The sequence below is a fragment of the Jaculus jaculus genome, chromosome 4 (assembly GCF_020740685.1).
Source record: "Jaculus jaculus isolate mJacJac1 chromosome 4, mJacJac1.mat.Y.cur, whole genome shotgun sequence".
Classification (NCBI taxonomy): domain Eukaryota; kingdom Metazoa; phylum Chordata; class Mammalia; order Rodentia; family Dipodidae; genus Jaculus; species Jaculus jaculus.
The window spans coordinates 113,462,539-113,586,219 of record NC_059105.1 but is presented as its reverse complement, the minus strand read 5'-3'; the positions used below and the strand labels follow the sequence as shown (position 1 = coordinate 113,586,219).

The 123,681-nt window shown below is 41.6% G+C and overlaps 1 protein-coding gene, 1 long non-coding RNA gene and 1 pseudogene across 2 annotated transcripts in view; all 3 read left to right on the top strand.

The window, feature by feature from the left end:
- Positions 1–5,588, top strand: part of LOC123460192 — a 13,515-nt gene extending 7,927 nt beyond the window's left edge. Inside the window, exon 4 of the long non-coding RNA XR_006636846.1 lies at positions 5,401–5,588. This is a non-coding gene — a long non-coding RNA (uncharacterized LOC123460192). The remainder of the gene's footprint in view (positions 1–5,400) is intronic.
- Positions 5,589–31,394: 25,806 nt separating this feature from the next.
- On the top strand, positions 31,395–89,552 carry LOC123460246. Its single transcript, XM_045148381.1, has 24 exons — positions 31,395–31,414; positions 33,852–33,917; positions 36,169–36,209; positions 36,858–36,882; positions 37,925–37,981; positions 39,546–39,589; positions 40,052–40,073; positions 40,295–40,357; positions 40,446–40,495; positions 41,178–41,202; positions 44,062–44,105; positions 44,541–44,562; positions 44,780–44,842; positions 46,832–46,875; positions 47,304–47,325; positions 47,546–47,608; positions 47,780–47,829; positions 48,090–48,114; positions 48,472–48,533; positions 48,703–48,727; positions 51,930–51,995; positions 59,854–59,915; positions 80,629–80,809; positions 89,401–89,552. Exons 3-24 carry the CDS (start codon positions 36,198–36,200, stop codon positions 89,550–89,552), a joined length of 1,179 nt encoding a protein of 392 aa, XP_045004316.1. The 5' UTR covers positions 31,395–31,414; positions 33,852–33,917; positions 36,169–36,197.
- A 22,321-nt stretch (positions 89,553–111,873) lies between these two features.
- LOC123460281 lies at positions 111,874–112,582 on the top strand (annotated as a pseudogene).
- The last annotated feature ends 11,099 nt before the right edge of the window (positions 112,583–123,681 follow it).

Sequence of the window (123,681 nt, the reverse complement as noted above, 5' to 3'; positions counted from 1 at the left end):
GTACCTTAACCACTAAGCCATTTCTCCAGCCCACACCCAACTTTTCACGTGGGTCCTTGAGAACTTGAACTAGGTGGTCTCAGGCCCTCATGCTTAAATAACAGATATTCTTACCTGCTGATTCACCCCCACAAATCCCTATTTTTCATTTTTGAAAAATGTTATTTCTATATGGACATTAGCTTAGCGGTGCAGCAATTACCTAAAATATGTGATGCCCTGTGTTTAATCCCCAGTACCATAAAAATTTTTACTTGTATAAATACATGGGGATATGTATATGTATATACATAGTGCAATGTGATATGTATATACACAGTACAATAAGTAAGTCACAGTAAGAGCTGGACATGGTGTCACACACCTTTAATCCAAGAACTGGGGAAGCAGAAGTAGGAGAATTACTGTGAGTTCAAGGCCAGAGACTACTGAGTGAAAGTCATGAAAAGTAATATTTCTTTACATATTTTAACAACTTTTTTTCTGGCACTGGGCTTTAAGCAGAAGGCCTTCCACATGTTATGTAAACACCCTGCTGTTGAGCTATATCCCCAGCCCTTCATTATTTTTGTTTTTCAGACAAAGTCTGCCTAAATTGTCCAGTCTGGAATTGACTAGCTGGGATCGCAGGTGTGAGTCACTACCTTTCTAACAATTTTAGATTTGAGACAGGATCTTCTTTTGTAGCCCATAATTATGTAGGGCATGTTGGCCTTGAACTCATGATCCTTCTGCCTCTACCTCCTGAGTGCTGTGATTTCCCATGTGTGCCACCAGGTGTGGTGACACTTTTTGATTAACATGTGATCACTGTATATTTATGGCACACAGTATGATAATTCAATATAATAGGTTCTGGTCAGAGCAAAGTAATGTTTTCATCTCCTTATCATTACCCTGAGAGCATGAAGCTCCTGTGAGAGGAGAGTCCGGCAGTCTCCTGTCAGCTCTGTTCATGTTACCACAAGCCAGCGTTTGTCCCGCTGCCTTGAACCCAAGGTGTGCTTTCATCCTGAATCTCTTTGTCACTGTCACACATGCTCAGTGCCTTGTTCCTATGATCTTTCTCAGACTGCCAGTCACTGCTGAGGTTGTGGCCACAGGGAAGAGATGTCCCTTGCTTGGGTGTTCTCAGCAGGCAGATGTGTCCTAGACTGGGCTAGCTTCTCCTTGTGTGACTGGCCAAGAGCGTCAGGCCAAGGGACTAGCATCTTCTCTTGGGGTTGGAATATGTTTAGGGAGGAAATGAGAAGTATCTATGAAGAAGGTCCTTTCATTTCTCCTTCTTCCATAGTTCAACTATCACAAATTAGTTACAGCAATTTCCCAGTCACATGCCCTTTCTTTCTTTCTTCCTTTTTTTTGATTTTCAAGGTAATGTCTCACTCTAGCCCAGGCTGACCTGGAATTCACTATATAGTTTCAGAGTGGCCTTGAACTCACAGCGATCCTCCTACCTCTGCCTCCGGAGTACTGGAATTAAAGGCATGTGCCACCATGCCCAGCTCTCACATGCCCCTTCTTATTACTGAAGTTTAATTTTCAAGATGTTAAAAGCATGGTTTTACTGAAACACAAAGTGCACATGCATCAAAGATTTTTATTTATTTATTTATTTGAGAGAGAGAGAGAGAGAGAGAGAGAGAAAATGAGCATGCCAGGGCATCCAGCTGCTGCAAATGAACTCCAGATGCATGTGCCACCTTGCACATCTGGCTTATGTGGGTCCTGGGGAATCAAACCTGGGTCCTCTGGCTTTGCAGGCAAGCACCTTAACCCCTAAGCTATCTCTCCAGCCCGCATCAATGATTTTATTCAATTGCATCATGGATGAAGGAAACAGAAAGATGTTAAGACTAGTTCAAAGGAGGATTTGAAGAGCAGATGTATAGGCATATAATTTAATGTGTTATATGCGATAAATATAAATATAGTAAAGATATGATAAACAAAAACATTGTCATGTAACACATAAGTTACATATAAATTACAATCATTGAAAAATATTCATATTCTAATCATATCAGGGTTATCCATATGGGCCAAATTTACTTACATCCACTTGAGCAAGAATAATTTGCATTATTGTTTTCTACAAGCTATTTAAAATTTTTTAAATTTTTATTTATTTATTTGAGAGAGGGAGAAAGAGACAGAGAGAGAGAATGGGCATGTCAGGGCCCCCAGCTGCTGCAAACAAACTCCAGATAAATGTACTACCTAGTACATCTTGCTTATGTGGGTTCTGGGGACTTTAATATGGGTCCTTTAGCTTTGAAGTCAAGACTGCTAACTGCTAAGCCATCCTCCAGCCTCTGCGAACTATTTTTAAAAGTAGCTTTCACGGAAAAAGTAGGGGAAACCCTTCAACATATAGGTCTTGGCAAAGACTTTCTGAATACAACCCCAATTGCTCAGGCAATAAAACCACAGACTAATCACTGGGACCTCATGAAATTACAAAGATTTTACACTGCAAAGGACACAGTGAAAAAAGCAAAGAGGCAACCTACAGAATGGGAAAAAATCTTCGCCAGCTATATATCTGATAGAGGATTAATATCTAGGATATACAAAGAACTCAAAAAGTTAAATAACAAGGAATCAAACAAGCCAATCAAAAAATGGGCTATGGAGCAAAATAGAGCATTCTCAAAGGAAGAAATACGAATGGCATATAAGCATCTAAAAAAAAATGTTCTACATCAATAGTCATCAGGGAAATGCAGATTAAAACTACATTGAGGGCTGGAGAGACGGCTTAGCAGTTAAGCGCTTGCCTGTGAAGCCTAAGGACTCCAGTTCGAGGCTCGACTCCCCAGGACCCACGTTAGTCAGATGCACAAGGGGGCGCACGCGTCTGGAATTCGTCTGCAGTGGCTGGAAGCCCTGGTGCGCCCATTCTCTCTCTCTCTCTGCCTTTCTCTGTCTGTTGCTTTCAAATAAATAAATAAAAATAAACCAAAAAAAAAATTTAAAAAAAAAAACTACATTGAGATTCCATCTCACTTCTGTCAGATTGGCTGCCATCATGAAAACAAATGATCATAAATGTTGGCGGGGATGTGGAAAAAGAGGAACCCTTCTACACTGCTGGTGGGAATGCAATCTGGTCCAGCCATTGTGGAAAACAGTGTGGAGGTTCCTAAAACAGCTAAAAATTGATCTACTATATGACCCAGCTATAGCACTCCTAGGCATATATCCAAAGGACTCATCTCATTTCCTTAGAAGTACGTGCTCCACCATGTTTACTGCTGCTCAATTTATAATAGCTGGGAAATGGAACCAGCCTAGATGTCCCTCAACTGATGAGTGGATAATGAAGATGTGGCACATTTATACAATGGAGTTCTACTCAGCGGTAAAGAAAAATGAAGTTATGAAATTTGCAGAAAAATGGATGGACCTGGAAAGGATTATACTAAGTGAGGTAACTCAGGCCCAGAAAGCCAAGCGCCACATGTTCTCTTTCATATGTGGATCCTAGATACAGATGATTGGGCTTCTGTGTGAGAATGAAAATACTTGGTAGCAGAGGCCAGTAAGTTAAAAGGAGACATAAAGGGAAGAGAAAGGAAGGGAGGAGGATACTTAATAGGTTGATATTGTAGATATGTAATTACAATGATTGTAATAGGGAGGTAATATGATGGAGAATGGAATTTCAAATGGGAAAGTGTGGGGGTGGGGAGGGAGGGGATTACCATTGGATATATTTTATAATCATGGAAAATGTTAATAAAAATTGTTTTAAAAAGTAGGTTTCAGTGTATTCACATAAACACCATGATAGTTTCCAAAATAATTTCATTATCCCAATATATAATACATCAAGTAATGATCACAAGTGAATGTTTTGAGTACTTAATCCAGTTTCATATGCTATTCTTCTTGGAACAAAAGTCAAGGAGACTGTCCCATACCTGATCCTTTGCGTCTTCCCAATGCATTTGGGCAAAATTTCCTAACTCCCTGGTGTACGCTGTTTTTCTGCTCTCCTTCCCTTGCTGGTCTTGGATTCTCCTGTCCTCTGCTGGGAGTTTGCTCTTATGGTGCTGGAGGCAATGACAAACATAGGGGTAGGCTTCAGCAATCCACATCTAGGGGCTAGAGAGGTGGGCTAGCCAGTCAAGTGCTTGCTCTGCAGGCACGAGGACCAGTTCAGATCCTCACTACTTATCAAAAGCCAGTGGCTAAAGTACTTCCTGAAATCCCAGCCCTGGGGAAGTGGAGACAGGAGGGCCCCTGGGGCCAGCTGGCCAGCAGGTCTAGCTGTACCAGTGATCTCAAGGTTTAATGAGGAGCCTGGGCTAAAAAAAAAAAAAAGAAAGAAAGAAACCCAGCATGGTGTCGTAGGCCTTTATTCCCAGCACTTGGGAGGCAGAGGTAGGAGGATCACTATGAGTTCGAGGCCACCCTGAGACTATATAGTGAGTTCCAGGTCAACTCTACCTCAAAAAAAAAAAAAAAAAAAAAAAGAAAAAATAAGGTGGAGGGTGACTAAGGAAGATACCTAATACTAAATTTTTGCCTCCTATGAGTACATATATGGATGTACACACACACACACACACACACACACACGTACACTCACAAACACATAAACAGAAGCACAGAAATCCATACACAAAAGAAGAAATAAAAGCCCAAATGAACAACAACAAAAAACTATATATGCACTAGGGAGGCCAGAAGACAAGCACAAGGACCCCTTTCAACAGGATGCTTTTCCTCAAACATCTGAAAATGTTTCCAATTAAAGTTCAAGGTTGAAAAAAAGAAAAAAGAAACCAGTCCCACAAACCTCCTAGCCATAACAACCTTCCTTAATTGATCATAGGAGCTTGTGTAATAAAGATTAATAATAAAAATATTGCGAATTATTTTCCCACCTTCTATTTGCAAAGAAAATAGAATTATCTATTCACTAAGTTTCTTAGAAAACATACCAATTTCCTGACCTGCATTCTTGCATAGTCCTTCCTAGGTAAATGTTTTGTGCTGGGCATCTAGCAGCTTAAATAACAAGATGATTTCCTTAGGTCTCTCCTCCACCTCCCAGTGTGAAGGGAGCAGAGACAACTCTATCCCAGGCTCCCTCAAAGGAGACATAGAAAAGCAGCTGGGTACTCTGTTGCCCCACGGCCTAAGCCTATAGGGCGTGGTCTTCCTGCGGGCGTGGGGGCTGGCTGGGCTTACGCATGGCCTTCCAGGCGGGGCCGCGGCTGGGCTGGAGCTTCTTCTTCTTGGGGCGGGGACACGGCTGGTGGCTGATCTTCCTAAGGACGGGGCCGCGGCTGGGGCGTGGTCTTCCTGGGGCGGGGCCGCGGCTGGGGCGTGGTCTTCCCGCAGCCACGTGCACTCCCCGAGCTCAGTCGGTTGCTGGTGTGTCTCCAGACTCTGCAGCTGCAGTCCCCAACAGTCTCCTCCTCCTCCTGAGCGATGCTGCGGGCGACCAGATGGTTGAAGTCCAGTCGCCGCGATGTGGCTCAAGCCCGGGGAGGTGCTGGGGAAGGATGGCCTGAAGCTCTGGGGGACCCAGAAGAGCAGCGGCTGCTTTCTCCTGCAGCGACGCCGCGGCACGGCGAAGGGGTGAGTCTCCCCAAACCTACCTCGTAGCTGGCAGTCCTAAAGGAGAGATGCTACTTTAGGAGGATTCTCCCAGCGTCAAGCAGTGAATGACTATTTATCGGATGCCACCTAAACCCCTGCTTTACAACTTCCAGGCCACAGTTGATGGGGAGCGGTGACAGTTAAGATTGGGTGCAGCTTGACTGAATTTTAAGATTTACCTGTAGAACTGGAAAAAGCATTATTTCTCAGTGTGTCAGCAACATGTTTCTGAAGGGAACTGGTGTGTGGGTCTCCATACTGTGAATAGTCTACATGCTGTTGTAAATTTTAAAAATATTTTATTATATTTACTTATTAGTGAGAAAGAGAAAGGCAGATAGAATGGGCACGTCAGGGCCTATAGCCATTGCAAAGGAACTCCAGACGCGTGCACCTCCTTGTGCATCTGGCTTATGTGGGTACTGGGGTATCGAACCTGGGTCCTTAGGCTTCGCAGGCAAACTTGCTTCACTTTTCCCAGGTACCTTCTCCACAAAATAAAATCGTGTTGCACTTCATGACCTGTTTCCCTGGATATTTCATTTTTCCAGAACTAGCACCAGGTGTGAGACAGAAAAGTTTGCAAACCTGGGGGAGTGTGTATGCGGGGGCGGGGAGGGGGAGGAGACAAACAGTGACCTCAGAGAGCAGCATGCTCCTTCACCGGGTCTTCCTTCAAGTCACCTCTTTTCAGTTGCTCACTCTCAGGGCATGATTTCCTTTTCTTCAATGCAAAAAAAAAAAAAAAAAAAATGTTGGCCCACTTTTAAAGATGGTAATCTGCTCAACTACTGTAGCCTCAGTAACTTAAAACCAGTCTCTATGGCTGCTAACTTCAAACTTGCCTTATTTTTGCATGTGATAAACTGTTTATTTTTCATAACTTTCTGTTCTATACCTTCTGTCAAACACAGCAGCCCATTTACTTTTAATTTCAAGCTTAATCAAATTCTCAGGGCATGGGCAGAAATAGGCAGCCAGTTCCCACCCCCCCAGTTCCAACAAAGTTTTTTCTTTCCCCTTTAAAAGTTCATAAACTAAGCCTTCTCAGTCCATAACTGTCTGAAATTAGCATTTTCAAAGTCTCACCAGAATAGCCCATAAAGCTCTGTTTTATAGCACTTCAAGGTTTCTTCATCCAAGGCACCAAATCCTTCCACATTCCTTCTGCAAACACATTACAAAAGACCAAAGTCCACATAGTCAGATTGATCACAGCAGTGACCGCATTCTCAGTACCCACTGTCTGTTGCAGTTACCTGTCTTTGCTAGAACAAACATCAGACCAGAAGCAGCATATGGGGGGAAAGGGGTTATTTCAGGTTTACAGAATCCAGGGGAAAATCATCAATGGCATAAGAGAGACATAACCAATAGGCAGCAAGAATGAACAACCAGAGCTTAAAGTGGCTCTCTTAACATAACTTAGGGCTGGAATAAAAGATCTACCCCCAGCAACACTTCCTCCACCAGGTTTCTGAGGACTTAAGTAGGAAGCTTAACCTTAATAAAAAGTGCTTGAGGGCTGGAGAGATGGCTTAGCGGCTAAGCGCTTGCCTGTGAAGCCTAAGGACCCCGGTTCGAGGCTCGGTTCCCCAGGTCCCACGTTAGCCAGATGCACAAGGGGGCGCACGCGTCTGGAGTTCGTTTGCAGAGGCTGGAAGCCCTGGCGCGCCCATTCTCTCTCTCTCCCTCTATCTGTCTTTCTCTCTGTGTCTGCCGCTCTCAAATAAATAAATTTAAAAAAAAAGTGCTTGAGGCTAGGGCACATACATTCATATTGAAACCGTAGGTGCCAATTGGCAGGAAAATCTTGGAAAAATCTCTGCAGGGAAGTCTTAGGATGGGCTTTACAAACACCAGAGATCAAGGCAAGCTGAATGCATGACTGTAACCCCAGAGGACTGAAAAAAAAAAAAAAAAATCACTTAACATAGGTCACTTCATCACATTTCTAATCAGACAGTGCAGTAATATTTTCCAAACTACATGAAGTAGTCCATCTTACACTAGTAGAATACACAGCACCCAGAAAGGGTTGCCACTGAATAGTGATTTATTTGTGAATTACACATAAATGTACACACATTTCTTTCAATAGGTCTTGATCAGTTTAAAAGCCACTGGAAGCCAGGCATGATAGCCTATGTCATTAATCCTCAAGAAGAGTGCAAGGTAGGATTGCTGAGAAGAAATGACAGAGGAATGCTCAGCAATGAAACATCTCTATCACACCTTCCAAGGCTCAGGGTCCATTGCGGAAGAGGCGGCGGAAAGAATGTAAGAGCCAAAGGAGGGGTAGGATTCCTTAAAATGCACTCTACCAGACACATAATGGCCTGGATATCCATGACCTCTCAGTGCCTGACATTACTTATACAATACCATCATAATAGGAGGAAAAGATGATGACATTAGGAAAGAGAGAGACTGATGGAGAGAAGGAGAAGGTATGATAGAAAGTGGAGTTGTGAAGGGGATGGGGGAGGGAGGGAATTACTGTGGCTTATTGTCTAGAATTATGGAAGTTGCCAAAAGTAAAAATAATTAAAAAATTGCAAAATGAAGGCCAGGCATGGAAGTGCGCACCTTTAATCCCAGCATTTGGGAGCAGAGGGAGGAAGATTTCTGTGAGTTTGAGGCCAGCCTGAGAACTACATAGTGAATTTCAGGTCAGCCTGAGCTAGAGTGAGACCCTACCTTGAATACCAAGGAACAAACAAACAAACAAAAATTGCAAAATGTGTCATTTAGCACTAAGTATTCAACTTCCACTTACTCTCAGAACTTGATTAGTTTTGAGTTTTCCTAGCCCATTCAGCCCATCTGCAAAAAGAAACCTTTCCTACCAGTGGTGCGATCACTACTAATCTATGGGGATAAAACAACATAAATATTTCAGGAGTAAGTGGGAGGGTATTATATACCCACTTTGTCAACCAACAGTAGTGGCTTCCCCACTAAGGACTGTGACCTTTGGAAATAGGCTCATTTACCACATCCTCCAAGGCTCAGGGAATATAGTGGAAAGGGGGTGGAAGGAATGTAAGAACCAGGGGATGGGGAGGAGCACTTTGGGACGCTATCTTCTGGACACACACATGAAGTGACTGTTAGCTTATGACCTTAAAGGAGCTGTCACTTCCTCCACAAGATCTCCACAAAATTTAGCTCATCAACATTTCAACATGTATCATGGAGGGGGGAGAGGGAAAAGTCAAAAATAAGAGAGGGCATATGGAAAGAAGGAGGAGCTCAATGAAATTGGGGTGGGGAACAAAAGGACATATTTAAAGGCAATTCTTACCAAATTGCATTATGTTCATGTATAAAAATTGTCAATAAAAGTTTTATGTTTTATTTATTTATGAGAGAGAGAGAGAGAATGGGCATGATGCCAAGGCCTTTAGCCAATCCAAACAAATTCCAGATGCATATGCTACCATGTGCATCTGGCTTATGTGGGTCCTGCAAAATTGAACCAGAGTCCTTAGGCTTCACAGGCAAGCACCTTAACTGCTAAGCCATCTCTCCAACCCAATAAATCATTTATTAAATTGCAAAATAAGTATATCAAGGAATGTTCCTTCTCCCTGTTATACATATTGGTATGGAAGAAATTTATTAGAGTTGAAGATATTTACAATACTGTGTATTTTCCAAAATCAAAAAACATAGGAGGGCTGGAGAGATGGCTTAGCAGTTAAGGTGCTTACCTGCGGAAGCCTAAGAATGCACGTTTGAATCTGCAGGTCCCATGTAGCCAGAAACAGTGATGCAAGCGTGCAATGACGCACATGCACACAGGGGCCAGGCTTCTGCAGTTCTTTCACAGTGGCTGACAGGCCCTGGCGCACCCATTCTCTCTTTCTGCCTCTTTCTTTCTCTTTGTAAAAAAAAAAAAAGGAAATGTGGAATTAGAGAATATTCAGGTCATACTCATCATGGAGGAGCAGATGAAACGAGGCTCCCACCTTGTTGTCAGATTAGGAATGCAAATAGCATGTTCTAGAAGGTGTTCTGACTGTACTGTTAAGGACCTCTACAGCTGGTACTCACTTCTATTCAGGAAATTTCTAGTAAGATAATCCTGAAAACAGGAAAAGGTTTCACTCACAGTGGGGGGCTCAACACAGTATTACCATGAGAGTGGCATTGAAATGATTGAGAATTTAGAGAAACCAGTGAGCAAATATTGGCCTCTCACTGAGATGACTCTTGGGCGTGGGTGGAGCCGGCAGCAGTGGAGCCACATGCCCTCGACATCCGCACAGCCCAGCCGCAGCCTGGCAGCCTTGGTCGAAATCTTCCCTGAGAGCTGAAGTTGATGAGGACCTGCACCATCACCCACACCCATGGACAGGGTGGCAGGTGGCTCGTCCCTCTCACACTGGGAGAGGGGACGGCCTGTCTGGGGTGGCGGATGGACTCTGGGTCCCATCTCTGCCCCTGGGACGCTCCAAGCCTCCCTCCTGTCACTTGGGAACTTTGGCTCAGGGCTGCCCTGGAGATGGTGGCTGGGGACCCATGCAGGAGCGGGATGAGCTGTGGAAGGTGACCTGCAGGTCCCTGGTCATCCCTTGCCGGGGATGGGGCTGCAAAGAGGCGGAAGTTGGAGCAGGGCTTGATCATGAGCTTGCATGGGTGCAGGAACGGAGCATGCTGCTGGTCTGGTACCTGACAGCCACGTCCAAAGATGCCTGGGACCAAATGCCTGAGATACGGCAACCAGGGAGGGAGAAGGGATAGAAGAAGGCTGCTCGCTGGGCTCCAGTCAGGTCCCTCGCAAGCCTCCAGGATAGGGATCGTGCAGCCATGGCCTCTGGCACAGGAAAAAAATGTCTGTGGCTGCCGCCTTGAGGGACCTGTGGACTCCCAGGGAGCACATTGTGGAGCCAAGTAGGGCCTTTTGCTTCTCTGCTGCTGTTGGTAGAAATAGGCATTGAGTTCCTTTTGAAGTTAATCATGTCATTTTGGCCAACACTTACTACCTTTGGAATTAGCTTTCAATCTTGAAATTGACATAGCACATTGATTACAATTGTTGGTCTCTGAACTGTGCAGGCTACATGTTAACCCAGGGCTTTGTTGACATTCTCAACCTCTTGTGAACAGTTGATGGTTTTACAGCTCAGTTGACTTCGTGCTTCAGCTCAGTTGATCTCTCCAAGCTTTCTCTTTGTGTTTGCAAGCTAAGAGAAACAGTTTTTAAAGACATGGCCTGGACATCTTTACCCATTAACAACAGTGGTCCTTTTTGATGAGTTGTAACTTTCCTTTTGGAGACAGGACCTCACTTAGTAGCCCAGGCTAGTCTTGAACTCTGGCTCCTCCTGCCTCTGTTCACTAATGCTAGAATTTACAGGTATGTGCCAGGGTAGTTTAGTTTGTTGCATGTAACCTTTGACCTGGCATATACATGGAAAATTGCTTTTTTGCAAATAGATGCTAGGCTGACCCTGTCCATGATGGGAAACCTATTGTGGTGGTTTTGTTTTTTGAGGTAGGGTCTAGCTCAGGCTGACCTGGACTTCACTAGATTAAGAAAAAAAAAAAAAAAAACCAATATGACCCTTGTTTTTGTTTTTTTCCCCTAAGGTAGGATCTCCCTCTAGTCCAGGCTGACCTAGAATTCACTATGTAGTCTCAGGGTGGCCTCACATTCATGGGAATCCTCCTGAGTGCTGGGATTAAATGTTTGTGCCACCACACCCTAATGACCATTGTCTTTAAGTGACAAATTGTAACTAAATTTCAAAGGGGAAAAATATACCGAAAAGAAAAACAGGTTGTGATATAAAGTTACAGGTGTAGGTAGATTCCTGACAGGGTTGCCTGCAGACTGAGCAGGAAGCAGTGATAGGATAGGGTTTGCATTTTATCCAAGAATGATCTAAGACAGACATGCTTCTCATTACAGTGATGGAAAAGACCATTAGTAGCAACAGTGCCCCTGCCCTCTGGCCTAAGTCCTTCTGCACTGAGGTGAGGGACTCCTGGCCCAGGGACTCACACTTCTAAAACTGAAATCGGTTTTGCACCCTGTCTTCAGAGGCATTATGGCGAGGGCCCATACCGTCTAGGTGCTCTCCACTGGTTCCCCTGAACCCTGTCCTTCCTACATTGAGCTGAGCTCCTCCTGCTTCTCTGGGCTGGAGGTCTGCTCCTAGAGAGGCCCCTCCATGCTGCACTGGACAGTCATTCCTATGCTGGACAAAATCTTCCCTGCTTGTTTATAATTTAAAACAAGGTTATATTTTTATATCTCCATTCCACTGGGGAGCCATCATTAATGGGGTTATGGGTATCATGTGAAGTCATGAAGGCCTCACTCAGTCTCTGTGGGGAGGGGAGATGGTACCTTAGGTTAATCCCACCCACCCTGAGGTTCTTACAATCTTTCTGTCCCTTCTTCCTCCATGTTCCCTGAGCCTTGATGGACATGTTAGAAATCTGATTTAGTGTTTAATTCTCTGTAGCCTGTGGATCTCTGGTGCTTTTATACTTTTATTAATTTTATTTCAGAGAGACAGACTATATGTATGAGCATATGGGTGCACTGGAGCCTCTTGCCACTGAAAACGAACTCCAGATGCATGTGCCACTTTGTGCATCTGGCTTTATGTTGGTACTGGGGAATCAAACCCAGGCTACCAGGTTTTATAAGCAACCATCTTTAACCACTGAGTCATCTCCTCTGCAGTGACTCCTGGGCCCCAGCAGATGTGGTTGGTGGAGGGGACACATCTCATGATAGGTACTTGGTGATCTTCTCTTGTTGTATTGATCCACCCTGGATCTCCCATTTTCTCTGTCATGTGGAAGACAAAACATTCTCCAACCAAGAAGACTGGAGACAGGATGGGGTATAACCTGACTCTAGAGTCTTCTTTCACTTTCCTCTACTTTGTTTCAGATGGGATAGTCACCTTCCAAGATACCCCAAAAGTCTCTGCTAGCCTGTCTCCTTAAAAACTGGGCTCACTTAGACAATACTGGGAGAACAGGAATTGCTCATTACTTTTCTCCAGAGACCTAAGTGGACAATTAGAAAACATGCTAACATAAAGGCTGGGGAAATTGCTTAGCAGTTAAGGCATTTGCCTGCAAAGCCTAAGGACCCTGGTTTGATTCCCCAGAACCCATGTAAACCAGATGCACAAGGGGGCACGTGCATCTGGAGTTTGTTTGCAGTGGCTAGTGGCTCTGGCATGCCCATTATCTCTTTTTCTCTATCTGCTTCTTCCTTTCTGTTTCTCTCTCTCAAATAAATAAATAAATATGTTTTAAAAATTAAAAAAGAAAATATACTAATATTGGAAAAGGAAATTCTTCTTAAAGATAAAATTTTAACTCAGTCAAATATAAAATTGGTTTAGATTTGTATTGTTTTCAAGACTAGTAACAGGTTCTGCCTGCATTTATAACTCTTAGATATTTAAAGGATAAGATGTGCCTACTTTCTATGCTTCAGGTATGGCCTATGCTGCCACATGACAACTAAACTTAAAAAAGTTTGGACAAAATGACTTTAAGGTCTGTGCCATTCTTTTCTTTTTTTCTGTTTTTTTGGAGGTAGGGTCTCATGTTAGCTCAGGCTGACCTGGAATTCACTATGTAGTCTCAGCGTGGCCGCAAACTCAGTTGTGCCATTCTTTAATGAGATGGCTTAGTAATCAAATGTGCTATATATGTACACACATCCAGGTTGATGTACCTTCCATTCTAACTTTTAATGACCAGTGTAGAAGCCAAAGCCAATTAGATTCACTGGAGCTAAAAAGGCCAATATTTTGGTCACTGCTCCAAGGTCATGTGGCCTCTGGAGATGATGGGGCATTTCTACACTAGCTCCTGGTAAGTCACCTGTCTTCCTGATGAGGGAGGATACGGTGACCCAGAAATGAAAATATTTACATTCTAAACGAGAGAGTCACAATTTATGACAAATCAGTCCTTCTGGCTTCCCAAAGAAGGGAAAACTACTTGGCCAGCATGTCCCTGACTCATCCTAACAGACAACACCAGTATTGGAGAAGCTATAGAGCTAACCTCAGGTCCCTAAAGTCTCCTTTGGAGAGCCACTAGTGACCTCCAAAATTAATCCTTGATTAAGTTTTGGCTACCTGCTTCATTTTAAACAGTCAGAGAGAAATGTATAACCAAAGATAAAGGGATAGCTCAAATATATGAGTGGCATATTAAGTAAGAGCTAAGAAGGCCTTAAGACATGCTGTCCCCATCTCTAATAGTTCTAATTCCATAACAAGGAAAAACAACCATAGATGCCAAAATGGTTTTCAAATCTAAAATGTATATTGGATGACTCTGACCAAGTGTTGCTTAATGTAAAAGATTTCTTTTTGCTGAGAACAATGGTGTATCTCTTTTAACTTATGCCAGGACATCACTAAATAGACACAGAGTCCAAAAATACATATTTATTGCCCCCAATTCACCCAGTGGTTCTATGGTACCAACCTTTGGCTCTGGCTACCCCCAGGACAAATTAAAATAGCTACACTCTGGAAGGCCATTGTACAAAATATGGTAGATTTATCATTATCAAGGTTATATTCTTGATAACTCTGCTAATATCTCTTCTGTTTTACAAGCCATACAGAAAGAGAGTCAGACCATGTCAGACACTACATTGCCATTTGATGAATAGTTCTAGGAGAAAATCTCAGCCAACTGATGCTCAGATGGTCCTGAGACAATCCAACTCCTTCTACCTGCTTTCCCTTGAATGCTCCCCAAGGCCTAGAAGTCCACAAGCAGGAAAAACCTAAAGGTGACCAGTTTTATGTGTTCTCACTTCTCATTAATGTTTTACTTTTATTTTTTCTCTCTTAACATTTTCTTCCAAGACTATCATCCTGCACTCCATCAGTACACTTTTGGAGTCCTCTAGAATAGATACCCTCTCCAGTAGTTCAAGATCTTACATCATCACCCCCTATCCTCTAGCAGTTAAAGTGTCTTCTCTTGAGAGGGGAGTACAGTTAGGGTGACTGGACCCCTGAAGGTAAAAAAGGCAGGACTCTCCACTTGCTAGAAATCAAAGATTATCTGTTTATCTTCTTATCTCTTTTCTAGTTCCCTAGACCTGCTTCTTGACAAACAACCAGGACCCCTCCTTGGAGGGAGGTCTTTCATAGGAGTTAAAGATTTTTGTTGATCAAGTTCAGCCCCTAGAACTTGGTATCAGGGTTACCCTCTTCCTGAGATAGCCCCTAGGTCTAGCCAACTAACTGTTCCTCTGGTTTACCTGAGCCAGATGACAGCCCACCACTATATGGTTATAAATACCTTTACAAGGAGAGGGCAGGCAATCTGACCATTTGGAAACTTGCAGCTGTGGATGAGGTTTGCTCTCAGCTAGGCCTGAGAGGGCAGGCCCAGCCAGGTTGAGCCAAGGGCAGATCCCCCTAGGCTTTACTCTCCACATGGGTTCTTTATCCCCTCCAGCTCCCCACATGGTAGGAGCTCCTTGAACTCTCTTTTCTCTCTTCTTTCCATAGTTTCCCCAGGCCCTCCAAATGGAATCTCTAGCCACATGGGTGCCTTTCCCTCAATAAATATAATAATTTAATAATTATCCTTCTCAGCCTTTGAACTTCAACTCTTTGATTAAAATTAGAAATGAACATGGGATTTGGGGTTCAAGGACTTTCCTGGCCCCTAGCACCCCATTACAGTATCCCTTTTATTTCTTTCTCTTGTCTTGTTGCTTAAGCCAAGACTTCAGGTACTATGTTTAAAATCAGTGCTGAGAGTGGATACCCCTGTCTAGTTCCAGACACACACTGGAAACCTCAGGCAGAGCTCAAGCACTCCTCATACCTTTAGACTAGAAACAGATCTGCCCCCAGTAACACCTTATGACTGGATCCCAGGATCTGCTCACAGTGACACTTCCACTAGCCAGGTGGCTGGAAATCCAAGTTACAAGCTTGAATAAAACTACTAAATCTATTGGGGCATATCCATTCAAACTACCACATTCTGCACCTGGTACCCAATAGATTCATAACCATCTCACATTGTATATTGTTTTCAGTCTATTCAAAGATCCCATAGTCTTTACCAACTTAAGAGTCCCATGTGTCATCTGAGATTTAAGGAGATCTCTTCACTGTGAGTCCTGCAAAGTCAAAACATGTTATATACTTATATACTTTCAACATATAATGGCACAGGGTAAACATTTCAATTGCTATAAAGCATAACAAGGAGCTACTGGACCAATGCAAACTCAACAACCACTAGGCAACATCTGCAGTTGAAGTCTAATATCCATAACCAGTGACAAGTCTCTGGATTTTCCAATTCTGCCCCTCCAGCTGAGTAGCCAGGGAAAACTTCCATCTTGAGCCAACAGCACTGCATGGCAGCCCTTGCCCAGTTCTGGTGTATCAAAACATCTTAAGGTCTCCATGCAAACCATGCACCATCTTCCAATGGCTTTACCAGCCTCTTTTACACACACACACACACACACACACACACACACACACACCCAGGGGGGGGGGGGGAGACAGACAGACAATGAGCATGCTAGGGCTTCAGCCATTGCAAATGAACTCCAGATGCATGTGCCACCTTGTGCATCTGGCTTATATGAGGCCTGGTGGAATCGAACCTGAGTCTTTCAGCTTTGCAGACAAGTGCAGTAACTGCTAATCCATCCCTTCAGTCCTTCACTAGCCTCTTTTATAAGGGTCATCATGCCCTGCTTCATGCCAGGTCTCAGCAGCAGCTCCTGGGACCAAGTGCACTTTGTGACCCACTCCTTGCATTTTTCATGCTTCCGTAACCAATACCAGGTGAGCAGGACACAGCCATATTCTTTTTTATTTTTTATTTTATTTTGAGGTAAAGTTTCACTCTAGCCCAGGCTGACCTGGAATTCACTCTGTATTCTCAGGATGGCCTTGAACTCACAGCAATCCTCCTACCTCTGCCTCCCAAGTGCTGGGATTAAAGGCGTGTGCCCACATGCCCGGCCCATATTCTTTTTTTTAAAAAAAAATATTTTACTTACTTATTTGAGAGAGATAAGCGGGGGGAGGGGGGAAGAAGGAAAAATGGGCATGACAGGGCCTCCCACCACTACAAATGAACTTCAGATGCATGTGCCCCCTTGTGCATCTGGCTTCCATGGGTCCTGGAGAGTTAACTGGGATCCTTTGGCTTTGCAGGCAAACACCATAACTGCTAAGCCATCTCCCCAGCGCCCAACACACAGCCATATTCTTAATTCAGAGACAAAATAAATTGTGACCTTGAAGATTCCTTCCACTTTGCATTCCTACCATTCAGTCTTTGCTCAGGCATCCTTTCCATGGTTCCAGTGTAAAGTAGTTGGGTCATATTCCTTCCAAAAGCTAATGTATTTGACAAGAGCAGCTTCAGTAACTTAAAAACAGTCTCTGTGCTTGGAAATTTTAAACTTGTTTGAATTTCTCCAATTTTAAATCTTGTATCAGTTCTATAGTTTTAAATGCATCAGTTCTATATTTTTGGCCAAGCATATTAGTCCATTAAAAATTTAACCTTGATCAAACTCTGTGGACATGGGCAGCAGATCGCATCCAACTTTTATACCAGTAGCCCAGGTCCAACAAAGTTTTTTGAGGCCTTTTCTCCCCTTAGAAAGTTCATAAACAAAAGCCTCCAAATACTATTCTCTCTGCACTTAAGATTTCCAAACTTCTACCACAGCAGTCCATAAAACTTGGCTGACCATTTGGAAGGTGTTTTCAGTTGCAAGTACCAAGTCCATGTTCATTCCCCCAGAACAAAAGTTCCAAAGCACCAAAATCCACATGTTCAGATCCATCATAAAGCAACAACCCACTTTTTAGTACCAATTTCTGTCATAGTCATCTTCATATTGCTGGGATGAACCTTCAAACCAGACACAGTTTATAGGAAGAGTGGAATTTATTTCAGTCTTACAGATCCAGGGGAAGTTCCATAATGGCAAAAGAAAAATAAAACCACTAGCAAGCACACTCTGGGGACCCTAGGAATAGCTTAAGTAGTCTGCATACCTTAGGCTGGAATTCAGATCCACCCCCAGAAACCCTTCAGAGTGGGCCCCAGGTTCTGCCACAGTGACACTTCCTCCAGCCAGGTAGCTGGAACTCCAAATTACCAGCGTGAATAAATTCCTGAATCTGTTGGGGGACATCCATTGCAACTACCACAGGAATGTCTCAAGTTTCCCCATTTAATATGATATGAGCCTTAGCTCTATTATATATTGTCATTATTGTGTTGAGATGTGGCTTCTCCATGCCTAGGTTCTCCAGTGTTTTAAGCATGAAAGAATTTTTTTTACAAAGGCCTTTTCTGCGTGTATTACTATGATCATGTGATTTCTGTCTTTACGTGTATATATGTGATGTATTGGGTTTATTGATTTCCATATGTTGAACCGTCTCTGCATCCCTGGGATGAAACCTACTTGACTGAGGTGGGTGATGTTTTTGAAATGTTCTTGAATTCAGTTTGCAAGAATTTTATTGAGAAATTTTACATGTAAGTTCATCTGGGATATTGATCTACAATTTTCTTTTCTTGTTACATCTCTGTCTAGTTTTGGTATTACTGTAACTCTGACTCCATAGAAGTCAGGAATCATTCCCTCCATTTAAATCGTGTGAAATTACTTGAGAAATTCTGGCTTTAATTCTTCAATGAAGGTTCGGTAGAATCTGGTAATGAAACCAGGCATGGTGTTGTATGCTGCTGAACATGGCTTTGGGTTAAAGTAAACCTAAAGCTGTCTGACACAAAGGCCCAGGCTATGGAGGGGTAGCAGCAGCCTGATCCGCAGGTCATATCTTGGGACAGACTGCCAGGGTCGCTCCTCTCCCCATTCTCAGGGGTTGCAGTGAGCCAGGATCCTTCCCCATTCTTGGGGGGTCTCAGTGAGCCTGGACCCCCAGACAAAATCTTGGACCCCAAGATTGGCAGGAAATAAGGCCACTCCCTCTCCAAGCATGGGATACCTGGACTTTCAGATAAGACTTAGGCTTTGCCCACAACCCTGTGGCTTTTGGCCAGTTGCCTAGGAAACTTCTTATATTGTGTCAGCCAGCATGTTTAAGTTCCTTCCCTTGTCTACCTACATGCTGGAACGAATGTCCCCATACTAGGCATAGGATAGCAACCTTTAAACCCACCAATCCCCTTAGGATCCTCTTCCTGCCCAAAGATGCTTATAAATCCATTTCCCTGACAATAAACCAAGAGCTGTTCATTGAAACTGACTCCTGGGAGTGATTCTCTCTCTTGTCATGCGCACACAACCTTGGTCTCCACGGTTGCCTAGGACAACTTTGGGGAAACTCCAGCCAGGCCCCAGAAGACACAGGAACCCACAGCTAGCGCCTGAACAGGGACCCTCTGAGACACGCCAAGGTAAGTGTGCGCTCTCCCAGATGGATGATTGTTGTTTGGGGGACATCAGGCCTTTGCCTCCATGTTTTTGAGGGGTTGCAGGTTTTTCTTTTTTCCTCCTTTATTTTCTGTTTGCACCATTGCAAGGGACCAGACACCATGAAATGGCAAATGACATCACTGAAGTTCCTCCAGACTGGGAATTAATTCCAGGGCCCCAATTAATGGGGATAGGTGGTCCTTCACAAGCATATATTACCAAGGAAGCCTTTAAATGGAAGGGCCCAGATGAAACTACAGGTCTCATCTGAGCCCCTAGTGGCAGATGTAACAACTAACCTGCTGGGGAGAGACATCCATGAGGCCCTAGATGTACTAATCACCAGTAATGTAGAAAGAGAATGCATTGAGATAGAAGACTATGAGATACCTTCACTGGTGTCACCCCCAATCCTAAAGGCTACTGTTAAGTATGAAACTCCCTGCCTGGAATGGCTCTCTGATGAGCCAGCCTGGGTTTAACAGTGGCCTCTGCCAAGAGAGAAACTTGAAATCCTGTCAGTTTAGTGACAGAAGAACTCCAACTTCATCACATCCACCCCCTGCCCCCGCTCCATGGAGCCTGTGGAACACTGCTGTATTTGTAATCTGAAAGAGCTCAGGAGGATGGAGGTTACTACACGATCTTAGGGCCATTAATAAAGCCATGCTCATTTGGGGAGCCCCTCACAGGGGACTGCCCTGTGTGTTGGCCATTCCAGCCAACACCCCCTCCTTGTTATTGATATCAAGGATTGTTTCTTTTCCATCACCCTGCACCCCTGAGATCACCAGTGCTTTACATTCTCAGTCCCCTCTATCAATAGTGCAGAGCCTGCCAAACACTTTGAGTGGATGGTCCTGCCCCAAGATATGGCTAATAGTCCTACTATATGCCAAGAAGCAATTGCTATGGTATTAAGGCCACATTTAGATCAAGGCCTTATCTATCATTACATGGATGACATCCTAGTATGGAAAGACTTCCACCTCACCAGCTGAGCTAAGGGATCAATTAATAACCTTCCCTCACTGAGGCAAGCTTCAAGATTGCCCTTAATAAAGTCCAACTTATCCCACCCATTGCTTTCCTGGGGAGGGGACTCTCCCTCACCTCTGCCTGTCCTATTTAACCCACACTCTCCTTTCCCCAGAAGCTTACATTAGCCTTGATTCAGAGCTTTCCAGGGAACCTCAATTGACTCTGGCCATGTCTTCCTATCCCTACTAATGATTTACAACCCTTATTTGATATGTTAAAAGGCGACAAAGACCCATCTTCCCCTGCCTCCTAAGCCCAGAGGCAAAACAGGCACTAAATAAGGTTAATAACATATTTTCTGATATGGCCCTTGCCTGGTACTCACCAGACAAGCCTGTTCAGCTTATGATATTTAACTCCTCCCCAACTATCATGGGAGCACTATACCAACCCCAAGGAGTCCTGGAATGGCTCCATACCTCCATTGGTGGTGTGCCACGTATATTAACAGATTGACACCCTCATGGCCATGATCAAAACTGGGCGAGATCGGGCTCCCTAAACCTTGGACAAAGAACTAGATACTATCATATTAAGCCCCTTCTCCCTTGCTGACATACAATAGCTATTTAGGAACCACTCCCAATTTGCCATCAGCCTAATAGCCTTCCCCAGTCAAATTGACAACCACTACCCTAGTGAAAAATGGATTCCTGTGATACCCCTTCTAAAATGGCTCCCATCCCACCTCTTTTCAAAAAAAACAATCCCAGTAGTTCCCCCCCCCCCCATTGTTATAGGAAAGAGAGGAGCAGTGGTATTTGTTTACCACCCAGGGGATCAACCTCCCACCATCATTTTTAAAGAACTTCCTGACAAATCTCCACAACATAAGTAACTGTGTGCCATCTATCTTGCACTCTTTGAGGAAGAAGGCCCCTTTAATCTCTCTTCAGATAGCATTTATGCTGTTAACTTACTCCCCTGGCTTGCTAACTCACATTATCTGATTGGATGAAAACTCTCTTTTACCCTTGCTGATAAAAGTGTCTAACCTCATTTGCAAAAGAAGCCCCTCCCCCATTCGTGCAACACATAGGTCTCACAGGCTCTTACCAGGCCCCCTCACCCAGGAAAATGCATTAGCAGACCAGACCACCTCCTGTGGAAACCCAACAGACATCTTCCTGGCCAACCTTGAGGAAGCAGAAAACTTTCATGCTAAAACCCACGTAAACCTTAAGGGGTTACAGTCACTTCCCCTGACTCCCCCAAATCAACTCCAGTGGATACTAAAAACATGCCAGTCCTGTGTCTCACTAATAACAATACCTGCCCTTCAGATGATGGGCACTAATGCCTGAGGCCTCAAGGCCAATGCCCTTTGGCAGATTGAGGTCACTCGTATTCCCCAATTTGGTCATCAGAAATATGTCTGTGACAGTGGATAATTACTCCCATTATATACGGGCTATGGCACAAACAGGAGAGAACTCAAACACATACATCATATGCTCTCTACTTTTGCCATCATGGGTGTCCCCCATCAAATAAAAAGTGGTAATGGCCCAGCTTTCGTCATTTTCTCATTCAAAACTTTTTGCATGCAATGTAAGATTACCCATCATACAGGAATCCCACATAACCCACAAGGCCAAGGTAGAGTAGAAAGAACACACCAAACCTTAAAAGCCCACCTTAAAAAAAAAACAGCCCAATACCTACCTGCCCAACCTTCAGTTAGTCATGGCTCTTTAAACATTTTCAAAATATACAAAAACTCTCAATACCTGAGATCCCTTAGATGGAATATGGAAGGGACCAGACCCCTCCTCACCATGGGAAGGGGATTTGCTTTTGTGTTCCCACAGGACCAGCCCAGGCCCATTTGGGTACCGGTTTGAAATGTCCAGTTCCACCCCACCTACCAAAGAGGTGGCTCATCTGACATTGAGAAATCAGAGATGGAAGAAATGGAGAAAGCGCTGCCCCCACCCGTTGAAAAGGGAGCTCCCTGGGGGGGACATCCATGATGTTGTGGATGCAGCCAAAGCCATATGCCCACCACAGTGCCTCCTTCTCATCCATTTTGTGGGAGTCTTGAACAATCTTACATTCCAATACAAATGTCTTTCATGCCACCTCTCTCATCCTTCCCTGCTCCTGTGGAAGATGGTGCTTTGAAGCCCGAGAGACCTATCAAGGGGTCAATAAAATCTTTGGTACAGGATATTGTCCTACTAAAGGCTGCCAAGACACTGTCACTTTCTATATCTATCCTAAGTCTGTGGTTTGTACAAATAGCATGGCATGCTTTGCCTATCAACAAACCAACAAGGACTGCCTTAAAGACCAGGACTATTATGGAGGATGCTGATACAATTACTGTGTCATTGAAAGCTGTAGGCATCCAGACACTGTCTTCAAAGCCTCCTGGAAAACTAGAGAATGTACACTCTCCATACGAGACCCCTGGAATGAGCTGGAGGACAGGGGTGATGGGGAAACTCTGTGCTGGTATCTACTACTCATCATCTCCCTCTGGCACTCCTCATATTGCTAGACAGTAAATCTCTGCTTCTCGCCTGGTGCAAACTAACCATCATATTCTTTCACAGGAAAAACAAGTCACAGAAAAAATACAAGCCACTACAACATGGACACAATATATCCAATGTGTAGCCGACCTTCTCTCCTTTACTAACCATCCTAATGCTTCCACCTGCTTCTTTTTTTTTTAAATTTTTTTAAAAAATTTATTTATTTGAGAGCGACAGACACAGAGAGAAAGACAGAGGGAGAGAGAGAGAATGGGCGCGCCAGGGCTTCCAGCCTCTGCAAATGAACTCCTGATGCGTGCGCCCCCTTGTGCATCTGGCTAACGTGGGACCTGGGGAACTGAGCCTAGAACCAGGGTCCTTAGGCTTCACAGGCAAGCGCTTAACCGCTAAGCCATCTCTCCAGCCCCAACTGCTTCTTTTGTGCATCTCCTACCTGTCCCCTGCTAACTGCAGTTCCTATTAATGCCACCCTAGAATACCCTACATCTATAACAAGCTATTCCCAACCCCACCTTACTGATATTCCCCTCTTTGATTCCAGTCAAGGTATGTCTCTCTGCCTGTCCAGCTCTTAAGCTGACTAGAACTGAATGCCTCCTCAATATTTCCATAATCAGGACCACTTGTGTCAAGATTCCTGCTCTCCTATGGTGTGAAGGGCTAACCACCCCATGCATAAATATTTCCTCTCCCACTTATTCCCCAGTCTTGATTGTTCCACAGGTGTATCTCTATGAGGAAGAGAAAGCTGCCTATCAGCTTCACCTGCACCAACTGAAAGAGGTTTTCATCCCTCTGCTGGTGGGCCTCAGCCTGACGCTGTCCCTTGGTGCCTCTGGTGCTGCAGGAGCCACTCATGCCCAGACATACCACCTCATAGGAGACTTCTGAGACTAGCTTCACCAGGCCATAATATCCACTATTGACAGCCTCGAATCTCTTCAGAGACAGTTGGACACTCTCGCTGGTGTGGTACTTCAAAACCGTAGAGCCTTAGACCTCATTACTGCTGAATATGGGGGACATGTGTGGTCTTGGGAGAAGAATGTTGCTTTTTCATTAAAAAGTCAAGTGTTGAACAAGATGTTAAAACTCTCAAAAAACTCCACAAGGAGCTGCTTGACCACTACAAGCCTGAGGACCCCACCACCTGGTTTTCCTTTAGTCACTTGGCTTCTCCCCCTCTTTAGGCAACTCCTTGCTATAGGAACCCTATTACTTATAGTTCCCTGCCTCATCAAATTTCTCAGACAACAAATAACTAATATTGCTAAGGCTGCTACTAACCAGGTTCTAGTGCACCATCTAGCCCTATCTGACCCCTATGATAGAATATATATGATGAGACCTCCCATTATAAAAACAAAGGGGGAGCAGTCAGACATAGGCAGGGCCCTGTTAAAGCAAACCTAAGGTGTCTGACATGAAGGCCCCAGGCTATTGAGGGGTAGCAGCAGCCTGAACCACTGGTCATATCTTCATATCTTGGGGACTGGACTGGCAGGGGAACTCCTCCCCCTATTCTTGGGGGTTGCAGTGAGCCAGATCCTCCCCTCATTCTTGGGGGTTGCACTGAGCCTAGACCCTGGGACAAAATCTCGGACTTCAGATAAGACTTAGGCTTTGTTCATAACCCTGTGGCCTTTGGCCAGTTGCCTAGAAAACTCCTTATATGGTATCAGCCAGCACGTTTGCATACCTTCCCTTGCCTACATGCTGGAATGAATGTTCCTGTATTAGGCATAGACTAGCAACCTTTAAACCCACCAATCCCCTTAGGACCCTGTTCCTGCCCTCAGAAGCTTATAAATCCATTTCCCTGACAATAAACGAGAGCTGTTCACCGAAACTGACTCCTGGGAGTGATTCTTTCTGTTGTCATGCGTGCACAACCTTGGTCTCCAGGTAGCCTGGGACGCCTTTGGGAGAACAATGGCTGGCCAGGCCCTGGAGGACACAGGAACCCACAGTATGCCTTCAATCCCAGCACTTTGGAGGTAGAAGTAGAAGGATTGCTGTGAGTGGAAGGCCACTCTGAGACTACTGAGTGAATTCCAGGTCAGCCTGGGCTACAGTGAGACCCTACCTTGAAGAAATTTTTTTTTGTTTGCAATGAGTCCACCAGGGCCTGAACATTTCTTTTGTTGACCCCAAATCCTCCAAGTGTGGGTTTCAGGCAAAACCCCTTTTATGCACTTGCCCTGAAATCTACCCTTCTTTACCCACAAGTATCTTTGACCAAACTTCCCTGCTTAACCATCTCGTTTTTTTTTTTTTTAGGTAGGACTTTGCTGTAGCCCAGGCTGACCTGGAATTCACTATGTAGTTTCAGGGTGGCCTTGAAGTCACAGCAATTCTCCTACCTCTGCTCCCAAGTGCTGGGATTAAAGGCATGTGCCATGATGCCTGGCTACCATCTAGGTTTGTGTTGTAGGCACATACATGGTGCTGGGATAAACATTCAAACAAGACACAGTTTATGGGAGGAATGGGATTCATTTCCGGATAATGGGTCCAGGGAAAGTTCCACCAATGGTAGAAGAAGCTGGCTCCTATTCATAGATCAATGCAGAGAGAAAACACCAGCAGCCAGCAAATACCAAATAAGTAACAACCAGGGACCCTGCCAAAGCTCCAACCTCACTACATACTTTTGCGTTGGAATTAAGTTTTGTCCTGTAGCAGAGGTCTGCCTGGTATGGCTTGAAGATGCAAATTCAATTTGAATAAAACATCTGTGTCTATGGGGGACATAACATTCAAACTACCACAGTGTAGGTCTGTCACAGATCTTAGAGGACTGTCTTCACAATCTAGACAAGGAGATGCCTCTAGACACACTTTTGAAACAAAAAGAAGAGAGGTTAGTTGGTACCAAGGTGGCAGACCTCAGGAGGGACCCAGCTGGGCTCAAATGTGAATTGGTCTAAAGCAGGTGGAGCCAGTGGTGGAGGAGGTGAGGCCCATCACCATAATGGCTCTCAAGCTACTGGACGTCATCACCCTGGGTAGGTTCAGGCCTTCACCTGCAGACAGTTCCATGGATTTTAGAAGGGGAAGCATGTAAAGGAATTTAAGGAGTTGCAGATCCAACCCAGTCTGAGTGCCATTGGACCTGTGGACATGCACATCAATTGGCTGCCACAGCCTAATGGGTGATGATCCATTACTGTTGGAGAAGTGTCATTAGTTGGGCAAGATGCCATCACAAGTGCTGCTACCTTATTCTGGGAGGTCTCCTGGACAAGTTAAGCCAGTGGGGTTGAGGCACAATACAGCAGCTGGTGATGTGCAGTACTGACGGCAAATGCCATGGGAAGGTGGCATGTCATGTCCTTGGGTATCACTCATCTAAGGTGTAGATCCAGGGTGACTTGGAACCTGCCCACTACTGGGTCAGGACCAGATGGTGAGATGCATAGAGTCCTGGCCAGAAGGTGAGTGAGCAGGTCCACAGCAAGATTATGTTTTATGGCCCGGTTTCCACCATCCAACATCCAGGGGCCTAGGTGTTTGGATCCTCGGGGCATGGTTGCCAGTCCTCCTTCCCAAGTATGCTGCAAAAGGCTTTGGACAGATCTAGGAGAGGTACCATGGCATGGTCCAGACCTAGTGTATGATACTTGAACAGGCACATTGGTAGAGTAGGTGTAGGCATTATGGGCAGAGAGAAGAAAATGCACCAAGGTTTAGAGATGCTCAGGTAGCTGGGTGATGTGGGATTGCTTTAGTGGACACAGTAGGGGGGAAGATGGAGGAACAGCTCCACAAGGCTGGGACAGCTGGAGAATGGGAGACCCCATTGCTTGTAAGCTGTGTCTGTCTCAGTGGAACCACAGTCTCTTTTTGTGTAAAGGGAGCAGTTCTGTGACCCAAGGAGTGAAGAGATATTGAGGAAGATCTGTAAAATCCAGGGAGGGTGTCTGGCAGATTGGAAATGTCTCTTGCAGGCAACTTGCTCTTAAGTAAGGCTAGGGCCCTGAGTAACCAATCCCACATTCCCATCTTAGTCAGTATGGAGCTGCCTACTTTGGGGAAGTTCAGTAGGTGACTACGTGTCTTTGACATTTGAGAGTTGTGACCATAGGGGTTGCCCTCAAGGGACACATAGGAGATAACAAATGCTCGGTTGAAGCAAGGTCCCTTCTGTGTGCCTCCTTGTGTTCCTTTCATGCACTGTCTTTTCTAATGAAGCATGGTAATAAGACATAGTTGCAGGTTATCTGAAATTCTATATTGAACAGTGTAATGCTTATGCTCCAAACAGTTATATACTCAAAAGACTGTTAGAAGAAAACATATTTTATCTTATTTAATCTGTAATCAGTCTACATTTAAGTACACAGTGATAGGAACAATATTCACTGTACTTTAAAGGCTAGTAACTATAATCCTTCAAACATATGAGAAAAATATGTATGCTGGTATATTGGGGAAATCACACACACATACACACACACACACACACACACACACACACACACACACATCCTATTAAATGCAGTCTTGAAATGGTATAAGCACACTTGTCTAAAAGCAGTTCTTGAATGTTTCAGTGTGGATTCTGTGATGTCACTGCCAGTTCTATGACATACTTTGAGAATTGCTCTTGTCAGTTCTGAATGTGGCCAGTATGTGCCATGGTTCTTACTGAGCACACATACAGGGCAGAGCACAGTAAAGCTGTGATTGGTTCCAGTAGTATTTGACTATGGGCAACATTTTCAGAATTATGGGTATGTTGATACTGGCTATCAGATGATTTCCCTTCAAGTAGATTGAATAGTATTTTTCAGAATATTTTGTTTAACTATTTATTCTAGATCATATAATAATAATTATGTGTAATATTGTGATTTTGATCTGTAATTAACATAGTTTTATTCATGACATTATATTTAATTTCAATTTCTGTGAAAATTCATAAGGTTAAATAGAAAAAGATATTCACCTTATAAATTATGGGCTATCCAGAATGCTAGAGATTTCAATTATAAATACTTTTCCAATCCACTTTCCTTCCAGAGGTAATCATCATCAAACCAGTAATTGTTTTTTTATAGTTATCCACTGACAGATCATGATTTAATTGCACCAAAGTAGAAATAGGGTGAAATGTAAAGACTGATGATTAAGAATGTAGAGATTTGCTATTAATTTACACTGATGTGTATATAAGTACATAAGAATGATTCACATAGGTAATTGTGAATGTCTTCATAAATAAACTTGAAGTTTAAAAGGAAGTAGTAAGGGCTGGAGAGATGGTTTAGCAGTTAAGCGCTTGCCTGTGAAGCCTAAGGACCCTGGTTCGAGGCTCGATTCCTCAGGACCCACACTAGCTAGATGCACAAGGGGGCGCATGTGTCTGGGGTTCGTTTGCAGTGGCTGGAGGCCTTGGCATGCCCATTCTCTCTCCCTCTCCCCCCCTCCTCTCTCTCTCTATCTCTCTCTCTGCCTCTTTCTCTCTCTCTGCCTCTTTCTCTCTATCTGCCACTCTCAAATAAATAAATAAAAATAAAAATAATAAAGGAAGTAGTAAGTGCTAATCCTGTCACCACATATTATATGCCTTAGTTCTCCTGACAAGTCTGAGCTCTCTCAAAAATTGAGCTGTGGGCTCTCCAGTAGTTTGACACTAGGCCACATGTAGAGGCAGTCATATTTGTAAGGAATTAATAACATAAGATAGTGGGTTTTCATAGATCAAAAATTTTTAATATATAATGTTATTCTGCCCAATATTGTGTGTTTAACCTTGTTCAAATGGGTATCTGTTGACCATGCTCAGGCAAAGAATTATTAGCAACTATTCCAGCTGTCTTTTAGTAGTGTGAACTCATGCTAATAGTTCTATCATTTCTGAGTCTGAATACAATTTCAGTGGCTTCAGTGAGAACAAGGCATATATCATATAAGAACAATGGCTGGGAATTTGGTATTCATGGCTATAGTGCTTCTCCGAGTCATGCTAAGCTGTGAGGAACAGGTGAGAAGTTTAGACAATAACTAACTTCTCTGAAACTTTATGCTGCCTATTATACCATATTGTCATTCAAGAACACCAGAGACTGGTGTAATAAAGGAGACATGGAGCGTGATGTACTGAAGTTTATATGCTCCTAGGTGTAAGAGCAAAGATGATAACCCAGACATGTGACCCCCAATAATGAGTCTCTAAGCTGTTGACCTGTTTACATTATCTTGACCCAGATAATTAGAAGTTCCATCACCTGTGTCAATGTCTGGAAAGCTGCAGGATTACAGAAATCCTACACATTATATCCACTCTATAAGGTAGAGTCTACAGTCTCCTGCTAGGGCAGGTATTGCTGGATCCCATATAGTCATCATGTGGAAGCACATAGAAGGCCTCAAAGCTTTTAGTCAGGTAACATATAGTGAGGGTTGAAGCATACTGCTTAGTAAACTCCAACTCTGAGCACTGGGCCCTGCCTCACTAGCTCCATGGCATTCAATGGCAGTGTAAGTGTCATCCACAGAAGTGTGGACAGTTGGAGACAGTGACATACAAAAACTCAAAATGGTCATCCTACATTAGCATGTCTTGGTCTTGTGACCACTCTCACAAACAGGTTAAACCACTCAGGAGTCAACAGGCACCAGATTCCCATGGTGTCCAATGTCACTGTGAAAGCACTGGACTAAACTTAGATACCCATCTTCCACAATGAAGGCAACTACATCACATAATAAATGATGACCAGAAAATTAAACAGGTGGCATAAAAATAGCATTAGTATTAGTATTTTCACTCTAAAATCATTTATTCCTGTATAAAAGGGAAGATTATGTGAAAATTATTACATTTTATACATGGCATTATATCTGTCTCCCTAGTAAAATGTGTATGTTATCAAGGATTAAATTCTATATACTGAATTACAAATGCCAAGTTTACATGTGTGGAAGAGTGGAGCTTGAAATAGGGTGACAGATGTGAAGAAAGTAATGTCATTCTGCAGTGCTTCACAATGGTCTGAAGAAGTGATAGAACTCCCATTTAACCATAACAGTTTGAAAGGGTTTATCTGTTCCAAGAAGTGTTGTCTCACGTTGCATTAGGTTCTTATTAGAGTTGGAAGAAGTATTCTTCATTTCTCATCAGAGTTCTCTTGGCCTTTGCTTTGTCAGGAATCACAACCAAGGTTGCTAATCACCTACATTATTAAGTCTAGCCATATATACTAAGCCCCTGGACCTTTGCCCTTATCAAGCAAAGAACCCTGGGTACTAAATCCTTGCAGCAGGAGCTGACAGGTACTTTGTGTCCTTCCAGTTGCTCCTCTGCAAAGGGAAGGTGCGGAGGAAGACAATGAAGAAGTCGAGGAGGTAAGACAGACTTGCCTGTTCCTAAGATACAAAGTTTACATTCACAATTCCTTTATTCTTGGTGGCTATCACATATAAACAGTAAAATTTACTATGTGCTCTATAAGTATGAGAGTGTTTTAGTAGGATGAAGAAGAAACTTAAATTTTACCAACCCATCTCTGAATTCAACTGGTATACAAAATTTGAGTGCAGGTTGCAGACTATGTTTTCACAACTTTCTGGAGTACATGCTTCTGTTCAGAATACAGTTGTGTGGCTTTTCATTAATAAGTGAACAGCCATATCATGTAAGGAAAGCATGCATATTTTCAGTCAGTGAGCTCTACATTGAATCTGGGCAACATTATGGTTTGGAGGGAGTTTAAGTGTGTCAAAAGGTCTCTTCTGGTGGAAGACTCCAGTGTCCATCATTAAGTCACTGAGGTGATAAAGCTTTGAGTCATGAGGCATGGTGTATGTAATTGGGACATGGAGACCCCACCACTACTTTAGAATGGATTCACTAACTGTCACAGGAGTCGACTGTTGTGAAGCTTCTCTGCCATATTGCTATGTGTCTGAGGAACTCTAATTGCAGGCCAAGCAAACAGGAGAGCATGACTGGGCTCTGAAGCAGCAAAAGGGAAAAATATTTTCTTCATGTAGTACCCAGCCTCACATGTCTTTTGACAGCATCACATAACAGACTAATACAGGCTGTGACTTGACTACTCTTTCCCTTCCTTACTCTCATTCCCCCAAGTGATTGGGAATCAGACACCTGGGAAAAGAGAACTCAGCATGATCTGGGCCTCAAAATGTTTTCTCCTTTCTACAGGGAATAACAAAAACAGATGGAATTGGTATGTATTCTGGAGACATACTGTATTACTCTGCATTTTACCATTTCCTAATTGAAACCTTAGATTTTCTTAACATTTTAAAGAATTTCTTTCAGTTCTATACAGTTACATATAAGCGTTCCTTCTGTTACATTACACACAATAAAGTCTAACATGTAGTTTCTTCTCTTCATTATATTAACAAATGTCAATTGATTGTTCCACATCATAAATCAACCATGGTTTTTAAGCATCCACACCATTAAGTCTAGCCATATAGACTGAGCTGCTAGACCTCTGCCCTTATGAAACAAAGATCCCTGGATATTTAATCCTCACACCCAAGCTGAGAGTTACTTTGTGTCATTCTAGTTGTTCTTCCTCCAGAGGACTGTATACAGACAGAAGATATTGACTCCCGATACATTGTGGTAAGATGGGATTTTGTGAAAGGAACACATAAGAGACTAATACAGTCTTTGGCTTGAATACCCTTCCCTTCCTTGCTCTTATTGCCCCACATGACAGGAATGAAAGACCTGGGTAAAGAGAACTCAGCATGATCTGGGCCTCACAATGTTTTCTTCTCTCTAAATTACAGGTCGAATCCAGAAGAAGGAGAATTCGTATGTATTCTGGAATGTTGTTCTGATGGCACATTTAGATAAGAATTGTGGAAAAATGGGTTTCTTTTGTGTGTTACTGTGAGCTGATCAATCTGCTGGGAACTGGGCATATCATCCCTGCCCTCTGCTCTAGTCCTCTTTACTGGGATGGAGATTTGAGGCAGCAGTAACAATGTACATGTATGTTTGTTCCAGGAAGTTATTCCCAATTAACAACTCAATTTTCCAAATAGAAAAAAAGTGTGTTACACATTGTACCTGCAGTTCCTAGTTACAACCTCATCACAGACATGCATGGTAGATGTATTTCCCTGCATTCCCTCCTCCCACCACAGATGAATTAAACTATGACACATAGGTGTCTAAGCTCTCTAGCTTTGTGGTGCAAAAGCCATAATGTCTACCACACATGTGCACTAAAGTGAATACTCTTAAGTTATAATGTCTAGTCATCACTCCATCAGGTAATTATTAGTCAGTGTGTTAGAGTGCCAGCCACTCAGAGTTTGGATGTATTCTAGTGGGTAGAGTGCTATCTTTGTATGCAGGAGGCCCTTAGTTCAATTCCCAGGACAATAAAAGGTCTAGCTTTCCCCTGAATATCTATGGTACTCATGTTGACAAAGATCCTAAACACTATCATGATTGCCTCAGTGATCAAAAAGTGATAGCATCTGTGTATCTGCCTGTACACATTCACAAGTGTGAATGATATGAAAAGCTTACATGCTCTGGTCAGATCATAGCTTCTGAAAATAGAAAACTCCCTAGGCAAGTGTGATGGGTATGTGTCAAAATAAGGATTCCTAAGCATGTTTCTTTCCTGTAAGAACTTCTGAAATGCTTTAGCATATTGAACCACATTATTACGAATCCAAAGAGCAACACGTTTATATGTCCACCAAGAACTGCAATCACCACTTGGCTGGTAGTCTGGGCTCTATCATTCTTTTGGTTGTGCATTGTAAAGGCAGCTGGACTGCTCGGAAGATACTCGGACTTATAGATTGTCTCTGTTGATTGGGAAGAAGAAACATAGGGAGGCAGTCCATTCAATACATTTATATTGAACTCGGGTCCTTAGGCTTTGCAGGCAAGCACATTAACTGCTGAGTCATCTCTCTAGCCCTCAAATTGATATTTTATATCTTGACTCAGTAGTTTGCATCTTTTTACTCCTTGTGTTTATACATCTGTGTTTCAAGCTACCATATGATGACTATTTTTTTGTCATCACAGTATCAAACAAGTTTTTTTTTTCTTTTTAACCACAGACATCCTCTTTGCTTCAGTAACTTATTTTTTACCCTTTGCTTAGTAACCCTGGAAACTCTTTATATACCTTGTCTACATTTCTTTTTCCTGGTGTCATGCAGTGTAAATCAGAGAATGCAGCTTGTCCATGCAACCCTGTTTTGCTACTCAATACACATTTAATATCCTGTGTGTTCATATTATGGGCATCAAATTCTTTATGCCTTTATTATGCCTTCCCTATGCTATCCATGGGCCAGTAGTGATGGTGTGCCTGCATGCTCCCGGCCACCTTGTTTCCAGGATGGGCAGGTTCTACAGTGTGTGCCTTGTGATTCCCAGGGATAGCTGGGAAAACACATGTGTTCTTCATTGGCATTTGGAAGTGGGAGATGTGTGACCTGATTTCATTTCTAACACTAATGTTTATTTGGTAAATCCATAGAAGTCTGATATTTCTACCATTTCACATAGTTGCATTTCTAGATTGTGTAAATTCCTAATTAAAAACCTTAGTTTTTTTTAACATTAGATTTTTAGTATATCTTTTATTTGTTGATTGATTGGTTGGCTGGTTTTTCAAGATAGGGTCTTGTTCTAGGCCAGGATGACCTGGAATTGGCTATGTAGTCTCAGGTTAGCCTTGAACTCATGGCAGTTATACCTCTGCCTCCCAAATTAAAAACCTTAGATTTTGGCCAGGCATAGTGGAACATGCCTTTATTCTCCACACTTGGGAGGCAGAAGCAGGAGGATTGCTGTGATTTCAGATCATCCTGAAACTCCAGAGTGAATTTCTGGTCAACCTGGGCTACAGTGAGACCCTATGTTGAAACCACCTGTCCCCCAAAAACCTTAGTTTTTTTCATCTACTTTGTGGGGAAAAGAGAGAGAAAGAGAGAATCAATTGTTACACCAGGGCCTCCAGCTGCTACAAAGGAACTCCAGACACATGTGTCACCTTGTGCATGTGGCTTATGTGGGTTCTGGGGAGTTGAACCTTGATCCTTAGGTTTTGCAGATAAGCATCTTAACTGCTGAGCCATCTCTTCAGCAACAAACCTAAAGTTTTAAATTATAATATTTTTTAATACATTAAATTCATTTCTGTACATTTCTATGTAAGCATTACTTTTGTTGTATTCCACACATAATGGATTGTAATTCTTTTCTTCATTTTAAGGACCTAATGAATGGGGATTGCGTTATTATCTTAGACAATGTTTTCAAATATTTTCTTGCTTAAATAGTAAGTATTTTAAATATTTTTTCTCCTTCTATTGTCAGTTTCTAATTGAGTTGTGCATTGGTCTGATCTTACAAGTTAATCATGGAACAGCATGAGGTAGAATAGTTCTGGTTGACTTGTATGTGAATTTTTATTCTAGTGTTTCAAGGTAGGGTCTCCCTCTAGCCCAGGCTGACCTGGAATTCACTACGTAGTCTCAGAGTCACCTTGAACTCATGGTGATCCTCCTACTTCTGCCTCCTAACTGTTGGGATTACAATAATCCATCATAATTCCCTCATGCCTACTTTGCCTTCTGCAACTCCATCCTCCATGATATACACTCCCCTCTCAAGCACTCTCTTTCGATTCCATGTCATCACATTTTCCTCCTACTAGGATGATTTTGTGTAGGCAGGACTAGGTACTGCAAGATCATGGATATCCAGGCCATTTTGTGTCTGGAAGAGTGCATTGTAAGGAGTCCTACCTTTCTTTTGGCTCTTACACTCATTCTGACACCTCTTCCACAATGGACCCTGAGTTTTGGAAGGTGTGATAGAGATGTTCCAGTGCTGAGGAATCCTCTGCCACTTCTTCTCAGCACTGTGATGCCTTCTGAGTCAAGGTCACCACCATTGAAAAGAGAAGCTTCTCTAACCAAAAGTGAGAGTAGCGTTAACATATGGATATGAACACTAAAAAAAGTACTTATCTGGCAGTTTGCAGTATATACATTTAGCCAGACACCAGCAGATGTTACACCCATAGGGCTCATGTCAAACCCCTGTGTAGGTTTCCATTATCACACCTGAATTCCCTCCTGTGAAGTGAGCCTCAAGTTCAAATAGCAGTTGCTTTCCTTCTTAGCAGACATGCCACTATTTCACCCACTGGCTCATTTGGCCTGCCTGGCCCACCTTGAGGCTTGCAGTGTTTACTGTTGTTTTATCTCTTTTGGTGAATTCTCCCTCTCCCATGGAACTGCATGCAGCATAGCTTTTTCCAGCTATCTTTCAGCTGTTCTACATGGAGGAGGTTTTCAGTTCAGGCCCAGCTGGATTTCTCATTGACTTTAGGACCAAGTATGTGGAGTCTTCAGCAATAGGGTCTTACCATCTATTCCTGGTGAGGAACCAAGAACTGTGGTAATAGCCTTTAAGGCTTCAAAGTATTGTCACCATGAGAGATAGGATGCTATCTCATTCCCATTAGCTGTTATCTGCTGTCACCACCAACAGAATGACAGGGGCTTCTTGTCTCTGTTGCGGCTTTCTTATTCTCTACTTCCAGTGGGCAGACTGCATTAGCAGCCACTTACACTAGGCTTAGGAGCACAGCCATGCACAGTCACCTGTTGTGTATGCTTAGCAGAGGTCTCTCAGCAAAGCCTCAGCCACTACACCAATCATTAACACTTTCTTGGGTTCTGACATGTGTTCAATAATAATTTGATTGTGAAACTATTGGAAACAGAGAAATCAGTAGCCCATGAGAAGGTAAGATGACCTTTCTTTGCTTGAGATAGGAATGTTGGTTTTGTAGTTTATCTGGTTATAGTTGAGGTTGGCTGTTAGAACATGATAGTGAGTGTGAAAGATACTTTTCATTGCTTGGACAAACACCCAAGCAGAAACAGCATAAAGAAGGAAAGGGTTTATTTCAGTCTTACAGAATCCAGGGAAAACACTCTCAATGGTGAAAGAAACTGGCCTACTCTCATAGGAGAGCGTCTGGTTACACGCTATATGTTAAGCCTCTGCCTACTTGGAAGTGTTGTCCTCTCCTTAGATAAGTGATTTACAATTGGTTCCTAAAGATAGCACAGGGATCTGGAGAGACGGATTAGAAGTTAGGGCACTTATCTGTGAAGCCTAAGGACCAAGGTTCAGTTTCCCACTACCAATGTAAGCCAGATGCACAAGGTGGCACATGCATCTGCAGTTCACTTTAAGTGGCTAGAAACCCTGGCATGTCTGTTCTCTCTCAAATAAGTAAAATGTTTTAAAAAGTATTCTATGTACTTACTTATTTATTCATTAATTTATTAATGAGAGAGTCTGCAAAGCCTGAAAAGTGAAGAAAGTGCTAAGTAATCACGTTCCTGGTCAGACCCAATATATCTGCTTTCCATGAGTAGGTTGCTATGGCAGCCAGTCAGCTGGGCTTTGGAACACACCATGCACACTCACCTGTGGCGCTTGTTTAGCAGTGTGTTTGAAAAAATGTGAGCCATGACGCCAGTGATTAAGTTACTCTCTTGTCTTCCTAGTTTTCAATGAAACAAGTGACAGTGAGGAAATGGAAGATGAGGTAAAGTAACTGATCTTTGTCTGAATAGAAATGTTGCTTTCTTAATTACTGATTTTTCTTTAAGGCTGTACATGAAAATATGACAATAAATATTGTAGATACTTACAGATATTAGATTTTGCTTTCTAAAATTGTGAAAAAATAGAACTTTGCTAACTGTTATGCAAATAGACAGAAGGTCAGGTTATGTACTGTATGCTAGGCTTCCTCCTGCATGGAAGCAAGGTTTATACTGGACTAATGTCTTTTTATAATTTATTTATTTGAGAGAGGGAAGGAGACAGAGAGAATAGACATGTCTGATCCTCTAGCCACAACAACACACTCCAGATGCATGTGCCACATTGTGGATATGCCTTATTGGGTTCTGGGGAACTGAATCTAGATGCTTTGGCTCTCCAGGCAAAACCTTACCTACTAAGTCATCTCTACAGCCCTATTTCTTGGATTATTTTATAATTCATGACATTTAGAGAGACAAGAGAGATATCCTGTAAGAAAAAAAATAGGTTTTCCAATGGTGCAACTTATCCTTGCTTTGCAAACCTTTAATATTGCAATGCTGCTTATACTTCTTTCAACACTGAGGAAAATAAATAAAAAATCCCAAGACCTACTTCTTATAATGACTTCTCTTCTGTTCTGCAGGTGACCTCAGGACACACTAAAACTCGTAAGCATTCTATATTTTCTAAGTGAGAACACTCTGTTCGTGGTTAGTTATGTTTGGCATCCTTACTGGCTTCTCTTTGAACAGTGCCCATGCTCTAGGTTTTTAAAGGTGTAAAGGAGAAAACACATGTTGTATTAAATGACAAATATTCTATTAATAATTTATGCTCAAGCTTTCACTACTTCTTGGAATTAATTGCACTCACATTATTTTTATGTGGGGCTGTGTGTGTGAACAATGCAGGATCTTGTGTTTCTATGTCCTATGATTCTGAATGTATGTATCATTCTGTATGTGGTTACATTTTCTCAAGAGATATTTGAACCTTGCAACACTATTGCCATCATCCACTTCCTAAAAAACATCCATGGCAAACATATATGATACATGAACATGAATAAACTCATCCAGTCCTCAGTATAGTTATTCCCGAATTTTCTTTTTGCTATCAAACCTGCATTGTGACTAATATGAGTAAATTTAGCTCTCAATTCTGTATAAGGACAAGGAAAGCATGACTGAAGTGTGCATGATTGTGTTCTCTCAGCTTCTCAAAAGTATGCTTGGATATGGAGACTCTTGCACCGTGGCAGAGACTGCAATGCCTATGTAACCTTGAGATGCTCCACTCTCTAGTTCTCAGGTCCTACCCAACCATAGAGAGTTGCTTTGGCTGATATGACACCAGAAAAGTTTCTAAAAACTTTCATGTAGTCACTCACATAAACATTGTAAATATACCCTGATGGTTCCAGAGAAACAAATGTCCCTAATTTTGTCTATTAAAGGCAGTTGCTTGTCAGCCAGGGTGCCCTAATGGTATTGCATTCTCTTGTTCTTCTGGGTTAAGAGCTCAAGCTTTGAAACTATTGTGAACACAACCATTGGTGAAGAGCTAGCCTCCACAAAGGAAGACAGTCTATTCTAAGTAGAAAGAAAAGCCCATATTCCTGTGTCCAAAGTTCCAATGTCGTGTGTATTCAGGGGAAGTTCTGCTTGTCTAGTGTGAGGAGCAACACCGTCTGTATTAATTTTCTTCTAGGAATGGAAGATGAACACCTGGACAGGGAATATATCAAAAATACCAAGAATGTAACAGGTAATTCTATTTACCTGTCTGTTCATGTGCTTCTAATTTTTTTGTTTTGTTTTTCTAGCTTGGAGTAATCTGGAATTCACTATGTAGTCTCAGGGTGTACTACAACTCATGACAGTCCTCCTCCTTCTGCTTCCAGAGTGCTGGGATTTAAGGCATGACCACCACACCCAGCTATCAGCCTGCAATTTTTTTTTTCTAGGTAGGGTTCCACTCTAGGCCAGGCTGACCTGAAATTCACTGTGGAATCTCAAGGCCCGAATTCATGGCAATTCTCCTTCCTTTGCCTCCCAAGTGCTGGGATTAAAGGTGTGCTCCACACGTCTGGCTGCCTGCAATTTTATTAAAAAGTTATAGGCTCTGTGATACCTTTTTTGGGAGCCACATAAATAAACCTGAAATGCTCATGATAGCACATAAGGAAAAAAGAATGAATATATGCTGCAAGCAAAAAAAAAAAAAAGGTGAAGACTTACAATTTTTTTTTTGTGTCAGTACTAGGAAAGAAAAACCAATTCTACTATCAAATATTCTTTTAAAAATTTATTTATATTAGAGGAAGTGGGAGAGAAAGAAAGAGACAGATAAGACAATGGATGCAACAGGTCTCTAGGCACTGAAAATTAAATCCAGATCCATTTCCCACGTTGTGCATCTGCCTTTACATGGGTAAAGGGGAATCAAACTTGGGATCTTACACATTGTGGGCAAGTGTTTTAACCAGTGAGCCATCTCACCTTACCCTCACCCTTTTTTGAAGTAGGGTCTCATTCTAGCCAAGGCCAACCTGAAACTCACACTTAAGTTCCAAACTTACTGCAAACCTCCTACCTCTTCCTTTCAAGTGCTAGGATTAAAGGCACACAGGGCGATGTCACGATCTCTGTGAGTGATACGACACTGGTTCCATTTGAGCACTACTTCCTGTTGTCTTCCATTTCCATTTCCAGAATAAAAGTTTCATGTTTCTCATTTCTTTACTAGTTCTAGCATGCTGCTTCTTCTCTGAGTCTAGCACCACTCACAGCAAGTTGCATAACCAGCCATGAGCACTCACCTGCTGATGTAGTCTATTTTGCTGCTGGGTTAAGAGGTCCAAGGCTATTATCCCATGATGACTCTGTCAAAAGACTGTGAAACCTCAGTAATCATACAGTGACAGTGCTTAGTGGTTCTTATACTATGACTACCCTTCTTCAATGATGCTTCCCTTCTAACACAATCTGAATATGAAAAGCAATTTTATTTCCTTTGCTGACTGTTCTGATCAAGACTTTTACCTTCACACAGAGTGGGTACATCAGCTCTGTGATTCAGCTACCTCTCAAGGGTGTCACCTTCACTGAGAGTGACACAAAACCCAGACTTTCCTGACCACAAGAAATAAGCGTCTGCATACACAAAATTCTATAAGAAGACAAACTGAGAACACACTGTTTTAGATTAATTATGAGAAATTGATATTTGATTGTCCTCTAGAAAAAATTAGTGATGAGTGTAATGCAATACTTTTGGTGTCATTCCTTAGTGCTAGCTACCAACATACTGACATTCTGTCTTCCCCTAGATTCAATGGAGCTTGAAAGTGATGAAAAAGTATCCTATATTATTGTAAGTGAACATATTTGTGTTTTTTTTTTACTTTGCATTTTGTATTTACGAAAATATAGGTCTATGTTAAGTCTACACACAGACATAAATTCTTGGGTGGAGTAAGTTGAATGAATGATTCCTGGCACTCCAGGACAATTAATGTCACCAAATACTTTGTATCTGAATAGTAGAAAATGTTCCCTCTGAAATGATTTTCCATCACATAAGAAGGATTTTGTACTAAAAAGTGTAAATGGACTTGCAAACTACACTTTGCATGAAAAGCAAGCTCTTGCCTTTTCCACTGGTGTCCTTTCTAACAGGTTCATAGCTGTGTGGCTGAACCACTGTACCACCATGTGATTTATTCAGTTATCAATAAAAGGCTTGACCCCAAAAAGAAAAAGGAAAGTCAGACAGATTATGTAAAATGTGCAGTATGTTCAGATGCTCACAATGTTTTCTTCTCCATTACTGCAGGATTCAAGCATATCCGACAATGGTATGAATTCTGAAACTACTCATTTGTTGGAGAAATCTCTTACTAGTTTATTCCTTAGTTCCCTGAGTCTAATTTCCTGCTACAAAGGAGGGTGGGGGTGAGATAAAATTATTCTTCCATGAAGACTCCGTGGAAACTGAGATGGGTCTTGCATGAGCCCTTGAGTCTTCAGCTGGTACAAACAGGAATGTGTGACCCACTCCCCTTTGACTGTCTTTCAGCTTTAAGACCACCAGCCAAACAGGAATCTGTAAGTTTGGCAACCATCAGGAGTACAGAATGCAGTAAGTAATGGCATTGCTGCTCAGACTCCATGTATCTGCTTTCAGTGAAGCAGACCCTAGTATTTAAGTTGCTCTGTTTTTTTCCTAGTTTTCAATGAAACAAGCAACAATGAAGAAAAATATGAAATGGACAATGAGGTAAATTAACCTATCTTTGTCTGAATAGAAATGTTGATTTCTTAATTTCTGATTTTTATTTGAGGCTGTACATGAAAATAAGACACTAGGTGTTGTAGATATATAGAGATGTTAGATTTTGCTTTCTGAAATTGTGGAAACATAGAACCTTCCTAAGTAATATGCAAAAAGACACTTTCAAATAGCAAGGTCAGGTTATGTATTGTATGCTAGGTCTCCTCCTGCTTGGAAGCAATGTCTACTTCTCTAACTAATGTTTTTTATTATAATATATTTATTTGTTTGAGAGAGAGAAAGAGACAGAGAGACTGGGCATGCCAGAGCCTCCAGCCCCTGCATACGAACTCCAGATGCATATGCCATCTTGTCCATCTGTCTTACTTGGGTCCTGGTGTACCAATCCCATGTCCTTTGGCTTTTCAGACAAATCCTTAACTACTAAGCCACCTCTCCACACCTACTTCTTGGATTATTTTATAATTCATGACCTAGAGAGAGACATGAGAGATATCCTGTAAGAAAAGTGATACGTTTTCCAATGGCACATCTTATCCTGCTTTGCAGTCCTTTAATATTGCCAATGTTGCTTATACTTCTTTCAACACTGAGGAAAATAAATAGATCCATGTGACTGAAAATCCCAAACCTAGTTATTACAATGACTTTGCTTCTGTACTTGCAGGTGCCCTCAGGACACACTAAATCTCGTAAGTATTCTGTAGTTCCTTAGTGAGGACACTCTGTTAGTGGTAAGTTAGGTTTAACATCTTTACTGGCTTCTCTTTGAACAGTGCCCATGATTCTAGCTTTTTAAAGGTTAGAAGGAGAAAATACATGTTGTATTAAATGACAAATATTTTATTAATAACTTATATTCAAGCTTTCTCTACTTTTAATAAATTGCACTCACATTATTTTTATGTGGGCCTGTGTGAGTGAACAATGCAGGGCCTTGTGTTTCTATGTCCTTGATTCTCAATGTATGTATCATTCTGTATGTGGTTAATTTTCTCAGGAGATATTTGAACCTTGCAACTCTATAGCCATCATCCATTTCCTATAAAACATCCATGACAAACATATACTGTGCATGAACGTGAATAAACTCATCCGGTCTTCCCTACAGTTATTACTGAATTTCCTTTTTTGCTATCAAATCTGCATTAGGACAAAAATGAGTAAACTTAGCTCTGAACTGTGTGTAAGAAAAACAGAAGCATGACTCAAGAAGTGTGCATGATTGTGTTCTCTCAGATTCTCAAAAGTATGCTTTGATGTGGAGACACTCACCCTGAGGCACATAGTATTATGCCCATGTAATCCTGAGGTGCTCCAGTCTCTAGCTCATGGGTCGTACTCATCCGCAGAGAGTTACTTATGGTTGATATGACACCACTAATAAGGCATTTCCAAAGACTTCCATGTAGTCATTCACATAAACATTGTAAATATACCCTGATGGTTGCAGAGAAAAGAAATGTCCCAAATTTTATCTATTAAAGACTTTAATACAGTAACTCATGATAACTGGCAGTTGGTTGTCAGCCTGGTGGCCATAGTGGTATTGCATTCCCTTGTGTTCCTGGGTTAAGAGCTCTAACATTCAAAGTATGGTGAAGGCAGCCACTGGTGAAGAGCTAGCCTCCACAAAGCAAGACAGTCTATTCCATGTAGAAAAAAATGCCCATATTACTCTGTCCAAAGTTCCAATTTAGTGTGTATTCAGGGGAAGTTGTGCTGGTCTAGTGTGAGATGGCGTGGCTTCCTCTGGTATAGCAGGGAATGGGTGAGCACTCTCTGTATTTCTTCCAGGAATACAAGATAAACACATGGACAGGGAAAATATCAATATCACCAAACATGTATTAGGTAATTCTATATACCTGTTTCTTCATCTACTTGCATTTTTTTCTGTGTTTTTCTAACTTAGACTGACTCGGTATTCACTACGTAGTCTCAGGGTGTTCTGGAACTCATGGCAATCCTCCTCCCTCTGCCTTCTGAATGGTGGGATTAAAGGCATGCACCAGAACACCCTGCTATCTCCCTGCAATTTTATTAAAAAGTTATTGGCTCTGTGATACTTTTGGGGAACCATATACATAAACCTGAAAGGCTTATAACCGCAGCAATTTTGTATTTTTTTTTATTTTTATTTTGAGGCCAAGGGCATGGGATAAGGTACATATAAGGAAAAGGAAATGTGGGTGGCAGTGCCAGTTATTTTCCTTGGCACACCTAGTAATTCTGCCCATAAAGGCTCTGTACTAATTCAATGTGTGCCTGAGATTGATTTGATGCACAGGTATTTTGCTGTTGGTATGGATTTCTGAGCCATTCATTCCTTCTTTCTGCTGTCCCCCAGTCAATGGTAATGTTGACCAATGAGATCTTACAACTCTGAAGGCTCAAGATAGCGGTAATCACATAAGTTAGAAAGAATAATTTTTCATCATAACACTAATGTGAACACCTGCTAGGTACCCTGACATTTCAGTTGAGTTCACAGGCCTTTGCTTATTGCCTTTGCTATTGGTAGGATATTAAGCCACTCCTGGAAATTCTGAGTTCATTTCCAGAAACATTGTCCCCATGTTAACCCAGTAATATTTGATTAAATATTTCAGCAAATTTAGTCATTTTACATAATTAGAATTTATAATAACATTGAAATTTATGATACTTTTAAGGACTTCATTCATTTCTAAACATTTCTGTATAAGCATTCATTCTGTTACCCTGCTCACAATAATTTTAGTTTTTCTTTTTTTCTGCTCAGTATTAATGAAATAGAGAGTCCACTTCTTTGTTCCACGTATTGTGCCATTCTCTCTCTCTTTGTCCCTTGATGCAGGGTCTCACTCTAGCTCAGGCTGACCAGAAATTCACTTTGTAGTGTCAGGGTGGCTTTGAACTCATGGCCATCCTCCTACCTCTGCCTCATCTGCTGCCATCAATGTGTCTTGAACATTTTCATTTCTACTATGATGTGACTGGTACTTGTATTCCAACCACTGAACAGTAGAGCAAAGTTCTGTAAAATTTATGGACCTGGAAGGTGGTTTCCTGGCTTATAGGAGAGTTTTTGGCAGTCTTTGTTTTTATGTTCACTGATGTAACCCTTAAGATCTATTTGGAATACTCTAGGATCATTTTCTGTGAGGAAATATTAAAGGCCTATAATACACAACACATAACATGAAGTATAATTGTGATTGTTTCAAGCTTCTTGAATATCAACTGTTGAGGCTTTGGAAAGATCATGAATGACAGGACACAAGCACCATTGCAGACTTTGTCCGGTTGCCTTCCCCTGCAATTAACAGACACCTTTGGATGTTTATCACTTCATTGCTGCTGATTGTTGAATGTCTGAGTTCAAAGTGTCTTCGTGTCATGTCTTCCTTCTCTTCCTCATCCCACTTCTACTCAGGAGGATGGTTCAGCAGGTGCTCAGGCCCACTTTCTAACTATCTACCTTCATACATTTGTTTCCACATAAGGAAACCTCCAATGTGATTCCTCAGTGCTAGTTACCAACATACTGAAATTCTGTCTTCCCATAGAATCCAAAGAACTTGAAAGTGATGAAAAAGCATCATTTATTATGGTAAGAAAATATTTTTGGATTATATACAAAAATATACATCTATGTTAAGTCTACAGACAGACGTAAGTTCCTGGGTGGAGTAAGTTGAATGGAAATCTTCTGCTGATTCCTGGCACTCCAGGACAACCCCATGTCACCACATACTTTATAACTAAGTGGTAGAAAAAGTTCCCTCTGAAATGATTTTCCTTCCTATGATAAGGATTTTGTAGGTATAAATGGACTTCCAAACTACAGTGTGCATGAAGAGCAAGCTCGTGCCTTTTTTACTGGTGTCAATTCTGAGCTGTGTGGCTGAGCCACTGTTACCTCATATGATTTATTCAATTATCAAAAGAAAGCTAGACCCCAAAAAGAAAAAGGAAAGACAGCCAGACCATGTGAAACGTGCAGTATGTTCAGATGCTCACAATGTTTTCTTCTCTATAATTGCAGGATTCAAGCATATCCCACAATGGTATGAATTCTGAAACTATTCATTTGTTGAAGAAATCTCTTACTAGTTTATTCCTTAGATTCCTGAATCTAATTTTTGGCTACAAAGGAGGGTGGTGAGATAAATTATTCTGTCATGGAGGCTCTGTGATAATTGAGTTTGGTCTTTCATGAGCCCCTGAGTCTTCAGCTTGTGTAAACAGGAATGTGTGACCCACTCCCCTCTGACTGTCTTTCAGCCTTAAGACCTCCAGCCAAGCAGGAATCTGTAAGTGTGGCAACGATCAGGAGTAAAGAATGTGGTAAGTAGTGGCATTCCTTGTCAGACCCAATGTATCTGCTTTCACTGAGGAGACCATTCTTTCTGTCTTTTTGCTGTCCCCCAGTAATTGATAATGTAGATCAATGAGATCTTACAACTCTGAATGCTCAAGATAGAGGCAGTTACATAAGCTAAATAGAATAAGTTTTGGTCGCATTTTTCATCATAACACTAATGTGAACAGCTCCTATGTACCCTGATGATTCTGTTTAATTCACAGGTCTTTGCTTATAGAAGGAATTGGTAGGATATTGTAAGCCACTCCTGGATATTCTGAGTTCATTTCCAAGAACATTGTCCCCATGTAAACCCATTAATATTTTGTTAAATATTTTAGCAAATTTAGTCATTTTACCTAAGTAGAATTTATAATACATTTAAATTTATAGTACTTTTCAGGATTCCACTCACTTCTAAACATTCTGTTACACTGAACACAAGAAATTTCAGTTTTCATTTTTTTCTGTTCAGTGTATTAATGAATGTCCATAAAGAGTCCACTTCTTTGTTCCACATATTATGCTATTGTCTCTCTCTCTCCTTGTTCCTTGAGGTAGGGTCTCACTCTAGCTCAGTCTGACCTGGAATTCAGTATGTTGTGTCACGGTGGCCTCGAACTCATGGCCATCATCCTACCTCTGCCTCCCGAGTGCTGGTATTAAAGATGTGTGCCATGACCCCCAGCTTGCAATTGTCTGTTGATCATTTCCTAGTATCTTGGTAGTTTGCACTCTTTCTGGTCATGATTTTTAATTAGGTTGCACACTGATGAGATACTGTAAGTTGACCTTTGAACAGTATGTGGTAGAACCATGCTTATCCCCTTCTATATGAATATGTTTGATAAAGATCTGTTTTGAGATTTTGCCAGGCCTTCCAGATATAGACACTTATCACAGCCAGATCCCATGATAACTAACACTTCTTCTGGAAAGTGGCTATGAAGAGACTCCATCCCTCATTTGCTCCCATGAATGTCTCTTCAACATTTTTATTTCTTCCATGATGTGACTGGTACTTGTATTCCAATCGCTGAACAGGAAAGTGGAGTAAAGTTCCATAAAATTTATTGATCTGGAAGGTGTTTTCCTGGCTTATGCACTCTTTCTGGTCATGATTTTTAATTAGGTTGCACACTGATGAGATACTGTAAGTTGACCTTTGAACAGTATGTGGTAGAACCATGCTTCTCCCCTTCTATAAGAACATGTTTGATAAAGATCTGTTTTGAGATTTTGCCAGGCCTTCCAGATATAGACACTTATTAGGAGATATATCAGCCAGATCCCATGATAACTAACACTTCTTCTGGAAAGTGGCTATGAAGAGACTCCATCCCTCATTTGCTCCCATGAATGTCTCTTCAACATTTTTATTTCTTCCATGATGTAACTGGTACTTGTATTCCAACCGCTGAACAGGAAAGTGGAGCAAAGTTCCATAAAATTTATTGATCTGGAAGGTGGTTTCCTGGCTTATAGGAGAGTTTTTGGCAGTCTTTGTTTTTATGTTCACTGATGTAACCCTTAAGCTGTATTCTTTGGAATACTCTAGGATCATTTTCTGTGAGGAAATATTAAAGGCCTATAATACACAACACATAACATGAAGTATAATTGTGATTGTTTCAAGCTTCTTGAATATCAACTGTTGAGGCTTTGGAAAGATCATGAATGACAGGATACAAGTGCCATTGCAGACTTTGTCCGGTTGCCTTCCCCTGCAATTAACCGACACCAGTGTGTGTTTATCATTTCTTTGCTGGGTAGTGTTGAATCTCTGAGTTCAAAGTGTCTTCGTGTCATGTTTTCCTTCTCTTTCTCATCCCACTTCTACTCAGAAGGATGGTCCAACAAGTTCTCACACCCACTTTCTATCTACCTTCATACATTTGTGTTCACATAAAGAAATCTCCAATGTGATTCCTCAGTGCTAGTTACCAACATACTGACATTCCTTCTTCCCCTAGAATCTACGGAGCTTGAAAGTGATAAGAAAGCTTCATTTATTATGGTAAGAGGATATTTTTGTATATCGGTCCATGTTAAGTCTACAGACAGACGTAAGTTCCTGGGTGGAGTAAGTTGAATGGAAATCTGCTGATTCCTGGCACTCCAGGACAACTCATATCACCACCTACTTTGTAACTGAGTGGTAGAAAAAGATCCCTCTGAAATGATTTTCCTTCCCATGATAAGGATTTTGTACTGTATCAATGGACTTCCAAACTACAGTGTGCATGAAGAGCAAGCTCTTGCCTTTTCTAATGGTGTCCTTTCTGACAGCTTCCCAGCTGTGTGGCTGAGCCACTGTTCCCCATGTGATTTATTCAATTATCAAAAGAAAGCTTGACCCCAAAAAGAAAAAGGAAAGACAGCCAGACCATATGACATGTGCAGTATGTTCAGATGCTCACAATGTTTTCTTCTCTATAATTGCAGGATTCAAGCATGTCCGACAATGGTATGAATTCTGAAACTACTCATTTGTTGAAGAAATCTCTTACTAGTTTATTCCTTATATCCCTGATTCTAGTTTCCTGCTACAAAAGAGGGTGGGAGTGAGATAAATTATTCTGCCATGGAGGCTTCGTGGAAATTTTGATGGGTCTTGCATGAGCCAATGAGTCTTCAGCTAGTGTAAACAGGATTGTGTGACCCACTCCCCTTTGACTTTCTTTCAGCCTTACAGCTGCCAGCCAAACAGGAATCTGTAAGCCTGGCAACGATCAGGAGTAAAGAATGCAGTAAGTAATCACATTCCTGGTCGGACCCAATGTATCTGCTTTTACTGAGGAGGATGCTATAGCAGCCAGTCTATATAGCCTTTAGAGAACACCATGCACCTGCCATTAGCTTAGCCATATGTTCTGAATAAAACATGAGTCATGACCACAGTTTCCCTGTTGTCTTCCTAGATTTAAATGAAACAAGCAATAGTGAGGAAATATGTGAAATGAACAATGAGGTAATGTGATCTTTCTTTGCCTTATTTTCTCATTCTTATTTGAGGCTGTGCCTGGAAACATAAAATACATTTTCTTCATAAGGTGCCCAGCCTCACATGTCTTATGACAGTATCATGTAACAGATTAACACAGTCTTTGACTTGCCTACTCTTCCCCTGCCTTGCTTTCATTACTCCAAGTGACTAAGAATCAGAAACCTAGGAAAAGAGAATTCAGCACGATCTGGGCCTCAAGATATTTTCTCCTCTCTCTGTTACAGGCCATAAGAAAAATGGATGGAGATGGTGTGTATTCTGGAGTTGTTTTATATCTGCATTTCACCTTTTCCTAATTGAAACCTTAGATTTTAGTAATACTTTAAGAATTGCATTCAATTCTATACATTTCTGTGTAAGCATTCATTTTGTTACACTGCAAACAAGAATTTCTAGCCTTTCATTTCTTGTGTTCAGTATATGAACAAATGCCAATTAAGTCAACTTCTTTGTTCCACATCATAAATCAACCTTGGTTGTGAACCATCTACACCATTAAGTGTAGCCATGTAGACTGAGCTTCTAGACCTCTGTCCTTATGAACAGAAGAGCCCTGGGTACATAATCCTCATACCATGATCTAAGTGTTGCTTTGTGTCATTCTAGATGCTCTTCCTTTACATGACAACTTGATAGAGAAAGAAGATATTGAGTCCAGATATGTAGTGGTAAGTTGGGGTTTGGAGACAGGAACACATAAGAGACTGATACAGTCTTTTGCTTGAATACCCTTTCCTTCCTTGCTCTCATTACCCATGTGGAAGGAATGAAAGACCTGGGTAAAGAGAAACCAGCATGATCTGGGCCTCACAATATTTTCTTCTCTCCTAATTACAGGTCGAGCCCCAAAGAAGGAGAATTCGTATGTATTCTGGAATGTTGGTTTTTTTGGCACTTTTAGATAAGAATTGTGGAAAGATGGGTTTCTCTTGTGTGTCACTGTGATCCTGGCAATCTACTGGGAACTGGGCATAACATCCCTGCCTTCTGCTCTAGCCCTCCTGCTGGGATGGGGATTTGAGGAAGCAGTGATAATGTACATGTGTATTTGTTCCAGGAAGATAATCCCCATGAATGAGCTCCATTTCCTCAATATAAATATACATAATGTACCTCCTGTTCCTAGTTACAACCTCATCACAGACAGGCATGGTAGATGTATTTCCCTGCATCCCAACCCCCACACACAGATGAATTAAACTATTATACATAGGTTTCTAAGCTCTCTACCTGTGTGGTGCAAAAGCCGTAACATGTATGTGCACTAAAGTGAAGTTATAATGTCTAGTCATCACTCCATCAAGTGATTATTAGTCTGTGTAAGCGTTCCAGTGACTGAGATCTGGGGATATATTCCAGTGGGTAGAGTGCTATCTTTGTATGAAGGAGGCCCTTAATTCAATCTCCCAGACCAAAAAAGGTCTAGCTTTCCCCTGAATGTCTGTGGTACTCAAGTTTACAAAGATCCTAAACACTATCATAATTGCCTCAGTGACCAAAAAGTGATAGCATCTGTTTATCTGCCTGTACACATTCACAAGTGTGAATGATATGAAAAGCTTACATGCTCTGGTCAGATCATAGGTTATGAAGATAGAATAGATTCCCTTGGCCAGTGTGGTGGATATGTGTCAAAATTAAGATTCCTAAGTATATCTCTTTCCTGTAAGAACTGCTGAAATGCTTTAGCATATTGAACCATATTATTATGAATCCAAAGAGCAACACAGTTGATATATTCAGGAAGAACTGCAATCACCACTTGGTTGTTTGTCTGGTCTCAATCATGTTTTTGGTAGTGCATTGTAAAGGCAAGCTAGACTCTTCTCAGAAGATACTCTAAGTTGTAAATGGTCTCTGTTGACTGGGAAGAGCAAACATATGAAGGAAGACCACTGAATACATTTATATCATCAGTATTGATGAGTGTATATAATTGTTTCTAAAATGCCTTGAGTATCAGGATGTGTTTATATGTTCAGGCCTTGGCCATAGAAGTCCTTGTTTAAGAATAGCTGGGACAGGCTAAGGATGTTACTTGCCTAGCATGCATGAGTCACTGTTGTCAACCCTTGGTAACTTATGAAACCAGGCATGGTGGTGCACACCTGTAATCCTCCCCCTAGGGAGACAGCAGGGTTATTAGTTCAGGATCCTCTTTAGCTACATTGGCAAGTTCAAGGCTAGCTAGTGTCCATTTCAAAGCAACCAAAAGAAAAGAAGCTAAGGCTTTTTTATTGTTCACGTTTGGTGTGCAGGAGCTTGTAGACTGGAACGCAGACTTTGAGGAGGAGAGCATGAGCGCAGAGGGCGCACGTGAGCGCTAGACCGCCACAGCCCTTCTCAGGCAGCCTGCGTCCAGCCTGCAGACTGCAGAGAGCAGATGGCCCTAAGGAGGGGACATCAGGAAGCATACAGACACCATTCATTAAATCACCTCAGGCCAGGCCATCTTTCCCTTCAGTTCATGTTGGGGTGCTTTTCCAAGTGTGGGACATTGGAGAGCATGTAATGAGATCAAATGTTTGACCTCAGAATGCTTATTTCCCTCCATTTTTCTGCCATAAAACTGACATAATTCTTTTGTGAATGTATTCCTAGTAACAAGGATTAGGAAATCCCTGAGACCTTGCCACATTCATTCCAGCCATGGGCAAAGTACTATAGAAATTCAACAATTACACTGAATTGTAAACAGTAATCATAGCTTATAGTATACCATACCTTTTATGTAAAACTGTGAATAATTTTAGCAATAATGTTTAACAATATATTTTTTTTAATTTGAAAGGGAAGTACAAGCATGTTAGGGCCTCCTGACACATCAAATGAACTTCAGACCATTTGCCACTTACCTGGCTTCATGTGGGTACTAGGGAATTGGACCCTGGGATATCAGGCTTTACAAGCAAGCACCTTTAACCACTGATTCATCTCTCCATAACAACCACAGTATTGTTTTATACATGAAAAGCAGATTTTTTGTCTAGCTAATCAGTTCAGTGCCAATGAGTCAACTAAAAAAATATATTTAAAAGTTAACTTTTCTGGGGCTTGAAACATGGCTCAGCAGTTAAAATGCTTGCCTGTGAAGCCTAAGGACCCAGGTTGGATTCCCCATTACCCATGTAAGACAGATGCACAAGGTGGTGCATTTGTCTGGAGTTCATTTGCAGGGGCTAGAGTCACTGGCATGCCCATCCTGTCTCTTTCTTTCTCCCCCTCTCTCTGTGTGTGTCTCTGTCAAATAAATAAATACATAAAAGTTTTCAAACATAGTATTCTGTGTCTGGACAAATTGCTTAGTGCTTAAGGTGCTTGCCTGGAAAACCTAAAACTTCTGGTTCAATTTCCCACTACCCACATTGAAACCAAAGTGGCATACACACATGGAGTTCATTTTCAGTAGCTCTAGGCCTTGGTACACCCATTTTTCTCTTTCTCTCATTCCCTCTTTCTCTCTGTTTGCAAACAATATATATATACACATACATACACACACATACATATATTTAAGTATAATGTATGTATATGTCATACACACACACACATACATACACACACACACACAACACACACACACACACATATATGTTAATATTTATTTAACCCCAGCACTTGGTAAGCTGGTGTGGGAGTATCACTGTGAATTCAAGGCCAACTTGAGCTATAGAGTGACCCTAACTCAACTCCCCCAAAACAAAAACTTGATTTTTTTTTTTGATGTATTTATTTTTTGAAAGTGACTAAGAGAGTTGGCACACCCTGGCCTCCTGCCACTGAAATAAAACATCAGACACATATGCCATCTTGTGTGCATGAGCGACCTTGTGCATTTGTGTCACCTTGTGCATCTGGAATATGTGGTTCTGGAAACTTCATCCTGGGTCCTTAGACTTAGCAGACAGGCATCTTAACTATTGGGCCATCTCTCTAGCCCAAAACCTAAAATGTTAAATTATACTTTTTAGTAAATTCCATTCATTTATCTACACTTCTATGTGAGTATTACTTTTGTTATATTTGCCACTTAATGAATTTTAAATTTTTATCTTCATTTCAAGGTCCTAGTGAACAGGGACTATGCAATTATTTCAGACAATGTTTTCAAAGACTTTGTTGTTCAAAGGGTAAGTATTCTGGAAGATTTTTTGCTTCTTCTATTGTTAATTTCTAGTTAAGATGCACATTGCTCTAATGCTACAAGTTGACCGTGGAACAGCATGAGGTGCAGGAGTGCTAGTTGACTTGTATGTGAATATTTTTTATTTTATTTTTATTTATCTTATTGACAATTTCCATGATTGTAAATAATATCCCACGGTAATTCCCTCCCTGCACCCACTTTCCCCTTTGAAACTCCCCTGTCCATCATATCTCTTCCCCTCTCAATCAGTTTCTCTTTTATTTTGATGTCATGTTTTCCTGCTACTATGATGGTCTTGTGTAGGTAGTGTCAGGCACTGTGAGGTCATGGATATCCATGCCACTTTTTGTCTGGAAGACTAAATTGTAAGGAGTCCTACTCTTCCCTTGGTTCCTAGATTCTTTCTGCCACCTCTTCTTCAATGGACCCTGAGCCTTTCAAGGTGTGATAGAGATATTGCAGTGCTGAGCACTCCTCTGTGTGAATACTTTTTAAAACCCAACCAGAAACAGCTTATTGGAACAAGGAGTTTATTTCAGTATTACAGAATCCAGACAAAGCACTCCCAAAGGTGAAAAAAAAACTTGCCTATTTCCCTAGGTTCATATCAGAGAGAGACACAATACACAGGCAGCAAACACCAACAGCCAGAGCTCAAACTTCTCTGAATACACCTTGTTGCTGAACTACAAGACCCATCGCAGGGACACCTCCTCCAGAAGGCTGTTCTGGACACAGTAGGGAGCTTTACTCAAAAGTCCCTGAAGCTATGGGGACACATTTTAACATTCAAACCACTACATCATCATTATAGATACATATAGACAATAGATTCAGCTTTCTGGAATGATCAAAAATAGGCCTTTACCAACTGCCACTGTAAGCAGAAGGACATATGTAAAGGACAGCATCTGGTTATATGCTATATGTTCAGCCTCTGCCTACTTGAAAATGTCACCTTCTTCTTGGATAAGTGCTTTATAATCAAGTCCTAAAGATAGTTCAAGTAGCTTGGAGTTGGATAAGCAATTAAGGCACTTTCCTGTGAAGCCTAAGGACCAAGATTCGATTTCCCAGTATCCACAAGGTGGCATGTATATCTAGAGTTCATTTGAAGAGGCTAGAGACCCTGGCACATCCATTGTGTATCTCAAATAAATAATTTTTTAAAAAAATATTCTATTTAGGGCTGGACAGATGGCTTAGTGGTTAAACGCTTGCCTGTGAAGCCTAAGGACCCTGGTTCGAGGCTCGATTCCCTAGGACCCACGTTAGCCAGATGCACAAGGGGGTGCACGTGTCTGGAGTTCGTTTGCAGTGGCTGGAGGCTCTGGTGTGCCCATTCATTCATTCTCTCTCTACATCTATTTGCTTCTTTCTCTCTGTGTTACTTTCAAATAAATAAATAAAAATAAACAAAAAATTTAATTTATTTAAAATATTCTATTTATATATTTATGAGCGGGGGGGGGGGAGGAATGAATGGCACACCATGCCCTCCATCTTCTGCAAACAAGCTCCAGATGCAAGTGTCACCTTGTGAATCTGGCTTATGTGGGTACTGGGGGACCAAATTTGCATTGTTAGGCTTTGCAGACAAGTACCTTAACCATTAAGCCATTTCCCCAACCCTAAAATGTTTCTCCAATAATTTGAGATACAGCCTCCAATGTCTTTAGTTTTTTAATGCTATATTTTCTCCTTTGACATTGTCAGTCTTTCTCCTATGTTTTCAATATAGAAATAAAACCACATGCCAACATGTCTAATGATGTAGTTCTTATAATGTCTTTCCTTCTCTAATTGTGGATGGCACCAGGGAAAAATGATAAAGTGTTCTAGATTCTTTGGATAGGAAAACTGTCCATGGGAAATATGTACAATATCTTCCCTGTTTCTGTTTGACTACTGACCCGTTATTCTGGATTTCAGGAGGTTGAGTGATGCATATTGAAAGAACTATCAATTGTCTTAGCAGAACCTTAGAGTCAAGTTTTCTCCACTTCTTGGAAGCAAGTGCACTCACCTAATGTTTGCTCCTATTTTTGCCTAACCTATAGATGTAATGAAAAGGACAAAATGACTCTCTTTCTCCCCTTTCTATCTCTTTCTCTCTCCCTTCTTCTCTCAAATTAGTAAATAAAATATATAAAAAGGACAAAATGACATTGGCTCTTATGGGCCATTTTCAAGTTGTTATAGTTAAATATTTGCAAATGCTTATTTGGTTGTCCCGTGAACAAATACTAGTGATAAATGTAGTATAATATTTTTGCTAGGCTAGAATCTATTATATCATCAAAACCGGCTTTAGATCCACTTAAAATCATCTGAAAAGTGACATAATGAAACATCAGAATGGTTTGATCAACTTATACTCAAATGTTCTTGTAAATGTCAAGACTTTGCCACTGAGGTGACTTTCCAAATGTGTGAAGAATGATAGGAGCCTTCCATTCAATAATAATGAGCACTCTGAGCCATCTACCTTCAGCATTTGCTTTGAATTAGGCCATCTTCACATTCACCACACTGCAAGGATGACCTCAAAACCTCCCCAGTGCTGGGATTATAGGCATGTGCACATTCAGCTGCACTTGATTCTTTTGTGCTATGTACAGACCTTGTAACTGCAAGGCAAGGCTGCTATGTGTCACTGCTCCCTGCTTCATTCCCATCCTCTTGTGCTCCCTTAACCAGAAGTCCAAACTTGCCTGCTTTGCCCTCCTGGTTTGTGTTATAGGCACCTATATGGTGCTGTGATAAACATTCAAACAAGACACAGTTAATGGGAGGAATGGAATTTACCTCATGCCTACAGATCCAGGGAAAGTTCCAAAAAATGGTAAAAGAAGCTGGCTGCCATTCATAGATCCATGCAGAGAAGAAAATCCCCACCAGCCAGCAAACTGGGACCCTGCCAAAGTCTATCCTCTGCATGCCTTTGGGTAGGAATTAAGTTCTGTCATGTAGTAGGGGTCTGCCTGCTATGGGTTGAAGATGAAAACTCAATTTGAATAAAACAGCTGAGTCTATGGGGCCATACATTCAAACTACCACAGTGTAGGTCTGTCACAGATCCTAGAGGACTGGCTTCACAACCCAGAGAAGCAGGTGTAACTAGACACTTTTTAAAGAAAGCCAGGTGTGGTGGTGCACATCTTTAATCCCAGTGCTCGGCAGGCTGAGGTAGGAGGATTGCTGTAAGTTTGAGGCCATCCTGAGGCTACATACAATGTTACAGGTCAGCCTGAGCTAGACTCTGCCTTGAAAAACCAAACAAAAAATTAGAGAGAGATAAAAAAAAAAAAAGAAGAGATGTTGGTTAGTACCAAAGTGGCAGACCTCAGGAGGGACCCAGATGGGCTCAAATTTGGATTAGTCCAAGCAAATGGGACCAGTGGATGGAGGAGATTAGGGACATCACCATAGTGGGTATATGTCAGCACCTTGGGTAGGCTTAGTTCTTCACCCCTAGGCAGTTCCATGAATTCTGGCAGGGGAAGAATGTACAAGGCATTTAAGGAATTACAGATCCAACCCAGTCTGAGTGCCATTGAACCTGTGGGGCATACACATCCATTGGCTGCACAGTCTAATGGGTGATGAACCATCACTGTTGGAGAAGTGTCATTGATTGGGCAAGATGTCAATAACAGGTGCTCCTGCCTTATTCTGGGGTGGTTTTCTGGGCAAGTTAAGCCAGTGGGGTTGAGGCACAATACAGCAGCTGGTGATGTGCAGTACTGATGGCAAATGCCATGGGAAGGTGGCATGTTATATCCCTGCTAGGGTGCCACTCATCTAAGGTGTAGATCTAGGGTGCCTTGGAACCTGCTGGGCACCACTGGGTCAGGACCAGCTGGGCAGATGCATGGGCTCCTGACCAGGTGAATGAGCAGATCCAAGGCAGCTTATGTTTTGCAGCCCAGGTTCCAACATCCACCATCCAATATCCAGGCATCTTGGTGTTTGGGATCCTTGGGGCAGGGTTACCAGTCCCCCCCACAAGTGTGCTGCAAAAGGCCTTGGAGAGAACTGGGAAGGGTGCCATGGCCTGGTCCAGACCTATTGTGTGACACTTGAATAGGCACATGGATTCATTGGTATAGTTGGGGTAGGCTTCATGGGCAGGTGGAGAAAATACAATGAAGTTTAGAGATGCTCAGGTAGCTGGGTGATGTGGGACTGCTTGAGTGGACAATTTGGGTGAAGGTGGAGCAACAGCTCCACAAGGCTGTGGGACAGCTGGAGAACAGGAGACCCCATTGCTTGTAAGCTGTGTCTGTCTCAGTGGGAAGCACAGCCTCCTTTTGTGTAAAGGGAGCAGTTCTGTGACCCAAGGAGCTGAAGAGGTACTGAGGAAGATCTGTAGAGACCAGACAGGGTCTCTGGCAGATTAGGGCTGCCTTTGCAGACATCTTGTCCTTAAGCAAGGTGAGAGACCCGAGTAAGCAATCCCACTGTCCCTTCCTAGTCAGTACAGAACTGTCTACCTTAAGGACATTTACTTGGTGAATATATGTCTTTGATTTGAGAGTTGTGACCACAGGAATTGCCCTCAAGGAACACATAGGAGATAGAAAACCCAGCTTGGTTAAAGGATGGCCCCCACTGTGTTCTTCCTCCTCAAAGCATGAGCTGATGGCATTTGGTGTGAAACTCTTCCTTTATGATTCTGTAATACACTCTTTTGTTTTTTGTTATTTATTTTTTATTTTTTTTATTTTTTGGTTTTTCAAGGTAGGGTCTCACTCTGGCTCAGGATGACCTGAAATTCACTATGGAATCTCAGGGTGGCCTCCAACTCATGGTGATCCTCCTACCTCTGCCACCCAAGTGCTGGGATTAAAGGCATGTGCCACCACGCCCAGCGGTGTCTTTTTTTTTTTTTTTTTAATGAAACATGGTAGTAAGACATAGTTGCAAGTTATATGAAATTCTATAGTGAACAGTATAATAATTATGTTTATGTTCCAGACAGTTATATCTTTAAAGAGTATTAGAAGAAAACATGTTTTGTCCTATTTGATCTGTAAGCAGCCTGTCATTTAAATACACAATGATGGGAACAAATATTCACCTTACATTAGAGGCTAGTAACTTTAAAATTCTTTAAAGATATGTGTAACTTATATACTTTAATATTATATTCTTGGGAAAGCACATACACACATATATCCTATTAAATGTGGTCTTAAACTTGTACAACCACACTTGTCTAATAGTCTTGAATGTTTTAGTGTGATTTTTATAACCATTTTGATGACAACTGCCAATTCTATGACCCCTGTGACATTTCCTCTCATCAGTTTTATATGTAACAGTATGTCATTATTTCTAACTGAACACACATACAGGGCAGAGCACAGAAAAATTGTATTTGTTTCCAATAGTATTTGACTGTGGGAAACATCTTCAGAATTATAGGTATGTTGATACTGGCTGCTTGATGATTTCCCTTCAAGTAGATTAAATAGTATTTTTAAAAATATTGTGTTTAAATATTTACTATAGATTATATAGGAATAATAATGTTTAATATTGTGATTTTGATCCTTAATCATTGTGGTTTTGTTCACATTACATTTAATTTCAATTTCTGTGAAAGTTCATAAGAATGTGTATTATCTGTTATTAAACAAAAAAATATATTCACCTTATGCACTGTGAGCTATCCAGAATGCTAGAGATTTCAATTACAAATACTTTTCAATCCTCTTTTCTTCTAGAGGTAACCATCATCAAAACAGTAATTGTTTTCTCATAGTTATTCAATGAATAATCATGATTTAAATACATCAAATAGAAATAGGATGAAATGTAAAGACTGATGATTAAGAATGTAGAGATTTAAAGGAAGGGAGGAGGGTACTTAATAGGTTGGTATTGTATATATGTAAGTACAATGATTGAGTTGGGGAGGTGATATGATGGAGAATGGAATTTCAAAGGGGAAAGTTGGGGGGGGGAGTTACCATGGGATATTTTTTTTTATAATCATGGAAAATATTAATAAAAATTTTAAAATAAAAAAAAGAATGTAGAGATTTGCTATTGATTTTCAGTGCTGTGTATATAAGTACATAAGAATGATTCACATAGATAATTGTGAATATCTTCATAAATACACTTGAAGTTTGAAAGGAAGTGGTAAGTGCTAATCCTATCATCACATATTAAATGCCTTAGTTCTCCTGACCAGCCTGAGCTCTGTCAAAAATTGAGCTGTGGGCAATCCCATAGTTTGGCACTAGGCCACATGTAGAAGCAGTCATATTTATTAGGAATTAATAACATAAGATAGTGAGTTTTCACAGATCAAAAATTTTAATATATAATGTTATTCTGCCCAATATTGTGTGTGTAACCTTGTTCAAATGGGTATCTGTCAGACCAGGAGAATTATTAACAACTATTCTGGTTGTCTTTTATTAGTGGATCTTATACCAATAGTACTATCACTTCTGAGTCTGGATACAGTCTTATTGGCTTCAGGGAGGAGGCATATGTCATCTAAGAACAATGGCATGGAAATTTGGAATCCAGGGCTTTAGTGCTTCTCTGAGTCATGCTAAGCTTTGAGGAATAGGTGGGAAGTTTAGCCAATAACTAACTTCTCCAAACATTTATGCTGCCTAGTATACCATATTGTCACTCCAGAACTGGTTTAATAAAGGAGACATGGAGTGCGATGTGCCTAGATGTAAGAGCAAAGATGAGAACCCAGACCTGTGACCCCCAATACTGAGTCTCTAAACTGTTGACCTGCTTACATTATCTGCATCCAGATAATTAGAAGTCCCATCACCTGTGTCAGAAATTGTACATATTATATCCACTCTATAAAGTAGAGTTCACAGTCTCATGCTAGGGCAGGTATTGCTGGATCCATATAGTCATCATGTGGAAGCACAAAGAAGGCCTCAAGGCTTTTAGTCAGGTAACAGGGTTGAAGCATACTGCTTAGTAAACTCCAACTCTGTGAGCACTGGGCCCCTCATCACACTAGCTCCATAGCATTCAGTGGCAGTATAAGAGTCATCCACAGAAGTGTGGACAGTTGGAGGCAATGACATACAAAAACTCAAAATAGTCATCCTACATTTGTATAATGTCTTGTTCTTGTGACAACTCTCACGTAGAGTTGGGTTAAAACCATCAGGAGTCAACAGGCACCAGGTCCCCATGATGCCCAGTGTCACTGTGAAGGCACTGAACTAAATTTAGATACCCACCTTCTACAATGAAGACAACTTCATGTCATAATAAAGAAAAAGAAATAAGTGGCATGTATAGAGAATAATGATATTAGTGTTTTTATTCCATAATCGTTTATTATTGTATAGAAAAGGAAGGATATATGAACACTATCCATTTTGTATCTGATATTAAATCCATTTCCCTAGTAAAATGGATATGTTATCAATGATTAAATTCCATATACTGAATGACAAATGTAGAATTTGCATGGGTGGAAGAGTAGGGTGACAGATATGAAAGTAGTGTCTGTCATTCTACAGTGCTTCGCAATGGTCTGCAGGAGTGACAGAACTTCCATTTAATCATTACATTTTTGAAAGGGTTTATCTATTCAAAGAAAGGTTGTGTCTCACATTGCATTAGCTCCTTTTAGAGCTGAAAGAACTATTCCTCATTTATTCTCAGCATTCTATTGGCCTTTGTTTTCCTGTCAAGTATCCCAACCAAGTTTGCTAATCACCTACACCATTAAGTCTAGCCATATAGACTAAGCTCTTGACCTTTGCCTTTATCAAGCAAAGAGCCCTGGGTACTTAATCCTTGCAGCAGGAGCTGACAGGTCCTTTGTGTCCTTCCAGTTGCTCCTCTCCATGGGGAAAATGCAGAAGACAAAGAGGATGCTGAGGAGGTATATGTGAAGGTAAGACAGATTTGCCTCTTCCTAAGATATAAAGGTTACATTCATACTTCTTTTATTTTTTGGTGGCTATCACATATGAACAATAAAATTAATTATATGCACTATAAGTATTAATGTGTTTTCCTAGGATGAGGAAGAAACTGAATTTTACCAACACATCTCTGATTTCAAGTGGTATACAAATTTCAGTGCAGTTTGCAGACTATATGTTCTCACAACTTTCTTTCTGGAGCACGTGCTTCTGTTCAGAATACAGTTGTGTAGTTTTTCATTAATAAGTGGATAGGCATTTCATGCAAGGAAAACATGCATATTTTCATTAACTGATTGCTCCATTGAATCTGGGCAACATGGTTTGGAGAGAGTTTAAGGGTGTCACCATGGGTTCTTCTGGTGGAAGCCTCAAATGTCCAGCATTAAGGCACTGAAGTGATAAAGCTTTGAATCATGATGCATGGTGTATGTAATTGGAACATGGAGATACCACCACTACTTTAAATTGGATTCCTTAACTGTTACAGGAGTAGACTGTTGTGAAGCTTCTCTGCCATATTGCTATGTGTCTGAGGGACTCTAAATCCTGGCCAAGCAAACAGGAGAGCATGATCTGGGCTCTGAATCAGCACTACTTCATGTAGTGCCCAGCCTCACATGTCTTGTGGCAGCATCACATAACAGACTAACACAGGCTGTTACTTGACTAATCTTTCCCTTCCTTGCTCTCATTCCCCCAAGTAATTGGGAATGAGAGACCTGGGTAAAGAGAATTCAGCATGATCTAGGCCTCAAAATGTTTTCTTCTCTCCACAGAAAACAACAATACAAGATGAAATTGGTATGTATTCTGGAGTCATTTTTGTGTTCGCTTACATATCACCATTTCCTTATTGAAACCTTAGAGTTTTATAATACTTGTATAAATTCCATTCAATTCTAAAGATGTCTATACAAATATTCCTTTTGATACTGTCTACACAAGAAATTCTAGTTTTTGTTTTCTTCTATTTAGTATATTAGTGAATGTTAATTGAGTCAATTTCTTTGTCCCACATAGTATGTCATTGCGTGTTGACAAGTTTGCTAGTATATTGTTAGTTTTGATTTTTTTTCTCTGGTCTGAAACTCATAGCTGTTCTAGAGTTTCTTGGTGAGGACAAACTTTTAGTGGTAAGTTAGGTTTGGCATTTTTACTGGCTTCTCTTTGAATGGTGCCCATGATTTTAAGACTTTAGAGGTTAAAAGGATCATAGACATTTTGAACAAAATGCTGATTATTTCAGCAAAATCTTACATGCAAGCTCTCTCTACTTCTTGGAATTAGTTGCACACACAGTAGCTTTATGTGGGTTTGTGTATGTGAACAATGCAGGGGTCTTGTGTTTCTATGTGCTATGATTTTGAATGTGTGTATCATTCTGTCTGTGGTTAAATTGTCTCAGAAGATATTTGAGTCTTGCAACCAATTGCTTTCATCAACTTCCTAAAAACTTCCATGACAAACATATTGAACATGAACATGAATAAATATATCCAGTCCTCAATACAGTTAATCCTGATTTTTTAAAATTTTTAAAATTTTACTTATTTATTAGAGAGGGAGACAGAGAGACCAGGAAGGAGGAGGGCCTACTAGGGACTCCAGTCACTGCAAACGAACTCCAGATGCATATGCCACCATGTGCGTCTGGCTTACATGGGATTTGGAGAATCGATCCTGGGTCCTTAGGCTTTACAAGCAAGCACTTTAGATGCTAAGACATCTCTCCAGCCCCAATTCCTAAAGCTATTGATATCAATCTTGCAACAGGACCAAAATGAGTAATCTTAGCTCTCACCTTTGTATAGGGACAATGGAGAACAGAACATGACTCAAGAAGAGTGCATGATTATGTTCTCTCAGATTCTCAAAAGTATGCTTTGATATGGAGATACTAGCCCTGGGGCAGAGACTAGAATGCCCATGTAATGCTGGGGTACTCCAGTCTCTAGTTCATAGGTCCTACCCATCCATAGAGAATTGCATTGGCTGTCTTATACATTACACAAGTAATGAGATATTTCTAAAGTCTTTCATGTAGTCATTCACATAAAAAGTGCAAATATACTCTGATGGTTCCAGAGCAAACAATGTCCCAAATTTTGTCTATTAAAGACCTTATAGGAGAAAATAGAAACTAATGGTAAGTAGAAGTTGGGTGTCAGCCTGGTGGCCATAATGGTAATGCATTCTCTCATGCTCCTGGGATAAGAGCATTCAAACTGTGGTGAACACAGCCATTGGTGAAGAACTAGCTTCCACAAAGGAAGACAGTCTATTCCAAGTAGAAAGAAACACCCATATTCCTCTGTCCAAAGTTCCAAAGTAGTGTATGTTCAGGGAAGTTGTGCTGGTCTAGTGTGAGATGGTGTGGCTTCCTCTGGTATAGCTGGGGATGGGTGAGCATGGTGTCTAATAATTTTCTTCCAGGGATGCATAACGAACACCAGGACAGGGAAAACGTCAATACCACCAAAGATGTATCAGGTAATCCTGTGTATCTGTCTCATCTGCCTTTAATTTTATTAAAATGTTATTGGTTCTGTATAACCAACAACTTCAGGGGTTCACTGAGATGAACTTCCAGACCAGGCACAGTTGTGGAGGAAGGGATATTTATTGAAGCTAACAGATCCAGGGGAAGTTCCATAATGGCAGAAGAAGCAGACCTGCCTTCACAGGTCCAAGCAGAGAGAGAGAGAAGCACAAGCTTAAAAGCCAAAAACTACACAGCAGACTTCAGAAACTCTAGTTCAGATGACTTTACATATCTTTAGATTAGAATCTCAAACCCATCACCACACCTAGGGCTAGACCACCAAATGACACCACCTCCAGCCAGGTGGCTGCAGATGCAGACTACAAGCTACTAAAACAGTAAATATATTGGGGGCCATCTACTCAAACTACCACACTCTATGATATCTTTTGTGGCAACCATACAAATGAACTAGAAATGCTTGTTGTGACAGGGGGTGAGTATAAAGACTGAACATGGGGCTGAACATGATGGCTTAGGGGTTAACGTGTTTCTCTGCAAAGCCAAAGGACCCACGTTAGATTCCCCATGACAAACAGTAGCCAGATGCACAAGGGGGTACACACATCGGAGTTCCTTTGCAGTGGCTGGAGGCTCTGGTGCACCCATTCTCTCCCTCTCTCTCTCTCATTCACTCTTTCTCTGACAAATAAGTAAATACATAAAAACAACAGAATGAACATAACCACAACCAAAAAAAAGTGAAGACTTACAAATTATTTTGTGTTAGTGCCTAGAAATAAGAAAATTCCTCTTATCAAATATTCTTTTAACAATATTTTATTTATTTTAGAGGAAGTGAGATAGAAAGAAAGAGGCATAATGGGTGCTACAGGGCCTCTAGCCACTGAAAATGAACTCCAGATGCATGCACCACGTTGTGCACCTGGCTTTAAATGGGGGGGGGGGAATCAAACTTGGGAATTTAGGCTTTGCAGGCAAGTTCCTTAACCCCTGAGATATCTATCCAGACCCCTTTGTTGTTTATTTTTAAAGTAGGGTCTCATTCTAGCCCAGACACCCCTGGAACTCACTCTGTAGTCCCAGGCTGGCCTCACACTTACAGCAATCCTTCTACCTTTGCCTCCCAAGAGCTGGGATTAAAGGCATGTACTGCCAGGCCCAGCATTCACATATTCTTATATCTAGTTTTTCACCAGTAAATTGTTCTTCCTATACCTGTTAATATCCCTTTTGAATGTTTATTCATTTCTAACATAATGTGAATATAAATGATAATTATTTTTCCTGTGATGAATGATCTGAAACAGGTCTATTAGCTGCAATAGGGTGAGTAAACAGGCTCTGTGACCCCAACTTCTGTGGTTCAAGCCAGATCTCAAAGGTACCACATTCACAGAGTGACAGAAAAACCACAGATGGTCCTGATCACAGGAAAACAAACAGGTGTGTAGCCAAGATTATACAAGGACAAAGTGACATTGGAAATGGTAGACTATTATTATATTGTCATACTTTAATATTTGCAAATTCATATGTGTTTATCAAATTGAAAATCTAGCAATAAATGCAATATAAGTTATGTGATAGGTGGAGTATTTCATCAACAAAATTGACAATCAACTTGATCATCCTCTAAAAATGACAAGATGAAGCAGCAGCAGTATTGGATCATGCTATATTCACAAGTTACCAACAAACTGACAGTTTTCTCTGTTTCTCCCTAGGTTTAATGTTACCTGCACCAGAAGAAATAACTTGTGCTGTAAGAGCACCTTTCTGTGTCTTATATACAAGTGGAACTCTATGTTCAGTCAGTGTGCACCATTATAGGACAGATAGAAGTTCCTGTATAGAGTGAAACTGAGTAGGAATCTCCTACCAACTGAGTTTTGGCTCCCTAAGATACTTAATGTCACACTATCCTGTACAACTGCATGGGAGTAGGATTTCTCTTGGAAATGATTTTCCTTCTTATACTAGGATTGCTTATTTTAATGTGTAAATGGCATTAAGGAGTACACTATGCTTGGAAATCTCTTATATTTCCACTGATGTCATTGGTGACAGTTGACTGTAACCAGTGTATCACTGTCTGATTTACTAAGATATCAACAGAAGCCAGATGGATGTAATTTGTAAGATATAACATGATCTAACACTTTTTCATTTCTATAATTTAAGGATATGCCATCAAAACCGGAGAATGGTATGTATATTAAATTGCTCATTTATTTAGAAAATAGTGTACCCTTTCAGTCCTGAAACCTCCGAGTCTGACTTCTGACTAAAAACAGAGATAGAGGTATAAATGACATGGAATATGTTATGAAGGCAGTGTAAAAATTCAGTAGAAAGCTGTAGCTGATCTTCTATGAACAAATGTGCCTTCAGCTGCTGGGGGGCACAACTCATTTGAATTACTTCCAGCTGGCCAAACTGCAGATAACTTGGAGTTAGTAAGTCTTTCAAGTGAGGAGGCTGATGATGTTGGTAAGTGACAGCATTCCTTGTCAGACCCAGTGAGAGGGGGCCTATGTGGAGCCAGTTTATATTTTCTGTTAGGAGACTGAGGGCAGGGCAAAAAGTATCTATAAGGTCTCAATTCCCATGGTTTTCCTTCCTAATTGCACACCTGTAAGTTGTGCTGCCTGAGCATCTGGTTGGTCTTTCCTCTGGCTGTAATGTAGTGATTCTTCACACAGGAGCTACTCCTTCCTGCTTCTACACTGTCCAACTCTGAGATCATGGTTATGATTTGTAGCACTTAGCTGTACCATAAAACATCGAGGGAGGGCATCAACATGTGATGTACAGTTGAGGGGTACAACACTCCCATGACACAGGACATGACATAGGAGATAAGGTGGAGTGTGGGCCCAGAAGCAGATCCTCACCCTCTGTTGCTTTAGTAGCTTTTAGCAGTAAATTCATGTTTTGCTTTTTTTAACCTCCTCAGTCCTGACTTAAATGTCAAATTGAAGCACCTGAAATTAATTGTGAATGGAGAAACTCAGGCAATCTTTGGGGATTTTTGTTGACTGATGTCTCTGCCTAGATCCTGTAATCTTTTAAGTGTGCATGACTCATAGTGTATGAGACTCTTGAGCATATTTCCTTCAGTGCTTGCTTACATTCCACTTAGTATGCACTGTAATTCAGATTTGTGTCACCATTTTAGAAGCTCATCTCTTGAGATTTCATGGCGATTTCTATGAATGATAAGATACTGGTATCATTTGGGACTACTTCCTGTTGTCTTCCATTTCTATTGCCAGAATTAAAAGTTTCATGTTTCTCATTTCTTTACTGGTTCTTGCTTGGTGTCTCTTCCCTGTGTCTAGCACCACTTACAGCAAGTTATATAGCCAGCCATGAGCACTCACCTGCTGATGTAGTCTGTTGTGCTCCTGGGTTAAGAGGTCCCATGCTATTGCCCCATGACAACTCTGTCAAAAAAACTCTGTGAACCTCAATAATTGTACTGTGACAGTGCCTAGTGATTCTTATACTTTTAATGCCCTTCTTAAATGATGGGTCCCTCCTAACACAATGTGAATATAAAAAGTAATTTTATTTGCTGACTGTTCTGAATCAGGTCTTTTACCTTCACACAGCATGGGTAAAACAGACTCTGTGAGCCTAACCTGTGTGATTCAAACCACTTCTTAAGGCTATCCACTGCTTCATTATTCTACCACAGCCCAACTCTGAGACAACTTTTAAGTTGATTTAAAGCCAGTTTTGATGATAAAACAGGCTGCAGCCTAGCAAATGTCTTACACTGCACTTATCATTAGTGTCTTTCCACAGGATAACAAGCATTTACAAATATTTCATTATAACAAGCTGGAAATGGTCCACAATTCCCAATGTCACTTTGTCCTTTTTTTTTTTTTAACTTCTTTAGGTTAAGTAAAAACAGTAGCAATTTTCTTTGGATGGGTAGGATCTATGAACTAGAACCTGGGGCACTTTCATTTTACATAGGAATTATAAACTATCTGTCTGGGGTTATTATTTCCATGACAAAGTCATAAGCACATTTCTTCATTGTCTATGTGACAGATGCCACTTAGCATAGCAGGTATTATAACGCAGCTTTTTCCATGGTTTTAAAATATCATCTCTCAAGGCTTCACAATATTATCACTATGACAGATAAGATGCTAGACCCATTGAAGACTCTTAGCTGTTGCCTTCCATCACCATTAACAGAATGACAGGGGCTTCTTGTCTCTGCTACTGCTTCCTTATTCTCTATTTCCAGTGAGCAGGCTGCCCCAGCAGCCACTTAATCTAGGCTTAAGAGCACAGCTATGCACAGTCATCTGTTGTGTACACTTAGCAGAGGTCTCTGAGTAAAACCTGAGCCACTGCACCAACAATTACAGTTCCTGTGTTGGGTTCTGAGGTGTGGACAATAACAATTTGATTGCCAAACTATTGGTGACATGGAGAAATCAGTAGCCAATGAGAAGGTAAGATGACCTGTCTTTGCCTGAGATAGAAATGTTGACTTTAAGGTTTTCTGGTCTTAGTTAAGGTTGGCCATTATAATATGATAATGAGTGTGGAAGATACTTTTTATATTTTGGAGAAACACCCCAAACCAAAGCAGCTTATGGTAGGAAACAGCTTATTTCAGTCTTACTGAATCCAGGGGAAACACTGTCAGTGATGAAAGAAAGAGGCTCACTTCCATAGTTTCATAGCAAACATTCTTAGCAAGAGGTATGCCAGGGATCATCCACTACAAACAAACTCCAGATGCATTTCCACCTTGTGCAGCTGGCTTACATGGGCAATGAGGAATCAAACGTAGCTTGTTAGGCCTTTCAGGCAAGCATCTTAACCACTAATCCATCTCTCCATGCTGAAATGTTTTTCAGTGGGTAATCTGAGATACAGCCTCCAAGATCTTTATTTATTTTTATTATTTTATTTTTATTTATTTGAGAGAGGGAAAGAGGCAGAAAGAGAGGAAGAGAGAGAGAATGGGCATGCCAGGGATTGCAGCCACTGCAAACGAGCTCCAGATGCATGCCACCTTGTACATGTGGTTTATGTGGGTACTGGGGAATTGAATGCAAGTCCTTTGGCTTTGCAGGCATGCACCTTAACCACTAAGCAATCTCTCTAGCCTGATTGTTAAAAAACATCTATTTACTTATTTATTTGAGAGAGAGAGAGATAGGGGAAAAGGCAGAGAGAATGACAGAATGGTTGTCCTGGGGCCTCCAGCCATGCATACGAACTCCAGATGCATATGTCCACATGTGCACCTGGCTTATGTGGGTCCCAGGGAATCTCCTTGTCTTGGAAACCTTTGACATCGTCAGTATTTCTTCTGTATTTTCAATATATAAATAAAACTATGTACCAATATGTCCTATGCTGTAGTTCTTATAACATCTTTCCTTCTATACTTGTGGATAGCATCAGGGAAAATGATAAAGTATTCTAGATTCTTTGAATAGGAAAATTTTTCATGGGAAAATATGTACAATATCCTTCCTACTTCTGTTCAACCACTGACCCATTATTCTGGATTTCTGGAAGTTGAGTGATACATATCGAAAGAACTGTCATTTCTCTTAGCAAAATCTTATAGTCAAATTTTCTCCACTTCTTGGAAGCAACTGCACTCACCTAATGTTTACATGGGCTTGGGCTTGAATGCTGGAGTCTTGGGTGCTTCTGTCTTGGGATTTGGAATGTATGTGTGATTCTATGTGAGGTTGCCTTTTCTCAGAAGGTATTTCAAGCTTACAACACAGTTGCCTTCGGCCATTCTCCTAAAACAATCCATATAAAAACATATACTTGAGGGCTGGAGTGATGGCTTAGTGGTTAAGCGCTTGCCTGTGAAGCCTAAGGACCACGGTTCGAGGCTCGGTTCCCCAGGTCCCACATTAGCCAGATGCACAAGGGGGCGCACGTGTCTGGAGTTCGTTTGCAGAGGCTGGAAGCCCTGGCATGCCCATTCTCTCTCTCCCTCTATCTGTCTTTCTCTCTGTGTCTGTCGCTCTCAAATAAATAAATAATTTAAAAAAATATTTTAAAAAAAAAACATATACTTGATGTGAACTGATATAAACTAACTCATGTAGCTCTCAGTATTATTATATCTCAGTATTTATGCCAGCAGGTGGATTGTTATTACCCTATTGCAGGACCAAAATGAGCAATCTGACCTCTGAAATTTTATGTGGACAATTGGAAATATGCATCCAGACTAGTGGCTTAATTCTGTTCCTCTCAGATTCTGAAATGTGCTTATAACTTTGTCATGGAACCCCAAGTAGACAGTTTGGAATTGCTGTGTAAAACTAAAGTGCCCCTCTGTCCACAGAAAGAAAGATGTCTGAGTGATTTGTCATTATCAGTTGCCAATGTGTTGACAGCTACTCTGTTTCCTCCTAGATTTATTGCCATCTGATCAAACACGGGACACAGCAAAAAGTGTAAGCACCTTTCTGTGTTTTACACAGAAACTATGCTCAGTCAGTGTGTGCCATTCTGGGACAGATATAAGTTCCTAAGTGAGGTTGGGTGGGGTTGGCTGCACACCTCCTACAAACCAATTCCTGGATCCTTAGAACAATTAATGCTGCCACATCCACTATAACTGAGTGGTACAAAGATTTTCCACGGAAATGATTTTCCTTCTTATAGTAAGGATTGTGTACTTCAAAGCATATATGGCTGGAAGACATACACTGTATCTGAAAAGCTCATGCCTTTTCCATTGGTGTCCTTTGTGACAGATTTGTAACTGTGTGACTATTGACTGAACTCACTGTGCTCTGTCTGGTTTCCTAAATTATCAAAACAAAGCCAGACAGATGTGAAGCACAGGGTATGACCTGATTCTCAGTGCTTCCTTTTCTATAATTTCAGGAGGCCTCCAGAACTGCTGGCCATGGTATGTATTATGAAATTACTAATTCATTGAAGAAATATCTTAGTGCTTTAGTCCTGAGATCCCTGGCTCCAAGTTCCTTCTAGGAATGTGGGGGTACCAATGAGATGAAATGATTCTGCCAGGAAGGCTGGATAGAAAGCTGAAAGCTGAGGCTGATCTTGTATGAGCACATGTGGTTTTATCTGGTGTGGGCAGGTACCAGTGAGCTGCTCTACTGACTTTCTTCTAGTCTTTGGTCATGGTAGATCAGTGGGATCTCAGCACTATCAGAAGCTTGAAAGTGAAAATGGGGCTTGTGGACAGATCCAATGGGAGAGGGTCATGGGGGCAGTACAGGTTGTACCTTCCACTAATGAGATGAAAGGTGTAGGGAAGTTTTCATAAAGACAAGGGAAAATGTGTGGAAGTTCTTGTGCTTATCCTTTTTCAAAGGCATTCTAGCAAGCAGTGGTGTGGTGTGTTTGTGCATGCATGCTTTGTGTCTGGCTCTTCTTTAAAGCATCCCATTAGACAGTGGTTTGTGTTTTCATGTGCTCTGATGAAGCAGAGTGTGTGTGTGTGTGTGTGTGTGTGTGTGCGCGCGCGCACGCATGTGTGCATGCTTTGTGTCTGGTTCTTCTTTAAAGCTCTGCTTTCCCAGAAGCCCTATTCCTTCCTTTCCCTTTCAGTGCTAAACCTCTGAGTCTTTGCTTGGGATTAGTGGTTCTTTTTGTTTCATGTGCCCATGAAGTGTTGTGTTGGGTTTGGGGTATTATCCTGTGTGATACAGAGAATGCGGTGACCCAGAACTCTCACATGGCCCTGACATGTACTTGGAGGTAAGATCTTAAGAGTGTGGGCTCTTTTTTCTGTCATTTTTTCTTTTTTAGGTCTTGTAACGGCACTTTATGTGCCTCTCTTTCCTCATTAGTCCTGGCTTAAAGATCATTATAAGATGGGATGACAGTGTGTATTCAGTGTGCACTCACTGCAGCAGCTCAGTGTTCTGAAAAAGTTAAGGAACATATGGCCTTACCACATTTCCAAGTTCTGATCTTCAACCTGACCTCCCATTCCAGGAAGAACAGGTGATGCAGTTCAGAGACCTGGCCTTCATGTTTTGTGCCTCTCCTCTAGTGAGGACTCTGAGCTCTTAGGCTCAGCTTTGCTCCCCATTTAGGCATTCTTGGTTGAGTGTCCAAAATGTAATAGGGTGGGTTTTGGAGTTTTCCATACCACTGCTCATGTTTCCAGGGTTTAAGGGCCTGGACATTTATGCATCACCTCTCAGTGGATGAACTCTGGGCTTTAGCTTCCCACACATGTTTGAACCTCATGTTCCCTCCTATCTCTTGCCAGGTCTGGTTTTGGTTCTGTCTATCCTCTGCTCTCTCTGGAACTCCCAAGTGTTCTACTCTTGAGAAAGTTCTGGCCTGCCTTGTGTTCTTGTGGCACTACTTTATAATGTAAGGAGTCTGTTTCCAAATGTATTCCATGACACTTGTGCTGTTGAGTCAGAAACTTTACTATCAGAAAGTATATCTGCTTCACTTATTATTACTGCTTCTCATTGTTCTGCTGGGCATGAGGTTTATAGGACTCTATTCTTCTAAGTACTCACCATTGGCTCCTTTGGTATGCTTTGTCCCTTTCCCATGAGGAATGGGCCCAGCTTCCTCCCTCACTCAGCTCACCAGACAAACAGAAACCTGATTGGGAGAGGACATGGCACCTCTTAGGGAAAGCTGAGTCTCAGTAGGTGGTAAGATTAAATTCTTCTACTCAGGGAACAGAGGTGAAGGGCTGCTGATGGCTAGCTGTAGCAAGCAGGAGAGCTAAACAGAGAGGAAAGAGCTGGGTGCTCCACAGCCAACCAGGAGTCCTCCTCCCTAGAATGAGTCAAGTCACAGAAGAGTAACAAAAACATAGCGGAAAATTGTTCCAGACTGTGATATTATCAGAGAAGGTGGGGGAGGAGTCACTCATCTAGGATGGTCAACCTAGTCCCCCCCAGGGAGCATTCAATAATGTGACATAGATTTGTATAAAAAAAATCCTGTTTTGACTCTGTCTCCACTCTATCTGCAGCAACACCTTAATTATAGAAAACTTCTAATGAACCATCTTTGGACAAGAAAAATGGTTCCAATTGTTAAATCATTTTCTAAGGCTTCTGAAACAATTTTAAATAAAGATGAACATATACATTGAGGTGTTGTGTTTTGTTTTGACATATGAACTAAAATCATTCTAGTGATCCTTCAATTGACATGGAAGTGCCATATGAGGAAGGAGTTGGGTCTGTTTTGGTTGGATCAAAATCATTTGGGAATGAGCTATGGCAGCTGTGGGACCATGAAGTGTATTATTACTTCTTGGCCTCATCATAATCACTTTAGTGAAGGACTTCTTCATATCATCGCTAACATTCATGGTAAAAACCTGAGAAATGCACGTGTAGGTTCCATCTTCCAGAATGGTGGCAACTTAGAACCTTCACCTGATAAGCACTCTCCTGCTGAAGTCCCCTCTGAGACCATTAGTTTGTTTCTATACCTCCATGTTTTGGCACCAGCATGAGCCTGGCCTTCAGTGACTTTCCTTGCTCTCATGTGCCTCCATAGACAATTGCCATTCTTCATGTGAGGGCCCTTTCCCTTCTCAACTGGGCAAGAACTTCATAGCCACTCCACCAGACCTTCCTGCTCTGGACACCATTTCCCACCATCTCAGGAAGCTGAAATAAGTCCCTGATGGTTTAAACAAAAAGAGTGGCAGGGAGATAAAGTGAGCAAGAACTTCACAGCCACTCCACCAGACCTTCCTGTTCTGGACACCATTTCCCATTCCTAACAGGGAGCTGGCCTGTGTCCTTGATGGGGTTAAGCAGATGGGATGGCAATGAGATGAGGCCACACTGTGGAATTGCACTGTGTGTGGAAGGCCAAGATCATGAGTACTGAGCAATATGCCACATGATTCTGTCTTCCCTGAGATGATGGTTGGTACTGGTTGTTCTGAAACACCATCTCTCTGTGGGTTGGGGATGTGCACATCCTGAGTTATGGATGGATGGGATTTAGGAGGACATCTGGGGAAATTATGTTCTCTGCTAATGGCATTGCTAGGAGGGGGCTACTAGACCTGGATCAGCTAGTGTTGGGAATATTGGGATAAGGAGAAGGCAAATTGGGTGAGGAAGTATAGTTATGGGGAGAGAAAAAGGGGAGGGTCCCCTTTCTAGCCCAGAAAACATGGAGCTGGGACCCCAGTGAAGACACCTTGGACTTCCCCATATCTTCAGCACAGAGGTGGTGGCAAGGATAAGATTAGGATTGTGCATGTGCCAAATGAATTCAGAATCCCATTTCCCACCTGATACCTATAAGAAGCTGACCTCCAACAGTAATGTGCTTGGCTGCCTTTCCTAAAACTTAAGTGACAGTCACTTCTTGTGTCACTTTCTAGTCCTAGGATAGCAGCCTCCTAGTATGGTGGAACTCTGCTTTCAGAACTCGGATGGTCTAGCAAAAGCTCTGGGAGGGTAGGTAGTAAGTTTGTTCAACGTCAAATTTATTTCATGATGCCCAAGTATAGGTGTCTCTGCCATTTCCTTGACTTCATCCTGACTTCTACATGTACATCTATGCATGCTTGCTCCATCATCTCCTCTGCATATATGCAGCAGCAAGCCTGTGAGTGGAGTGGGTTTCTATTAATTTTTTAAAGAATTGCAGAGGATACACTGTTGTGTGCTCCCTCCATGGGTCACCTGATAGCGTAGCTGCAGTGATGTCAGCCACTGTCAGGCAGCTGCTGGCTGTGTACCTATTGATCTGTTTGGAAGGCTGAGTCATCCCCACAGCTTAGGAGACTGCAATGCTATCTGCCTTCTATGACACTGTCTAAGCATCCAGGTAAAAATTATTTAATCAGTGTGGCCTTTTTGGGCTGAAGGGCCTCAGAGGACAGGGGAGGTGTGGGGGCAGTAAGGCACTGTAGAACTGCATTACAAGGTAGATGAGGTGAAAGGGGCAGAAGGCCTGTTGTCCCAGTGGGAGCTCCTGTGTCAGTGGATGAGGAAGGTCCTCATGTTTGAAGACTCTGGGTTTGAGAAGGTGAGTTGGGGGGGAGGGGCTTGTTCAAAGTACTATTCCTTTGTTCTTGGATTTAAGTACCTGACCACTACTGCTCTACCACTTTCTAGGACCTCCTCAGAGCCTTGGATTCTATTTCTGCATCTCCATGACCACAGTAACAAACAACAGAAGGGATGAAAGTTTTCTATGAGCTCAGGGGTTCAGAAGGTTTAGTTCCTCATGCTTGGTAGGACATGACAGAACACAAGAGTTCCATATCATGGTGGGTCAGGAAGCAGAGAACAGGGAATGCTGGTGCTCAGCTGGCCATCATCCACCCTTTTATTTTATCTATGCTGTCACCACATGGAGTGGTGCAGACCTTATTTAGGGTGGTGTTTGCCATCTTCAGTGAATTCTTTCTAGAACAGCTCCCCCAAATAGACACACCAGAATTATGTCTTAATAATCTTGGTCCTCACCTTCCTTTCTATATGTCCTGTCCAGTGATCTCTGTGCAAGTTTTGTAGACTCTACTCTGGACACAATGATGAACCCAATGCTCTGCCAGGAGTAGTTTTTTTTGTTTGTTTGTCTGTTTTGCTTTTGTTTTTGAGGTAGGCCTCACTTTGGCCCAGGCTGACCTGGAATTCACTATGTAGTTTCAGGGTGGCATCGAATTCACAGTTATTCTCCTACCTCTGCCTTCCAAGTGCTGGGATTAAGGGCACATGCCACCACGCCCAAATTGGTGATATCTGTTTTTATCCATATCCATGTCATCTGGCTCCTGTGTTGGATTTAAGACCTTCATTCAGACCAGGTCTCTCTCTGAACTAGACAGAGTTGACTAAGAGCTCCCCTGGACATGACAAGTGGACCTCAGTTTTCTGTACTAGGACAAGTTCAACTAGAAATACAGGGACTCCTGTTTTGCCCTCTCCTAAGATTTCTCTTCTCTGTGTTCTGTTTCCTGAGTACCAGCTTGGCTCCTGTCCTGTCTCTGACAATTATAAAGGGTTGAGGATCCTACTATCTTTCTTTGCTCAGGTCTTGGGTCCTGAGTGCTATCGTCCAATTTCCCTATATCTGTGGTCTGTGGTTTCAGAGCCTTATTCCTGAATATTTGAGGTGTTTCTACAGTATATCTCCGTCAGGGCCCAGATGGACAGAAGTGCAGTTGGAGAAGTTAAGACATCACTTCTTAGAGGGTCACATTCCCAGACAGGCTTACTAGTATATCTGGTTCAGTCATTTTAATTTGTGTCAGAGTAGACACAAATAGTGGACAGCTGTGACAGTAATAATAGGGTCTGTCTAGAGTCATCATCCAGGAGAAAGCTTGAGCCAAGACAGAGGAGTAACACAAAAAATAACACAGTCATCTCAAATCATGGAGAGAACATAAGGAAGGGAAGTATTACTCACCAAAGCCATTCCTTATCCCTCCTCCAAACACCCAGCACTGTGTCCCAAGCTTGGGCACACACACCACCCTGCCATGACCTTGTCCCCCCCCCCCCCACAGCAGATGCAGCTCTATTCAGGCTGCCCTCATGGACCTAAGCTTAGACTGGGATGACCCTGCCCTGCCAGGACCTCATTCCAAACCCCCCAGGCCCAGATGCAGCTGCATGCAGGCCACCATCATGGACCTGCACTTACTATGGAAGATGACCTCACTGATAACCCACAAGCACATGGCTGCTTTTCTCAAAAGTAACAAGAAAACCCTAAACAATAAGAAAGCTAAACACAAGTAAACAAATTTTTAAAATTTCAAATTTGTTAAAATTTGAAAAGATTTAAGGTGAAAGTATATAGATGGAAATTATCACCTGAAAAGACACTAAACAACATATGACATTTGGAAACTGGAAATTAAAATAATTAGGTACACTATGCACCTATTAGAGGCTACAGTCTAAATGCTAGTGAGGATGTAGAGGATGTGAAAATTTCACTCACTGTTGCTGGTGCTGCCCCTTGGCAGACAGCCTGACAGTTCTTACTCTTAACTACGTGATGCAACAATCACACTCTCTGGTATTTATCTAATGAGCTGAAAACTTACATCCACTCGAAACTCTTACAGGAATGTTTCTACTACCTTCAGTCATGGTTGTGAAACATGGAAAGAAAGTAAAATATCCTTCAATAAGTGAATGAATAAGCAAACTACACTATGACATGTTATTTAATGGTAAATATGTTGAGCTACCAACCCATAAAAATACATAAAGGAATCTTAAGCACATATTTCAAAATGAAAGAAGCCAATCTACAAATGCTAGAGACTATGATTCTTGCTCAACAATACTCTGGAAAAAGCAACAGGAGTTGAGAGCAAGTGGGGAGGCAAGAATGAATGAACAATAGAATGAAGATTTTTATGACAATGAAATTATTATGTATTCTAACAGTGGCAAAATGACAAAATACACAACACAAAGTATAAATGATAAAATGTGGACTTTCATTACTAATACATTAATATTGGTTCACCAACTATACCATGTTTTATGCTAACACAACACATAATAATGAGGGAAGCTCAGAGTGGAAAAGAAGTTTATGGGGAATTCTTTATCTTGTGTTCAATTTTCTATAAACTGAAAGTTGTTCTAAAAATAGTCTACTTTCAAAAAAACGGTGACAAAGTCTCATGTGAATAGTGATCTCATAAAGAAGATAAATGATACTTATTATTATGTTTGGAGAAGCTCATAAAGGAGGATCCCCATAGGATCACCAGGTGTCTTATCCCAGGCAGACCCATTCCTCAGGTGAGGTTGAGATCACAGACAAACATGCTGCCACTACTCTGCCACAAGAGTACAGTAAGCTGAATGTATGTGTCAGCAGTTCATTTCCATAAAGAAGTAGGTGAGACAGGCTAGCTTAGGATGCAGAGGGTCACTTAGCTCCAGTATGGGAGGATGAAGTTCAAGCAGCAGGCAGGGCCCAGGCTCTGGTGAGGTCCCATAGTAAGTGGCTGACCATATGAGGAAAGGGACACATCACATCTCCCACAGTAACCAGAGTGAGTGAGAGAAGCAGCTCTTTGTCCAGTGTTCCTCTCACAGGAATTAGTGGTGGTTCCATGAGAAAGTGTCCTAGTTGTCAAGGACATCCCAAGGCACCAAGGCGCTCTCACTCGGCTCCCATCTGAGCCCACTGTGTTCCAGTTCTCCCAGAGTGGGGTCAGGGCTTGCAGCACACAGTCCCTGAAGACAGCCAAATCATGTCAAAACACAGCAGTCTCTAAGCAGTGTCTATAAGCATCATAGTCTCCCTGCTAGAAGTTCCTACAGGCATATGAACTTTCCAGATTCTGCTCCCTTATCAGGTGAGGCTGAGATGTCAACCATGAAGTCTGAGTCTCTAGCAGCCCACCCTGTCAGTGTGTGTATGCCTTCATTTCTATGCTGCCTTCACCCAAATACACCCTCTTTTCAAGGTCCAAATACCTCTATAAAATAGTCATGCATGAATATACATGCAATATTCTTCACACATTCAGCCTCTTCATCTCTACCAGATATATCCCTCTGGCTGAGTATTAACTATCTATTTCTATGGGATCCTTCCCTTTTTTTCTTTAAGGTTGAACTTTTCTGATGTGATTTATGCTTTTAGTTAGTTTGTTTTGTTTTTGTTTTCAAGGTAGGGTCTTGTTCTACCCCAAACTGATCTAAAATTTACTATATAGTCTCAGGCTGACCTTGAACTTATAAAGCAATCCTCCAACCTCAGCATCCTGAGTGCTGGGACAAGTGACCATGCCTGGCTGTGATTTACATATTTTTAGTTTTAAAAATTATTTATTGAGAGAGAGAGAATGAGATAGGTGTGACTCCAGCCACTGTGAACAAACTCCAGACACATTGCACACATGTACGACATTGCACACTTGCATCACTGTGTATCTGGCTACATGGGACCTTAAGATTCTAACATGTGTTCTTAGGTTTCACAGGCCAGTGCCTTAATTGCTAGGCCATCTCTCCAGCCCTAACATTTTAAATCTACCATTCCTTTGGTCCTTACAAACACTTTATGTATAAAAGATCTTTGTAGCTCTCAGAAGAAAAAAAAATCATAGAGAACATTGATGATTTACCCAGTGCTGGCTTCATTATAATGGCAGTCCTATTGGTTTTTATGTTCCTAACACTTTTTGAGGTGCTGCAATGTGGCTCTCATTGTACATTAGGCATATGTCCTTTTGGTCTTTCTTAGACATCTTTAAGAACTATTTGGAACATCCACATGGGGGTAGTAGCACATATTTTGCATATTTTAATCCATTCCCTGCTAAAAGCCAGTGGTAGATAGAATATAAAAAGAAAGCTCCCCCTAAAAAACCTGTCCTGATAAAACAAGGCATAAAAGGAAACACTACATGTCCAAATAGATTAAAATTAAGAACATCTGTTAGGGGTGGGATACCTTCCTGCAGGTTGTTGGCCAGGGAGGTCCCTGTTACCCCCAAAACATTATAGGTTATTGCCAAGGCTCTTGGTTACCCACCAGAACTAGATGGTAAGACGTTGCTGCTGAAGAGTCCACATGTTTGGGCTACAGGTTACTGAGAAATCAAGATGGAGCTGAGCCTGAAACCTCCTCCCTGTTGATTAGCTGTCAGGATGCTGAAAAGAGCTATGTAGCCCATTGAGGGAGAAAATTCATTAATGTTATTAAACAGCAGTGTCCCCTACAAGCTTTACAGCCAGACAACCAGGCCAAATTTACCAACTGATGCAATGGTGGCATGTCTGTTATTGGAAAACCAACCACTCTCTGATTGCACTTTAGGTCCAGTCTTCCAAAGAGAATTCCTGTGTGGTACTGAAACCCTAATCAAAAGCCTATGGCAGCCAGGCATGGTGGTGCACACCTTTAATCCCAGCACTTGGGAGGCAGAGGTAGGAAGCTCGCCATGAGATTGAAACCACCCTGAGACAATATAGTTAATGCTGGGTCAGCCTGGACCACAGTGAGATCCTATCTATCTGCCTCTTTCTCTATCTGTTCCTCTAAAATAAATAAATAAAAATAAGCAAAAAAAAATTTTAAGAAGACACAAAACAAACTAAAACACAAAAGACAGATTGAATGAAACAGACATGTAATGCACATTCCTGACAATGGTGAGGGTCTAGAATACAGAATAACTTCTAGCAAATCAACACGAAAAACAGCCAAGAACTCCAGACAACAATTAATGGGATGAAGGAAGCAAGTCGGAAGAGAAAGCAAGATTGCCAGCATCAAAAGATGCTTTAACTTGCGAGTTGTGAGGGAGAAATGAATGTGAGCTAGTGAGAGAGGATTTCACTTCCCATCTGAAAGGTGACATCGGAAAGCTTGACCAAAGCAATGTCGGTGACAGTGTGAGAGAAACAGAAGCTGGGGTGCTGCTGGTGGTGCCCTGCAGGGCTGCTGACACCAGCTGCTCAACTGCAGGCATGACCTGCCCAAGGACGCTCACAGGCAGCAAACAGCACACACGGGAATGCCCAGTGACATGTTTGCAGCAGAGCACCTGGAGACAGCTCAAACAGCCGTTATGTGAAGTTGCTCAGTTAAGACATATGCGTATGTATATATGAGGTACACTATCCACTGATTTATATCAGGCTAGCTTCACACTCACTAAGTCAGAGGAGAATGACTTTGAACACCTAAACCTCCTGCCTCCATTTCCCAAGTGCTGGGGTTATAGGCATGTACCACATTTGCCAAAGTATACTTAGAATGAATTTAAGTTCTATCTTCAATGTAAAAAAACAAGTTGTAGAAAGAAATATCATGTACAATATTTATTTAGAACTACAGAATTTAAAAATAAATATTACATATGAATTTATACACACATGTAAATGTAACCACAGGGTTAATTGAGCACAAAAGTGAAAGATGCCTAATTAACAACAATGATTAGCTCTGGAAGGTAGGATGTGACATTGAAGCTATACAGAAGGATTCAACTATCTTTCATTTTTGTAAATCTAAAGCAAATATGATAAACTACTAAGATTTGATAAAGCTGAGTGGCGGTCCATTGCATCCTTTTCTAAGCTTTTCTTTCATCAATTCCGTATCATAATATCAGCACTACCACCCCTCTGTTCTCTCCTTGCCTGGCTCCCATCCTCACCACACACCAAGCTGCCTTTCAAAGCCATCATTTGACCATGGCTAATAATGAATGGCCTGAGCATCCAGCGCACACGGAACTCTCATATGGTCTCTTAGCTTTGGTGACACTCCTTATTTTCCCTTGGCCTCCCTGGCCATTCCTTCTCTCCACACCTTGCTCGGCCCCTGCCACTCTGCTGTGTAGAGTTGGCCTTCAGAGCTGACCTTCCAGCTGGACAGCAGGAGCAACTGCAGCCTCATCCAAGAGGAAAATAATGTTTTAAAATAATCATTTAGTACCTATGGAAATGTTCCAAAAGCATAAAGGAAATTAATGGAGAAAATACAAAGACTTGATAAGAACAAGAGTCTGACACCTGAACAGAAGACCTTTCCCTTCCCGACTTGTCCATATGCCTGAAATATCAGCACTTGGGAAGTGGAGGCAGGAGGATCATTATGTTCAAGGTCATCCTTGGCTACAAGATGGCCAAAGACAACCTGGGATACATGAGACCCTGTCTTAAAAACAAAAAAACAACAACAAAAAATCTAAAATATATTGAAAGTTTTTCTCAGAGCTCAGACCTAAACTTTATCCATGTATGTTTAGGTGTGTACACAGATTATATTTATATATGTTATATATGCATGCATTTTAACATCGGTGACTTTATAATGCTTATGTCTCAATTCATCTCTCTGGGCTCCAGACCTCTTTATTTCACACCTCTCCTTGAGTGTCTCAAAGGTGAGCTCCAATTTAATGTCTCCTATATTTTTCCACAACCATTCCCATCCTATGTCAAAGCGAGCTTTCACCTGGATCATCATAGTGGCCCACCTTCTTAATGGGTGTGACAACTAATTACATGGTCCAGCTGCACCACTCCTGCCCACATCCCACTGGTGAGAGTGATGTTTCCCAACACAATTTGAATATATCCAGCCTTGCATTTCCAAGAGAAGCATGGACTGTCTCTAGTCAAAATAAAGGCCCATGTTCCCCAGCTTCACTCTAAGCTTATCCTGCTCCATTTACATAGTGCAGTGTTGGAAGACGCTCAGTGGTTAAAGGCGCTCGCCTACGCAGTGCAGAACGCGGCAGTCGGGCCAGCCGCAGGATGTGTCTCCACCACAGCGCCTCTGTGCCTTCTGCTGCTGCCATGTGCTCTTCAGGAGCAAACCCAATGTCTGCTCTCCAGGGAAACCCTCCTGACAGTCAAAGTAGGCAAGTCCCTCCACAAGATAGTTGCAAAGTACAATGTTTCATCCTCATACCCTAAACAAATAATTTTACTTGTGTTTTGTGACAATTGAGCTATCTCTGGTGGTGTTCCAGAGATCTTGGGGTTGGTCTCATGCCTGTTCTGAAAATTCTAAATGTGTCTGTCACCTCAAATTCTTACACTGGAATCCTAAGCCCCAATATGTCTTGAGTCAAGAGGGCTTTGAGAGGTAATTAGAACATGAAGGGGACACCCTCATGAATATGATTAATGACCTCAAAAGAGGGAACCCAGAAAATGTTCTTTCTCTTTCTACCATGTGAGGGCACAATGAGAAATCACTAGTTTACAACCCTGAAGAGAACCCTCACTGACCACCAGCCATGCTGGTATTCTGACATCAGACTCCAGTCCCAAGACCATAGAGAAATAAGTACTTGTTATTTATAAATCATGGTATGACATTTTCTTATAGCTGACCAAAGACAAGAATCTTCTCTGAGCCATTAACAATGGAAACCAAATGTCTACCTGTGGTGGATTGATTCAGGTATCCTATATAACCTTAAGTGTACTGAATGCTAGGTTCCCAGCTGATGGAGATTTGGGAATTAACGCCACATGGAGGCTGTGTGTTGTTGGGAGTGGGCTTATGGGTGTTATAGCCAATGTCCCCTTGCCAGTGTTTGGCACACTCTCCTGTTGTTCACTTTATGTGGGCCAGGGGGTGATGTCCACCCTCTGCTCATGCCATAGTTTTCTCTGCCATCCTGGATCTTGCCCCTCAAGCCTGTAAGCCAAACTAATCCTCTTTTTCCCATAAGCTTCTCTTGGTTGGGTGATTTCTACCAACAATGTGAACCTGAATGCAACACCATCTTAACTTTATATCCATTGGAACAAAACAGACAGTATTTAATTATGTTATAAATGATCTGAGATTACAGTCTTTCCCAAACAACTTTATCTCAATCATTACTATAGTGCATATTCTCTTCTCATAATTAATACACATTGAGAAATTATAATGGAACCCTATCTATGAGAGGCTTATAATATGAAGACATTTCCAATCTCCTCTTTGTCCCGCCCACTCCAGAAGCCTGTAATAGGGCTTAAGTATCTTAAGTGCTATAAAAGAGTCTATGAGCATGCTCACTAGGTTCAAAATAAGAGTCTCACAGCACCAACCAGATCTGTTGAAATCATTTGTTGGAAGAGGAGACTTTAGTTTTATACTATGGCTCCTCTTCTCCCCCAGATATATTCCAAGACTCCTGTGGCTGCCTGAAACCACAGAGAGTAGCAAAGCCTCTGCACAATGTGGGGTTAAAAAAAAATTCCATTAGGTATAGTGACAAGCCTTTAATCCCAGCACTCAGGAGGCAGAGGGTAGGAGGGTCACCTTGAGTTTGAGGCCATCCTGAGACTACATAGTGAATTCCAGGTCATCTGGGCTAGAGGGAAACTCTACTTAGAAAAAACAAACAAAAAATTTCCTACCAACTAACATGAGTGGTGCACAGAACACAGACACACTGGGCAAAGGGCTGGCTTCCACCCCAGTGGGACTAAACTGAACCACACAAGTCTCATCAGAATGGTACACAATCTACAACTAATGAGTGGCATGTTTCTAGTGTGTTTCATTTACTTTGAGAGCAGCTGTCCAAGGGTGACTGATCATGTGTAAGAGGGGCTGTGGTACAGGGAAATTTACTCAAAAAGTAATTAATCAGATACCAAACAACCCAATCAAAAATAATGAGCCAGGCGTGGTGGTGCACGCCTTTAATCCTAGCACTCGGGAGGCAGAGGTAGGAGGATCACCGTGAGTTCGAGGCCACCCTGAGACTACATAGTGAATTCCAGGTCAGCCTGAGCCATAGTGAGACCCTACCTTGGAAAAAAAAAAAAAAAAAAAGGCTAGCCGGGTGTGGTGGCACATGCCTTTAATCCCAGCACTTGGGAGGCAGAGATAGGAAGATCGCCATGAGTTCGAGGCCACCCTGAGATGACAGAGTTAATTCCAGGTCAGCCTGGACCAGAGTGATACCTTACCTTGAAAAACCAAAAAGAAAAAAAGAAAAGGGCTACAGAACTGAATAGAGTGTTCTCAAAAACAAAAATACAAAAGATCAATAAACACCTAAAAATATCTTTTACATTTTCAACCATCAAGCAAACTGCAAATTAAAACTATTTTGAGATTCCATCTCACTCTTATCAGAATGGCTATCATTGAGAAATCAAACAATATGTAGATGGTATCATACTACTTGATAATCAACCAAATTAAGAAGTCAAATCATCCCAGCAAACAAATATAGGAATTTTGAGATCCTGCAACTAAGATACAATGGTCATTTATTTTCCTAATAAAGTTACTGATCTTAAAAAAAAAAAAAGAAATCAAACAATAAATGGTGACAAAGGTGAAAAGATTAACCCTTCTCTATTGCTGGTGAAAATGTAAACTGCTATAGCCATTACAGAAATAAGTGTGGTCATTCCTGAGGCAGCTAAAAATAGGCTTACCATATGACCCAGCTATACCACTCCTTGGCATATATCTAAAGACTACACATTACTATAGAGATACTTGTTCATCCATGTTTACTCCTACTATATTTACAATAGCTAGGAATTTTAATAAAGATGTGGTATATTTACACAATGGAGTTATATTCATCTGTAAAGAAAAATGGATGATCTGGAAAAGATTATTCTGAGTGGTAACTCAGGATCAGAAATTCAAACACTACATGTTTTCTCTTATGTGGTCACTGAGATATCAAACTGGAGCTCAGCTTCACCACCAAACATAGGGACAGGGTCTACGCCTATGCACTTAGTGCCCTAGCTGTGTCCCTCATGTGTGTGGCCTCATGAGCCCTCTCTTTGCTCTATAAAGGAATGGGAATGGACTCAAATCCTGTAAGGAATTTATGTGACTCATCACAGCTGCTCTGATTTCAAATGCCCATGGCCATGTCATGCCTGGATGACAGAGTTCTACAATACTACACACCTTCCTCTGGACTTACAGTCTTTCATATCCATTCTTCCATGTTCCCTAAGCCTTGGAGGGGATGATATAAATGTATGATTATTTTCTCTTATTTAGGGATGAGCATTGGGTTTCTATGTCATAGGAACAGTTACTCTATCTGGACCAGTTCTAAGACTGTGAAGTAACTTCTTCATAAATGCATGCATACAACACACACACACTAAAAACTGAAGTAAAAATTAATATCATAATAGCAGAGAGGATAATGATGGTTGCAGGGGCTGGATGACGGTAGGAGGTTGAGAAATACAGACAGCTTGGTCAGAGGTTAGGCACAATGAGGAACTTCTGCAGATTTACCTGTAGCATGGTGACTAGAGTTAATAATAATATGTTGCACAGTTTCCAGTTGTTGAGAGAGATCTCAAATGTCCTTTCTTCCTACAAAACTATGTAAGATAATAGCACTTGTGAACTTATCTGTTTAAAATCATTTCACATACATACATACACATTATATACACTAAATATATACAACTTTGATGTAACAATATCTTAACAAAACTGGGGGATATAAGCTAAAATGTAGCCTTTATTATTATTTATAAATGTTGAGTATAGCAGCTCAGGCAATGATTGCTACTAAAAATAGTTTGTTAACAGTTCCCAAGAGGTAGGTCCCACTGTACAGTCTGTGAGGAGGGGGACCAGATAGGAAAGAACTAGAGTTGGTCCAGAGTCAAGAAGAGTGGAGGAAAATTTGGTAAGAACTTTACTTTTGTTTCCATGGAAAAGCCTGAGTGAGGCAGGTTAAGCAGGATTGGGGCTTGTTTGAGTAATTCAGCAGGTTCTAGGGCAGAGAGGCTGTTTGGTCACCTGGTATCTGCTGGTGTCATGATTGTAGCAAGAGACTATTGGCCATGAGTGTAAGAGTCTGATAGAGGAGGTGGAAGGGTCTCAGAGTTTCAAGGTTGTTTATGTGCATACAGAAGTCATGTTTCTGAGAAAGATGTTTGCTAATTTTTCCCTGGCCAGGGCATCAAGATTACAGACAATGCTCACTAAAAAATTAAATACAAAATGATTCTCTGTATTTGTAAGGTATGGAATATTATTTCAATACATGCACCCGATGTGGACTGATTAAATCAGGGTAGTGAGCATGTCCATCTCTCCACTGTTATCTTACATTATGGACCTTCAAGCACTTCTCTTCTGCTTTCCATAAAATACCTAGTCGGAGCCAGCTGTGGTGGCACACACCTTTAATCCTAGTACTCAGGAGACAGAGGGAGGAGGATCATTGTGAGTTTGAGGCCATCCTGAGACTACATAGTGAATTCCAGGTCAGCCTGAGCTAGAGCAAGACCCTACCTCAAAAAAAAAATTACATATATATATATATATATACACATACACACACACACATACACACATACATACACACACACACACACACACACACACATACATACATACATTTGTCGGTATTGTGAGCTACTGTCACCTCACTACACCACAGAACACTAGAAGTCATCTTTCTATTTACTTGTTTTAGCACCATTTTGCAACCTTTCTTTCTCCAACCCCAGCCTCTAGTGACCATCCTTTTACATTCAGGTAACATTTTAGCTTCCACATATTAGAGGAACATACAAGTCAACTCATTTTGCTATAAGTTCTTTTTTTTTATTTAGAGAATATTTTATTAGCTTCTGTAATCAAACCCACGTTGATAAGACCTTATATATTTAATACAGTGCGTCACCCCTGTACAAATGGAAAAAAATTAAGTTTAACATTTCTAGACCAATATGGCTGTTAATTTCTGTACCATGCCAACTCAACATGGTAAACAGGGATTTTTTTTTTCCAAAGTTGACAGCACAGCTAAAGTTTCCAAAAATTCAAATTATATATATATATATATATATATATATATATATATATATATATATATATTTATTTATTTAATTTATATAAAAAGACCAATAATAGCAGTATGTTATGATGCTATAAGTTCTTTTATGACTGACTGTATACACCACATTTTAAAAGTCCATTTGCTAGTTTGGGATTTTTGCAGTGGGGATTGAACCCAGGGCTTTGAACATACAAAGCTACATACTTGGTCCCTAGTCTGAATTTCTAAGGTTCCTCCAAAGGTCTATGTGTTTACATGTTCATATGTACATGTGCACATGAGTGTGGAGGCCAGAAGTTGATGTTGAATGTCTTCCTCAGTTGCTTCCCCCCCTATTATTTGAGATAGAGTTTTTGGTTGAACCTATAGCTCACTGGTTTAGCCAGATGAGCTAGCTAGCAAATCCTAGGCATCATCCTTGTCTTTGCCTTCTCAGCTTTGGGATTACAGGTACATGCTCTCATGCCTGGCATTTTACAATCAGTACTGGGAATTTGAACTCAGCTCTTCATACTTGCAAGGAAAGCACTTTACTCACTGAGTATATATCCCCAGCTTGTAATTTTTTTAAAATTGTATTTCTGTGAAATAAAACTTAGGTTACTCATTGTTGCAGTAAGGTTTGCATTGCTGGCAGAAAACACCCAACCAAGAGCAGCTGGTGGGGAAAAAAAGCTTATTTTGGTTAACAGACTTGGGGGGAAGCTCCCCAATGAGTATGACCTAAAACATTCCATAATTCCATGTAAAATTTCCTATTTTCTGACCTCTGAAATTAGATAGCATTTTAAGTAGCCCCACTTCTAAAGAGCTTATATACCAGTACGTATATCAGGAAGAAGGAATATTCCTTAATCTACTTATTTTGCAATTTTAAAAACTTTTTGATAGGCAATTTGTGTACATGGACATGATATTTGGTCATATTCCCCTTTCAATAACTTCTTTCATGGCCACTTGCCCACCCCCTTTCATTGAACTTTCTTCTTTCCAGCTAGACTCTTTCTTATGTTTATGACTTTATTCCTCTCCCTCCTCCACCGTCTGTGTTAAGATGCTGATGGGATCAATTGTGTGGGGATCTTGTCAATACAGTGAGAGGGGGTATGAGGTCATAACCTAACAGTCAGTTCATGTATGTTTCCAGAAGATAGTGTCCCAAAGCACTCCTCCCCATCCACTGGCTCTTACATTCCTCTCACCCCTTTTCCACAATATTCCCTGAAGCTTGGAGGATGTGGTAAATACATGCCTGGGAATGAAAACACAGTCAAAAGCCTATTTTCAAAGGTCGGAGACCCAAGCAGGGAAGCCACTACTGTTGATTGACTAAGTGGATATGTGGTACTCATTCATTTGCCCCTGAAATATTTTCATTATATTTTCCCTCATAGATGGGTACTAATCACACCATTAGTCAGAGAGGTTTCTTTTTGCAGATGGAGTGGCTACTAGGAAACTCAAAACTGGTCAACATGCTGAGAATAAGTGGAGGTTGAGTACTTAGTACTAAATGAGACATATTTTGTACTTTTTAATGAAAATTTATTTGATTTTGGAGAGAGAGAAAGAGGAAAAGAGAGAGACAGAGACACAGAATGGGCACTCCAGGGCCTTTCAGCCACTGTGAATGAACTTCAGATGTGTGTGCTCCTCCCTTGTGGCCAGGCTTGGCATTGCACGCTTGCCTCACATGTCTGGCTGTTCTTGGGATTTGGAGGATTCAAATTGTTTTTCTTAGGCTTCACACGCAAGCACCTTAGCCTCTAACCTATCTCTCCAGCCCTATTTTGTAATTTTTAAAATAGAAAGTTCAAACCTACCTTAGAGTCTTCTTTATTGTACATACTAATTTGTAAATTTTCAAATCTAAATCACCAGTTGATTAGCTCAAGAGTGAACAAACATTCAGTCAGATGGCTTTAGTATTCACACCAGAAACAACCAGCATCTTCACTGACAATAGTCAAGGTTGCTCAATCACCAGGGAATGAAGAAACATATGATTGACAGAAGAATGAAGAGCACAGGGCCTCTCCGAATCCCCAGAGAGCATGCCCACCCTGCACACCTGTTTTCATGTGTGCTTCCACACTGAAAGAGGTTGACAGTGAGTTGCAGCCACAGCATGGACCCTCTGTGTAAGACATAATCATTCTTAAGCCTCAGGCAGCTGGGCAAGAATTTTATTTGAGAAATCTCATTTTGAAGTCTATAATATGAAGAAATAAAGAACAATGCTATGTTCAGGTGTCTTTTCCTGAACTTGCATATTAACATTGACGTATGTACAACACATGCCAAATATAAATGCTCCTCAACTTACAGTGAGGTTATATGTTGAAACACTCACAATAGGTTGAAAATGTTGGCAGATTAAAGTGCATTCACCCTGTTTACACTGCTACACATCCTAGATCGTCAGTATAATGCAGGAGTAGTCTCCCACTTCCCCTTCTGATCACTGGTGATGCCCAGTGTTCCAAGAAAATATTGGATTACATATCATAAGCCTGGAAAAAAAATCAAAATTCAAAACTGTAACAATGAGTTTTACTGAGTTCATAGCATTGTAAAGATGGATTATTGTACAAATCATCATATTGGTGTTATCTATGAATGTAAATTAGGAAATGGGATTAACAAGCAGTAGTGTATGCTGATGGTTAAAGACAAGTCATGCTTTCTTGGTGAAATTTCTCCTTTAAGCTCTATCACAATGCTGATGGAAGGAGAAGCCCTGGGGGAGACAGGCTGGAACCCAGGATAGACCCCTGGTGTGTGGTTGTAAACTAAGATCATTCTTCTCATCAGCTCCTTGTACTTCTAAGGCCAGGACTCTGCCCTCTTCTCTCAAATAACAGACCGAGCCAGAAACTCCACTACCCTCTCTGCCCTGACAGCTGGACTTTAATGTGATTTAGGTGAGTTCTGCCAACTTCACTGAATACTGCAGCCTCCAGCCACAGACCTCTCATGTTCACTCACAGGCAAATCCAACTACACAAGAGATTATGTGGGGATGAGGTCTTCATTGGAGGTGGCACAGATATTTGTTCACTGGATAAGAATGACAGAGCTTATGGGCTGGAGAGATGGCTTAGCAGTTAAGGCGCTTGCCTGTGAAGCCTAAGGACCCAGGTTCGATTCCCCAGTACCCACATAAGCCAGACTACACAAGGTAGTGTATGTGTCTGGAGTTCATTTGCAGTGGCTAGAGGTCCCAGCACACCCATTCATTCTCATTCTCATTCTCATTCTCATTCTCATTCTCATTCTCATTCTCATTCTCATTCTCATTCTCATTCTCTCTCTCTCTCTCTCAAATAAAATAAATATTATAAAAAAGAATAACAGGGTTTGGAGATTCACCCTAGAAAGTGAAGCAGCATTAGCTAGCATCAGTGGGAAAGCCCATAGCATTCCCCTTTGCCAAGGTTCTGGGTTGCTTTCCTTCAGTTTAAATAATCACAAAAGATAATATGGAGCTACCCAAAGCCCCTCTCACACTGCATAGCACAAAGGGCTTAGGGACCCTCCTCATCTTCTTATACTTGCTGTCCCTTGGGTCTGATATCTCTGGTGCTTTGTCAACACCCACAGGTAAAGTATTGTTCCTGTAAATGACATTTTTCTCCTTTGATAACTTCAGCTAGCTTTTTCAAGTCTCAGACTGTAGACTACATGGCCACCTCCAATTCCTTGGCTCCCATGCAAGGTGGAAGGGAATGCTCCCACTACTGTTTATACCCTGGGCTCCCAATGCGAAGGCTGAGAAACCCTCTGCAGAGGAAGCCTGCTTGAGCAAAGCCTGATTTCTGGGACAGGCTCTAGGGGATGCTGTGTGCAGTTGTGGTCTACCTGGCTTCATAAGTAACTGTAGTTCTGTTAGCAGTGGTCTCTGGGTGCTTCTCAGTTCTTGGAATCTTACTCAAAGGGTGCCCATGGGTCACTCTTTAGTTCTGTTTACTACTTAGCTCCTCAGCAGGCTCAGGAGGCCTGTGTCTATCCTATAAGCCTCTAGAGTATATGTGTCAGAGCTGCTTCATGTCCTTGTCTGAGGCCTGAGTGTGAGGCTTGGCTTCTCCTGACTGCTTGTTTGTTTGTAGTTGTTGCAAGTTTTTTGTTTTTTGGTTTTTTTTCTTTCTGGGCTTTCTACTCCTGCTTCTGCTCTGACAGGGTGTCAGAAACACACTGAGGTTGTGAATTATGACTCTGTTATCCCTTATGTTATGTTATGTTGTCTGATTTCATGTGTTGCATATATTTTAATGACTAAGACAACTGTGTAAAAATTAATAATTACAATTAGCTTGGCATGAAGACATACACCTTTAATACCAGCATAGGCTGAGATAGGGAGGAGGATTACTGTGAGTTTAAGGCCAGCACTGGCTACAGACTGATTTACAGATCAGCATGCATTACAGTGAGACTCTCCTTAACAACAACAACAAAAAAGGGTAGTTAAAAGTAAATAGTGAGATTAACTGTGAGAAAAATCCACAGGTAAATCTAGTAAGTCACCATGATGTTCTTATGAAAATAATTGCTGTAGACTCAGATTGGGTTTTCTAGTCTCCAGTTTCAGAATGTGAGATTCCTCAAAGTAAAGGCTTTTGATCTCACCCTCTCTGTCTCTTATTTGTAATTTTGGAGCATGTACACTTCTCCTGTGTCACTTGCATAGGATGAATGGTGAGTGACAATTAGGACAGTGCCATGCTGTCACACTTTGTAGTCTGTGTGGCTTTTGGACAGTGCATGGTTAGTGTGTGAACAGCAGAGAAATGTGTTGCCATTTCTAAGGAGTAGATCTGAACTGTGCGCACAGAATGTCCACCGGATGGTAACTTGGGACTTTCGGTGGCTGCAGAAGGCAATGAATCCAATTGGGGGTTATTATGAGGGAAAACAGCTGCTTTTTCAAAAGTGAGGCTTGGGTCGTGTGATTTGTGGCTGTGCTAATGCAGAAGCCATAGGTATAGACAATGAGATGCTTGTGTATTTCCTGACAGTTCCCCGAGGAATACCTGTGTATCTCAGTGTGACTCGGGTGTTCATAACTCCCATCTACCATGATGTCTCAGACCACTAGACCTCCAAGACACATGAATGGGCTTTAGAGTTGGCTCTTTTCTCCACTGTTCTTACTTTTTGCTTACAAACTGGTCATAGTAACGCCTACCTTGTGATATTTTGATGAGGTATTTCAGTCAATGGCATACCTGACAGGATGACGAATGCATGCTGGGCATTCAGAATGTGTCCTAGGCCGCTGGCTGTTCCACTGCAGAATGGCTTGTTCATCAATTGTCTCCATTTGTTTTGTGTTCTTAGTTAAGGCTTCTAATACCAAAACTCTAAGTCTGCTGCTTCTTCTGGACTTTAATTTTGTTAGAAAAGCCCAATTTCTGCAGAGTAGGAGACCTTAATAAAACAGCAGATTATTTTGCAAACTTTTCTCATTAAAACCACAATTCTTCTATAAATTTTGGTTTTAGAAAGCTAGATCAAGCTAGGCATAGTGGCACATGTCTAATCACAGCACTTGGGAGGCAAGGGTAGGAGGATTGCTATGAGTTCAAGGCTAGCCTGAAACTACATAGTGAATTTCAGGTCAGCCAGGCCTAACAGCAAGACCCTATCTTGAAAAAAAAATTTTAATTAATTTAAAAGTAATTTTAGGGCTGGAGAGATGGCTTAGCAGTTAAGCACTTGCCTGTGAAGCCTAAGGACCCTGGTTCGAGGCTCGATTCCCCAGGACCCACGTTAGCCAGATGCACAAGGGGGCACATGCATCTGGAGTTTGTTTGCAGTGGCTGGAGGCCCTGGCGTGCCCATTCTCTCTCCCTCTCTCTGTCTCTCTCTCTCTCTCTCTCTCTCTGCCTCTTTGTCTGTCACTTTCAAATAAATAAATAAACATAAAACAAAAAATTAAAAAAAAATTTTTTTAAAGAAGAAGAAAAGAAAGGCAGATCAGCCAGTTGGAACTGCTATACCAATACTCCACAGACTAGGGGACCTCAGCAGCAGAAATTTACTTTCTAGTTCTGGAGACTGGAAACCGGAGAGGAAGGTGCCAGTAGAGCTTGTTTCTGAAGATGCTTCTGTCCTTGGCTTGCAGATGTCCATCTTTTTGTAGTGGCCTCACATGGCCTTTCCTCTGGACACACACATTCATGGTATCTGCTGTTTCATCAGGCCATATCCTTCTGTCTACATTTAATCTAACGGCCTCTGAAAGTCTTTTCCTCAGCTACAACCCAAGGTTGAAGGCATCAACATACAAATCTGGGGACACATTCAGGCCCCAACAGCACTGTCTGCTTTGGTTCTGGAAGGATGCAGTAGAGTGGATGGGAATACTCCAGTTGTGTGCAGAGGTTCAGCCCTTATACTTTCCTATCCCTGGGATAGATGCAAACTGTCACTTATGTACAATTCATTACCTCTCATTTGTTTATCTATAAGGCATTGACTTTTTTTATTTTATTTTTTTAAACATGAGCTTTTTTAAAAATACTTTTTGTTCATTTTTTATTTATTTATTTGAGAGCAACAGACACAGAGAGAAAGACAGATAAGAGGGAGAGAGAGAATGGGTGCGCCAGGGCTTCCAGCCACTGCAAATGAACTCCAGACACATGTGCCCCCTTGTGCATCTGGCTAACGTGGGACCTGGGGAACCGAGCCTCAAACCGGGGTCCATAGGCTTCACAGGTGAGCGCTTAACTGCTAAGCCATCTCTCCAGCCCAACTTTTTTTATTTTTGAGGTAGGGTCTCACTCTGGCCCAGGCTGACCTGGAATTCACTATGTAGTCTCAGGGTGGCCTCGAGCTCACGGCAATCCTCCTACCTCTACCTCCAGTGTGCTAGGATTAAAGGTGTGTGCCACCACGACTGGCTTTGCATTGACTTTTTAAAATATATTTATTGTTCACTTTTTTAAAAGTAGGATCTCATTCTAGCCTAGGTTGGCCTGGAATTTTCTTTGTGGCTGCAGGCAGGCCTCAGCCTTCTGAGTGTAAGGATTAATGACATATGCCATCATGCCTGGCTTCCAATGGCTTTTAAACTGATCAAGACCTATAGAAAGAAATGTGTTGCCGGGCGTGGTGGCACACGCCTTTAATCCCAGCACTCGGGAGACAGAGGTAGGAGGATCACCGTGAGTTCGAGGCCACCCTGAGACTACAGAGTTAATTCCAGGTCAGCCTGGACCAGAGTGAGACCCTACCTCGAAAAACAAACAAACAAACAAACAAACAAACAAACAAACAAAAAAACCCTTTCTGGGTGGTGTATTCTACTTCATTTTTTTAAACCTAGTGTCAGATGGACTACTACATGTAGTTTGGAAAATATTACTGCACTGCCTGATTAGAAATGTGATGAAGTGACCTATGTTGAGTGAATTTTCTTTTTCAGTCCTCTGGGTTCACAGTCATGCAGTCAGCTTGCCTTGTTCTCTAGTGGTTGTGAAGCCCATCCTAAGACTTCCCTGCAGAGATTATTTCCAAGATTTTCCCGCCAATTGGAACCTAGGGTTTCAATGTGAGTATATGTGCCCCACCCTCAGGCATTTTTTTTATTAAGGTTAAGCTTCCTACTTAAGTCTTCAGAAACCTGCTGGAGGAAGTGTTGCTGGGCACACATCTTTTATTCCAGGCCTAAGGTATGTAAAGAGAGCCAGTTTAAGCTCTGGTTGTTCATTTTTTGCTGGCTATTGTTTATGCCTGCCTGCCCCTCCCTCCCTCCCTCCCTCCCTCCCTCCCTCCCTCCCTCTCTCTCTCTCTCTCTCTCTCTCTCTCTCACTCTCTTTTTGTTTGCTTGTTTGTTTATCGGAGGGAGGGTTTCATTCTGCCCCAGTTTGACCTGGAATTCACTCTGTAGTCTCAGGGTGGCCTCCAACTCCACCATGCCTGGGTGGTTATATCTCTCTTATGCCATTGATGGTTTAGCCCTGGATTCTGTAAACCGGAAATAACCACTTTCCTCCCATAAGCTGTTTCTGGTCTGATGTTTGTTCCAGCAAGGACAGGTAATTGCAACAGTCAGTTGGTACTGAGAATGGGGTCACTGTTATGACCAATCTGACCATGTTGACTTTGGTGTTTTGTAACGTGTTTGCAGGAGGAATGTGTAAGGACTTGGTACCTTGGATGGAGAAGCCTTGAAGTACTATAAAACAGAGCCTTACGGGCTATCCTGGTGAGAATTTGAAAATGCTAATTGCAGACAGAGTTGTGGACTGAGAAGGCTTAGTTTATGAACTTTTAAAGGGGAAAGAGAAAACTTTGTTGGAATTGGGCTACTGCCCCCCCCCCAAATAAAACTGGCTGTGTATTTCTGCTCATGCCCTGAGAATGTGATTAAGTTTGAAATTAAAAGTAATGGACTGGTGTGTTTGACAGAAGGTATAAATCAGAAAGCTATGAAAGATGTACAGTTTATCACAGCACAGACTAAAGTAAGTTTGAAGTTAACAGGCACAGAGACTGGTTTTAGTTTACTGAAGCTACAATTGTTAAGCAGATTATCACCATTAAAGGTAAGCCAGGGCTGGAGAAATGGCTTAGCAGTTAAACGCTTGCCTGTGAAGCCTAAGGACACCGGTTTGAGGCTCGATTCCCCAGGACCCATGTTAGCCAGATGCACAAGGGGGTGCACGCATCTGGAGTTCATTTGCAGTGGCTGGAAGCCTGGCACACCCATTCTTCTCTCTCTCTCCCCCTTTCTCTGTTTGTCACTCTCAAATAAACAAAAAAATATTAAAAAAAAAAAAAAAAAAAAAGGTAAGCCAAGGGTTAAGATGGTGAGTAGGAACCACATCAAAGCATCCTAGGGGAGAAAAAGCCAAAAACAAACAAACAAACAAAAAACCCAGCAAAATACACTCTTCTACTAAAAAGTGAGGTGTATAAGAAATTACCAACAGCAACAGAGAAGTAGGAGAGATCCAGAGCATCTACAGCCCACATAGGCAGGCAGAAGTGGCTCCAGCAGCAGTGGCACCAGGTCCATGGAAGCAACAGATCCACAGGCCACAGCTGCAAGGCTCGGCTTGAGCTGCAGGAAATGCTAGGTCAGGGGATTTTTCCACTCACACCAGACGCAATCTCAAGAACCATGAAGGGAGGACCTCAGCAACCAATGGAGAAACAGATCATGAGGGGCAGGATCACGTGGATCAGTGGGAGAATTAGGGCCACCGTCCACAGCCTCTCCTCCCCCACCACCAGCATAAGCACCAGCAAGCACCAGAGGGCTAGGGAAGGGAAACTACAGCACCCAGCACGGGTGACCAGAGCAGCCAGCCAGCCTACTGAATCCCACAGCACACCAAAGAGGAACCCAAGAAGGAGCACAACATAACTGAGACCAAAATCATCCCAAAGGTAACTGGGATTACACCAGGTCAGTATCTGCCAAATAAGCCTGGTATATAGGCTAGAAATGGAAGTGCTAATAGCACCTCCCATATCAGGATAAATAATATGTTAAATCTGATGGATGGTCAGATTTGCCACTCTTAAATATTCTGTATTTGGGGCTTGTTATTTGTTGCTTCCTGGTTTATAGCGGCTTTGTTTCTTCTTCTGTTGTTCATTAGAGAAGGGTCTCACTTGGTCACCAGCTGACTTGGAACCCTTAATAGACCAGAAATCTCAACCTCCTAGGTGACAGGATTAAAGGTGTGGGGCAACACACACCCTACGGGACTGTGGCTTTGATAGAGGATGTGGTTGTCATAACACCTACTCTTGCATAATTACTCTGTGATGTTTTTCATTGAATGTGTACATTGTTTAATTAAATTTTAGACTCTGCCTGTATTTTGTTCCACTCAGCCTACTTGAATACTCTCACAGCAGGCAAACCCAACATTAAGGGTCACTTTTGTAGATACTCTGAAAGTCTTAAGAGCCACACCTAGCATCTTAAGCTCCTACCCTAAAGATTATAACATCAGGACTTCTGGTTAAGATGGCGGCGTAGGCACCCCGCCAAAGCAGCCTGGGGGGGGGGGAGAAGACCAAAAAAACTCAGCAAAATACACACTTTTACTGAAAAGTGAGGTGTATAGGAAATTGAAATGGCAGGGGAGAAGTAGAAGAGATCCAGAGCATCCAGAGCCCACACAGGCCAGCAAAAGTGACCCGACAAGCGGTGGTGCACCAGAAAGCTGCCAGGCTCAGCTTGAGCCACAGGAAAAGCCAGGTAAGGGGAGCTTCCGCTCACACTGGAGCTCTCCGCAACTCAAGAAACATGAAGGGAGAGCAGCAGTGAACAACAGAGGAACAGACCACGAGGTAGAAGAACACATGGAACAGCGAGAGAACTAGAGCAGCTGCAGCTCCCTCCCGTCCCCAACCACCTGAGTCCAGCTCCAGCGAACAGACCAGTGGTCCCTGGACCCGGCCACGCCAACTTGAGCCAACAGCAGGACCAAAGCAGGAGCAGGGTCTGGCAGCAACATCAGTGGCTCTGGCACCGACAATAGCAGCCCCAGCAGTGGCGGATCCAGTAGCGGCAGCTTCATAGGCAGCAGTGGCAGCTTCAGAGGCAGCAGCGGCAGGTCCAGCAGCAGCAGCTTCAGAGGCAGCAGTGGCAGCTACAGCAGCAGCAGCAGCGACAGACCCAGCAGTGGCAGCTTTAGCAGCAGTGGCAAAAGATCCAGCAGCAGCAGTAGTGGTTCCAGCAGTGGGGGTGCTGATCTGCAGGGCCACAGTTGCCAGCCTCGGTTTGCCCCACAGGAAAAGCCAGTGCCCAGCTCCAGAAATCAGGACAGCAGCCCAATGACCCAGCCAGCAACTTGACTGAGACCAAAATCATCCAAAAATGTAACTTGGATTGATTGCACCAAAGAGGGGTCTCACTTGGTCACAAGCTTACTTGGATCCCTCAACAGACCAGAAATCTTAACCTCTTTGTTGATAGAGGATCTGGTTGTTAAAATAACTACTCTTGCATAAATATTAGGTGCTGATTTTGATTGAATGTTTACAGTGTTTAGTTCAATTTTAGAATCTACCTGTATTTTATGCCACTCAGCCTACTTGAATACTCCCATAACAGGGAAATTCAACCCCTAGGAATACCTTTGTAGATATTCTGAGAGCCTTAAGAGCCACACCTAATACCTTAAGCTCCTATCCTGAAGATATATAACATCAAATCAATTGATACAGCTAAGAATACCTAGCTAGCTAGAAAATCCAAGATTAACTTAATCAAAGATGCAAAAATATATACATTATAACTCAAGAAACACTAAAAAGCAAGACAATATAAATCCACCTAACAGTATTAATGCATCAGAAATGACCTCCAGTGAGAATGAGTTAGAGATAATGCCTGAGAAAGATTTCAAAAGAATGATTGTAAATCTGTTCAACGAAGTCAGAGAACAAATCAAAGGAGTCAAAGAGGAAATCAAAGGAATCAAAGAAGATGCAGGACACCAATTTCATGAAATAAAGAAGGCAATACAAGACATAAATAAATAAGGAAATAGAAATAATAAAGAAAAACCAGTCAAAATTACTAGCAATGAAGAACACAGTTAATGAAATAAAAAACTCTGTAGAAAATCTCACCAGTAGAATGGGTGAAGGAGAGGACAGAATATCTAAGCTAGAAGACCAGGTGGCAGATCTAAGATTTATAACATCAGATTAATTGATACATCTAATAATACTGCAGGTAACTAGAAAATCCAAGCATTAAATTAATCCAAGATGCAAAAATATGTATAACACAATAAATGCCAAAATTCAAGATAATATAAATTCACCAAAAAGTATTAATGCATCAGAAATGACCTCCAGTGAGAATGAGTTAGAGGAAATGCCTGAGAAAAATTTTAAGAGAATGATTATAAATATGCTCAAGGAAGTCAAAGAGGAAATCAAAGGATTGAAAGAGGAAATCAAAGGAATCAAAAACAACACAGGAAACCAATTTAATGAAATAAAGAGGTCAACACAAGACATAAATAAGGAAATAGAAATAATAAAGAAACACCAGTCAGAATTACTAGCAATGAAGAACACAGTCAATGAGATTTTAAAAAAGAAAAAACTCTAGAAAATTTCACCAGTAGAATGGATGAAGGAGAAGACAGAATATCTAAACTAGAAGAGCAGGTGGCAGGTCTAATACAGTCCAAAAAAGAGAAAAACAAACTAATAAAAAAGTATGAATGGGAGTTTCAAGATATTCAGGACACTATGAAAAGATCAAACATAAGAATTCAGGGTATAATAAAAGGAGAAGAATTTCACTCCAAAGGCATAGTAGGCATTTTCAACAAAATCATAGAAAAAAACTTCCCCCAAATTTGGAAAGAAATGCCAATGCAGATACAGGAATCCTTTAGAACACCAAACAGAACCTGGAAAGAACCTGTCCTCGCCACATTATAATTAAACTACCAAACATACAAGCCAAATAAAATATATTGAAAACAGTTAGAGAGAAAAATCAAGTCACATACAAAGGCAAGCCCATCAGGATCACAGCAGATTACTCAACATAAAACTTAAAAGCAAGAAAGGCTTGGAGTGATGTATTCCAAGTTCTGAAAGATAATAACTGTCAACCAAGGTTACTTTATCCTGCAAAGCTATCCATTGAAATAAACAGAGAAACAAGGACATTCCACAACAAAATCCGGCTAAAGGACTATTTGAAGACAAAACCACTCTACAGGATCCTCCATGCTGAAGAGAAAGAAAAGTACACATATGAGGAACCTGGAAAAAACAAACCTTACTCAAATACTAGTTAATACAAAGAGCAAAGCTAAAACCAGAAGAACTACAAAAAAATGGCAAAAATAAATGCACACCTTCCAATAATATCTCTTAATCTCAATGGCCTCAATGCTCCAACCAAAAGACATGGGTTTCCAGACTAGGGTAGACAGCAGAATCCTTCAATTTGTTGCCTCCAAGAAACTCACCTTTCTACAAAGGATCTATCTTAGGGTGAAAGTGTGGAAAATGGTTTCAAGTAAATGGGCCTAGAAAAAAAAAGCAGGGGTTGCAATCCTAATATCTGACAAAGTAGACTTCAGTCCAACATAAGTTAGGAAAGATAAAGGTCACTTTATATTGATTAAAGACACACTCCAACAGGAAGACATTACAATCCAAACATATGCACCTAACATGGGGACTCCCAACTTCATCAAACAAACAGTATTAGAACTAAGGTCACAGATAACACCAAACACACTTGTAGTGAGTGACCTCAACACCCCAATCTCATTAATTGACAGGTCACCCCGGCAAAAAAAATAAACAGAGAGGCATCTGGATTAAATGAGGTCATAGAACAAATGGACCTAACAGATATATATACAAGACATCTCATCCAAATGCTGCAGAATACACTTTTTTTTTTTTGGTTTCTCAAGGTAGGGTCTCACTCTAGCTCAGGCTGACCTGGAATTAGCTCTGTATTCTCAGGGTGGCCTCAAACTCATGGCAATCCTCCTACCTCTGCATCCCGAGTGCTGGGACTAAAGGCGTGCGCCACCACACCTGGCTTTTCAGAATACACATTCTTTTCAGCAGTACATGGAACATTCTCTACAATCGATCATATATTAGGACACAAAGCAAATCTTAACAAATACAGGAAAACTGAAATAATTCCTTGCATTCTATCTGACCACAATGGAATCAAACTACAAATCAATGGCAAGAAAAGCTATACAGCACACACAAAATCATGGAAAGTAAACAATACACTACTAAATTCATAGACTCAAATTATAATGAGAACACAACATACCAAAACCTTTGGAACACAACGAAGGCAGTCCTAAAAGGGAAATTTATAGCTTTAAGTGCCTATATTAAGAAATTAGGGGAAGTAATATGATGGTGAATGGAATTTCAAAGGGGAAAGTGTGGGGGGGGGGAGGGAATTACCATGGGATATTTTTTATAATCATGGAAAATGCTAATAAAATTTTTAAAAAATAAATAAAAGAAAAAAAAAGAAATTAAAAAGATCTAAAGTAAATAACCTAATGCTTCACATTAAAGTCTTGGAAAAGAAGAACAAGGCAAACCAAAAATAAGTAGATGGGAATAAATAATAAGATTAGGGCAGAAATTAATGAAATAGAAATAAAAAAATTCAAAGAATCAATGCAACAAAGAGTTGGTTCTTTGAAAGTATATACAAGATTGATAAATCCCTAGCAAATCTGACCAAAAGAAAGAGAGAAGAGACACAAATGAATAAAATTAGAGATGAAAAAGGCAGCATCAAAACAGATACCAGAGAAATTCAAAAGATCATAGGAACATACTATGAAAACATATACACCTCTTAAGTATGAAAATTTGAAAGAAAGGGATGATTTCCTTGATTTATATGACCTACCTAAATTAAGTCAAGATGAGATTAATCACTTAAGTAGACCTATAACAAGTATGGAGATCCAAGCAGTTATCAAAAATCTCCCAACTAAAAAAAGGCCAGGCCCAGGTGGATTCAATGGCGAATTTTACCAGACCTTCAGGGGAGAACTAACACCCTTGCTTCTTAAACTTTTCCATAAAATAGAAAAAGAAGGAATCCTATCAAACTCCTTCTATGAAGCCAGAATCACCTTGATACCAAAACCTGGCAAAGATAGAACAAAAAATAAATAAATAAAATAAATTATAGACCAATCTCCCTCATGAACACAGAAGCAAATATTTTCAACAAAATATTGCCAAACAAAATACAAGAATATATCAGATCATTCACCCTGACCAAGTAGGCTTTATCCCAGAGATTCAGGGATGGTTCAACATACCCAACTCGTTATAAATGGACTGAAGGACATAAATCACGTAATCATCTCATTAGATGCAGAGAAAGCATTTGACAAAATCCAACATACCTTCATGATAAAAGTCCTACAGAGACTGGGGATACAAGGAACATATCTCAACATAATAAAGGCTATTTATGACAAGCCTGCAGCCAACATCATACTAAATGGGGAAAAACATGAAGCTTTTCCACTAAAATCAGGAACAAGACAAGGGTGTCCACTGTCCCCACTTTTACTTAATATAGTATTGGAAGTCTTAGCCATAGCAATAAGGCGAGAGACACAAATAAAAGGGTACAAATTGGAAAGGGAGAGATCAAGTTATCATTATTTGCAAATGATATGATTCTATACATAAAGGGCCCTAAAGACTCTACCAGCAAACTGTAAGAGCTGATAAACACCTATAGCCATGTAGCAGGATACAAAATGAACACACAGAAATCAATAGCCTTCCAATATGCAAAAAAAAAAAACGTTGGCTCACCTTTTATTTTATTAAACAACTTCCATGATTGTAAACAATATCCCATGATAATGCCCTCCCTCCTCCCACTTTGACCTTTGAAACTCCATTCTCCATCATATGCCTTCCCCCTCTCAATCAGTCTCTCTCATTTTGATGTCATGATCTTTGCCTCCTATTGCACTGAAACAAAGGAAATAATGCCCCAGAGTGAGCCACTGAAAGGAGGTGGCTTGAAAGAAGACCCAGTGAAGGAGCACGCTGCTCTCTGAGGTCACTGTTTGTCTCCTCCCCCACCCCACCCCCGCCCCCGCATACACACTCCCCCCACACACACCCTTTTCAGTCTCGCACCTGGTGCTGCTTCTGGAAAAAATGAAATATCCAGGGAAGCAGGTCATGAAGTGCAACACGATTTTATTTTGTAGGGAAGGCACCTGGGAAAAGTGAAGCAGGTTTGCTTGCGAAGCCTAAGGACCCAGGTTTGATTTCCCAGTACGCACATAAGCCAGATGCACAAGGTGGTGCACGTGTCCAGAGTTCATTTGCAGTGGCTAGAGGCCCTGACGTGCCCATTCTCTGTCTTTCTCTTTCTCACCAATAAGTAAATACAATAAAATATTTTTAAAACTTACAACAGCATGTAGAATATTCACAGTATGGAGACCCACACACCAGTTCCCTTCAGAAACATGTTACCTACACACTGAGAAATAATGCTTTTCCCAGTTCTACAGGTAAATCTTAATCCAGTCAAGCTGCACCCAATCTTAACTGTCACCGCTCCCCATCAGCTGTGGCCTGGAAGTTGTAAAGCAGGGGTTTAGGTGGCATCGGATAGTCATTGCTTGACACTGGGCGAATCCTAGTAACGTGGCATCTCTCCTTTAGGACTGCCAGCTACGAGGTAGGTTTGGGGAGACTCACCCCTTCGCCATGCCGCGGCGTCGCTGCAGGAGAAAGCAGCCGCTGCTCTTCTGGGTCCCCCAGAGCTTCAGGCCATCCTTCCCCAGCACCTCCCGGGGCTTGAGCCACATCCGGCTGCAACCACCTTGGTCGCCCGCAGCACCGGTCCGGAGAAGGCAGCGACTGTTGGGGACTGCGGCTGCAGAGTCTCGCTGAACACCAACCAGCAACCCATAGAGCTCGTGGAGGGCACGTGGGCTGCTAGCCGCGGTCCCGCCCAAGGAAGACCACGCCCCAGCCGCGGCCCCGCCCCAGGAAGGCCCGCCCCGGCCCAGGAAGACCACGCCCCAAGAAGCTCCCTGGCCCTGCCACTGGAAGACAAAGCTTCAGCCCCTTTCAGAAGCAGGGAGGCCAGCCCCAGCTGCATCCCCGCCTCTAGAAAGACTTCTCTGGCAGGGGCCTCATCCCCGAAAGGGCCCTCTTTTGTTTTTTCAAGGTAGGGTTTTGCTCTAGTCCAGGCTGACCTGGAATTCACTATGTAGTTTCAGGGTAGCCTCAAACCCACAGTGAGCTACCTACCTCTGCCTCCCAAGTGCTGCGATTAAAGGCATGTGCCACCATGCCTGGCCCATTCTGTTTCTTATACACCTGAAATCTTGGTTAATTTTTATAGCCCTAGAAGGAAAAAGGCCAAAAATCCAGAAAACATAAAAACATAAAAAGAAATTTACTACCAGTACATTTTCATGAAAAAATGGTTAGCAATAGGTATAATTAATGAACTGTAATTATGCTCTGTAAAATTACTTTCCAGTAGATGTCTTAGAATGGAATATATCTCATATATAGGTAGATAATATGATTTATTCATATTTTATTTATTTACTTATTTATTTAAGAGAGGGAGAGAGACATAAAGAGTGAGTATGGGCATGCTAGGGAATCCTGCCACTGGAAACAAACTTTGGATGCATGTGCCACTTTGTGTATCTGGCTTTATGTGGGCATTAGGAAATTGAACCCACGCCATCAGGCTTTGCAAGCAAGTGCTTTTAACCTCTGGGCATTTCTTCAGCCCAGATGTTAGGATTTATATTTGAAGAATGACCAATCATTCCAGTTTCCCTCAATTTTGTTTTGCAAGATAGGAATTTTCAGGTTTATGATAAAATCCCCACACAAATTGGGATAATTAGATATTCTAGTTTAAAGTAATAAAAAAAAAGACAGGTTTTATATACATCTAAGTAAGTTCTTCCTTTCTGGGACCCTGAGTACTGGGTTATGTAAGGGAACTGAAAAGTCTATTTGAGAGGCATGGTGGCAAATGCTATAATCCCAGCAGGGAGGTAAAAGCAAGAGGATCTGCAGTTCAAGGTAATCTTCAACTAGACAGTGAATATGAGGCCAGCCTATGTTACATGAGATCCTGTCTCAAATACACACACACACAAACACACACACACACACAACAAATCCCCCACAGTGTATTTAAAGAAAACAGTCCAAATGGTAGTAACCTGAAGATTTCAGGAATGACTGCAAGGGGAAGATGAAGGTGACAGTATTGTGAGTGGTCCATCTAAAGTAGAGTCTTGACATAGTGAAGAACTGGAGCTTAAGGTAGTGACAAGTCTGAGAAAATACATAGATAAACCAAGACAGTAACTAGTTCCAGACAACCAAAATGAACACAGGAAAGCAGAAGAGGCAGGAGGATCAGAAGTTCACAGTCATCCTCAGCTACATAGCTACTTCAAGGTCTCCCTGAGCTACATGAGACTCTACTTCAAAAAACATCCTTATATTGTGTGACTCCATTTATATGAAATGCCCAAAATAGACAGTGGGGGCAGGAAAGGGAAAGATGGAGAGTGACCATTAATAGGTAAGGGGTTTCTTTGGGGGATGCCAAAAATGTTCTAAAATTGGATTGTGAACACACTTAACTATTGAAATGGGGCTGGGAGACTGCTCAGTCATTAAAGGCCTTTGCTTGCAAAATCTGCTGACCCAGGTTTAGGTCTCCAGTATCAAAATATAGTCAGAGATACAAAGTAGCACATGCACGTGGCATTTGTTTGCCGAGGCAAGAGTCACTGGTGTGCCCACACATATTTTTCTCTCTCACACAAATAAGTAACTAAATTTCAAAAACTGTTGAAATGTGTATTATAAAAGAGGTAACTATGGTATGTGAAGTATCACCTAAATAAAGTTATATTTTTTATTTCTAAGATAAGACGCCAAGAACACAAAGAAAAAAGTTAATCACTTGAATTTCACCAAAATTAACACTTTTTTGGTTTTGTTTCTTTTGAAGTGGGTCTCACTTGAAGTCAGGCTGACCTGGAACTCAACTCTGTCACCGAGGCTGGCCTTAAATTCACAGTGATCCTCCTACTTCAGCCTCTAGAGTGCTGAGATGAAAGGTGTGTGCTACCAAGCCCAAATGAATTAACCCATTTTTCTCTGCCAAAAAATTAACCTAAAATATAAACTACAGACTGAGAGAAAATATTTGGAAATCAGAAACTGTCAAGTTACTTTCATCCAAAAGATATAAAAACATGTTTAAAATTAAAATAAGGCTTGTGGTAGTGCATGCCTTTAATACCAGCATTTGGGAGGCCAAGGTGGGAGGGTTGCTGTGAGTTTGATGCCAACCTAAGACTATATAGCGAATTCCAGGCCAGCTTGGGCTAGAGCCAGACCCTACCTCAAAAAAAAAAGGAGAAGGAGGAAGGAGGGGGAGGAAGGGAGGAGGGGGAGTAAGAAGAGAGGAAGAATAAAATCCAGGGCTGGGAACAGAGTGAGACCCTACCTCAAAAAAAAAAAAACCCACAAAAAACAAAGTCACTTGGGCTGGGGAGATGGCTCAATGGTTAAAGGTACTTGCTTGCAAAGTCCAATGGTCTTGGTTCAATTCCCCAGTACCCATGTAAAGCCAGATGCACAAAGTGGTGCATGTGTCTGGAGTTTGTTTGCATTGGCAGGAGAGCCTGGTACACCCATTCTCATTCCCTCCCTCCCTCCCTCCCTCTCTCTCTTTCTCTCTCTTTCTCCCTCTCTCTCTCCCTCTCTCTTTCTCCCCCTCTCTCTCTCCCTCTCTCTCTCTCTCTCTCTCTCTCCCTACTGCTGCTTCTTTCTGTCTCTCAAAAAACATTTTAAAAATAAATTTAAAAAATTAATCTATGGCTTTTATTTTCTGGTACTCTAAAATGTAGTAACATAGTAACATAGGACATTTTGTGGGATATTAAGCAAGAAGATTGGATGAACCTCAGAACCGCTTTTCTTGGTACTGTTTCCAGTGAGTCTTATCTCTATGCAATAGTTTAAGTCTAAGTGACACTGCTTTCTTCCCCTAATATCTCAGCTTTCAGAATCTGAATAAATATAACAGCTGCCTTCTGGATGTGAGGCTGCCTTGTTCTGGGCACCCCATTTGATGTGCTCCATCATTGTCTGTCTGTGTTTTTACGTTGCTGTGATGTTTCTGATATAATGAACTCAGGCTCACCCTATGTCTTCCCTACCCTGATCTGAGGCTTGGCCATTTTCCCAGGAGTCAAAATCTTGGTAACCAGCTGACAGAAAGCTGGAAGAAGCCATTCTACATGTAGTTCAATGGGAGAAAGAGATACCACCAGTGAAGATACTCAATAGTGGACACTGCAAGTCTTGTAATTAGCCAGCCAGCCCAAATGAGCCAATGGGTGCAATAGTGGCACATCTGTCATGGTGTAAACCAACTGCCCTCCAATTGGACTGTAGGCTCACTCCAAGGGGGGGGGGGTAACACATCCCTGATACTGAAAACTTAAAACAGGGGTAGTCATGAGCCCTGGGGGTGTAGCATCTGTCTGGAAAAATGTATATACTATGCTTATCAAACAGCCCAGTAAGCACTTCTCTTAATATTCATACACTTATATTAACACTACTCTCACTTGGGGTAGAGAATCTTCTCTTTTCAGATGGCAGCGACCTTGGGATGACTCAGAATATATCATGGTGCTGGAAAGAAGTGACTGGAGTACTGAGTAACATCTCAATCCCACCTTCCAAGGCTCAGGGTCCATTGTGGAAGAGGTGGCGGAAAGAATGTAAGAGCCAAAGGAAGGGTAGGACTCCATACAACGTGATCCCTCCAGACATAAAAAGGCCTGGATATCCATGACTTTATAGTGCCTGACACTACCTACACAAGACCGTCATAAGAGGAGGAAAAGACCATGACATCAAAATAAAACAGAGACTGAGATGGGGAGAGGATATGATAAGAGAATGGAATTTCAAAGGGGAAAGTGGCAGGGGGAGGGAGAGTATTACCATGGGATACTTTTTATAATCATGGAAAATGTTAATAAAAATTGAGAAAAAAAAAATTTTTTAAGTACATGTGCCCGGCATGGTGGTGCACACCTTTAATCCTAGCACTTTATAATCATGGAAAATGTTAATAAAAATTGAGAAAAAAAATCTTGGTAACTATTCTATTTAAAATTAGTATTTTTTATTTTCAAGATGTCTTCAAACCTCTGCACTGCCTCACCCAAGTTTGTTTTTCTGTGGCATGCACACCTGTAGATTAACTTCAGTTTGGGCTTGAAGCCCTGAGCCAAGAAATCAAAGCAGGCAGAGCCGCCAATTTCAGGCAGGGGCAGCCGGTTCCTCTGTCCTGAGTCTCACATGTGTCCTTCCCCTCCAGGTCTGACGGAGACAGCGGTCTTCAGCTGTGAAGCCCACAATGGCAAAGGGGTGACCATGTCCAAGGGTGGGCAGATCAACATCAAGGGTTAGCAGGAAGATCCAAGCCCTCCAGAACGTCCTGGCGCCTGCAGAGGGGCACGGAGGCAATGCCACCTGCCAGAGCTGAGTGAGTCCTGGCTTGCCCCTGGTTTTCTGTGTGACCTTGGACAAGTCCCTTCATTTCTCTCGTAGGTTTCAGTGTTCCTTTATGAAAAATGGGGATAGTTATAAAATCCACCTACCACTGAGGCTCAGTAATTCCATGGAAGTGAAGGAACTCACCCCACTACCTGGCATTTGTACCAGTCTTTGCTAAACTTCAGGCAGTTTAGTGTTGTTTACTCAAAAAGAAAGTAAGCAAAAATGTTTACTTTTGATCCTGTTAGCTTCTGTTTTCACTTTTTAAAAAAGATTTATGGGCTGGAAAAATGGCTTAGTGGTTAAGGCACTTTCCTGCAAAGCCAAAGGACAACGGTTCGATTCTTCAGGACCCACGCAAGCTAGATGCACAGGGTGGCACATGCATCTGGAGTTCATTTGCAGTGGCTGGAGGCCCTGGCATGCCCATTCTCTCTGTCTCTTTCTCTCAGATAAATCAATCAATAAATATATTTTTCGAGGTAGGATTTCACTCTAGCTCAGACTGACCTGGAATTCACTATGTAGTCTCAGGGTGGCCTCGAACTCACACTGATCTTCCTACCTCTGCCTCCTGAGTTCTGGGATTAAAGGTGGGCACCACCACACCTGGTTTAAGATTTATTTTTATTTATTACAGACACAGAGAGAGCTAGAGAGAAAGTGAAGATGGGCGCATCAGGGCCTCTAGCCACTTGCAAACGAACTCCAGACGTATGTGCCACCGTGTGCATCTGGCTTATGTGGGACCTGGAGAATGGAACCTGGATCCTTAGGCTTCCCAGGCAAGTTCCTTAACCACTAAACCATCTCTCCAGACCTGTTTTCACCGTTTTCTGTGCACGTGTCCTCATTAATCCTTGCAGAGCTGGCTTGGAGCCCTGAGCCCAAGCTCTCTCCTACCTGGCTCACCGGAGCCAGACCCAGTCTTTGCCAGTTGCTGACCCGTGGGGAGGGAAAGGGAGCTGAGAGCTGGTGGGTGGGAGGGGCTTTCCCACATGGCCCCGCCCCTAGCCATCTTTCCCAAATCTCCCTCCTCTGGCTTCCTCAGAGCTTGCATTTCACTGGATCTGAACTTGCTTAGTGGGAATCCCAGGCTGGTGTTTGAAGGACTCTCAGGCTGTTGAGGACGCTGCCTTCGCCTGGGTCTCCTCCTCCCCGCTGAGTAATCAACATCACGTTAACCAAAAACCTGAAAGGAAAAGCAAACCTACCAGCAAATAGGACCTTCTTATCTTCTGGTCTCTTTCCCTATTATCCTCCTTACTAGAAATTCAAACACACTTTGGTTTCCTTTTTTTTTTTTTTTTTTTTTTTTTTGTGGTAGGGTCTTGCTCTAGCCCAGGCTGACCTGGAATTCTCCCGCGTGCTGGGATTAAAGGCATGTGTCACTGCTGGATGGTTTACATTTGTTCATTAGAAATTGAGTGCCAGGAATCCCACTGAGGAGGGCCCTCAGTGGAGTGGGGGCAGGGAGGAGGGAAATGATGGTATCAACATATGATGTGTCCATACAGTTTCTACTTAATAAAAATAAACAAACAAAAGCTAGGCGTGGTGACACACACCTTTAATCTCAGCACACAGGAGGCAGAGGTAGGAGGATTGCTGTGAGTTTGAGGCCACTCTCAGACGAATTCCTGGTCAGTCTGATCTAGAGTGAGGCCCTACCTCAATAAAGCAAAAATAAATAAAATAAACAAACAAACAAATAAACAGAGGTGTTCCTGTTTCTTTCCTCTTATCCCAAGGGAATCTAAGAAAAAAAGCAGACATGTTTAATCTTGAGTCAAAGGCTGGGTATGCACAGAGGAGATTTGAAACTGCAAAACATGTTGTGATCATAGGTGCTGATTTTAGATTCAGCAAATCAGCTGGCTGAAGACTATGATGCTGGAGCCTGCCGGCTGAAAGGGTTCAAGCCTGATGGGGAGTGAGGGTTAAAGAAAGATAGGAGAAAGAATGAAAGCAAGGACTCCAGTCCAGGACTGAAGCACCGTTTATTTCTCAGCAGTCTTTTTTAATCTCTTCTTGCAAACAGTTTGCCCATGGACAAAAATTCCATGACCTTCACACAAGTTTCTATCAAAACAACTCCTTTCTGTTACAGAGTTAGGCACTTCAATCACTTCTCAGTACAAAAGATAATTCCAAGGTTGGGAAACAAACAAACCCTCTGATTCCAGCAATACAAGCATAAATCTTTAAGGAATGGTCAGCTCTTATCAGTAACCCTGAATGTACATAATCTTGCTTACTTGGAGGTGCAAAAGTCTTGCTGCCAAACAGCCCAGTGCTATGGATTCAAGGCTAGCCCAGTGGCTCCCGACACTATAAAAAGGCATTTTGGGCCTGGAGAGATGGCTTAATGGTTAAGGCACTTGCCTGCAAAACCAAAAGACCCAGGTTCGATTCCCCAGGACCCACGTAAGCCAGATGCAAAAAGTGGCACATGCATCGGGAGTTCATCTGCAGTGGCTGGAATCCCTGGCATGCCCATTCTCTCTCTCTCTCCCTCCTTTTTCCCTTTCTTGAGTAAATAAATAAAAATATATTTTCTTTAAAAAGGCATTTTGTAAAAGCTCATTGTAATTAAAAACAGAGAAAACTAGGACTTCCAGCCAAGATGGCAACTGCCTAGCTGCACTGCAAATACTGGGGAAAGAAAGGCAAGAAATTAAGGGTTATCAGGGTCTTCTTGCCAGTGGGAGGGCACAGAGTGGGGAAAAACAGGGAATCGTGGATCCCCTCTAGGGTGGGTAGTCTACCCCCCCCCCATACAGCCATGGAGGATAGAAACTCTGATCTGGAAGACAGGATGGAAGAAACAGTTCGAGAGTTCAAAAATTTCAGTAAGTTCCTAAGTTCCTGTGAATAGAACATGAGGGAATTGTGGAATACACTTAAACATCCTAATATCAAAATCATTGGAGTACCAGAAGGAGAAGAATTTCAGACCAAAGGCATGGAGAGCTTATTTAACACAATAATTGAAGAAAACTTCCCCATTGTCTTAAAAGAAAGGCCCATCAAGATACAAAAAGCGAACAGAATTCCTAACTGACTGGACCAAAGGAGAAACTCCCCAAGACATATTATCATTAAGACTCTAAACATTGACACCAAAGAGAAAATCCTAAAAGCAGCTAGGGAAAAACAGCACACCACTTTCAAAGGAAACCCCATCAGAATTACTTCAGACTTCTCAATGGAAACCCTGAAAGCTAGAAGGGCCTGTAATGAAACTTTAAAAACTCTAAGAAACTATGGCTTCCAACCCAAACTACTCTACCCGGCAAAAGTCTCCCTTATAATAGATGGTGAAAGAAAAACTTTCCATGACAAAACTCAGCTTCACAATTATATGAACACAAAACCAAACCTACAGAAAGTATTCCAGGAAATTCTCCACAGAGAAGAAACAAATAACCAAACACAAATGCCTACAAGAAGCAGATCACAACAACCAAACCCACAGTAGACACAAAAAATTTCAAATTCCATGAAAACACCAATACACCTCTACCACCACAACATGGCAGGGATCAAATCAAATCTCATAGTCATCACCCTAAATATTAATGGCCTTAATTCACCCAACAAGAGACACAAGCTAACAGGGTGGATCAAAAAATTAGACCCCTCAATCTGCTGCCTTCAAGAAACCCACCTTACCACTAAGGACAGAAACCTCCTCAGGGTGAAAGGGTGGAAAACAACATTTCAAGCAAATGGGAAAAAGAAACAAGCAGGTGTAGCTATATTAATATCAGATAAAGTTGACTTCAAACCAAAAACAATCAAAAAAGACAAAGAAGGCTACTTCCTACTTATAAAGGGAACAATCCATCAAGAGGATATTACAATCATAAATCTGTATGCACCAAACACAGGGGCACCACAGTTCATAAAACAAAACCTACTTGACAATAAAACAGAAATAACCACCAACACCATCATAGCTGGGGACTTCAACACACCATTATCAGTAATAGATCATCCAAACAAACTCAACAGGGAAGTAAGAGAGCTCAACAAAACCATAGAACACTTAGACCTAACGGACATCTACAGAACTTTCCATCCCAAATCCACAGACTACATATTCTTCTCAGCAGCCCATGGAACATTCTCTAAAATAGACCATATACTGGTCACAAAGACCGCCTCCACATATTTAGGAAAATTGACATAATTCCCTGCATGATATCAGATCACAATGCTATATTGCTAGAAATCAACAACAACAAAACCACCAAGAATCCCAATGGCAACTGGAAACTGAACAGCACACTCTTAAACAATAAATGGATAGTGGATGAAATAAAAAATGAAATTGCAAAATTCCTGGAATTGAATAATGAGATCACATCATACCAAAACTTATGGGACACAATGAAGGCAGTCCTCAAGGGAAAAATCATAGCACTCAATGCCGGCACTCCGGAAGTGAGCGCTTGGTCATGCGATAGCCGTGAGGCGCCGTGCCATGTTCGCTTGCGCTTGTCGTCTTGGTGGCTGGTCTTAGCGTTCTGTGGTTAGCATACACACATACATACACCCGTACACACACATACACACACCATCACACACCTGGGGGTGCTGGGGCCTGATACCACTGGGTGCCATGTCCGCGTGGGCTGGCCTACTTTGACTTGGCAGAGTTTCAGAGCCATCATGAGTTGGAGCTTAAAAACACCCCTGGACTGTGGGCCGCTCAGATGGCTTGCCCCAGATTGGCCATGGCAGAGCTGCTCCTTGCAGGGGAGGTGGGGGGGGGAAGCGCTGAGGGTCCCATGTTGGTGCAGAGGAACAGAGGCGCCCACAGCTCCAGGCCGTGGGCTCTGCTGGCCGCAGCCCACCATACTAATAAAGAGAAAGGGAAGGTGGAGCCCGCCTCACGCCATCCTGCGTCCCGCGTCCCGCGTCCCGCATCCCCCGTCCGCGTACACGCCCCGGCGACGGTGTGTGCAGCCCGTGACCGCAGAGCGCCGAATGAGGGGCCCGGGCGATGCCGACCAACTGCGCGCAGCGGCGGGCTGCATGAACACCTACAACAAGCACATCAACATCAGCTTCCACAACATCAGCTTCCACAGGTTTCCTTTGGATCCTAAAAGAAGAAAAGAATGGGTTCACCTGGTCAGGCGCAAAAATTTTGTGCCAGGAAAACACACTTTTCTGTGTTCAAAACACTTTGAAGCCTCCTGCTTTGACCTGACAGGACCAACCCGGTAACTTAAAATGGATGCTGTTCCAACCATATTTGATTTTTGTACCCATATAAAGTCTATGAAACTCAAGTCAAGAAATCTTTTGAAGGAAAACGACAGTTTTACTCCAACCGGACCATCTAACTTAAAGTCAAATGATAGTCAGCAAGTACTACTTGAACACAGTTATGCCTTTAGGAATCCTATGGAGGCAAAAAAGAGAATAATTAAACTGGAAGAAGAAATAGCAAGTTTGAGAAGAAAAATGAAAACTTGCTGACAAAAAGAATGCAGAGGAACTAGAAGATGGATCAAAGCCACGTGCTTTGTGAAGAACTTGGAAGCAAATAACATGGTACCTAAGGGCACATGGGAACACATTTTACCAACCGCCTTAAGCAGTCTTCATTTGGGAGATTTCAAAATTCTTGAACAAGATCAAGAAGATAAAACATTACCAATTCTCTAAATCTAAAATAGCCCAAGAGTCTCCACAGTTTTCTTTCACAAACTTGATGCCCATCCTCTAATTCTTTTCAGAGATAAAGATAGTTGGCAGTTATGCCAAAATTGGGTACTTAATAAAGTTTTACTTGAAATAACTACCACTGTATAACTTATGAAGACTAGATTATAAGAAAAACAGAAAATTGTTAATTTGAGAATAAATAGAAGTGCCTTACACAAGAATTACAGTCTTAGAAATTTTCTTAGGAAATTGTATGTTTGCAAGGTGTTTCTGGTTTTGTCTTTTAAAGCTACTATTAAAGAATAGCTTATGACAAGTCATATGCTTAGTTTATATGACAGTGAAAATTTTTCTTGTACCAAAGCTGGGGTATTACATTCTAAAGAACATGCTGAATAGAAACTACTCATATTAAATGTAACCTTAAAACTGTTTGATTCTTTATTAATTATTATTGGCACTGGTTGAAAAAGTATAAAATAAGTTAGATGTGGTATTACAAGCCTTTACTCCTAGCACTCAGGAGGCAGAAATAGGAGGATTGCTAAAAGTTTGAGATCCGTCTGAGACTGAGAGTATGAAGTGCGTTCCAGGTCAGCCTAGGCTAGAGTGAGGCCCTACCTTGGAAAAAGAAAAAAAGAAAGAAAGAAAGAAAATTTATAGAATAAAACCTCTGGGGTACAGGGCAAGTCCTTTTATTTAAACTTTTTGTGCTTGTTTTCAGCCAGTTAAAGTAAGCTTCGCATGACTTCCTTTATAAAAACATTGGGTAAAGTAGGTTTAAAATATTTTTTAAACAATTATTTTGAATGTGAAATACCTTTGAGAATCCAAACTTGGTAAGGCCTGAAGTACCTCAGACTATTAGAAACTAGTAGATGATTATACTTACCCTCCAAGGAAAACATGTAAAAATAATGCAGAATTCAAGATCCACCTTTCCCCTTAGTAAAACAGACAAGTGTATACTACTATTTTGTTGCAGTAAAAACTCTGAATTTCTATCTTCAAAGCTCATACATGAATAAACATATTAGACATACTTAATTGATCCATGTGTGGTGATGGCAAAACTCTTAAGCTGTTTATTCATGTTAACTATTTTCTAAATTCTTTTCATATATTAGAAATAGCCTTTGTCCTCTCCATAAACTCACAATATAATTTAATCACAGAAAAGTATTTAGCTACAGTGTATTTTCACAATTTACAATGGAATTGATTTACAATCAGCTTTTTAAAAAATATTTTAAAGAGTTTAATAGAGCAACTATAATGCATAATGGATATACATGTATGCCTGTAATGAAGCTATGCAAATGCAAAGCATTTATAAACTAGAAGTATCAAAACGTCCTTGTGGTTGCTACTTGAACCAGGAAGGGGTCTACCTGATTTCCCCAAATGTTGAATAAGAACCCTTCAAAAAGCTTTAGTTAATTACTGTAAAAATGTATTGATATATAAGTAAATTTGTTAAATTCTGCTACAAGCTTGTGATACTACCATACAAACATAGCATATACCTGATCAGAATTATGGGAAAATCTTTCCTCTAAAGAAATGGATTTTTGTCTGAAAAAAAAAAAAAAAGACAGAAAGATCCCAAATCAATAGCCTAACCATCCATCTAAAGGCACTGGAAAAACAAGAAAAATCCAACCCAAAGAGCTCCAGAAGGAAAGAGATAATTAAAATCAGAGCAGAAATTAATGAATTGGAAGCCAAGGAAACAATTAAGGCAATTGACAAAACAAAGAGCTGGTTCCTTGAAAAAATAAACAAGATTGAAAACCTCTGGCCAATTTTATCAAGCAAAAAAAGGAGAGACTCCAAATTAACAAAATTCAAAATGAAAAAGGACAGATGACAAAAGACATAAGTGAAATTGGGAGAATCATCAGGACTTATTTCAAAAACCTCTACTCCACAAAACTGGAAAATGTGGAGGAGACGGATAAATTTCTGGATGCATATCATCTACCAAAGCTAAACTCAGAGCAGATTAATCACCTCAATGAACCCATCACACTCATGGAGATTGAAAAAGTAATAAAAAAAACCTCCTAAAAAAGAAGAGTCCAGGACCAGATGGATTCCCAGCCAAATTTTATCAAACCTTCATGGAAGAACTCAAACCAATCTTTCTAAAACTGTGCCACACAATTGAAGAACAGGGAAAGCTACCCAACTCCTTCTATGAAGCTAGTATCATCCTAATCCCAAAACAAGGCAAAGATGCCACAAGAAAAGAAAACTACCAGCCTAGTTCCCTAATGAACATAGATGCAAAGATCCTGAACAAAATACTCGCAAACCGAATCCAACAACACATAAAAAGCATTATCCACCTTGACTAAGTGGTATTTATCCCAGGAACACAAGGGTGGTTCAACATATGAAAATCTGTCAATGTAATACACCATGTAAATAAGCTTAAACATAAAAACCACATGATCATTTCAATAGGTGCAGAAAAGGCCTTTGACAAGATACAACATCACTTCATGATCCAAGCATTGGAGAGAATCGGCATGACTGGTTCACATCTTAACATAATAAAGGCAATATACAACACTCCAAAGGCCCAAATAATACTTAATGGAGAGAGACTGGAGGAATTTCCATTAAGATCAGGAACAATACAGGGATGTCCTCTCTCACCTCTGCTTTTCAATATAGTTCTGGAAGTCCTAGCTCAAGCAATAAGACAGGAGAAGGAAATAAAAGGGATACAATTTGGAAAGGAAGAAGTTAAGTTAGCTCTCTTCGCTGATGACATGATTGTATATGTAAGAGACTCCATCCCAAAACTCCTGAAGGTGATTAACTCCTATAGCAAAGTAGCAGGATACAAAATCAATGCACAAAAATCGGTAGCATTTCTGTATGCAAATGACAAAGATACAGAAAAAGAAATAAGGGACATAGTCCTATTTTCAATAGCAACAACAAAAAAAATAAAGTATCTTGGAATAATGTTAACCAAGGAAGTAAAAGATCTATACAACGAAAATATAAAAACTCTCAAAAAAGAAATTGAGGAAGACTTGAGAAGATGGAAAGACCTCCCATGCTCCTGGATAGGCAGAATTAACATTGTGAAGATAACAATCCTACCAAAGGCAATATATAGATTTAACACAATTCCCATTAAAATCCCTACAGTGTTCTTCACAGAGATAGAAAAAATGATCTCAAATTTCATATGGAAAAACAGAAGGCCTCGCATATCCAAACATATCCTCAGCAAAAGAAATACCTCTGGTGGCATCACCATACCTGATCTAAAGCTATACTACAAAGCCATAGTAATAAAAACAGCATGGTACTAGCATAAAAACAGGAGTATAGACCGATGGAATAGACTTGAGGACCCGGATTTTGGGTCAAGAAACTATAGCTACTTGATATTCAACAAAGGCCCAAACAATATAGGCTGGAAAAGAGATAGCATCTTCAACAAATGGTGCTGGACAAACTGGATAAGCACATGCAGGAAACTAAAACTTGATCTACACATTTCACCATGCAGTACACTCAAATCCAAATGGATCAAAGACCTCAACATAAGACCAGAAACTCGAATACTACTGGAAGAAATTTTAGGAAGTACTTTCCATGATATAGGAATGGAAAAAGAGTTCCTGAACAAAACCCCAGTGGCTCACAATCTTAAACTGTCATTCAACCAATGGGATCATATGAAGCTGAAGAGTTTCTTTACAGACAAGCATATAATAAGCAAAGCCAATAGAATACCCACAGAATGTGAGAAAATATTTGCAGGTTATCCAACTGATAGAGGCCTAATCTCTAGAATCTACAAAGAACTCAAAATTCTAAACAATAAGAAGACAAATACACCACTCACAAAATGGGGTGCAGAGTTGAACAGGCAGTTCACAGAGGAAGAGATACAAATGGCAAACACACACTTGAGAAAATGTTCATCATCCCTAATCATCAGAGAAATGCAAATTAAAACAACTATGAGATTCCACCTTACCCCAATAAGGATAGCCAACATCAAAAAATCAAATGAAAATAAGTGCTGGAGAGGATGTGAAGAAGCAGGAACACTCATTCACTGTTGGTGGGAATGTAGAATGGTACAACCACTTTGGAAAGCAATATGGAGACTCCTGAAAAAGCTGACTACAGAGATACCAACAGACCCAGTTATTCCCTTACTGGGCATCTACCCTAAAACCTTCAAACTACAGGCCAGAGAGATTTGCTCAACCATGTTTGTAGCGGCTCAATTCATAATAGCTAAAAGCTGGAATCAACCCAAATGTCCATCATTAGAAGAATGGATAACTAAGATGTGGTATATCTACACAATGGAATTCTATACAGCAGTAAGAAAAAAACGACACAAAGAAATTTGAGGAAAAATGGTTGAACCTGGAACAGATCATTCTCAGTGAACTTACCCAATCACAGAAAAAAAATCGAGCCGGGCGTGGTGGTGCACACCTTTAATCCCAGCACTCGGGAGGCAGAGGTAGGAGGATTGCTGTGAGTTCGAGGCCACCCTGAGACTCCATAGTGAATTCCAGGTCAGCCTGGGCTAGAGTGAAACCCTACCTCAAAAAAAAAAAAAAAAAAATCGACACATAGTCTCACTCATCTACAACACCTAACCTGAATCTACCCAAGATACCTTACATACCCAGCAAGCACCTCGTGGACTAGAAATAGGATGGATGGGGAGGGAGGGGAGGGCATTGAAGGGGTGGGAAACACTAATCTGGACCCAATTGGCAATGGTACCATAAAATTCTACTTCCTAAAAGGCAGATCAAATGGCTGAACCTTCACTAGACCCTTACAGGAAACACCTGAACCACAAGACAATGGAGAGGGTAGGATCAAGACTAACCTAAATCCTCTACATCTTCCCTCCCTCCCTCGCCCCCTGTCCCCCCCCTCCTCTCTAACTCTTGTATATTAGCTATGTTTTTCCTCAATTTCTTAGTGGGCACTGACCTATAACCCCCACTACCAGCTTGGGGCTATCATCCACAATGAGCTTTTGATCAGAGAAACCTACAAGGTTTCCCAAAACAATATCAAGCTACCATCAATCATGAGGTACAAGAGGGCCTACACCTATTAAACTCTCTATCAGAAAAGTAAGGGTTATCTCATTTGACCTGGTGCTAACTTACTCTCCATTGGAGAATCTGCTTCTCTTTTTCAGATAGATGCAGATCCTAAGGAGAGAGCTGCCCCAACATACCTCAAAAGGGACCCGACTGAAACTAAGGATAATTGGCGAAACAAGCAAGGGTGCTATTTTCCTGATGAACCAGATACCAGCACAAAGGGGAAGGAGACCAACACAGAGAAAAATCAACTCCTACCAAATCAGAGAGCCAGAGCCTCAGAGGCCCCCAACACCTCAGCACTGAAGCAGACCAAAAATGAACCCAACATGGCTCAGGGAAATTTTGTGGAAGAGGGGGGCGGAAAGAATGTCAGAACCACATATTGGGTCATTATATGCAGACACATTTATCATACCAATAACTGTGGGCTAACTCCACAATGTACGACCCATTTACATCAACAAGGAGGGTCCATTGGGAGGGGGTAGATCATGGATGAGCCTAAACAATGGTACCAAACTGCCTGTATTTGCTGGAAAGAAAACTAATAAATTAAATTAAAAAAAAAAAACCAGAGCAAACTAAAAGTGATTACTGGAGAAAGTGTACAACTTCCTTTCAAAAAATCCATTATTACAAATTTCTAAAGATATGTTGGGAATTTCAGAAATTCATGAGTGTGTGTAAACTTGTAAAGACCTTTTCCTAAGCTATAAACATCCTGAGGTCCAAAAGTATAAAAGAGTTAAAAAAATATAAAACAGCATGGTGAGGTGGTACACGTCTTTCATCTCCGCACTGGGGAGGCTGAGGTAGTAGGATGAGTTCAAGGCCAGCCTGGGGGCTCCAGTGAGCTCCAGGTCAGCCAGGGCTGGAGTAAGGCCTTGCCTCAACAACAGCAAAAGTGTGTAAAAAGAGACTCATTTGATTTTATGCTTCACAGAAAATCCCAGCTAAGAGAGTTTTTTCCTTTTCTGTTTTTTTTATTTGAGAGAAAGACAGGGAGAGAAAGAGGGGGAAAAAAAAGAAAGAGAGAATGGGCACAACAGGGCCTCTGGCCACTCCACACAAACTCCAGACTCATGCACCACCTTGTGCATCAGGCTTAGGAGGTACTGAGGAATCGAGTCTGGGTCCTTTGGTTTTGCAGGCAAGCATCTTAACTGCTAAGCCATTTCTCTAACCCTCTTTTTTTTCCCCTCTAAATAACAATCTTGTTTCTAAAACTTGTAGTGTATTGTTTGTTTGAGATAGGACCTCTTGTAGCTTAGGCTAGCCCCAAATAAGATATACAGCTAACATGACCTTGAACTTTCTCTTGACTCCACCTTCCAAGTGCTGAGTGTTTGTTGTTTGTTTTTTGAGGTAGGATCTCACTGTAGCCCAGGCTGACCTAGAACTCACTATGTAGTCTCAGGCTGGCCTTGAACTCACAGCAGTCCTCTGCCTCTGACTGTTGGGATTAGAGGTGTGTGCTGAGCAAAACTTGTGTTATTGATTTACTTTTTTTTTTTTTTTTTCAAGGTAGGGTCTCACTCTGGCTCAGGCTGACCTGAAATTCACTCTGTAGTCTCAGGATGGCCTCGAACTCTCAGCGATCCTCCTACCTCTGCCTCCCAAGTGCTGGGATTAAAGGCGTGCACCACCATGCCTGGCTGATTTACATTTATTTCAAAGTTTCTGTCAGAGCAACCAAGACTCCTTCCATGTCAGCTGTTGCTGCCGTACTGTGTGTGGTCCAATTTTGATCTAGAAAGGCAGGTTGTTTCGGGTGAGCCCACAAGTAGCCTGCCTAGAGAATTGAGCCGAATAGTATTCTGACTGTTCGCCACTCAGCAAGCTGCAGTGCTCCTGGGAACACTCAAAATCCTGAACACGGACACAGACACTCTTAATGTGCGTCCAGCCGCCTGCTCCGTCTCTTGTCGTTCCGTCACCTCCCTCACTGCCACCCAGCACAGCTCACATACCCGATGACTTCATTCTCTCCCTCACGACAGCCCACAGAACACTGTTACTACTGTCATCCCCACTTACGCAAGAGGGAACTGTGCTTAGAGCAGGCATGGAACTGTGTCCAGAGCCTCATGGCTGTCCATCACAATAGACCACCAGTGTCCTAGTGAGGGAGCCAAAGTCTGGAGTCAGGTGGATCTGAGTTCAAATCCCAGTTCTATTACCTATAACCCCTCTGTAGCTTACAATAAGTCTTTAATTTCTCTGTCCAATTTCCTCATCTCATCTATAAATAGAGACTGTGAGAATACCTTTTTAATAGAGTCCTAGTAATAATTAAATGAATCCTTACATATGTATAAGGATTCTCATGTCATGCATGAGAATGTCAAACTCCTCCTCCTCCTCCTTCCCTTTTCCTTTCTTTTCCCTCTCTTCATCCTCTCTTTCTCCTCCTCCTTCTTGTTGGTATTTAGAGACAGGGTCTCTGTAACCCAGGCTAGCCTTAAATTTTCAGCAGTTTGTCCTGCCTCAGCCTCCCAGATGCTGGAATTAAAGGTATGAGCCGTGCCCAGCAGCCATCATTTCTCAAATGTAATCATTATGAACAATTAAATTTAGTACAAAGAGATAAGATTCTACAAACTTTAATCCTTGGATTCTAGCTAAAATAGTTTTCTACCAAAAACATAGCCATAGTCATTGTGCATTTATTATTGTAGACACCTCTTCCCCAGGGGTGCAGTTGGATTTTCTTTTAGTGGCTCTCACCTCTTTCACAGGTCTGGAAAACTTCTCTCTCCTTTCCTCCCTCCCTCATCGCCTACTCCTTTAACTTATTTTATGTGAGTTCTGGGGACTGATCTCAGGTCCTTATGCTTTCAAGTAAGCGTGTTACTGACATAGCTATTTTCCCAGTCCTAGCTTTCCTGTGAATATAGGCATTTCTGCTCTACATTCCCCTCTGGGCTCTGCTTTAGCTGTCTTCTGTTAGGTTTTGTTTTACTTTTATTCATCTCAAAGTTTTTTTGTGGTTATTGTTTGTTTTTCATTTTGTTTTGTCTTTTTCCTTGTGATTTCTACTTTGCCATCTTGATTGCTTAGGAAGATATTGTTTAAATCCCACAGTTGTAAAATTGCCAAATTTTCTTTCTTTGTTGATTTCTAGTGCTATTCCATTGTGTGTGGACAACCTAGTTATCATGATTTCAGATATTTTAAATTTATTAAGACTTTTTTATGGCATGCCATGTGTTGTACCATGGAGGCCACTCTCAAGGACTGGAGAGGAATGTCCACTGGTTGTCAGGAGGAGGGCTCTGTATGTGACAATTTAGTAGGTTAGCTCAGTCCCACTTCATGAGCACTGGAGAGGGATGTCCACTAGTTGTCAGGTAAACAGGGCTCTGTATGTGGCAATTAAATAGTTTTGCTCAGTCTTTTCCTAGCTTCTGTCCCCTTGTTGATCTTCAGCCTAGTACTTCTCTCTGCGATTATAAGTAGAAAGGTGAGATCTCAACTCTTATTTTTGAACTATTTCTCCCTGTGATCCTATCAGTTTTCTTTTATGTTATTTGAGGCTCTGTTGTTAGGAACAACATGGGCCTAGATGTTGACATTTATTTTTATGGACTTGACTGAACAACATCCAGCCTTAGAAAACCAAGTTTCTGAGTTCTTTGAGGCTCTTGAGAGGACATGAGTACCATCCTTCATGAGAGTGGCTAACTTCCGGGAAACTGAGAGGGAGAATACCCCTTCCTGCCAGCACCTTGAGAGAGTCTCAGGGTGGATGTGAGGTGGGGCAGGATAGCTGGATGTCTGAAAGCACCAGATCACTCCTGAAGGTCAAAGATCACATACAAACTTCTCCTAGGCTCCCTGACTTTGCTGTGATTTTGGATGGCCTTTCCACATGTTGCACGCAGGTTCACATTGCTGGTAGAAATCACCCAACCCAGAGCAGCTTGTGGAAAAAAGGCTTATTTTGGCTTACAGGCTTGAGGGGAATCTCAACAATGGCTGGAGAAAACAATGGCATGAGCAGATGGTGGATATCACCCCCTGGCCCACATAAGGTGGACAATAGGAATAGGAGTGTGTGCCAAACACTGGCAAGAAGGAGCTGGCCCATAAGCCCACCCCCAACCATACACTACCTCTAGGAGGCCTAATTCCCAAATCTCCATCAGCTGGGAACCTAGTATTCTGAACACTTGAGTTTATTGGGGACACCTGAATCAAACCACCACATTCCACCCATGGCTCCCATAAACTGATAACCATATGTGACGTAAAATGCAGTACACTCATCCAACTTTAAAAGTTTTTATCATAGTTTTAAACAATTCCAGTGATGCTCATACATCCTCATAATACAAGGCCTTTTACCATAATACCAAACAAATAACCTAAAAAAAACCATAATGGCACAGAATAAACATTCACACTGCAAAAGGCAGCACTGGGCATAGCAAAAAATTATTCAACCAATACAAGATTTAAAACAACCAGGGCAAATATCAAACTCTATAGCTTCAAGTCCAACAACTCTAGCCAGTGACAAATCTCCAAGTCCAATAATTCGAACCAGCAACAAGTCTCTGGCAGTCCAATTCCACCCCCCCCCACTCCCCACCCCCCCCACCCCCCGGCTAGGCTACTCACAGTCCTGGAAAACTTCATCGGGGCCAGCAGCTCCTTGGCAGCCATCTCATGGTCCCGGCATCTCCACTGGGTCTCTACTGCAATCCACAGTTCATCCTCATGGCCTCTTGGAGTCTCCATGCAGGCACCCAGCAAACCTGCTTCACCCTGCCCATGGCCATTTCCAAAACACAAGACTGTGTTGCAAACTCAATGACCCTCCCTTTCCTGCATTTCTTTTTTTTTTTTTTTAAATTTTTATTAACATTTTCCATGATTATAAAATATATCCCATGGTAATTCCCTCCCTCCCCACCCCCACACTTTCCCGTTTGAAATTCCATTCTCAATCATATTACCTCCCCATTACAATCATTGTAATTACATATATACAATATCAACCTATTAAGTATCCTCCTCCCTTCCTTTCTCCACCCTTTATGTCTCCTTTTCAACTTACTGGCCTCTGCTACTAAGTATTTTCATTCTCACACAGAAGCCCAGTCATCTGTAGCTAGGATCCACATATGAGGGAGAACATGTGGCGCTTGGCTTTCTGGGCCTGGGTTACCTCACTTAGTATAATACTTTCCAGGTCCATCCATTTTTCTGCAAATTTCATAACTTCATTTTTCTTTACCGCTGAGTAGAACTCCATTGTATAAATGTACCACATCTTCATTATCCACTCATCTGTTGAGGGACATCTAGGCTGGTTCCATTTCCCAGCTACTATAAATTGAGCAGCAATAAACATGGTTGAGCATGTACTTCTAAGGAAATGAGATGAGTCCTTTGGATATATGCCTAGGAGTGCTATAGCTGGGTCATATGGTAGATCAATCTCTAGCTGCTTTAGGAACCTCCACACTGTTTTCCACAATGGCTGGACCAGATTGCATTCCCACCAGCAGTGCAGAAGGGTTCCTTTTTTTCCACATCCCCGCCAACATTTATGATCATTTGTTTTCATGATGGTGGCCAATCTGACAGGAGTGAGATGGAATCTCAATGTAGTTTTAATCTGCATTTCCCTGATGACTAGTGACGTAGAACATTTTTTTAGGTGCTTATATGCCATTCGTATTTCTTCCTTTGAGAACTCTCTATTTAGCTCCTTAGCCCATTTTTTGATTGGCTTGTTTGATTCCTTATTAGTTAACTTTTTGAGTTCTTTGTATATCCTAGATATTAATCCTCTATCAGATATATAGCTGGCGAAGATTTTTTCCCATTCTGTAGGTTGCCTCTTTGCTTTTTTCACTGTGTCCTTTGCGGTGCAAAATCTTTGTAATTTCATTAGGTCCCAGTGGTTAATCTGTGGTTTTATTGCCTGAGCAATTGGGGTTGTATTCAGAAAGTCTTTGCCAAGACCAATATGTTGAAGGGTTTCCCCTACTTTTTCCTCTAGCAGTTTC

Excerpts from the sequence above, each read along its gene's own strand:
- LOC123460246 (XM_045148381.1), top strand. Across the intron at positions 37,982-39,545 it reads AAATACCAAGAATGTAACAG|ATTCAATGGAGCTTGAAAGT; the intron begins GTAATTCTATTT and ends GTCTTCCCCTAG. Across the intron at positions 48,728-51,929 it reads GCCCCAAAGAAGGAGAATTC|GTCCTAGTGAACAGGGACTA; the intron begins GTATGTATTCTG and ends CTTCATTTCAAG.